General features: G+C 44.6%; 2 protein-coding genes across 2 annotated transcripts; both read right to left on the reverse strand.

The window, feature by feature from the left end:
* Nucleotides 1-23,589: 23,589 nt before the first annotated feature.
* Nucleotides 23,590-74,322, reverse strand: LOC116979305 (sodium- and chloride-dependent neutral and basic amino acid transporter B(0+)-like). Its single transcript, XM_033030913.1, has 7 exons — nt 74,234-74,322; nt 73,344-73,476; nt 72,146-72,286; nt 60,391-60,619; nt 38,322-38,447; nt 24,672-24,790; nt 23,590-23,736 (listed from the first exon to the last, which is right to left on the reverse strand). Exons 1-7 carry the CDS (start codon nt 74,320-74,322, stop codon nt 23,590-23,592), a joined length of 984 nt encoding a protein of 327 aa, XP_032886804.1.
* Nucleotides 74,323-83,408: 9,086 nt separating this feature from the next.
* LOC116979306 (sodium- and chloride-dependent neutral and basic amino acid transporter B(0+)-like) lies at nt 83,409-119,129 on the reverse strand. The gene is made up of 5 exons (XM_033030914.1): nt 119,014-119,129; nt 111,023-111,176; nt 84,773-84,904; nt 83,588-83,737; nt 83,409-83,419 (listed from the first exon to the last, which is right to left on the reverse strand). The coding sequence occupies exons 1-5, from the start codon at nt 119,044-119,046 to the stop codon at nt 83,409-83,411; spliced, it is 480 nt and encodes a 159-aa protein (XP_032886805.1). The 5' UTR covers nt 119,047-119,129.
* Between the last annotated feature and the right edge of the window lie 25,050 nt (nt 119,130-144,179).

The raw sequence follows: 144,179 nt of genomic DNA on the forward strand, positions 1-144,179 counted from the left end.
ACATTTGGAGTATTATGTGCAGTTCCGGTCATTACATTGAAGGAAGGATACAGTGGTTTTTGGAGAGAGCACAAAATATGTTCATCAGGATATCGCCTGAATTAGAGTTCTAAAAATGACGCTCCATAGAGGAAATATCAAATTCCGGAAGGGATAGTTTTAAATTGAGGGGATACGTTTAAAAGGAGATTTACAAGGCATTTTTTTTACACAGATTGTGGTAGATGCGTGGAACCCGCTGCCAGAATTCTTGATTCGTACGGGGTGTCTGGGATTATGGGGAGAGGGCAGGAGAATGGGGTTAGGAGGGAGATAGATCAGCCAAGATTGAATGGCGGAGTAGACTTGATGGGCCGAATGGCCTAATTTTTCTCCTATCACTTATGACATAGGAACGGGGTACCGATTGTGGATGATCAACCATGATCACAGTGAATGGCGGTGCTGGCTCGAAGGGCTGAATGGCCAACTCCTGCACCTATTGTCTATTGACATAATAAGTGATAGAAGCAGATATGATAGCAATGTATTCGAGGTTGATTTATAACAATGCTTAGAGTTTCCTGCAGAACTTCACAATCCAATGCAGAGTTCGAAATTAGCGGTTGCCCGGGTGCCAATGGCGACCTAACGTCCCGCCGGGCAACCTAAAACGTGTAATTTTGCCCGGCTTGGCAAGCACCCGGGACACCTATCGTTTAATTCTGAGCGGGCCCCCCTCTCTATCTCTCTCTCTCTGTCACTCTCCGTCTCCGCCCGCCATCCATATCCATGTCCAGGACTTGGGTCTCCCCTCTCCGCTCGCTCCTCATCCGCCGGCCGCCTTGCACATACGCACTGCCACGGCCTGCACGTCCTCCCCGCACATGCGCACAACCACGGCCAGCATATCATCGGCCGTGGTCGTGCGCATGTGCCGCCCTGCACATGCGCACTGCCATGGCAACTGGTCGGCGTCGGGCAATTTCTCCCTCCCTATGCATTGTGGGAGATCTGGCTGCCATTGCTGTCCGGTCGCCGCCTCGCCGCGACTGCTGAAAACCAACGCAGAATCACTCCCTGGAGCTGGAGTAACTCCCAGGAGTAACTCTTGCTTCTTGGTTTCCTGGTCCTCCAAAAATATTCCAAATGAAATTTAAACTGTAATGGACCCACCACCACCAACTCCAAACTCTGAAAAATAACAGCCTATTGCACTATATCTGTTTATTTATTGTTAATATATATGGTCTATGGTATACAGACACACTGAACTTTTATCTCATGTTCTGTATTATGTTTACATATTCTGTTGTGCTGCAGCAAGCAATAATTTAATTGTCCTATCTGGGACACATGACAATAAAACTCTCTTGACTCTTGACTTGGACTTTAGCAAAAAATGGTTCTTGGGGAAAAAAGAGCTATCTTAAATTTAGTTGCGTCTGGTTGGGTAACTATGGTAGGGTGAAAACTATTCCATGCTTTAATTGTGAGGGGGAATTCCATGGAGCAGCCAGCATCTCTGGATAATAGAAATTGGGTGACGTTTCGGGTAGAGACCCTTCTTTAGATTTCCTTTGGTTTTAGTGTTTTTAGTTTAATTTAAAGATACAGCGAGGTAACAGGCCCTTCGGCCCACCGAGGCCATGCCGACCACCGATCACCTGTATACTAGTTCTATCCCACACATTACCGACGTAAATCAAGGGTGTTGTATTCTCTCACGTCCCAGTTAGAACAATGAAATCCTTACTTGCAGCAGTTCTATCGTATAGTATTGTGTGTGTAGGAAGGAACTGCAGATGATGGTTTAAACTGAAGATAGACACAAAAAGCTGGAGTAACTGAACAGGTCAGGCCGAATCTCTGGACAAAAGGAAAATATTACGTTTTGGGTTGGGTCTGAAAAAGGTTCCTGCACACCTTTGGAATGTGGAAGGAAACAAGAGCACCCGGAGAAATCCCATGCGATCAAAGGGAAAAGGAGCAAACTCCATACGGACAGCACCCATATTCAGGATCAAATCTGGGTCTCTGCCAATTTTAGGCAGCAACTTTATGGCCAATGTTCTGCCGCATAGTCTTGAACTGAATTAAAACATACAGTAGCTGTAAAGGTGACATAGCGCCACTTAGAGATTTAAGACTGAAAATTGATAGTTTTTTTTAGTAACCAAAGTTATCAACGTATAATTTTTTGCGTATTAGAAAATAAAATATAGTGGCACAGCTGGTGGACTTGCTGCCTCACACGCCAGAGATCAGTATTCGATCCTGTCCTCGGGCACTGTCTGTGTTGAATTTGCACATTCTCCCTGCATGCGTGTAGGTTTCCTCCCACATCCCAAAGACGCATTGGCTTTGTAGGTTAACTTGTCTCTGTAAAATAGTAAGATTAAACGAGAACTTACCAGTTTGAAGTTTGATCATGATTTTATGAGGAGTTACGATGAGCGATTACGTGAAGAAGGCCGTCATCCCATTTGGCGCGTCATACTTCAAAGCAGCGGTGTGGAATCACAGAAACAAGTAGTTGACCATGAACATGGTAAGATTTTGAGAACTGGAATTACCATATGACCTTGATAATATGAGGGTGGGAGCGGTGGGCACATAATCGCTCATCGTAACTCCTCATAAAATCAAGATCAAACTTCAAACTGGTAAGTTCTCGTTTAATCTTACTATTTTACTTCGGAGTCACGTGAGTGACTACGTGAAGATTTCAAAGCTCTGTGATTTCACGCCGGAACCGAATCCATGCGTAACACACTGTTTGAAGTGACCATGGATGAGTGAAAAAAGATTCATGCATTCAGACATGACTTGGTTTGTTATGCTGATGCTTGATCATCCAATGAAAATAATAGCGACCCCTTTCATCCAGAGAAAACTACTAACAGAGTCAAAAATGGAGTTGGCAAATACCCCCGATTTGGCAACGGGTTGTATTAAAAGTTGGTAAAGTATGTTTGTTTTACTATCCTGCAGCTGCTAGGATGTGGTCCAAAGCAAACGTACATAATCCTATGAGCTGATGTGGTAGCAGCCCCGGTGGAGTGCGTGTTAAAATATCAGTATTGACTCCTGCATTCACCAAACTCCCGTTTTACCACTGAAGATGGTAGAACTAAACTTGTTATGAAATTTATATATATATATATATTTCTTTCACAAACATTGTTTTGTTTGGAGCCTTAAGGCTCTAAGTGGTTTAGACGTATTGTTGTGTATGTGTGACCACACATTCCCGAAGGTCCATCGGGTATGCCATGAAACTGTATGTACCTCACGCCTGGTTTGCTCTGGTTTATTAAATCAAAACATAATATATTATGTTATTAACATATGTAACCACCCTGTCCAGTCGTAATTTATGTCATGACTGGACCCGTTGCACTGAGGCCAGTGCCATGAGGATTATTACTTTTTGAGAGCCGGCTTGAGATAAGGATGTAGCTGGGGCCCCCTGCTGAAGTAATGTTAACATTAAGTCATGTCCCATACTCCCATGATACTGGGCCTGGGAGAACTTGTGTTAAGATATCCTATATAATTCTGGATATCAGAGGGTGAGGCCCGACAGAATGGGTTCCACTTGCTGCAGCAAATATGATGAAAAGCACATTTGCACTGTTTAATGGCACTGTAACTGAGTATTGTCAAAGTCTCATAAGAAATGAACTCTAGGACATCAGTTATTCGTCCTGTATAGCATGTAACGTGTATTCAGCTAAAACCATTTCCCATCTGCTGAAGTGGAGATGTCCTGCCTCTTTTTGGTGCTATCCTGCATCCTGCAGTGAGCATTCCACGGATTTGTCTGACAACCCGCGGCGCAGGAAATCGTCTCGGAGTCTTCAAGTCAATGACTTGATGTATCATGCAGACGCTGGTCTCCCGAGTCACAGGCTGTACCAGCAAGTTTTATGCTTTGTCAAAGTCTCATAAGAATGTGGCAAGAATGTTGACTTGGCGCCGACCTGTAGGGGGTATGGCTGCCTAGCCTGCAGCTGTCTGTTTTTTCATCTTTTTTCTTATTTTTAGTTAGTTTAGTGTTTTGTTTTTGAGGAGTTCTAGCTTTTTTATGTGAGGGGGAGGGGGGGTGGAAGGGGGAAACTAATTTTCAGGGTCCCTACCTGGTCGGAGATGCAGCTTTTCTCCGGGCTGCACTTTCGACCCGTCCTCGCGGCCTACCAGCGGGCCTGGAGCGGCGTTTCCTGAGGGGATCGCCCGGGGGCATCGGCGGCGGCTGCGGAGCAGCGGGTCCGAGGAGCGAGGGGACCGCCCTGAGCCTCGGCATCGGCGGCGGCGGCACCGGCATCGGCGGCGGCGGCAGAGCTGCGGGTGTGAGGACGGCGGTGCAGCGCTGGAGCGCCATTGCGGGGCGGGCGGTGCCTTGCCTGGGTCGCCGCGCTGGAACTCCGGTGAGCTGGGACCGGCGTTAAAAACATCGCGGAGCTGCGGGCGGCGGCGCTGAAACTTTCCATCGGGAGCCTGGGATCTCGCGACGAGATCGCCAGTTGAGCTCCATTCGGCGCGGCCTTGTCGGCTCCGGAAGCCACGGTCTCGAGTAGGGAGGCGGCCGTTCCAGGGTTCCCAAGCCGCTGAGAGGACTCTCCCGACGCCGGAACACCATCACCCGGCGAGGACGGCCTGGAACATCGGGCCTCCGTGAAGGCAACTGTGGAGGCCTCAATAGGCCCGACTATGGGTGAACATTGGGGATGGGACTGGACTTTGTGCCTTCCCCCATAATGGGAACCATTGTGGGGGGATGTTTTTATGTTTTTATGTTGAAGCTATTTATTATTGCTATGTTTGTATTCTTTTTTATGTGCTGCATTGGCAAAAAGAATTTCACTACACCTAGGTGTATGTGACAATAAATACAACCTTTGAACCTTTAACCTTTGAATAACCATATAGGTTCTGTATAATTCCCTATATTAGCAGGAACCATGGCTGCATATGTCAGTCAGGCAGATTGAGGCCTGAAGCGGTGTCTTGCTGGATAAATTGCAAAACCCCACTGATGAGGCAGAATGGAGAAAACACACATGCAATAATTCCTCCACCAAGTGGCGATAATGGATCTTTTGCCACTGTATGCCACATGTTTTGCAGCTGGTAAATAAGCCTGTATGTAAATATATCGATATTCGATGTTCCATCGAGCCAAAATGACATTAATTACTTTGTAGTCCAACATCCATCCTGTGTTTCATAGATTTCACATGAGATAGTAGTTTCAAAATGAGATTAGGTAAATATCACAGGATATTTAAACTTGATAGCGCCCATGTGACTAACATATGCCACCCCCATTGTATCAACTTGGAGTTGAGCATGCAGATTGTGCAGATTCTTACAATAACCTTTAACGTATAGAATGCACTAAGTTATAGGTAGTTGATACCAATTACTGAAAATTGGTAACTTATGCAACCCGCATCCGCCTCCGTAAATGGAGATGGCACACCATACTTCTCATCTTTGAGCACCAGTATCAATTGTAATACTAAGTATACCCGACCAAAAATACTGGAGCAATGCTGAATACTGCCACCATTGTGATTTCAGTAGCTTCAGCTGAGAATAGCATATGTTTATTTGTAATGACCTATATGGTACTAGAGAGGTTAATTCTTTGTATGTTTTAACTTCAGGTAATGCAAAGCCCAATTTGTACCGCTGATACACAGCTGCTATATTGTCAACTACATCTTGATGAATAGAAAGCTGCTTAATAACCAACGAGGTTGTTGCAGGCTTCTGTTAATTGCATCTCTTGCTCCAGGGCGGAATCCCTTGTTAGTTGATAGTTAAATGTTAATCCCAATAATCAGTAGTTCTGATTGGTATCAACTTAAATTTAACTGGATGGGTGGGACCCTGATTCTTCAAATATAGTTTGGGCCTATAACAGTTAATTTTTAGCAAAACCCAGCGTTTAGCATCATTCTAGATAAATGATAACTAATGTTCTTGAGCTCTGAGCAGCCCAAGCTCCGTTTGGAAATTTGGTAAATAAACCTGGGAACTGTAGTTAGCCTATTTTGCAACGCGTTAACTGGTATTATAGCCCCATCCAGGTAAATTTCAAATATCTCTGGCGATTCCAGTGAATGGGAAACTGCATAGCATGCATCTTTGAGATTGATGCTTACCATATAGCTCCTATAAAACAGTTGTTAGACCGTAACAAATTTACTATTCTGAAAGTCTGTACTGCACATATGAGTTAAACCTGGATGAAGTGACATCCTCCATCTGTCACCTGTCCTGAAAGGCAATCCTGCCTATAATACTGGGCCTGCCTCGAAGCCAACTCCGGTTCCAATTCCAAGTTTGCTTGGAACCTATGTATGTTGTGCAGTAAAAGTAATCACATGTTATTATCTGTTTTTTAAAACCAGATCTGAAACTCATGTTTTCATTGTCATTTTGAACAAAAAAACACAAGAGTAAAAATTACCAATATGTAACTGGTCCACAATCCCTTGTTTCGGTAAACCCAGACCCACCTACCTCCATGGCTACCGGTGGTCTTGTGGTAAGCCCAAAGGCCGCTGATGCGGGTTTCTTTTCTCTCCTTGATTGGGGAGTAGGACTGGTAGGGAGCGTGGATTCCATGTTTCTCCTGACCCCTGCTTGGGTCTTGGTCTGAAACCTCATCATACTGAGCCTGCCTTGTAAGACAATTCTGGCCAAAATTCTGAGTCTGCCTTGAAAGACGACTCTGATCATATTTCCGTGCCCAGCTTTCAAGCTACCACCGGCTTCAGTGAACCGCTTACCCCCTATGGAGGTGTGGGGTGTGTTGTCGCCTACTGATGAAGCTTTGCTTGTCGTTGGTACCTTGATTAGTCCGACAGCTTTTGCTTCCTTCTTCTGGTCTTACCTGAAGAGAGGATTCGGCGGCTGGTTTCTCCAATGTCACCCTGATAGCGCTGTTCTCTTGCCGGCACTTGTAGCGTGAGAACTCTGGCCTCTTCCGGGTATTCTGCCAACGGCTGGAGACCAACTCTTCTGGCAGCAAACCCTTTGTTTGCGAGTACTCTTGAGGCCATATGCATGTGCTTCAGTATGTTCATACTTTAAATTTGAGATCAGTTACCTACCTACCACAGAGAGTGAGATTTGTAGGCAGCCCTGAAAACAGGTGCTGCCGCAGGCCCCTGAGGATACCTGCGCTGACATGGCCCCTCCAGCGGACCTATATCAGGTTCTTGCTTTGGGTCAGACTGAAACTGACCCTGGATGCTCCTCTCCTCAGAGCAGGAGACATTTGTGCAGCCCTGAAACAGGTGCCGCTGCCTGCGGGTTCTCCATAATACCCGGGCTGATAACTCCCTCCTTTGGAGTATATCATTGTGGAGCACCTCTCCACCAGGTGCTCCATGTGGATTTGAACGTTTAAACACGTTACCCATGTAGGAGATAATCCTCTCCATCCGGAATCCTCCTGGCCCGACTTGTTTGCGGGCTTTCTCCTTGCGCTCCCTTCCTCAGAGCGAGAGATCAAATAGTGGCTAGCCCTCCAATTGGGTTTGCCTAGATACTCCTGGCCCGTATTGTTTTAATGAATGGGCCTCTTCCCTGGACTCCCCTCCGCAGAGATGAGATATAATTTAATGGCTAACCCTCCAATTGGGTTTGCCTAGGTACTCCTGGCCCGTATGTTTAAATGTATGGGCCTCTTCCCTGCACTCCCCTCCGCAGAGAGAGCGATACGATTTTTTGTGACTAACCTCCAACGGCTGTCTTGGTGCTGTCGGCATCAGTCCGACGCTGCTGGCTCCACTGCCAACGATTTGAGAGGCGAATTTCTTTTTTTTTATTTTTTAAATTATTTTATTAGAAGTACAGTAAATTACAATAATACACATCAGATATATCTTATTACATTTGTTGTACCACTTCGTTTTTCGAGCTTTAAAAAAGATAGAAATAAAAGAAGTAAGGAAAGTGAGCAAGATTCGTGAAGGTGCAGGAAAGTGTTGGGAAAAGAAAGCCCCTTAGGGAAGAAGTAAGACCCTAGAAAGAAAAGGAAAAACAATCGCTCTATTGTTTGTTTCTTTATTTGTTTCCAAGTTCTAATTGTTGAGAGGCGAATTTCGACCGGCACATGCTACTCGCACTACCGCGGTCTCTGTAGCGGGTCCCGCGGTCCGTTTCCGGTATCCCCGAGGTCATGACCGGGGTTCCCTCTGTTCCGTGACTGGGGTTCCCGCGGTCCATAGTGGTTTGCCCGCGGCCCGTCCGGAACTTCACCCCCAATCCAGCAGGCAAAATCTGTAATGAGTTTCCTGCAAAACAAAAACCAATCCCAGAGGTAAGTTTAAAAACTTACCTTGTTGGTTTAAACTTACCGCTGGACAGCGCGAATGCTGCCGCCAGTCGGCTCGTTTGCGCAAAGCGAGTCAACGTAATGACGCGCCAAGTGGGATGACTGCCTTCTTCACGTAGTCAGCGGGTGAGGCAGCATCTATGGAGCGAAGGAAATAGGCGACGTTTCGGTTCGAGACCCTTCTTCAGACTGATGTGAGGTGGGGGTGGGGGCGGGAAGAAGAAAGGAAGAGGTGGAGACAGTGGGCTGAGGGAGAGCTGGGAAGCGGAGGAGAAAGCAGGGACTACCTGAAATTGGAGGTCAATGTTCATACCGCTGGGGTGTAAACTGCCCAAGCAAAAAATGAGGCGCTGCTTCTCCAATTTACGGTGGGCCTCCCTCTGGCCATCGACGAGGCCCAGAACAGAAAGGTCGGATTCAGAATGGGAGGGGGAGTTGAAGTGCTGAGCCACCGGGAGATCAGGTTGGTTATTGCGAACCGAGCGGAGGTGTTCGGCGAAGCGATCGCCAAGCCTTCGCTTGGTCTCACCGATGTAGAGCAGCTGACACCTAGAGCAGCGGATGCAATAGATGAGGTTGGAGGAGGTGCAGGTGAACCTCTGCCGCACCTGGAAAGACTGCTTGGGTCCTTGAATGGAATCAAGGGGGGAGGTAAAGCGACAAGTGTAGCATTTCCTGCGGTTGCAAGGGAAAGTGCCAGGAGAGGGGATGGTTTGGTGGGAAGGGACGAATTGACCAGGGAGTTAAGGACGGAGAGGTCTCTGCGGAAAGCCGACAGGGGAGGAGATGGGAAGATGTGACCAGTGGTGGGATCCCGTTGGTAGACAAAGCTGGAGAAAATCAGCGGGTGAGGCAGCATCTATGGAGCGAAGGAATAGGCGACGTTTCAGGGTCGAGACCCTTCTTCAGACTGATGTCGGGAGGGGAAGGGGGCTGGAAAAAGAAACAGTAGGCTATGGGAGAACTGGGAATGGGAGGGAGAGGAGGTAAAAAGCAAGGACTACCTGAATTTGGAGAAGCCAATGTTCATACCGCTGGGGTGTAAACTACCCAAGCGAAATATGAGGTGCTGTTCCTCTGATTTGCAGTGGGCCTGAGGAAATATTATATAATAGAACAGCTCGGATAGTGACTTTTATATAAGCTAGGTAATTTGCAAAAGAAAAGTTTAAGGTTTTCAGAAACATATGTCTCCTAAAGAAATAAAATACAAGGAAAAACACACACAGGGAATGGATGAATCAAAACATAGAAACGCTAATCTGAACCTGCATAGCTTAGTTTATTGCTTTGAGGCAATTATAACACTGGAGGAAATTCTATTTGATATGATTTTGTGTTGAAGAATGGATTACTGAATGGGGCCTCTTCTTAGGCCAGAGGTCATCTGCTCTTCCTCTATGGCACATTGTTGAGCTCTGATGTGACATAGAGATGAAGAGTTATGGCCGGTTATGCTGAGATCGAGTCAGACTTCAAGGCTGAAATATAATAGATTCTGTATTTAGCTTTGGCTATGTTAAATTATAATGAGGTTGTGATAAGGGATGGATGCTTGGAGAGGAAAAGAATTAGATTGATGGATATGTGACCTTCCTATGTTTATAGAAAGTCGAAGAAGCAGATGTACTTCGGAGGTAATGGTCATATTTGTAAAAGGCCTTGCAGAGAAATTGAAAATCCAGCTTCCAGATAGCAGGAAAGGGGCTGCAAATTAGAATGAAATTGTATCCTGACACAAAACACTTATTAATTAAGTTGACAGATTTAGGACCCATGTATGCTTGGTTGGGAGGTGTGTGTGGGTTTTGAACTTAGAAACTGTAATTCGGCAAACTCATATAATTAATGTTTTAATACATAGGTAATAGTATTTTAAACTGTGTAAATTTGTAGTGAAACAATTTATGAAATGTATTGTGTCTTAGTAAGACTGTAACCATTAGACTTTGTTTAGATTTATAGAAATATCTTTCTTCTTGGTATGGAAAGTGTGTATGACTTGTGTGATCATTGTATTACATATCTATCTTATATTTTGAGGAGTGGTCTATGATAATTGAGCCTATCAGGTTTTTGCTGTGTTGTAATAAAATAATTCTAAACAAAGTTATACCACAGGCAAACGAAGGTTGTAAAATGAGGCCAGGGAAGGGGGGATCATGTGACTGATGTTGTAAATCACCAGAAGGACTCAGATGATTGGTTACTAGCTTGTCATACCCTCTGTATCTGAAATGTCTAATACCTATATAAATGTGTTGGAAGGTTCAGAGACTAGTCTCAGCTGAATAAAGAATCGATTTCAACAGCTACAAGCGTTTGAATCAAGTTGACTTTAGATTGACAAAATAACTCAGTTTAACAGGCCTCACTCTGGCCATGGAGGAGGCCCAGGACAGAAAGGTTGGATTCGGAATGGGAGGGGTAGTTGAAGTGCTGAGCCACCAGGAGATCAGGTTGGCTATTGCGAACTGAGTGGAGGTGTTGTGCGAAGCGATCGCCAAGCCTGCACTTTGTCTCACCGAGGTTGATCATACACTGAATAAACCAACCAGATTTTTGTTTGGAAGTGGAAAGAAATAATAAAAATTGCATTAATTGCAACGTGTAAAAAGAGATGAGATACTGTATTGTAATTTTGCTGCATGTCATTGTGGTATAGATCACGTCTTGATTGGTGAATATGTTTAGTTTGTGACTTTATTTGAAGCAGAAAATAATATGTGAACGCTTCATTGACCATAATTCCGACTGGTAACTACGCACTTTGTCCGAGCACATAATCGCACGCATCATGCAAGACGTCTTAAATGACCACCTAAAATATAATTTGGCAACCTAAAAACCTGCCGAGATTGCCCGGCTGGCAACAGGGAAAAAATGTTAAGTGAGAGCCCTGCAATGTCCTCTATCAGGAACTGACTCTGCTGCCTCAGAAGGGAATTTTGTTAATCATAGTCCCATGCGCAGTGTAATTTTGTAATTTCAAGGATCACGGTTCTTGCAAAATAAAGGGATTCCAGGTTTATGTCATGTACACTGTCATGTGTGCCAAGGTACAGCGAGAAGCTTTGTTTCTATCATAGATGGGACATCTTGGAAGATTTGGGCCGAAGGATTTGTTTCCATGCTGTATGACTCTAGGACGTTCCTCCTGGAATATTGTCTCAAAGTACTGCTGTGACGGTCTCCTTAATCAATTGTGTAACGCCCTCCTCTCTTAACTCCACTTCTGTCATGCCAGAAGCATCTGTACCTGAGAACGTTGAGCTGCCATCCCTGCCCATCTCTCAACTATGTATTTTAATAGCTACTACTAGACCAAGTGTAGCCCCGTTGGGTCTGCTCCCCAATGCAATATTCCAGCACTCAACCCTTCCCCCAACGCAACCCATTCCCCCAACGCAACGCGGGGGGATGTGGGGGGCAGGGGTGTGTGTGGGGGGGGGGGGGGGGGGGGGTAGTCTGTGGGCGGGGGGTTGGAGGGTATTTGGGCAGGGTGCGTGGGGTGGAAAAGATAACTTTATGGATTTGAAATTTTGGTTCTCTTGCTCAGAGCAAATTTCAAAACAATGTGCATTGAAGTCTCTATGGTTTCTGAGCTGTTGTCAGGAATGTGAAGTTGGCGAATGACCTTGAATAACTTTTATCAGCAGCTGGTCTGTAAATTGGATTGAATTCCTTTACCACGGTGTTGAGAGTTGGCCGTATTACTGTCAAAGCATATTTGGTCCGCGATGGGAAATGTGTGGGAGGGATGGAGGGGCGGTGAGGAGGGAGTGCCGCGTTGTAGGAAGGAGGGAGGGAGGAGCGGTGAAGAGGGAGCACCGCGCTGTGGGATTGAGGGAGGGAGAGGCGGTGAGGAGGGAGCACCACGCTGAGGGATGGAGGGGCGGTGAGGTGGGAGTGCCGCGCTGTGGGATTGAGGGAGGGAGAGGCGGTGAGGAGGGAGCACTGCATCGTGGGACAGAGGGAGGCAGAGGCCACGGGTGCCGACCCGAGCGAGGCCGCAGGCGGGCGTGGATCCGAGGACCTGAGCGAGGACCTGAGCATACGGTGGGCGGCGCGACTCTCGTCAGCAGCAGCCTCTGCAGTCCATCTGCGTTTTTATTATTTTATGTCTATGTTTTTATGTAGTTTTTGTTATTTTTTGTTGGGGTATGTGTGTGGGGGGGGGGGTGGGGGTGGGGTGGGAGGGAGGGGGTAACTTTTAAATCTCTCCCTGCACAGGAGACCCGACCTTTTCTTTGTCGGGTCTCCGTTGTCGTTGGGGCTGCAACGAGGAGCGGCCTCCAACAGGAAGACCGGGGGCTCTGGTACCGACTACTCACCTCACCGTCGCGGAGCTGGCTGAGTCCAGAGCGGGTGGAGCGGTGGTGGAGCGCTGCTGCGGCCCGACCTCCGGAGCTTCGGAGGCTGCAACTGCGGGTCTGGCTGACGGCGGCACCGGGAGCCCGCGGGTCCCTGGAGGGAGACCGCTTTTCAGGGCTCCCGCAACGGCGACTTCTCCCGCCCGAGTTGTGGGGTTGAAGAGCTCCTGGAGCGGGGCCTTACAGCACTGCCTGCGCGGCTTGGAATGGCCGCGGAACTCTGCGAGCACACGCCGGGGGCTCTAACATCAAGAACCCGGTGGGCGACCTTGCATCACCCGGCGTGGCTTTAATGGCCGCGGGACAATTCGCCATCGCCCGCCGGGGGCTTTGACTTTGACTCTGACATCGGGGGGAGAGTGCAGTGGAGAGATAAGTTTTTTTGGCCTTCCATCACAGCAATGTGATGGATGTTTATGTAAATTATGTTGTGTCTTGGGTCTATTTGTTTGTAATGTATGGCTGCAGAAACGTCATTTCGTTTGGACCTCAAGGGGTCCAAATGACAAATAAATTGTATCGTATCGTATCGAGGCCGCATCCTCAGTGCAACTGGGCCAGGCGGGTCAGGCGGGGGGGGGGGAAAGCCGTTTCCAGAACACTCCAGCGTGGCGCCCCGCCCCGCGAAGAAACCGTTGGGGAGGTGGAGAGGGCGGCGGCCCCCTCCCGTCTGTGGGGGAATTGTGACGTCATTAGAAGCTGCTTGAAGAATCTGGCCGTTTTGGCTTTTTAAAAAAATTAAATTTAAATTTCTTTATTTATATAGCACATTTTTAGTCAACTTGCATTGACCCCAAAGTGCTTCACATAATTACATTCACACACACAGGCAATGGTGGGTGAAGTGTCTTGCCCAAGGACACACACAGGCAAAGGTGGGTGAAGTGTCTTGCCCAAGGACACAACGACAGTATGCACTCCAAGCGGGATTCGAACCAGCTACCTTCCGGTTGCCAGCCGAACACTTAGCCCATTGTGCCATCTGTCATCCATATCGAAAATATCGGGAATTATCGCGTTTGCTCACTGCATTTCATCAAAACATCAATAATGCCTTAGTTTTGATGAAATGCAGTGAGCAAACGCGATAATTCCCGATATTTTCGATCTTTATATCTGCACGGCCAACAACTTCCGCTGTTATTTTCCCTCCAGCGCTCTCTTGTCTTTACCTTCGTTTTTCTTTATCTTCTGGACTCTAAAGTAAGATAACTGTGCCTCGCGGTCACCCCGACTGGCACAGTTATTTACAGCTCAAAAACTAACCGTTTTCGCGGTTTTTAACAGGTTTGAAAGTTCGCGTTTCTAGCATCAATAACATGTACTGGAAGTGACGTTTGTACCCCAGTTAAATTTTGCGGTCACGTGGGTGAGGATCTATGATCCAGTGACCTTTCGTGAAATCACCCTATAGGTATAGAGATATAGATAGATGTGGATAATATCAAAATTCCATGTGCCACTCCATGAACTGAATTCATCTGCCTTACCTGAAAGTATCTTGCAATATAATAAATGCAGTCTCCTGGCTAGCTTTAATTTCTCGATAAGCTTTATCTTTCTCACCTGATACTCCCCTACTTTGGGTATCACTCACATTCCAGACAAGTTGAAACTCTCCCAAGTAGCGTTAGTGAACCTCCCTGCAAGGATATTGATCCCCCTCTAGTTTAGATGCAACCTGTCACTTTTGTACAGCTCACATCTGCCCCAGAAGAAACCCCAATGGACAAAGACCCCATTCCTGGATCAGCGATGCCTACCTGTGGCCCTGCCTATAGAGTCTCCTATCACTGTTGCCAGCCGAGGCTTTGGCATACTCTGCTGTTCAACACAGACAGTTGTGCCACTGAACTGCTTTTCCTGAAAGGCCATCTCTGTCCCTGAACAATATCCAAAATGGTATACTTGTTAGCCATGGGAATAGTCACAGGGGATCCCTACAGTACCTGCATGCCTCCCTCCAGTGTCTGCCTGCCTCCCCTGGCCACCACCATCTGGCTGAACCTGAAGTGCTACTACTTCCCTGAAACTACTATCTGTAAAGCATTCTGCCAGACACCCCAATCCAGTCCTTGCTGAGAGATAATTTACAGTAGCAATAAACAATGTCATTATTCCATTATTTACACCATGATCCTCTTACTTAGAGTGCTAGATTCATAGGACTGGTGTTTGCCTGCCTACAATGTTTAAAATGGTCCAGTAGATCAATTACTGCTTACCATGCAGAAATCATGACCAAGAATTCAAATTATTTATATTAAGTTGAGAGATGACAATTACTTTAATGTAACAGCTGACACAAGGATACCATTTCCTGATTTGCTTCCTCTCGGACCCACCAGCTGAACTCTCTGTATGCTCAGTATCATTTGGGTAACATCAAATGAGACGAAACCTGGTAATTAATTATGTTTTCCTTTTACTGCACCATACTAGGGCTGATAGTTCTTTCAAGGTAAAACCTCTCTCGCCAGAACAATTATGATTGCAGTTTTTTCCTTTAATCTAACAGTGTGTCACTGCCCTCTCCTTACCCCTCTCTGAGCTTCTTATCTCTCCCTCTACTATCTGGTATCTATGTTAGCTATCATGCACAACTTTGAAAATATTTCAAAGCCACACTTTTGTGGTTTCAGTGGTTACACTTTCACTGACCCATAGACCTCAATCAGTGAAGATAGGTTAGATACATCTCCACTATAATTCTCAACATTGGTGCTCCTTAAAGTTGCTTTCTCAGCCTCCTACTAAACTCCCTCTACACTCACAACTGTGCAGCCAAATTAGATTCTAACTCCATTTACAAGTTTGCAGATGACACCCACTGGGGTAGGCTAGATCACAAACTGACGAAACAGAATGCAGGAAGGAGATAAATAATTAAATGTTATGATAGAGAACTTAATCACACCTGGGTAGCTCACAACCCAATGGTATGAACATTGAATTTTCCAATTTTAGGTAACTTATAAATAACCCCCCCCCCCCCCCCCCTTCTACATTGCTGAAATGAAAATGGTTGAGATCTTCAAGTTCCTTGGTGTTAATATCACCACCAATCTGCCGTGGACCAACCACATTGAAGCAACAGCCAAGAAGGCACACTGATGCTTCTACTTCCTTAGAAAACTGAAGAAATTTAACTTATCCCTCTTACGAACTTCTACAGATGCACCATAGAAAGCATACTGTTGGGTTGCATCACAGCTTAGTTTGAGAACAGCTTTGTTCAAGACTGCAAGAAATTACAGAAATCACATGAGCCACACTCCCCACTATCGACTCCACCTACACTTCGCAGAACCTTTGAAAAACTGCCAACATTTTCAAAGACTTATCCCTCAGAAGATACAGAAACTTGAAAGTGCGCACCCACCGGACTCGGGAACAACTGCTTCCTCACTGTTTTCAGGATTTTGAATGGTTCCTCTATAAGCTAAGGTACTGTCCAATACAGCTCTCCCGCATTGTGGACATTAGACATTGTCTATGGAACTGGTGCGCAACAATGCTGCAGTGGCACAGCTGGTAGAGCTGTTGCCTCACAGCACCAGAGAACCGGATTTGATCTCAACCATGAGTGCTGTGTGGAGTTTGCAAGTTCTTCCTGTGACTGCATGGGTTTCCTCCGAATGCTCCGGATTCCTCCCACATCCCAAAGTCGTTGGTTTGTAGATTATTTGGCTTCTGTAAAATGCCCCTAATATGTAGGGAGTTAAGAGAAAGTGGTATAACATAGAACTAGTATGAATGGGTGATCGGTTGTCGGCAAGCTGTATCTCTAAATTAAACTAATGCTGAGAACTAGATTCTACACTCCACCTTTTCCTTTGCTCTACTGATTGTAGTTGAGTTTAGACTGATTTTACTTATGTGTGGTATTATCTGATCTGATAGGATAGCATGCCAAACAAAGCTTTTCACTGTACCTTAAATTACAATAATAAACGTAAACTGCAATAGAGTTTTTGGTTAGAAAGATAGTTGTAATATGGTCACATAATCATAATGGGTTACATTTCTGGAAGGAAAATGCATGTGCTGCTCTGTATTTGTTGAGACTAATTAATCTTGCATTGTAATGTGTAAACAAACAAATCCTCCAGACAAACGATATTTGATCAATAGAATGTAATTAACAAATGCAACTTTCTAACATTTTACATAGGTTACAGTGTTTTCAAACGATTGAGAACTTACTAGCTTTTGATCATTTTGATTATTTCTTTACAAAGAAGATGCCTGGGTTAAGGAGCATTAGCTATAAGGAGAGATGGGAGAAACTGTGATTGTTTTCTCTAGTGTGCCAGAGGTTGAGGGGATTCCTGATAACAGTATATATAATTATGGGAGGCATAGATAGGATAGCCCGTCAGAACCTTTTTCCCCAAGATGGAAATATCATAGTGCATAGCTTCAAGGTAACTTTAAGAATTATTTAACAGACTATAAAGTGAAGGCATGCAGTATCACTGGTGACAATGGGTCTTCTCCCAATAGTTCACACTTTATGGTCAGTAAGAAGTTCCATAGTGTTTGGGGAATCAGCAGGTTCAGGCTTGTTTCGGTATCTTTCCCCTCTGTGCTGTTCCAAATATGGACCCCAATCAGGAGCTGATCTGCAAGCAGCAGAAAGTTTCTGCAAATAGAAAAGTGAAATATTTCATACATTATATTTAATTTTTTTCCACCATTAACTTACAACCAAGATTAGGCAATAGACTATAGGTGCAGGAGTAGGCCATTTGGACCTTCGAGCCAGCACCACCATTCAATGTGATCATGGCTGATCATCCCCAATCAGTACCCCGTTCCTGCCTTCTCCCCATATCCACTGACTCCGCTATTTTTAAGAGCCCTATCTAGCTCTCTCTTGAAAGCATCCAGAGAACCTGCCTCCACCGCCCTATGAGGCAGAGAATTCCACAGACTCACCACTCTCTGTGAGAAAAAATGTTTCCTCGTCTCCGTTCTAAATGGCTTACTCCTTATTCTTAAACTGTGGCCCCTGGTTCTGGACTACCTCAACATCGGGAACATGTTTCCTGCCTCTAGCGTGTCCAAGTCCTTAACAATCTTATACGTTTCAATGAGATACCCTCTCATCCTTCTAAACTCCAGAGTGTACAAGCCCAGCTGCTCCATTCTCTCAGCATATGACAGTCCCGCCATCCCGGGAATTAACCTTGTAAACCTACGCTGCACTCCCTCAACAGCAAGAATGTCCTTCCTCAAATTAGGGGACCAAAACTGCACACAATACTCCAGGTGTGGTCTCGCTAGGGCTCTGTACAATTTTTTTTATTTTTTTTTATTTTTTATTTTTTATTTTTTTTAACCTTTATTTAACCAGGAGAAGTCTCATTGAGATTAAAATGTTTACAATTGCAGAAGGACCTCTTTGCTCCTATATTCGATTCCTCTTGTTCTAAAGGCCAACATGCCATTCACTTTCTTCACTGCCTGCTGTACCTGCATGCTTACTTTCATAGACTAACGTACAAGGACCCCCAGATCCCGTTGTACTTCCCCTTTTCCCAACTTGACACCATTTAGATAGTAATCTGCATTCCTGTTTTTGCTACCAAAGTGGATAACCTCACATTTATCTGCATTAAACTTCATCTGCCATGCATCTGCCCACTCACCCAACCTGTCCAAATCACCCTGCATTCTCATAGCATCCTCCACCCAGCTTTGTGTCATCTGCAAATTTGCTAATGTTACTTTGAATTCCTTCATCCAAATCATTGATGTATATTGTAAATAGCTGCAGTCCCAGCACCAAGCCTTGCGGTACCCCACTAGTCACTGCCTGCCATTCTGAAAGGGACCCGTTAATCCCTACTCTTTCTTTCCTGTCTGCCAACCACTTCTCTATCCATGTCAGCAATCTACCCACAATACCATGTGCCCTAATTTACCCACTAATCTCCTATGTGGGACCTTATCAAATGCTTTCTGAAAGTCCAGGTACACTACATCCACTGGCTCTCCCATGTCCATTTTCCTAGTTACATCTTCAAATAATTCCAGAAGATTAGTCAAGCATGATTTCCCCTTCATAAATCCATGCTGACTCGGACCTATCCTATTACTGCTATCCAAATGTGCGGCTATCTCATCTTTTATAATTGACTCCAGCATCTTCCCCACCACCGATGTCAGGCTAACTGGTCTATAATTCCCCGTTTTCCTACTCCCGCCTTTCTTAAAAAGTGGGATAACATTAGCTACCCTCCAATCCGCAGGAACTGATCCTGAGTCTATAGAACATTGGAAAATTATCACCAATGCATCCATGATTTCTAGAGCCACTTCCTTAAGTACCATGGGATGCAGACCATCAGGCCCTGGGGATTTATCAGCCTTCAGTCCCATCAGTCTATCCAACACCATTTCCTGCTTAATGTGGATTTCCTTCAGATCCTCTGTCACCCCAGATCCACTGGCCACTACTATATCAGGAAGATTGTTTGTGTCCTCCTTAGTGAAGACAGATCCAAAGTACCTGTTCAACTCATCTGCCATTTCCTTGTTCCCCATAATAAATTCACCTTTTTCGGTCTTCAAGGGACCAACTTTGTTCTTAACTAATTTTTTCCTCTTCACATACCTAACTAAGCTTTTACTATCCTGCTTTATATTCTTGGCTAGCTTACCTTCGTACCTCATCTTTTCTCCCCATATTGTCTTTTTGGTTATCTTCTGTTGTTCTTTAAACATTACCCACTCCTCTTGCTTCCCCCTCATCTTTGCTACGTTGTACTTCTTCGCTTTCATTTTTAAGCGGCCTTTTCACGGGGCGAGTTGACGCAAGATGTCACCAGAGTGAAGAGGTCGTGGTCCAGCACGAGTCTCGCACGATATAACGGCAGTAGATAAAGAGTTCCCACGGTACTCGGCATTTCTGCTATTTGTGCGAGTGACTTGTCCGTTTCCCGAGCATTCCCGTTAAATCTTGAATGAACATCGTGAACTACACGTGACACAAATGATGTAACTTTTTTTTTCACACACTATATATATCCTCCCTTGGTTGAATTGGCTCATTTGGAGACATATTTTACTGTGTATGTGGGAGACACAGACTGAGCACAGTACCTCGGTCTTACTGTGTGTGGGAGAGGGGGAGAAAGAGACGTACACTCACAGAGGCAGAGTCTCTCAGCCTGTGTAAGAGGGAGGGAGAGAGAGAGAGAGGCACACACAAGGTGGATGTGAAATCTCACCTGCCTGTTTCAGTGACAGACACCCGCCGTCAGTAAATGAAGACACCCCCATCTGTCTCCCCCTCCTCTCCCTCGACTCCCCCACCTTTCTCTCCCAACTCCAGTCCCGTCCCGACCCCCTGGGAAACTGAATAGAGCAACAGTCAACTGCTGCCTGTGCGCTGATATGACAATAAAGGCTACTTTACTTTACTGAGTTAAAGAGTTCCCACGGTAGACTGTAAAACTGGGACCCTGGTTCTGGAATCCCCCAACACCGGAACCCTTCTTCAGACAGCCTAATCGGAATTGAGTCTGAAGATGTGTCTCGTCCCGAAACATCAGCTTTTTTTCTCCAGAGATGCTGCTTGACTCGCTGAGTTACTCCAGCTTTTTGTGTCTGTCTTCGGTTTAAACCAGCATGTGCAGTTCACTCCTTACACGGGTCTCTGTACAACATTGATTGGTAGCGTTCCGGACCCCTGGACCCGAGGACTCCGACCTGTATCTCTCAAAGAAGTACATGTAAAAAAATTCTCACGGACCATAAAAATGCGTAACCTTTCAGTAAAGTCCCTTTTAAAGTCCCTTTTAAAGATTATAGTTATTTTCTTGAATCTCATTAACATAACTCATGAATAAGTTGATGTCCATATGCGGATGCAAATCTTTATTTTTATTTATTTTTTAAATTCAATCCCACATAAGATAATTTTTACTCACCTTCTGTTCCCTCTGTCCAGCTTCCGGGTTCACCGTTCGCAGGAGTTCCCACGGTACCCGCAAGAGTTATTACGGATATCGCACGGATATCGCACTGGCCACTACGTTCATATAATGTTGCAATACTCAACCACAAGTGTACAAGTCACTCTTGGAGAAATTCAAACTTTCTTGAATTTTCTCCCGAGTGACCAAGTTACACGATGACCTGCCGTTAGCGCTACGGTGGTCCACGGTGGTCCACGAATGCCGCACTGTTATCGCACGAGGTTCCCACGATGTTAAACTCCGGTTAACTCTTGCGTCAAGTCGCCCCGTGAAAAGGCCGCTTTATACTGTCCCTGACATCCCTCGTCAGCCATGGTCGTCCTTTCTCCCCTTGGAATCTTTCTTCCTCCTAGGAATGAACTAATCCTGCACCTTCTGTATTATTCCTAGAAACACCTGCCATTTTTGTTCCACTGTCATCCCTGCTAGTGTATCTTTCCAGTCAACTTTGGCCAGCTCCTCCCTCGTAGCCCCATAGTCCCCTTTATTCAACTGCAACACTGACTCCTCCGATCTACTCTTCTCCCTCTCCAATTGTAGATTAAACCGGTCAATGCCTCCTAATGGCTCATTAACCTTGAGGACCTTTATCAAATCCGGTTAATTACATAACAAGCTAGAACCCAATCTAGAACAGCCTAGAACCCAATTAGGATTTGCTTCATTCCAAGACATGGCAGCTTATATGAAGCATGTATATTTATCACAGGGTACAACTCTGATGTCTAAGGTTCCATTCATCGACTGCATTGAGATAATCTAAATAGAACATAGAACACAGAATAGTACAGCACACGAACAGGCTCGTCAGCCCACAGTGCCGGCGCTGAACATGATGTCCAGTTAAACCAATCTCCTCTGTCTGCACGTGATCCATATCCCTTCATTCCCTGCATCTCGATGTGCCTATCCAAAAGCTTCTTAAATCGACCTATTGTATCTGTGGCATTAGACATCAGAATCAGTTCTGTGCTTCAGTCAGGCAGCTCTGTCACTGCCCCATATCTCTCCTCATCTACCTGAACTGTGGTCTCTGGTTTCATGTGGAGGTGAGAACAAAGGTCCCCCAGTCAGAGTTATACCGTATGCAGTGTGAACCAGACCAGACTGACTCACCTGTACCAACCCAAGTATCACACAAAGAACAGTGGGCTCAGAGTCTGGGCAGCACTCAGAGCCCAAACTCAATTCAGAACCAATACTCTGAAATCACCCTCGGAGCTTTCACAGGACAAGAAAAGTCCATTCATCCTTGGGGCTTCATCGTGAAGCTTCACCCCTCCGCCCAACGCCTCGCCATTTTGTGTCCATCCTATGCAAATATTCATCCCATTCCTCAATTACCACAGGTGAAGCATTTCACAGCCCAGTAACCTGAACACCTTCCTCCCCAGTGCCTTTGCACAATGCAAGATATTGAATAAAACAACCACAGTCATCTTTGTGACGTGGATTTGCTCTTTGAAAAATGTCAAGGTGTTTCCTCACCTGGTACAATGTGGAGCCCTCAGCTTGGAAAACACTCACGATGGCAATGATGGGGATCCACATAATGCAGAAGATGACCATATACCAGCCAAGTGCTACTGCCCAGACGGGGTACTGAACGTGTCCATATGTTGGTCGGGTAAATGTCGCCAAAGACCAGGCTAAGATGACCTGTTTTAAATGATTTTACAGAGACAGATCAGAAAATGAATGAATACCGGTGGTTCAATTATTTTCAATTCAAAATCATTAGAAGATGTGACCTTACCACCAGCAAACATGGTGAGATAAAACACCAGCACACTTTCCACCACAGCCAGAACAGCCAGCTCCTCTCCCCAATCATCATCTCAATGTCCTTGATGAATCTGTTTACCCCTGTGGACAGCAGGAAAGCAGAGATACTCAATCACTTGTTTTTGTTTCTCATGGTGTGTTGATGTTGCAGCTGAAGTCAACAATTTCAGTTCAGTTTATCGTCATGTGAAAAGCTTTTTTTTTGCATGCTAATCAGTCAGCAGAAGGTCCGTCTCCAACAATCCATGAGAAGGTGGTAGTGAGCTCAGGTATCCATGAGAGGTGATATTATTCCCTGTGTTGTTACATTGTAAGTTTGACATGATAAAGTAGCTGTGTACCCACTATGGATGGTATTGTGGGTCTGGAGGCACATGTAGACCAGATTTCTGAACGGGATTTTATGACAATCGGGTGGTGTCATGGCCATCTGTAAAGTTACCAGCAGGTTTTTTCAGTCCAGATTATTTCATTATTTCACCTTCTGTGCTGGATTTGATCTCATGCCTCTGGATATTTAGTCTAGGGTTTTCATTACCTACTGCAGTATTCCCCATTTTTTCCGCATTTTACAAGAAATAGGTCCAAATGAATGTAAGAATGAAGCCAAGGTACAGAAGTGAAGTTTGAAACTCCCGGGACCCAGGACATGTAAGGGATTGTTCTTCAGCAGGTCCAAGACTAATATCTTTGTTGAGAGACTAACTGGGCTGTTTCGGAGAGCTTAAAGCAATTGAAAGGAGGAAGAGAAGCAGACAGCAGGTTCAGAATGGAGAGAGGCAACATTGGATATAGAATGGAGGGATTTAGGAAATCTCAGAAAGCAGCAGAGTATGGAGGCACAAGACTGGAGATGCTGAGATTAAGTTTAGATATCGGAGGAAACAAAGTCTGAAAAGAAAGGAACTTAACGTGGATCTGCTTAAATGTGTTTACTTTAGTTCAAGAAGCTTTAGAGATAAAGGGGACAAAGTGAGAGCAGTCATAGAGCCCGGTGTGATATCGCTGCCATTACTGAAGTTTACCTTGAAGGGGCAGGAATACAAGCTTAACATTCCCAGACACTGGGATGTCATGTTAGACAGACAGCTGGGTAGAAAAAGCAATACTATGTGTCCATTTGATTAGTTTCAATGCTTTTTATGTTGTGCATACCATATATCCAGCTTAGACCGATGAGTTCCAGCAGAGCGATTGTAAGGAGAATCCATCCAGCACAGAAATAATCGGCTAAATTAACCCAGTAAATTCCAGCCTGAAGTTAAATAGAAAATTAGAAAATATTGTAAGAGGAATCCCAAGCATTGAAAGTTCCAAAATATAAAGCTAAGAGGATTCATTTTACTATAAACCACTCAATTCTACATTGCTTCATTTGCATTTATTAGAATCATAATCATATAGCACGGAAACAGTCCTCATGCCCAAATAGTCTATGCCAACCAAGAAGTCCCATTAAAGCAAGTCCCATTTGCTCACATTTGGCCCATATCACACTAAACTTTTTCTATCCACGCACCTGTCCAAATGTCTTTTTAAATGTCACTAGACCAAGGGGGAGGGGGGCTTGGTGCCACACACTAACCACCCCCTACACACATGCGGGGGGAGAGGTAGGGGGAGGGAAGAGGGGAGTGTGAGAGAGGGGGGCGGGGGGGGGGGGGGGAGAGAGGCGGGAATAGAGGGGGAGGGGAGAGTGGAGGGGGGTTGGAGGGGGAGGGGGGGGTGGAGGAGGGGGGAGGGGGTTAGTGGGGAAGGGGGGGGCAGAGGGGAGAGAGAGGGGGTTAGTGGGGAAGGGGGGGCAGAGGGGAGAGAGGCGGAGGGAAAGGGGAGACAGTAGAGGGGAGAGAGGAGGTGGGGGAGAGGAGGTGGGGGGAGATAGGAGGTGGGGAGAGAGGAGGGGGAGAGAGGAGGGGGGTAATAACTTAGTGGGTCAGGCAGCATCTTTGGAGAACATGGATAAGTGACGTTTCCAGTTGAGACATTTCTTCAAACCAACTCGAGATAACTCCATTTACTCACAGAGCATCCCAGATGTTTGTGCTCCCTCTCCTCTGGCCTGCCCAGCTTCTCCAGAACCCCAAAATATAATTTCAATTTTCGTACTCTGAATTTCCCTTTATCTCTGATATTCCTCCACATTGTAGCTCCCTCTTGCAATCACACGTGGACAGGTAGTGGACAACCTACCTGTGTTACACACACAAGGCCGAGGAGAAATAGCAACACACAAGCACCAACCGTCAGCAAAAGGCGTTTTGATTGCAGATGCTTGGGGTACTGGTCCATAAGGGATGTTAAAATTGTTTCTGATGAAACAAAATGTTAAATGAGGTTAGAATTACAAGCCTGTGATTACTGGTGTGTCTCGGGGATCAGTAAACATAGAAACATAGAAATTAGGTGCAGGAGTAGGCCATTCGGCCCTTCGAGCCTGCACCGCCATTCAATATGATCATGGCTGATCATCCAACTCAGTATCCCGTACCTGCCTTCTCTCCATACCCTCTGATCCCCTTAGCCACAAGGGCCACATCTAACTCCCTCTTAAATATAGCCAATGAACTGGCCTCGACTACCCTCTGTGGCAGAAAGTTCCAGAGATTCACCACTCTCTGTGTGAAAAAAGTTCTTCTCATCTCGGTTTTAAAGGATTTCCCCCTTATCCTTAAGCTGTGACCCCTTGTCCTGGACTTCCCCAACATCGGGAGCAATCTTCCTGCATCTAGCCTGTCCAACCCCTTAAGAATTTTATAAGTTTCTATAAGATCCCCTCTCAATCTCATAAATTCTAGAGAGTATAAACCAAGTCTATCCAGTCTTTCTTCATAAGACAGTCCTGACATCCCAGGAATCAGTCTGGTGAACCTTCTATGCACTCCCTCTATGGCAATAATGTCCTTCCTCAGATTTGGAGACCAAAACTGTACGCAATATTCCAGGTGTGGTCTCACCAAGACCCTGTACAACTGCAGTAGAACCTCCCTGCTCCTATACTCAAATCCTTTTGCTATGAAAGCTAACATACCATTCGCTTTCTTCACTGCCTGCTGCACCTGCATGCCTACTTTCAATGACTGGTGTACCATGACACCCAGGTCTCGCTGCATCTCCCCTTTTCCTAGTCGGCCACCATTTAGATAATAGTCTGCTTTCCTGTTTTTGCCACCAAAATGGATAACCTCACATTTATCCACATTATACTGCATCTGCCAAACATTTGCCCACTCACCCAGCCTATCCAAATCACCTTGCAGTCTCCTAGCATCCTCCTCACAGCTAACACTGCCCCCCAGCTTAGTGTCATCCGCAAACTTGGAGATATTGCCTTCAATTCCCTCATCCAGATAATTAATATATATTGTAAATAGCTGGGATCCCAGCACTGAGCCTTGCGGTACCCCACTAGTCACTGCCTGCCATTGTGAAAAGGACCCGTTTACTCCTACTCTTTGCTTCCTGTTTGCCAGCCAGTTCTCTATCCACATCAATACTGAACCCCCAATGCCGTGTGCTTTAAGTTTGTATACTAATCTCTTATGTGGGACCTTGTCGAAAGCCTTCTGGAAGTCCAGATACACCACATCCACTGGTTCTCCCCTATCCACGCTACTAGTTACATCCTCGAAAAATTCTATAAGATTCGTCAGACATGATTTACCTTTTGTAAATCCATGCTGACTTTGTCCAATGATTTCACCACTTTCCAAATGTGCTGCTATCCCATCTTTAATAACTGACTCTAGCAGCTTCCCCACTACCGATGTTAGACTAACTGGTCTGTAATTCCCCGTTTTCTCTCTCCCTCCCTTCTTAAAAAGTGGGGTTACGTTTGCTACCCGCCAATCCTCAGGAACTACTCCAGTACTGGGCCCATTGCTGTTTGTGGTTTATATCAACGATTTGGATAAGAATGTACAAGGCATGATTTGTAAGTTTACAGATAACATTAACATGGATGATATTGTAGATAGTGAAGATGATTTTCAAAAGGTATAGCAGGATATATCAAAAAGATATATCAGTTGGACAAATGGGCTGAGGAATGATTAATGAGGTTTAATACAAGTGCGAGGTGTTGCAAATTGGGAAGTCAAACCAGGGCAGGACCTTCACAGTGAATGGCAGGGCTCGGGGAGTGTCGTGGACCAGAGGGATCTAGGAGTGCAGATACATAGTTCCTTGAAAGTAATGTCATAGGTAGAAAGTCATTTTTATACATTTCAAATGTTTAAAAATAGAAAATAATTTTAAAATAACTTGAAAATTAAATGCAGTGATCACAACTAATACAGGAACATGAAAGTTAGCTGAAACTTTGTTCGAGCCCATTGTCAAATTGAAATGATTGTAGTCAGTGCGCCAGTGCTACTTCTCATGGGAGCAGTATCGGTGAGCCGATTTCACAGACTGTCTGTTGGGAAACTGCAGGCAGTTATGTAGACTCTGAGTGTCCAGAGAGTGATATTGGGAAGGGGAAAGCTGCTTGGACACTCTGTTCCACTCCTTTAGATTAAGTACTGCAGGAATGTTCGGTCTAGAAGGACAAGAGACTGCAACAAGTGATGCAAGCATTGGATCAAGAGGTAATATTGGAGGAGCCTCAGCCCTTGCATTTGTCTAATGGATAGACAATGTTTTGACAAGAGTCCATAACAGGGAGGAAAGTGTGCAACCTGACCACAATACTAATGGCATTGGGACTGTCCATAACGTGGCATGCACAGAAATGTAGTAATGATGGTTGGCAGTGTATTTAGTGGGATGGATATAAGTAATTCTTTGTATTCACCAGCACAAGATGTAAAGACTTTGCTGCTTGGCCGGTGCTAGGATTAAGGACCTCAAAAGACTATCAGAATCACTTGGACAGGAAGGGAAATGTCCAATTATTATGGCCCTTGGGGAACTAAAAACATTGATAGAACAATTAGGTACTGGTGAAGGAGAATCTAAATTAAAAAGATGAACCACAGACAATTATCTCCAGATTAATAAACTGAGCCCTAAGAAAATTGCAGACGATCAGAACCCCACCTACTGAGGAAGCAGACGAGGACAACTTCCCCTCTTCATGCAATCCCACTCCCATTATTCTGATGTGTGGTAAGCCTTGAGGGAGGAAACACAAACTGCATAATTAATGTCCCAAGAACTAGGTGTAGTGGTTGTGGAAGAGGAATGATGGCTCAAACTGGGAGATTAGTCATCACTGGAGTAACTGGAAAACAGGGGTTACATTACAAACATGCCCAGTGCCCAGTGATATTTCCTTCACTTCAATTGTTGACTCATTTAAAACAAGTTGCCAGATGCTACTGGAAGGCAAGGAATGGAGTATTGTCTGCACAATACAATACAAAGAACTGTTGCACTACAATACTAAGAACTACATTCTGCACTTTGTATCTTTTTCTTTGTTCTACCTATTGTACTTGAGTTTGACTTGATTGCATCTATGTATTGTGTTATTGTATCTGATTCAATTGGATAGCATTCAAAACATAGTTTTTCACTGTACCTTGGTACTAGGCAATAGACAATAGGTGCAGGAGAAGGCCATTCGGCCCTTCGAGCCAGCACCGCCATTCAATGTAATCATGACTGATCACCCACAATCAGTACCTCGTAATGCCTTCTCACCATATCCCTTGACTCCTCCTGAGTTAGCTCATTCTAACTCTCGTGAAAGCATCCAGAGAATTGGCCTCCACTGCCATCTGAGGTGGAGAATTCCACAGATTCACAATCCTCTGGGTGAAAAAGTTTTTCCTCATCTCCATTCTAAATGGCCTACCCCTTATTCTTAAACTGTGGCCCCTGGTTCTAGACTCACCCAACATCAGGAACGTTTTCTGCCTCTAGCGTCCCAATCCCTTAATAAACATATGTTTCAATAAGATATCCTCTCATCCTTCTAAATTCCAGAGTATACAAGCCCAGCCGCTGCATTCTATCAACATATGACAGTCCCGCCATCCCGGGAATTAACCTCGTGAACCTACGCTGCACTCCCTCAATAGCTCCCTCAATAGCAATGTCTTCACTAAGGAAGACATAAATAATCTACCGGAAACAGCAGGGGACCGGGGGTCAAATGAGATGGAGGAACTGAGTGAAATCCAGGTTAGCCGGGAAGTGGTGTTAGGTAAATTGAATGCATTAAAGGCCGATAAATCCCCAGGGCCAGATAGGCTGCATCCCAGAGTATTTAAGGAAGTAGCCCCAGAAATAGTGGATGCATTAGTGATAATTTTTCAAAACTCTTTAGATTCGGGAGTAGTTCCTGAGGATTGGAGGGTAGCTAATGTAACCCCACTTTTTAAAAAGGGAGGGAGAGAGAAAACGGGGAATTACAGACCAGTTAGTCTAACATCGGTAGTGGGGAAACTGCTAAAATCAGTTATTAAAGATGGGATAGCAGCACATTTGGAAAGTGGTGAAATCATTGGACAAAGTCAGCATGGATTTATGAATGGTAAATCATGTCTGACGAATCTTATAGAATTTTTCGAGGATGTAACAAGTAGAGTGGATAAGGGAGAACCAGTGGATTTGTTATATCTGGACTTTCAGAAGGCTTTCGACAAGGTCCCACATAAGAGATTAGTATACAAACTTAAAGCACACGGTATTGGGGGTTCAGTATTGATGTGGATAGAGAACTGGCTGGCAGACAGGAAGCAAAGATTAGGAATAAACGGGTCCTTTTTAGAATGGCAGGCAGTGACTAGTGGGGTACCGCAAGGCTCAGTGCTGGGACCCCAGCTATTTACAATATATATTAATGATTTGGACGAGGGAATTGAATGCAACATCTCCAAGTTTGCGGATGACACGAAGCTGGGGGGCAGTGTTAGCTATGAGGAGGATGCTAGGAGGCTGCAAGGTGACTTGGATAGGTTGGGTGAGTGGGCAAATGCAGTATAATGTGGATAAATGTGAGGTTATCCACTTTTGTGGGAAAAACAGGAAAGAAGTCTATTATCTGAATGGTGGCCGACTAGGAAAAGGGGAGATGCAACGAGACCTGGGTGTCATGGTACACCAGTCATTGAAAGTAGTCATGCAGGTGCAGCAGGCAGTGAAGAAAGCGAATGGTATGTTAGCAATCATCGCAAAAGGATTTGAGTATAGGAGCAGGGAAGTTCTACTGCAGTTGTACAGGATCTTGGTGAGACCACACCTGGAGTATTGCGTACAGTTTTGGTCTCCTAATCTGAGGAAGGACATTCTTGCCATAGAGGGAGTACAGAGAAGGTTCACCAGACTGATCCCTGGGATGTCAGGACTTTCATCTGAAGAAAGACTGGATAGACTCGGCTTGTACTCACTAGAATTTAGGAGATTGAGGGGGGATCTTATAGAAACTTACAAAATTCTTAAGGGGTTGGACAGGCTAGATGCAGGAAGATTGTTCCCGATGTTGGGGAAGTCCAGAACAAGGAGTCACAGTTTAAGGATAAGGGGGAAATCTTTTAGGACCGAGATGACAAAAACATTTTTCACACAGAGAGTGGTGAATCTCTGGAATTCTCTGCCACAGAAGGTAGTTGAGGCCAGTTCATTGGCTATTTTTAAGAGGGAGTTAGATGTGGCCCTTGTGGCTAAAGGTATCAGGGGGTGTGGAGAGAAGGCAGGTACAGGATACTGAGTTGGATGATCAGCCATGATCATATTGAATGGCGGTGCAGGCTCGAAGGGCCGAATGGCCTACTCCTGCACCTATTTTCTATGTCTATGTTTCTAATAAACATGTGTTGTATCTTGATATGTGTTTGACTCCACTCATTACACTAATGAATGTTAATTCAGTAAAAAAAATATTATGCTGTTGCTTCCTTTTGTCACACAATACATGCATGCATTCCAGCTGGGAACGAAATCCACTTTAATTGATTAGTTTATCATTTAGCAGCCCACTTTTAAAAATATGTGTCTAAAACTGCACACACTACTCCAGGTGTGGTCTCACTAGGCCCCTGTACAACTACAGAAGGACCGCTTTGCTCCTATACTCAACTCCTCTTGTTATGAAGGCCAACATGCCATTAGCTTTCTTCACTGCCTGCTGTACCTGCATGCATACTTTCAGTGACCGATGAACAAGGACACTCAGATCTCGTTGTACTTCCCAACTTTTCCCAACTTGACACCATTCAGATAATAATCTGCCTTCCGGTTTTTGCCACCAAAGTGGATAACCTCACATTTATCCACATTAAACTGCATCTGCCATGCATCTGCCCACTCACCCAACCTGTCCAAGTCACCCTGCATCCTCATAGCATCATCCTCACAGTTCACACTGCCACCCAGCTTTGTGCCATCTGCAAATGTTGCTAATGTTACTTTTAATCCCTTCATCTAAATCATTAATGTATATTGTAGATAGCTGCGGTCCTAGCACCGAGCCTTGCGGTACCCCACTAGTCACTGCCTGCTATTCTGAAAGGGACCCGTTAATCCCTACTCTTTGTTTCCTGTCTGCCAACCAATTTTCGATCCATGTCAGTACCCTACCCCCAATACCATGTGCTCTAATTTTGCGAACTAAACTCCTATGTGGGACCTTATCAAATGCTTTCTGAAAGTCCAGGTGCACTATACAGTATACAATATTTTATTACATGTCATTTGAACCTCAGTGAGGCTCAAACAAAACTCCGTTTCCACAGCCATACAAACAAAGGGGTTGGACAGGCTAGATGCAGGAAGATTGTTCCCGATGTTGGGGAAGTCCAGAACAAGGGGTTACAGTTTAAGGATAAGGGGGAAATCTTTTAGGACCGAGATGAGGAAAACTTTTTTCACACAGAGAGTGGTGAATCTCTGGAATTCTCTCCTGCAGAAGGTAGTTGAGGCCAGTTCATTGGCTATATTTAAGAGGGAGTTAGATGTGGCCCTTGTGGATAAAGGGATCAGGGGGTATGGAGAGAAGGCAGGTACAGGATACTGAGTTGGATGATCAGCCATGATCATATTGAATGGCGGTGCAGGCTCGAAGGGCCGAATGGCCTACTCCTGCGCCTATTTTCTATGTTTCTATGTAAAGACAATTCGTACAAGACATACAAACAATTCAATTTACACAAACATCCAACACAGTGAATCTCCTCCTCACTGTGATGGAAGGCAAAGTCTTTTCTCTCCCATGCTCCATTTCTCTCCTGATGTCGAAGCCCCAGGCGGGCGATGGTAAGTCCCACGGCCATTTAAGGCCACGCCGGGCGATGTACAGCCCCGGGGCTCCAGGCCCAAAAGTCACAAAGTTGGAGCCCCCGGCGGGAGCTGGAATGTCCCGCGGCCATTAAAGCCGCGCCGGGCGATATACGGCCACGCTCCGGGTTGTTCCAACCCCGTGACATGGGCTGGATGTTGCGTTGCGGGAGCACCGAAAAACGGTCTCCACCCGGACCCACGAGCTCCCGGTCCCAGTCCACCAGTCTGCAGCTGGAGCCTCCGAGCACCGGAGTCGGGTCGCAGCAGCGAGCCACCACCGCTCCCCACGTTCCGAAGCCGGCCAGCCCCACGATGGTGAGTAGACCGCAGGTTCCGCGACTGGAGCCCCCAGGTCGTTCAGGCTAGGCCCCAACGACAACGGAGACCCGACAGGAAAAAGGTCGGGTCTCCCTTGCAGGGAAGAGATTTTTTTAAGTTTCCCCCCCCCCCCCCCCACATATACAGTTAAAAACAGTATTAAAAAACACGAACAACTACATTTAACTAGACAAAAAATTAAAAAAAGACAGACAGGCTGTAGGGGCCGCTGCCGCAATACATCCACTGGCTCTCCCATGTCCATTTTCCTAGTTACATCCTCAAAAAATTCCAGAAGATTAGTCAAGCATGATTTCCCCCTTCGTAAATCCATGCTGACTCGAACCGACCCTGTTACTGCTATCCAAATGTGCCGCTATTTCATCTTTTATAATTGACTCCAGCATCTTCCCCACCACCGATGTCAGGCTAACTGGTCTATAATACCCTGTTTTCTCTCTCCCGCCTTTTTAAAAAAGTGGGATAACATTAGATTCCCTCCAATCCACAAGAACTGATCCTGAATCTATAGAACATTGGAAAATGGCACCAATGCATCCACGATTTCTCGAGCCACTTCCTTAAGTACCCTGGGATGCAGACCATCAGGCCCTGGGGATTTATCAGCCTTCAGTCCCATCAGTCCACCCAACACAATTTCCTGCCTAATGTGAATTTCCTTCAGTTCCTCCGTCACCCTAGGTCCTCTGGCTACTAGTGCATCTGGGAGATTGTTTGTGTCTTCCTTAGTTAAGACACAAGATCCAAAGAACCTGTCTAACTCATCTGCCATTTCCTTGTTCCCCATAATAAATTTACCTGTTTCTGTCTTCAAGGGTCCAACTTTGGTCTTAACTAATTTTTTCCTCTTCACATGCCTAAAGAAGCTTTTACAGTCCTCCTTTATATGCTTGGCTAGCTTACCTTCGTACCTCATCTTTTCTCCCCGTATTGCCTTTTGAGTTATCTTCTGTTGCTCTTTAAAAATTTCCCAATCCTCTGGCATCCCGCTCATCTTAGCTATGTGTTACTTCTTCACTTTTATTTTTATACTGTCCTTGACTTCCCTTGTCAGCCACGGTCGCCCCTTACTCCCCTGAGAATCTTTCTTCCTCTCTGGAATGAACTGATCCTGCACCTTCTGTATTATTCCCAGAAACACCTGCTATTGTTGTTCCACTGTCATCCCTGCTAGGGTATCTTTCCAGTCAACTTTGGCCAGCTCCTCGCTCATGGCTCCATAGTCCCCCTTGTTCAACTGTGATACTGTCACTTTCAATGTTCCCTTCTCCCTCTCAAATTGTAGATTAAAACTTATCATATTATGGTCACTACCTAATGGCTCCTTTACCTCGAGTTTCCTTATCAAATCAGGTTCATTACACAACACTAAATCCAAAATTGCCTTTTCCCTGGTAGGCTCCAGTCCAAGCTGCCCTAAGAGTCCATCTCGGAGGCACTCGACAAACTCCCTTTCTTGGGGTCCAGTAACAACCTGATTTTCCTAGTCTACCTGCATGTTGAGATCTCCTACAACAACCATAGCATTACCTTTGCGACATGCCAATTTTAACTCATGATTCAGCCTGCACCCTATATCCAGGCTACTGTTTGTTGACCTGTAGATAACTACCATTAGGGTATTTTTACCCTTACAATTCCTCAGTTCTATCCATACTGACTCTACATCTCCTTATTCTTTGTCACCCCTCGCAAGGGACTGAATTTAATTCCTAACCAACAGAGCTACCCCACCCCCTCTGCCCACCTGTCTGTCTTTTTGATAGGACATATACCCTTGAATATTCAGTTCCCAGCCCTGGCCCTCTTGCAGCCATGTCTCTGTAATTCCCACAACATCATGCTTGCCAATTTCTAACTGAGCCTCAATCTCATCCACTTTATTTCTTATACTTCAGGCATTCATAATACTTTTAATCCATTACTCCCCTCACCTTTCACATCGATTCCTATTTCGCTTGGCCATACTCTCCTATCCCTTCCTGAGCTTTCTGCCCCGTTAATTCTGGTCTTTCATAACTTTTCTTATACTCTCCTTTAACTCCACCATTGACTATGATAAATATTTACGCTCCAGATTTTGATAATCCCCAATTTTTAAAGAAAATTTTGGAAATAATATCAGAGTATAATTACCAAAATGTAATACTAGGGGGGGATTTCAACTGTGTTATAGACCCATACTTAGACAAATCAATAAAACCAAGGAAGGGTAATTCAAAATCTAAGAATAGTGAACTTTTAAATACATATATAAAAATACTAATATAACAGACTTAAGGAGAATTGCTAATCCAACTGGAAGGGAATACTCGTTTTACTCATCGGTACATAAAACTTACTCACGAATTGATTGTTTCTTAGTGGATACAAAATTAATTCCATATACGTCCAATCCTAAATGTCACAATAGTATTAATTCTGATTACTCTCCGTTGACTTTCACATTAAAAGTTGAGGGAATGCCGGGTATAAAACCTTTTTGGAGGTTCAACGCACAACTATTAAATAACCCACAAGGTTATGAAAATCTAAAACAACAAATGAAATTTTTTTTTGAGACAAATGAGACACCAGGTATTTCACCATCTTTATTATGGGAAACTTTTAAGGCATTTATTAGAGGAGTTATAATTTCATACCAAAGCTTTCAAAATAAAAAGAATAAGACAAAACAACGGATGTTAGAACAGGAAATTAGACAATTAGAATTAGATAATGCCAAAGGTTCAACTATAGATAAACATAATGAGATTACACTATTGAAGTTTAAACTAAATCGAAATTTATCGGCAAGAGTAGTAAGATTATTCCAAATTACAAAACGAACATTTTGAATTTAGTGACAAGCCACATAAACTCTTAGCTCGTCAACTGAAAAAACAAGAAAAGGAAAATACTATTATTAAAATTAAATCAGAGAAAGGTGAACTACTAACATTACCCAAGGATATTAACAAAAGGTTTGCTCAACTTTATCAAAATCTATATACATCTAAAACTAAAATAGAAGATAGTAAAATGACAAATTTTCTAGATAACTATCATCTTCCAAAACTTGACCTCTCAGAACAAGAGGAATTAGCTCAGATTATAAGTGAAGAAATAAGAGAAACAATAAAATCATTGAAAAATGGTAAGACGCCTGGACCAGATGGCTTTAGTAATGAATTTTATAAAAGATTTTAAGAGATAACGGTCCCACGCTTACTTAAATTATATACTCACGCTTTTAACGAAAATAAACTACCAGAAACATTAGCAGAATCAACTATTACACTTATACCAAAAAAAGATAAAGATTTAGAAGAACCGGCTTCATACAGATCCATATCATTTTTAAATACAGATCAGATAATCTTAGCAAAGACCTTAGCAAGAAGATTGAGTAAATATATTAATAAATTGATAAATCCAGACCAAACGGGGTTTATACCTAAAAGACAATCATTTAACAATTTGAGACGCCTGTTTAATATAATGTACTCACATAAAACGGAAAAAGAAGATATATCAATTGTCTCTCTGGACGCAGAGAAAGCATTTGATCAGGTAGAGTGGCAGTACTTATACAAAGTACTCCAAAAATTTAATATGGGAGAGAATTTTATTGTATGGGTAAAATTATTATATGATAAACCGACGGCAAGAATATTAACTAATAATATGTTATCTCCAAAATTCCAATTATCGAGGGGCAATAGGCAGGAGTGTGCATTATCACCCTTGTGCATTATGCCCTTATGATAGAACCTTTGGCTGAAAGGATAAGAATTCATCCGAATATTCAGGGATATAATACTAAAGACTCAAATAATAAAATCTCATTATATGCAGATGATATATTTTTATATATTACAAATTCACAAACGAGTATTCCAACCTTATTAAATTTAATAGAGGAATTTGGGTCTTTTTCAGGATACAGAATAAATTGGAATAAAAGTGAAATTATGTCATTAAAGCCTCAAGAAGCGACTCACTTATTAAAATTCCCCTTTAAAATTGCAACAGAAAAATTTAAGTATTTGGGTATTCAAATTACTAGAAGATACAAATCATTATTTAATGCTAATTTTATGCCGTTATTAAATAAATTGAACGCGTTGATTAAATTCTAGAAAACGCTCCCGATAATAGGCAGAATAAACGCTATAAAAATGATTTTTCTACCACAAATATTATACCAATTTCAATCTATACCAATATATATACCAAAACACTTTAAAAAAACAAACTAGATTCTAATATTACCAACTTTATTTGGGACTATAGATCACATAGAATTCAAAGCAAACACCTGTGTAAACCCAAAGATGCTGGGGGACTTTCACTTCCTAACTTTTTGTATTATTATTGGGCAGTGCATATTAAGAATATAATTTATTGGCTGGACAGCCCTTCCCAACAGACAGAATGGATAAGAATGGAGAAAGAGGATTGTTCTCCCTGTGATATAGGAGCGGTCCTCTTCTCCCCGATAAAATTGAATAACACAATATACAAGAATAACCCAATTATCCATAATACAATAAGAATTTGGAAACAAATAAAATTAACTTTAAAATTAAGAAACCTATCAGTGTTAACGCCAATAATGAATAATCCTTCATTTAAACCATTTCTTATTGATAAAACATACAACCAAGGGTAAAGAATGGGAATTAAAAGGATCGGCAACATGTATGAAATGGGAAACCTGTTATCATTCCAACAATTAAAATTAAAATTTAAGCTGAATGACAACCAATGCTTTAAATATCTCCAGATCTGCGACTTTATGAAGAAATATTTACAAAGACATCAAACTATAATTTTGGACCCACTGGAAGAAGCAATGAATATCAAGGCTGACTCACAGAAATTAATATCATATCTATATAATAGTATCTTAAATAGAGAACTACCATCAACAGAGGCACTTAGAGAAGATTGGGAACGAGAACTAATGATAAAAATCACGAAAGCATGGGAAAAGTATTTGATATATATACATAAATGTTCGATTAATGTAAGACTCAACTTAATTCAATTCAAAATTCTACATAGATTATATTATTCAAAAACTAGACTGAATAAATTTTATCCAAATATTTCTCCCATTTGCGATAAATGTCTATCTCAAAATGCCAATATAACACATTCTTTTGTTTCCTGCATAAAACTTCATAAATTTTGGTGCAATATTTTTGATATATTTACAAAATTATTCAAGATAAAAATGGAGCCTAACACTGAAATTATTATACTTGGAGTAACGGGAGACGTGAATAAATTAAACCCATTTCAAAATTCATTTAAAAATTATGGGTTAATAATAGCAAAAAAACATACTCAAATTTTGGAAAAATACACCCATACCAACGCTTAAAATGTGGATTATAAATATGTTGGACACAGCACATGTTGAAGAAATGCAATTCCTCCTAATAGATAAACCAGACCAATTCTTAACGAGTTGGTCTCCATTTAATGACTTCTTGGATGCATGTGGTGCAACAGAATCGTAAAAATCAACTGTTTCAGGTCTGGGTGAAAGATGGTTAAGAATACAAATACTCATCTCCTATCTCCTATTTTCTATTCTTTCTCTCTTTTTTACTTTTCTCCCTCTCTCTCCTTCTCTTCGTTTTCTTTGTCTTTCTTTACACACACTACACGTTTTTCTACTCTATTATCTAGTCTCTTTTTTTCTCTCATTTAAAAAAAATAAAATAAAAAATGAAGTTGTACATTGAATGTAACATGCCAACATATATTTGGCACCTGAAATAAGGTACCACTGTATTGTACTTACTTCTAATATTTAAAGAAAAACAAAAAAACTCCATCCTTATATGTCCAGTTTGTCACCTCCCCTCCACTATTTAGTTTAAACCCACCCGTGTAACTGTGGCAAACCTGCCTGCCAGAATGCTAGTCCCCCGCCTGTTAAGGTGCAACCCGTCCCTTTAGTGCAATTCACCCTTACCCCAAAACAGTTCCCAGTGGTCTAAAATCTAAATCCCTGCTTCCCACACCAGCTCCTCAGCCACACATTCAGATCCCCAATCTCCCTGTTCCTGCCCTTAACCAGCACGAGGAACTGGAAGCAAACCGGAGATAACCACCCTGGAGGTCCTGCTTTTCAGCCTTCTTCCGAGTACGTGACAATAATAACCTAAACCAAAACTAAAGAAGCAAGGAATGTTCATCCATTTTCATACAGCCAGCAGAAATTTCTCATGGTGTACAAGAACAATTCAGATAACTTCACTTAAAAAAAGGAAGAACTCTTACCTAATGTTCCAAACTGAGTGTCGATTCCCACCGTGATCAGCATGAGGAAAAACAAAGTGGACCATAGAGGAGCCCACGGCAGCTGCGCAAGAGCCTCTGGGTAGGCGATGAATGCCAAACCGAAACCTGAACAGTGGATACAATCAAGAGTCAAGTGTTTTGTTGTTATATATCCCACATAGAACAAATGAAATTCTTACTTGCAGCAGCACAGGGCTGCCAATATTGGGTGAATGTTGGGAGTGAGAAATTGCGAGAGACCAAGCCGAGGGAGCATAGTGACTGAGGGGGGGGGGGGGCAGTTGTGGGAGGGGAGTGCCCCTCCCATGGTATGGAGCTTTTGCATTTTTCAGCTTGAAATTATGCAATCTGGTGCACACTGTAGCGAGGCTTTTAACTTACACTTGAATACAATATTTATGCTTTAAATTGGATCAGCTATGTATAAGGTTAGGCTAAATTACATTCCTAATTACTTTCCACAGAAGAACCAGGCACTGATCAACAGGTGCAGCACATGAATGATCCTATTTGGGTGCAACTGAGAAATGGGAAAGGTGTAGCAACACTTATAGGGGTGTATTATAGACCGCCTAATGGGGAGCGAGAATTGGAAGAGCAAATATGTAAGGAGATAGCAGATATTAGTAGTACACACAAGGTAGTGATTGTGGGAGATTTCAATTTTCCACACATAGACTGGGAAACATTCTGTAAAAGGGCTGGATGGTTTGGAGTTTGTAAAATGTGTGCAGGATAGTTTTTTGAAGCAAAACATAGAGGTACCTACTAGAGAAGGGGCAGTGCTGGACCTCATGTTAGGAAATGAGACAGGTCAGGTGTCGGAGGTATGTGTTGGGGAGCACTTTGCGTCCAGTGATCACAATACCATTAGTTTCAATATAATTATGAGAAGGTCAGAACTGGATCAAGGGTTGTGATTTTTGATTGGAGAAAGGCTAACTTTGAGGAGATACGAAAGGATTCAAAAGGAGTGAATTGGGACATTTTGTCTTATGGGAAGGATGTAGAAGAGAAATGGAGGACATTTAAAAGTGAAATTTTAAGAGTACAGAATCTTTATGTCCCTGTTCGGTTGAAAGGAAATAGTAAAAATTGGAAAAAGCCATGGTTTTCAAGGGAAATTGGACACTTGGAAAAAGAGAGAGATCTACAATAATTATAGGCAGCATGGAGTAAATGACGTGCTTGAGGAGTATAAAGAATGTAAAAAGAATCTTAAGAAAGAAATTAGAAAAGCTAAAAGAAGATATGAGGTTGTAAGGTGAAATTAAATCCAAAGGGTTTCTACAGCTATATTAATAGCAAAAGGATAACGAGGGATAAAATTGGTCCATTAAAGGACAAAGGACAAAGGACATTTATTGTCACATACACCAAATGGTGTAGTGAAATGTGTCTTGCCATGCAGCACACAGATAAAGATTAGACATAACATTAAAGAAATTTAACAATAAACATAAAAACATCCCCCCACATGGTTCCCACTGTGGGGGGAAGGCACAATGTCCAGTCCCCACCCCCAGTTCACCCATAGTCGGGCCTATTGAGGCCTCCGCAGTCGCCTCTACCGAGGCCCGATGTTCCAGGCCGTTCTCGCCGGGTGATGTAGCTCCGGCGTCGGGGGAATCCTCACAGCGGCTTGGGACACCTGGAACAGCCGCTTCCGTACTGGAGGCTGCGGCTTCCGAAGCCAACAAGGCCGCGCTGGATGGAGCTCCACAACTGACGATCTCGGAGAGAGATCCCAGGCTCCCGATGAAAAGTTCAGCGCCGCTGCCCGCAGCTGGTCGCTCCACAGACCCGCGGCTCCGCGATGTTTTACTCGGCGGCCTTCAGCTCAACGGAGCTCCAGAGTGGCGACCCGGGCAAGGCATCGCCTGCTCTGCTCCGCGACAGAGCTGTGCCACCGCCGAAGCCGAGTTTCTGGGTGGTCCCCTCAGGAAACGCCGCTCCACGCCTGCTGGTAGGCCGCGAGGACGGGTCGACGGTGCAGCCCGGAGAAAAGCTGCCTCTCCGACCAGGTAGGAACCCTGAAAAGTAGTTTCCCCCTTCCCCCCTCCACCCCCCACATAAAAAAGGCTAGAACGCCTAAAAACAAAACACTCAAATAACTAAAAATTTAAAAAAAGATCAAAAACAGACAGCTGCGGGCTGGGCAGCCATACCACACAGGACGGCGCCCCCTAGAGAGTCAGAGTGGACAGCTATCTGCAGAGCCAAAAGAGATGGGTGAGATATTGAACAATTTATTTTCTTCGGTATTCACTAAGGAGAAGGATATTGAATTATGTGAGGTAAGGGAAACAAGTATAGCTATGGAAACTATAAGATTCAAAGAAGAGGAAGTACTGATACTTTTGAAAAATATAAAAGTGGATAAGTCTCCAGGTCCTGACAGGATATTCCCTAGGACATTGAGGGAAGTTAGTGTGGAAATAGCAGGGGCTATGGATAGGTGGTGTTGTGGATAATGAAGTAGATTTTCAAAGTCTACAGAGAGATTTAGGCCATTTTGAAGAATGGGCTGAAAGATGGCAGATGGAGTTTAATGCTGATAAGTGTGAGGTGCTACATCTTGGCAGGACAAATCAAAATAGGACGTACATTGTAAATGGTAGCGAATTGAGGAATGCAGTTGAACAGAGGGATCTAGGAATAACTGTGCATAGTTCCCTGAAGGTGGAATCTCATGTAGATAGGGTGGTAAAGAAAGCTTTTGGTGTTCTGGCCTTTATAAATCAGAGCATTGAGTATAGAAGTTGGGATGTAATGTTAAAATTGTACAAGGTATTGGTGAGGCCAATTCTGGAGTATGGTGTACAATTTTGGTCGCCAAATTATAGGAAAGATGTCAACATAATAGTAAGATTAAACGAGAACTTACCAGTTCGAAGTTTGATAATTATTTTATGAGGAGTACGTTGAGGGAATACGTGAAGATCCCGCCAGGACGCATGCGTGTCATTCTTCAAAGCAGTGGTGTGAAATCACAGATAACTGTAATGACTGAACATAGTAAGATTAGAGAAGAAAATACCAGTTGAGTATATGATCAAGGGTGGGAGCGGAGGGCACGTATTCCCTCAACGTACTCCTCATAAAATAACGATCAAACTTCGAACTGGTAAGTTCTCGTTTAATCTTACTATTTTACTTCGGAGTCACGTGAGTGACTACGTGAAGATTTCAAAGCTCTGTGATTTCATGCCGTGGAAACAAGTCCATGCATCACATCTGCCTTAATTGACTGTGGGAGGAATTGTGTTAACATGTTTAGACATTAATCCAACATTGAAATCCATGATAAATTGTTATCAACAAATTATAGCCCCTATTTATGGGGTGAAATTATATTTCAGAACTTAAAATTGGCTCTGCAAAGTTCCAGTTTAACTACTGGTTTGTGGTAGGATAGTTGGAACATTTTCCCCTGATCCATCCTGCTGTCTCGAGGATTTGGTTCATTGGTACCTCCAACTCCATAGCTGCCGATGTAGTTGCAGCCCTGGGGGAATAAGATTTGAATATGTTAGTATCCACCCCAGCTGTTGTTAAAACCTGTTTCAGCCATCTGGAAATAGTTTGAACCGACACTTTTTTGTGGGTTTGTTTGTGGCTGATTAGTAGTGCCATCTCATAGCCTCAGATGTTTTTGGTGTTCTCCATATAGAACAATAATTGTCTTATTATACAGAGACGATATCTGTAGGGTAATCCCTAAATTCTATTTTGAGGCCTGATGATCCCGTTCTGTTCTGTTTGACTAATTCGTAATATGAAACGTTATATTCCTGTTGAAGAAGTCATATAGTCCAGCCTTAACTTATGTACGACTGTATCTTAGTGCCGTGACCAAAGCCATCAGCATGACTGTTTTGTGCGTCAGTCTTAGCAGGGAGAGAGCTGTTGCTGGAGACCAATTCCTTAGCAACGTTAGGGCAATACTCATATCCCATTTAGAGAGTACCTGGTTCTTGGGGGATTGATATTAAAAATTCCCCTCATAAGTTTGGTTACCAGGGGTGAGTCCCAACAGAATGACGCTCTGATCCTTGCCATAGATATGTTGATAGGGCACTTCTGGTGCAGTTAATGGCACTGTAACTGAGCCCCTCATCATAATGGAGGCCTGCCACGAATTCGAGAACAGACGTTATGTTCATCAAACTGTAGGTGATGTTGTTTCTGTGACAATATATCTCCCATTTCCTGATGTATACCAGATATAGTTTTTGGTGGACCGTCTGTGGCCCGCTGAGATAATGTTCAATGTTCGGTCCGCCAGTCCCAGTTGCAGTAGTTTCCTTTAGACTCTACAAATTGATAGGTTTGTTGTTTTTGACATGGATGGGTTCCCCTGTTACAGGATGAACCAATAATCTGGTTGTTTCAGGATGGTGATGCATGGTTAAAACCCATGTTGAGTATCACAGGGAACCATGGTTTAAGTAGGCCAATCGGCACTACCAATTAACAGACGCTGAGTCTTTGTTGTATTTTTCGTAATACCCGACTGATGATGCAGAAAAGGAGAGAATGCATAGATAAACAATTGCCCCCTCAATGCAGTGAAAAGCATCTGTCCCTGCTGTCCCAGGGTCTGGTTCCCAAGAAACACAGTTTGGTAACTGGTGATTAAGTCTTATTTTATTGAATTTGCGTACCTGATGTCTGTCACTGAATTTTGGGTGACCTGGTAGGTAAGTAGCTGATGTTCCAATATTTCTCTGGATATACCATTACCAAATTGTATTAGTCCGATTGTCACTCTGTAGTCTAACATGCTGGTGATTTATCCCAGAGCAGTATGACTTTAGGCCATAGAACGCACCCCACATTTCCAGGTAGTTTATGCCCAGTGTCTGTGATAATGATGCATCCTGTGCCTTTCATCTACCTCCACAGATGGAGATGGAAATTGGTAGTACCCCAACCAAGCGCACTGGCATCAGTTTGTAGCACCACTAAGGGTTTGCTGATAACGATAGGGTTGGAACAATGCCGAAAGTTATCCCTCCACCATTTTAATTCCATAAGCTTTGATTGGTGGCTTATTGGTCTGTCGAAATGACCAGTATTAACTTTGAGTGTTTGTATTTTTGCCCTTTGTAGATTTTTGATAATACAAAGGTCCAAATTGTGTGGCTGGAAAGGCAGACACTATATGCCAATTATACTTGCTACCAATCTGATAGACGGTTCACTGATGTCAGTGGGGTTGTTGCAGGCCTCAGTTAAGACTGTAGCCTTGTCCTTTGGTAAAGTCACCGACATGTGAGCTGTCAATGGTGAACCCCAAATAATCCATTATGTTAGTAGGCGTTAGTATAGATTTAACTGGATGGATGATAACCCCAGTTTACCCAATTGTATGGTGGCTGTTACAGCTAGTTAGGCCAACTCCAAAGTTATGCCCACAATTAGTATGATCATATGATTATGTATTTGGTAGATCTCTATACTGCCAGAGCTGCCCCATCCAGTTGAATTTTTTAAAATAACGTTTGTGATCAGTCCGTGTAGGCACTGAATAGTAAGCATCTTTTAGGTCGATGCTAGCCATGGAGTAGCCTTTGGAAATCAGTCCTTTAGCAGTTACCAGTTCCCATTTTGTACTGAATATATAGTACAATGTATTCAATTTGGTCAATTCGATGATGATGCGACTGTCACCATCTATTTTGTTTTTGGTAAAGATATAAGACACAAATTCCAGCCAATCGTGTTGGTTTTACCCATTACCCCTTTTGCACAATTCAATGGTATATCCCTGGATACTGCTTCGGATATAAGTGTCTGTAGTTAATATACACCATGTATCCAAAAGAGTGTAATCTTCCACCAATGTGTGTATTATCCACTCTTCCTATAATTTGTAAGGGACCAGACCCACCTACCTCCATTGTTACCAGTGGAAGTTTGCTTCTTCTGTGTGGTCTTCGTGGAGGTTGAGGCGCCGGTGTCTGGGTTTGTTTTTGGGTTGGGGGTTTGCGCATCTTCCAGAAAGGCCGGTCTGGGCTATGGTCTAAAAGACCACTGTCCTGTATGCCTGGCCTTTGAGCTTTCACCAGCTTCTCTTGTTCTGATGGTGGGTGCATAAGGGTGCTGTCTTTGGCTGTAGGAGATCCTTAATGTTGTCACCTTTATGAGCCCCAGGGCTTTCCTAAGTCCTGCTCCGACATGTTTCCAGATGCTATTTCCACGACTGGAACATTCAGGGATGCGCAGTTTCCTGGTCCCAAGTATTTTTGCAGTGGTGTCCATCGTGGTCTGGCTGTATGTATTTGGACACCATGACCAGTAGATTTTGCCTTCCTGCACCCCCTGCACACTTGTAGTTTTGTTCGTCAAAAACCCCTCTTCAGGGTCAGCCCAGAATTGACCCCCCAGTACTCCCCTCTGACGAGGTAGATGCACTGTTCAGCCCTACAAGAGGTGCTGCTGTGGGTTTTACATAGTGCCCACAGTGACTAGATTCCATCTCCCGGAGCCTGTCATGTTGGAGCTCGGCTCCATAAGCCGCTCCAACCGGCTCCAGCGCTCACGGTCGCTGGCCGCCTCAAAGTCGGACTCATCAGTCAACGACTCTTTTGGTTTTCTTCTTGCCTTCCCGCCCAGCCATGGTGTTTAATCTGGCCGGTGCGGGAGCGAAGTCGGGCACAGCTGTTCCCTTACGGGTGATTCCTGTGCCGCCTGCCGTTGTTTGCACAGCTCCATGTTTCCCCACCTGTGAAACAGTATGCGGAGAATAAAGACCGCAGTTTCACTTACCTGCAGGTCCATGTTTAAACTGTTGCTACGGGGGAACGTTTCCTGCCCCCCCAGCTCCTGCCGTTTCGACTTGTCAAAGTCGACGGCCCCATTCTGAATAGTCGCCCGCCCGGCCGTGGTTTTCTGGCCGGCGCGGGACAAAAAGTCGGCACAGCTGATCCCACTTACGGGGCTTGTGCCTTCAGCTGCTGCTGGCTCCCGCAACTTCGCGGTCCTCCCCAGCCAGCTTCACTCGCAGCACTTGTGGACACTATTTTGTCCAGCTTCCCCTCGTGTAAAAACAGCGCGGGGACAAACACTACCGCAGAGTAAATCACATACCTGCAGGTCGCGGTTTCAAACTTACCGCTGCGGGGGAACGCTCCACCCCGCCTGTCGTTTCGCAAGTGTGAAAGCGATATGACACACATGCGTCCTGGCGGGGTTCTTCACGTAGTCACTCGCATGACTCCGAAGTAAAATAGAGAGAGTACAGAGAAGATTTACTAGAACGTTGCCTGGGTTTCAGCAACTAAGTTACAGAGAAAGGTTGAACAAGTTAGGTCTTTATTCTTTGGAGTGCAGAAGGTTAAGGGGGAACTTGATAGAGGTCTTTAAAATGATGAGAGGGATAGACAGAGTTGACGTGGATAAGCTTTTTCCAGTGAGAGTAGGGAAGATTCAAACAAGAGGACATGATTTGAGAATTAAGGGACAGAAGTTTAGGGGTAACATGAGCGGGAACTTCTTTACTCAGAGAGTGGTAGCTGTGTGGAATGAGCTTCCAGTGGAAGTGGTGGAGGCAGGTTGGATTTTATCATTTAAAAATAAATTAGATAGATATATGGACGGGAAAGGAATGGAGGGTTATGGTCTGAGTGCAGGTAGATGGGACTAGGGGAGAATAAGTGTTCGGCACGGACTAGAAGGGCCGAGATGGCCTGTTTCCGTGCTGTAATTGTTATATGGTTATGGAAATCAGATTATAATCAAGCACTTGGCCCATGTTGACCAACCTGGGTCTCACTGCACACCTGGTATTACTCCTGACCAGTTGCATACCTTCTCTCATTCCTGACCCTGAGTCCAACCGTCCACCTGGCCCCCTATTCTACCCTGATCATAGCTGCTTACCTGCTGAGGTTCCTAGTGCTGAACACTCCCATTGTCCCAGCTTTGATTGCACACCTAGTACTATTCCAGACCTTGACCTTGAAGTTCAACAACATGGCGGCGGCGGTCATTATTGCGCCGCCGCCGCCGCAGACAAGTACAGTTGAAAAGTCGCCATCGCGCCCGTCACAGGGGACGACCTCCTCTCCGTCTCCCCCACCCGATCATCTGTCACTCTTTTGAGGAACTTTCACCTCGCGGCTTGCTGCGCTATGTTCCACGAACAGCGAATGCAGTCACGCCCCTCCCTCCAGCAGCTAACTGCTCTTCCCTGCTGCTAACTGCTCCTCCCCACTGCTAACCGTTCCTCCCTGCTCCTATCCTGCTCCTCCCCCCGCGCTACTATCCGTTCCCCCCGCGATGCCCCCCCCGGTCCCTCTCGCTCCCCCCACCACGCCGCTCCACCCCACTTCGGGTTTCACGAGAGATGCCGAGAGTCAGGCCCTGTACTAGAGCTCTCTCTCACCCCGGGCTCTCCCCGCTTTCGTAGCCCGATCACTCGCCCGGCTCCCCTCCACCTCTCCACCTCTCCCCCCCCTCCTCTCTCCCCCTCCTCTCTCTCCCCCTTCCCCTCCTCTCTCTCCCACCTCTCTCTCCACACCTCTCCCCTCCCTCCCTCCCTCCCACCCCACCTATCTCCCACTCCCCATTCTTTACCCCCTTCCACCCTCTCTTCCCCCTTCCCCTCTCTCTCCCCTTCCCCTTCTCTCCCCCTCTCCTCTCTCCACCCCCTCTCCACCTCCCCCTCTCCCCCTCCCACTCCCTCTCTCCCCCTCCATCTCCCTCCCGCTCCACCTACCTCCCCCTCCCCCCCTCCCCACCTCTCCACCCATTCCCCCTTCTCCCCACTCTCCCCTCCTCTCTCTCCCCACCTCTCTCTCCCCCCTGCCCCCCCCTCCACCCCTCCCACACTCCCCCCTTCCACATTCCCCCCTTACCCTCTCCCCTCTCCTGCTCAACCCACTCCCCCCCCTCTAACCCCTCTCACCCCCCCTCCCCCCCTGTGTGTGTGGGCGGTTGTTTATTGTCTGTGACTGCTCATTGAGGGGACTGGACCCAACGGGTCCCCTTAGTCTAGTAACTCTTAAAATATAACAAACATTTAAACGTTAAAGAGGAGATTTATTCAGTCCATTCTTTCTTGTTGTGTCTCTTGTTGTGTTCTGCAGCCGGGGGAGGGGGTTGGCTTCAGACGGGGGCCAGTGGGGGGAGCGTCCTGCAGCCTGGGGAGGGGCACAGATTCAGGCGGGGCTGCCAGGCACCGGTGTGGGAGGGGGGAGCGTCCTGCAGCCTGGGAGGGGGAACGGCTTCAGGCAGTGGCCAGTCGGTGGGGGCTTTCTGGAGGGCTAGTATAGATGTTTCCAGATGTATGGACATTGTGGGCCAAATGCATTCTTGGGCTAGTCCTTCAGTTGGGGATGGGGAGACTTCAGGTAGGAGCATTCTGTAGCTGGGGGAGAGGGACGGCTTTAGGCAGGGGCCGGTGGGGGGGGGGGGGGGGGGGGGGGGGGGGGGGGGAGCACTGCCGTGGTCTACCGCTGCCATGGCCTGCCGCTGGGGGGGGCGGTGTGTGCGAGGGGAGGATTGTTGGGGGTGTGTGGGCGCAGGTGGTGAGCCTTGTGGACTCACAGTTCACTCACTCATGGTTTGTGGATTTGCAGTTCACTCAGCCACGGCATGTGGACTCACAGTTCACTCAGCCACGGCATGTGGACTCACAGTTCACTAGGCCACGGCTTGTGGACTCACAATTCACTCGGCCACGGTTTGTGGACTCACAGTTCACTTGGCCACGGCTTGTGAACTCACAGTTCACTCAGCCACGGCTTGTGGACACAGTTCAGTCACTCACGGCTTGTGGACTTACAGTTCAGTCACACGGCTTGTGGATTCACAGTTCAGTCACTCACGGCTTGTGGACTCACAGTTCAGTCACTCACGGCTTGTGGACTCACAGTTTTGTCACTCACGGCATGTGGACTCACAGTTCAGTCATGGCTTGTGGACCCCTGGACTCAGGCTTGACTTCTGGACTCGGCACGACTTCCGGACTAGGCACAACCTCTGGACTCAGCGCGACTCACTGTTGCAGCGGCCCCTACAGCCTGTCTGTCTCTTTTTATTTTTTTGTCTAGTTAAATGTAGTTGTTGTGTTTTTTATGCTGTTTTTAATTGTGTTTATGTGGGGGGCGGGGGAGGGGGAAACTTAAAAAAATCTCTTCCCTGCACGGGAGACCCGACCTTTTCCCTGTCGGGTCTCCGTTGTCGTTGGGGCCTAGCACCGTGGAGCGGCCTCCAGCCGGAACATCTGCGGAACTGCGGACTACTCACCATCATGGGGCTGGCCGGCCTCGGAGCGTGGGGGGGCGGTCGTGGCTCGCTGCTGCGACCCGACCCCGGAGCTCGGAGGCTCCAGCTGCAGGTCCAGTGGACTGTGATATCGGGAGATCGCGGGTTTTGGTGGGAGACCGCTTTCCGGAGCTCCCGCAAAGCGACTTCTCCAGCCCGTGTCGTGGGGTTGGAACGAACCGGAGCAGGGCCGTACATCGCCCGGCGCGGCTTTAATGGCCGCGGGACATTCGAACGCCTGCCGGGGGCTCCAACTGTGACTTTTGGGCCTGGAGCGGGGGCCGTACATCGCCCGGCGCAGCCTAAAATGGCCGTGGCATTTACCATCGCCCGCCTGGGGCTTCAACATCGGGAGAAAAATGGAGAGCAGGGGAGAGAAGAGAATTTGCCTTCCATCACAGTGAGGAGGAGGTTCACTCTGATGGATGTTTGTGTGAATTAAATTGGTTGTGTGTCTAGTAGGAATCGTCTTTTGTTTGTATGGCTGTAGAAACAGAGTTTCGTTTGAGCCTCACTGAGGTTCAAATGACAATAAATATTGTATTATTGTATTATTATTGTACCTGACTTCTGGACTTGGCGCGACTTCCGGACTCAGCGCTACTTCCGGACTCGGCACGACTTTTGGACTCGGTTTGACTTCCGGACTTGGCGTGACTTCCGGACTCGGCGCAACCTCCGGACTCGGCGTGACCACCGGAATCAGCCGACCTCCGGACTCAGCATGGCTTGTGGACTCACAGTTCTGGACTCATCTCTCACTCACGGCTTCCGGGCTGACTGACTCACGCCCGGCCTCCGCGGCTTTATTCTTCTCGCCCCCGGAATGGGCGTTACCTTCATGGTGAGTTCTAGGCGCTAGTGGAATCAAGATATATGGGGAGAAGGCAGGCACGGGTTATTGATTGGGGGCAATCAGCCAGGATCACAATGAATGGCGTTGCTGGCTCGAAGGGCCGAATGGCCTCCTCCTGCACCTTTTTCTTTGAATGACAGGCGAGAAGACCAAACTGCTGATCTGACGATTTTTTAAACCTTCACAACTTTTCTAATATTCCACCGATCGTAACAAAACTTGGTGCGCTTGGAGCATAGGAGAAAGGTGAGTTAGGTGCCTAAAAAATCCTAGCGATATAGGGTACAGTTTTTGCACAAATGTAGAAACAATGCAGACCGGAAGTGGTCAAGATGAGAGTTTTAGTAATAGTATAGATAGATAGGTGTGCACAGGGGGTCAGTGCCAGGAACGCTTCTGGGGGTGGTAGTTGAGGCATATACAAAAGTGACATTTAAGAGACATTTGGATAGATATGTAGAGAATGGAGAAATTTGAATTTTGTGCTGGTAGATAAGAGTTGGGCATGGTGTACTGTTTGTCACGGACATTGTGGGTCAAAGGGCTGTCCCTGTGCTGCACTGTTCTATGTTCTTTGTCCATAACTTTACAGTTCACTTCTTCACTCCCTCCTTTATCTGCATCCTAAGATCTGTTAAGCTTTAACCTTTCCCAGTTCTGACAAATGGTCATTAATTTGAGTCATTAACTCAATTTCTCCCTCAAGGAACTTGCTGATTGTTTACACCATTTCCAGTATCTGCACAATTTTCCTTTTGTTTTCCTTTTGCCACCTTTACATCTTTCCTGAGTTTTCAGCTCCTTTTGGTATATTTATGAGCATTGTTCGTTGGTATGACATTGCCCCTCACCTCTCCCTCACTGGGTTGTGCATCAGGTGGAGCTCTTGCCCCATTGAATCATCAGTGAGTTCTGACTAATCTTCTGGAATTTTTTGAGGATGCAACTAGGAAAATGGTCAAGGGAGAGCCAGTGGATGTAGTGTACCTGGACTTTCAGAAAGCATTTGATAAGGTCCCACATAGGAGATTAGTGGGCAAAATTAGGGCACATGGTATTGGGGGTAGAGTGCTGACATTGATAGAAAATTGGTTGGCAGACAGGAAACAAAGAGTAGGGATTAACGGGTCCCTTTCAGAATGGCAGGCAGTGACTAGTGGGGTACCGCAAAGCTTGGTGCTGGGACCTCAGCTATTTACAATATACATCAATGATTTGGATGAAGGGATTCAAAGTAACATTAGCAAATTTGAAGATGACACAAAGTAGTGTGAACTGTGAGGAGGATGCTATGAGAATGCAGGGTGACTTGGACAGGTTGGGGGAGTGGGCAGATGCATGGCAGATGCAGTTTAATGTGGATAAATGTGAGGTTATCCACTTTGGTATCAAAAACAGAAAGGCAGATTACTATCTAAATGGCGTCAAGTTGGGAAAAGGGGAAGTACAACGGGATCTGGGGTCCTTGTTCATCAGTCAATGAAAGTAAGCATGCAGGTACAGCAGGCAGTGAAGAAAGTGAATGGCCTTCATAACAAGAGTAGTTGAGAATAGAAGCAAAGAGGTCCTTCTGCAGTTGTACAGGGCCCTAGTGATACCACACCTGGAGTATTTTGTGCAGTTTTGGTCTCCAAATTTGAGGAAGGACATTCTTGCTATCGAGGGAGTGCAGCATAGGTTTACAAGGTTAATCCCCAGGATGGCGGGACTGTCATATGCTGAGAGAATGGAGCGGCTGGGCTTGTACACTCTGGAGGTTAGAAGGATGAGAGGATATCTTATTGAAACATATAAGATTGTTAAGGGTTTGGACACGCTCGAGGCAGGAAACAAGTTCCCGATGTTGGGGGAGTCCAGAACCAGGGGCCACAGTTTAAGAATTAGGGGTAAGCCATTTAGAACGGAGATGAGGAAACACCTTTTCTCACGGATAGTTGTGAGTCTGTGGAATTCTCTGCCTCAGAGGGTGGTGGAGGCGGGTTCTCTGGATACTTTCAAGATAGAGCTAGATGGGGCTCTTAAAGATAGCGGTCAGGCGATATGGGGAGAAGGCAGGAACGGGGTTCTGATTGGGGATAATCAGCCATGATCACATTGAATGGCCTACTCCTGCACCTATTGTCTATTGGCTCACATTCATTTCATTCCTAAACCTCCCACCGACCTGCAGCTACTTTCCCCATTTACAGATCGTCACATATTTCTCAGGGGAGCTTCTGCCTTTCTGTTAAACCCAACACAACAAAATCTGAAATCTGAGCAGCTGTTTGTGGTTCTCCAGTTCAAACGCAACATGGATAGTTCACACACTCATAGTTCCCCTGTTTCCCCTTTGTTTCCTTTTCCTGCTGCCTTTCCTTCTCTTTTTCCACAAATGGAGATGAACCAGTCACTTTGACAGTAGCTGATAACTGTTGATACAGAAGTCACTACAGGCCTGGTATTTTAGGCAAATTCCTGACCAGATTGGACATCTAAACGTCTGCCTGAGGACCCCCTCGCTTGTTCAGTGATTCATCTGGGATTTTCCTCAAACTTGTTCACCAAGTATATTTTGTGTTCTAATTGTTCTCTCCTAATTTCTCTTTTATTTATATCCCCATAGTCATGCATGGCCTCTCCTCTTTCAGCTCAGCAGACTTGTCTCTGATTATGTTTATTGCTTTACCTCACCCTCAATAATCTTTCAGATTCAAGGTTCCTTATATTTGTTGCCTTTATTCTTCATGGGAACAAACTGCTCCTGAACACTCGTGATTATACTTTTGAATGACTATCACTTGTTGGATTTAGATTTACCCAAAAGTAACTGTTCCCCATCTAGTTTGCCTTGTCCGATCTAATGATATTAAAATTGGCATTCGTAAGTTTATTAGGAGCAGAATTGTCATTCGGCCCATCGAGTCTACTCCGCCATTCAATCATGACTGATCTATTTTTCCCTCAATCCCATTCTCTTTTCTTCTCCCCATAACCCCTGACACCCATACTAATCAAGAATCCTTCCATCAGTTCAGGTTCTTAATTTACAATCTTATCCCTTTCCATAACTACCTTTACACCTATTTACAACATTTCTCAGCTACATTCCCAAACACTAGTTCCAGTACTTCCCCTCCTCTGGTACCATTACCTACTGTACTGTATGTACTGGTTCAAAAAATTCTCCTTGATGCACTTTTGAGGATTGGGTCCCAGCATCATACGGGAGGGCTGGTCACCCAATGCAATATTCCACCTCCACCAATTCCAATATTTGTGTCCAGCAAGGGGGCTGGGGGGGGGGGCTGGAGCGCTAGTATGGGTGTTGTTGGCTGAAGGGACTGGTTTCCAGAGGGCTAGTACAGAAATTGTGGGCCAAATGGATTCTTGGGCTGGTGGCTCAGTCACTCAAGCCTGTTGTGCTGGCAGCTCACTCACTCACGGCTAGTGGGCTGGCAGTTGACAGGGCTATTCCTTTTCAAGCAGGGTGCAAGGCTACCAAATTCAAGTGCAGTTTCTTACCGCTTCAAGCAGGATGCAAGGCCACCAAATTCAAGTGCAGTTTCATACCATTTCAAGCAGGGTGCAAGGCCACTGAAGACAGCGAGCCGTGACCTCTCCCTCCTCCATCTTGCAGAGACTGAGCCACGCCCACACTTCTGGGTTTTATAGTCCCTCCCACCAGAAGGGTCGTGGCCTTCATGGCATGATTGGCAGGAGAGAGAATCTCAACATTTTAAAAACAATAATAACTCTTTTATTTTTCATCAATGGGAAAAATCCTCGGCACCTGATGAGCGGAGGGGGACTGAGTAAGATGGCCAAAAATCACAGCCGTACGTGGTAGCGTTTTTTCTAAAATCAATATAAAGCGCAAAAAATGGTCAAGATTAGACTTTTAATTATATAGAAGACAAGGCAACTTTAATTAGGCAAGGCAACTGTAATTAGGCAAGGCAACTGTAATTAGGCAAGGCAAATTTAATTAGGCAAGGCAACTTTAATTAGGCAAGATAACTTTAATTAGGCAAGGCAACTTTAATTAGGCAAGACAGCTTTAGCATTTCCAAACCAAAGGCAACACAGCTTTAGCATTTCCAAACCAAAGGCAACACAGCTTTAGCATTTCCAAATCAAGGGCAACACAGCTTTAGCATTTCCAAATCAAGGGCAACACAGCTTTAGCATTTCCAAACCATAGGCAACACAGCTTTAGCATTTCCAAACCAAAGGCAACACAGCTTTAGCATTTCCAAACTATATTTTCAAACCACATTAAGGGCACTGACATGTCAGTAAAACCACTCACAGTTTAGTAGACATGTGTTCAGTGTTATTTGCAGCTCAGACTGAGAGACGTGACCCTCTCGCTCCCCCATCTTGCAGAGACTGACTGAGGCATTCAACACTTCCGGGTTTTAAAGTCGTTCCGGAACGGACATGGCCTTCAGGAGAGAGAAGCTCAACATTTTTTAAACACTAATAACTCTTTTATTTTGAATCGATGGGAAACATTGAAACAGAAGATGTGGAGTCAGTATGAATAGAACTAAGGAATTGTAAGGGCAAAAAGACCCTAATGGGACTCATCTACAGAACCCCAAACAGTAGCCTGGATATAGGGTGCAAGTTGAATCATGAGTTAAAATTGGCATAGAAACATAGAAAATAGGTGCAGAAGTAGGCCATTCGGCCCTTCGAGCCTGCACCGCCATTCAATATGATCATGGCTGATCATCCAACTCAGTATCCTGTACCTGCCTTCTCTCCATACCCCCTGATCCCTTTAGCCACAAGGGCCACATCTAACTCCCTCTTAAATATAGCCAATGAACTGGCCTCAACTACCTTCTGTGGCAGAGAATTCCAGAGATTCACCACTCTCTGTGTGAAAAAAGTTTTCCTCATCTAGGTCCTAAAAGATTTCCCCCTTATCCTTAAACTGTGATCCCTTGTTCTGGACTTCCCCAACATCGGGAACAATCTTCCTGCATCTAGCCTGTCCAACCCCTTAAGAATTTTGTAATTTTCTATAAGATCCCCCCTCAATCTTCTAAATTCTAGCGAGTACAAACAGAGTCTATCCAGTTTTTCTTCATACAAAAGTCCTGACATCCCAGGAATCAGTCTGGTGAACCTTCTCTGTACTCCCTGTATGGCAAGAATGTCTTTCCTCAGATTAGGAGATCAAAACTGTACGCAATACTCCAGGTGTGGTCTCACCAAGACCCTGTACAACTGCAGTAGAACCTCCCTGCTCCTATACTCAAATCCTTTTGCTATGAATGCTAACATACCATTCGCCTTCTTCACTGCCTGCTGCACCTGCATGCCTACTTTTAATGACTGGTGTACCATGACACCCAGGTCTCGTTGCATCTCCCCCTTTCCTAATCGGCCACCATTCAGATAATAGTCTACTTTCCTGTTTTTGCCACCAAAGTGGATAACCTCACATTTATCCACATTATACTGCATCTGCCATGCATTTGCCCACTCACCCAGCCTATCCAAGTCACCTTGCAGCCTCCTAGCATCCTCCTCACAGCTAACACTGCCCCCCAGCTTCGTGTCATCCGCAAACTTAGAGATGTTGCTTTCAATTCCTTCGTCCAAATCATTAATATATATCGTAAATAGCTGGGGTCCCAGAACTGAGCCTTGCGGTACCCCACTAGTCACTGCCTGCCATTGTGAAAAGGACCCGTTTACTCCTACTCTTTGCTTCCTGTCTGCCAGCCAATTCTCTATCCACATCAATACTGAACCCCCAATACCGTGTGCTTTAAGTTTGTATACTAATCTCTTATGTGGGACCTTGTCGAAAGCCTTCTGAAAGTCCAGATATAACACATCCGCTGGTTCTCCCTTATCCACTCTACTAGTTACATCCTCGAAAAATTCTATAAGATTCGTCAGACATGATTTACCCTTCATAAATCCATGCTGACTTTGCCCAATGATTTCGCCACTTTCCAAATGTGCTGCTATCCCATCTTTAATAACTGATTCTAGCAGTTTCCCCACTACCGACGTTAGACTAACTAGTCTGTAATTCCCCGTTTTCTCTCTCCCTCCCTTTTTAAAAAGTGGTGTTACATTAGCTACCCTCCAATGCTCAGGAACTACTCCCGAATCTAAAGAGTTTTGAAAAATTATCACTAATGCATCCACTATTTCTGGGGCTACTTCCTTAAGTACTCGGGGATGCAGCCTATCTGACCCTGGGGAGTTATCGGCCTTTAATCCATGTCGTAAAGGTAATGCTACGGTTGTTTGGGAGAATTTAACATGCAGGTAGACTGGGAAAATCAGGTTGTTACTGGACCCCAAGAAAGGAAGTTTGTGGACTACCTCCGTGATGGATTGTTAAAGCAGCTTGTACTGGAGCCTACCAGGAAGAAGGCAATTCTGGATTTAGTGTTGTGTAATGAATTGGATTTGATAAGGGAAGTTGAGGTTAAGGAGCCATTAGGAGGTAGTGACCATAATATGATAAGTTTTAATCTACAATTTGAGAGGGAGAAGGGAAAATCGGAGGTGTCAGTATTACAATTAAACAAAGGGGACTATGGAGCCATGAGGGAGGAGCTAGCCAAAGTTGATTGGAAAGATACCCTAACAGGGATGACAGTGGAATAACAATGGCAGGCATTTCAGGGAATAATACAGAAGGTGCAGGACCAGTTCATTCCAAGGAGGAAGAATGATTCTGACATCTACCGAATGGTTCTAGAACTCACTGTCTCCATCGTAGATAACAGACTGCTGACTGGCATCTACTACAAACCCACTGACCCCCATGGATATCTGGACTACACTTCTTCCCACCCTGCTTCCTGTAAGGACTCTATCCCCTATTCCCAATTTCTCCGTCTACGCCGCATCTGCACCCAGGATAAGGTGTTCCTAACCACGGCATCGGAGATGACCTCATTCTTTAGGGAACAGGGGTTCCCCTCTTCGACTATAGATGAGGCTCTCCCCAGGGTCTCATTTATATCCCGTAGCTCTGCTCTCACTCCCCATTCCCCCACTCGTAACAAGGACAGAGTCCCTATTGTCCTCACCTTCCACCCTACCAGACGTCACATACAACAGATTTTCGCCACCTCCAACAGGATCCCAACACTGGCCACATCTTCAAATCTCATCCCCTTTCGGCTTTCCACAGAGACCGCATCCTCCATAACTCCCAGATCAATTTGTCCCTTCCCATCTAAACCACCCCCTCCCCTGTTACTTTCCCTTGCACATGCAGAAAATGCTACACTTGTCACTTTACCTCCCCCCTCGACCACATCCAACGACCCAAGCAGTCTTTCCAGGTGAGGCAGAGGTTCGCCTGAACCTCCTCCAACCTCATCTATTGCATCCGCTGTTCTAGGTGCCAACTGCTCTACATCAGTGAGACCAAGCGCAGGCTTGGCGATCACTTCGCTCAACACCTCCGCTCAGTTCGCATTAACCAACCTAAACTTCCTGTGGCTCAGCACTTCAACTCCCCCTCTCATTCCGAATCCGACCTTTCTGTCCTGGGCCTCCTCCATGGCCAGAGTGAGTCCCAACGCAAATTGGAAGAGCAGCACCTCATATTTTGCTTGGGGAGTTTACACCCCAGCGGTATGAACATTGACTTCTCCAATTTCAGGTAGTCCTTGCTTTCTCCCTGCTTCCCCTCCCCTTCCCAGCTCTCCCACAGCCTACTGTCTCTGCCTTTTCCTTTCTTCCCGCCCCACCCCCACATCAATCTGAAGAATGGTCTCGACCCGAATCGCCACCTATTCCTTCACTCCATAGATGCTGCCTCACCCGCTGAGTTTCTCCAGCATTTTTGTCTACCTAAGGTTCCAAGGAGAGTAAGGGGCGACCGTGGCTGACAAGGGAAGTCAGGAACAGTTTAAAAATAAAAGAGAATAAGTACAACATAGCGAAGATGAGCCGGAAGCCAGAAGATTGGGTGACGTTTAAAGAGCAACAGAAGATAACTAAAATGGCAACACGGGGAGAAAAGATGAGGTACGAAGGTAAGCTAGCCAAGATTATAATGGAGGATAATAAAAGCTTCCTTAGGTATGTGAAGACATTGAGGTAAACATCTTCAGTTGTGACCCTCAATGTCACTAGGTGTTTCGGCCTTTTATCACAAGATACCCTCAGTTGAGGCAGGCCCACCGCAGGGAGATCAGACCTGGGTGTGTGTCTTATGGTTAGCCTCTAGATGGTCACATGGCAGCCCAGACAGCATCTTATCTCTTCAGCCACAGCCAGTGACTGCTCCATTAGGCATTTTTTCTTCCATCTTCCTCTCTACCGCTGATTGTGGCTGGTTGGGCTCTGGACTCATGTCCATTGGTGGGACAGTACTTGGTTGAGCTTCGCATAGGGTGCTGAAACCCTGTCGACTGTGGTGGTTAACCTGCCATTGGGCTTCACGCGACTGATTTGGCCTACCTCTTAGAAAGTAATGGTCAAAGCGAGGCCCCTCACCAAATTCTCTCAGGCACTTTTTCCTGCCCTGGTGGATCTTGAGACCCTTCTCTGATGTTATCTTTTCCCAGCCACAGATGCAGCTTCGTAGCTTATGCCCTGCCGGTGCTGCTGCTCTGTCAATTACTGTGCCAGTTGTAATATTCATAGTCGATTCCTTCCGTAGCAATATAAGGGTTGATCCAAAACGCTGATTAGCGATGGATCCTGCTGGCATGAGGAGCTAGCCCATGCCAGCCCCGGTGGGGTCTATTCCCTCCGGTCAGCAGTCTCTCCAGGCTGTCACTAGGTTTTTCCCTTGTTGTCAGCTGCCATTTCGCAGCGGTCACTGGTTTGATCCAGATGTTCAGATTGATTAGTAGGACTGGAAGTTACAATCCATAAGGTTTTTCACTACAATTGACATTTGGTATCCTTGGGGATGACCACTGGGTGATTTTGCTACCAATCAGACACATCTTCATTTGTGTACCTCAACGTCACTGGGTGTTTCGGCCTTTCATCGCAAGACACCCTCAGTCGAGGCAGGCCCACCGCAGGGAGATCAGACCTGGGTGTGTGTCTTATGGTTAGCCTCTAGATGGTCATGTGGCAGCCCACACAGCATCTTTTCTCTTCAGCCACAGCCAGTGACTGCTTCATTCGGCTTTTTTCCTTCCATCTTCCTCTCTGCCGCTGACTGGCTGGTTGGGCTCTGGACTCATGTCCATTGGTGGGACAGTACTTGGTTGAGCTTCGCATAGGGTGCTGAAACCCTGTGGACTGTGGTGGTTAACCTGCCACTGGGTTTCACTTGACTGATTTGGCCTACCTCTTAGAAAGCAATGGTCAATGCGAGGCCCCTCACCAAGCTCTCTCAGGTACTGTTTCCTGCCCTGGTGGATCTTGAGACACTTCTCTGATATCTATTCGCAGCCACAGATGCAGCTTCGTAGCTTAAATCCTGTCGGTGCTGCTGCTCTGTCAATGACTGTGCTAGTTGTAATATTGATAGTCGATTCCTTCCGTAGCAATATAAGGGTTGACCAAAACACTGATTAGAGAGGTGGGATAGAGAAAACAGGGAATTATAGATCAGTTAGCCTGACATCGGTGGTGGGGAAGTTGCTGGAGTCAATCATAAAAGATGAAATAGTGGCACATTTGGATAGCAGTAACAGGATCAGTCCAAGTCAGCATGGAGTTACGAAGGGGAAATCATGCTCGACTAATTTTCTGGCATTTTTTTGAGGATGTAACTAGGAAAATGGACAAGTGAGAGCCAGTGGATGTAGTGTACCTGGACTTTCAGAAAGCATTTGATAGGTTCCACATAGGAGATTAGTGGGAAAAATTAGGGCACATGGTATTGGGGGTAGAATGGTGACATGGATAGAAAATTGGTTGGCAGACAGGAAACAAAGAGTAGGGATTAACGGATCCCTTTCAGAATGGCAGGCATTGACTAGTGGGGTACCGCAAGACTCGTTGCTGGGATCGCAGTTATTTACAATACACATCAATGATTTAAATGAAGGGATTCAAAGTAACATTAACAAATTTGCAGATGGCACAAAGCTGGGTGGCAGTGTGAACTGTGAGGAGGATGCTATGAGAATGCAGGGTGACTTGGACAGGTTGGGTGAGTGGGAAGATGCAATTTAATGTGGATAAATGTGAGGTTATCCACTTTGATAGCAAAAACAGGAAGGCAGATTATTACTAAATGGTGTCAAGTTGGGAAAAGGGGAAGTACAACGGGATCTGGGTGTCCTTGTTCATCAGTCAATGAAAGTAAGCATGCAGGCACAGCAGGCAGTGAAGAAAGCGAATGGCCTTCATAACAAGAGGAGTTGAGAATAGGAGCAAAGAGGTCCTTCTGCAGTTGTACAGGGCACTAGTGAGACCACACCTGGAGTATTTTGTGCAGTTTTGGTCTCCAAATTTGAGGAAGGACATTCTTGCTATTGAGGGAGTGCAGCAAAGGTTTACAAGGTTAATCCCCAGGATGGCGGGACTGTCATTTGCTGAGAGAATGGAGTAGCTGGGCTTGTATACTCTGGAATTTAGGATGAGAGGAGATCTTATTGAAACATATAAGATTATTAAGGGTTTGGACACGCTAGAGGCAGGAAACATGTTCCCGATGTTGGGGGAGTCCAGAACCAGGGGTCACAGTTTAAGAATAAGGGGTAAGCCATTTAGAACAGAGATGAGGAAACACTTTTTTACACAGAGAGCTGTGCGTCTGTGGAATTCTCTGCCTCAGAGGGTGGTGGAGGCATGTTATCTGGATGCTTTCAAGAGAGAGCTAGGTAGGGCTCTTAAAAATAGCGGAGTCAGTGGATATGGGGAGAAGGCAGGAACGGGGTACTGATTGGGGATGATCAGCCATGATCACATTGAATGGCGGTGCTGGCTCGAAGGGCCGAATGGCCAACTCCTGCACCTATTGTCTATTGTTACCTGACTGAGCAACCTCTGAAACTGTCTTGTCCTGTACGTGAGCGATGTGTCCGAGGACGGAGAAGATGGCAAATCCGGCAAACACACTTGTGGCACTGTTCACCACACAGATCATGATGGTGTCTCTGTAACAGTTATTGTGGAATTTGTTGTAGGATGACAGGGTTATCAAGTAACCCCATGCCACTGCATAAGAATAGAATATTTGTGTTGCAGCATCTTTCCAAACCTGGGGAACAGAAAATAAAATTAGTCGGCACAGGGATAGTAAATTCAAACTTATTCAACAAGTTTGGATCAGAGACTGTCAGAACCATTTTCCCCAGCATAAAAAGAACACATACAAGATGGCATAGCTATGTGGAGAGAGGGACAAAGTTTAAAGATAAGTGTTGGCATGGAAGATTGCAACCTTTACGTGGTCCGCCCTGTTTTGACGAATGCAATCAACCCGGCGTGCACAATCAAATAAGATCAAATAGAACAAGTTGCCCTACAACTTTAGGCTGTGCACGCCCTATGCAAGAAGAGGGTAAGTGTTTTACACATAGCATGGCAACTGCCTGGAAAACACTGCCGGAGTTGGTGGTGGAGGCAGATATGGTAGTGGTATTGAATAATTTTTTCGATAGGCACATGGATATGCAAGTAATGGAGAAATATGGATTACGTGCAGGCAGATGGTCCCGGCATCATGTTGGGCATATACATTGTGGGCCTGTTCTTGGACTTTCATTTTCGCACCACTGACTTCTCAGAGGATGGTGGGTAAATGGAACAAGCTGCCAGAGGAGGTAGTTGAAGCAGGTACTATAGCAGCACTTCTTCGAGTTAATAAGCCCTTCAGTCCAACTTGTTGATGTCAACCAAGACACCATCTATACTGGCCTCATTTGCCCTTATTCCATATACACATTACCCTCTGAGTGAAACCATTGCTCAACCATTGATTCTTTTCACTCTCGCAAACCTATATCCTCTGGTTCTTCAATCCCCTACCATGGGGTAAAATACTATGCTTTTACCCAATCTATTCCCCTCATGATCTTATAGATCTCTGTAAGATCGCCCCTCAGCCTCCTGCGTTCCAATCCATAATGTTCTAGCCTGCTCAACCTCTGCCTATAGATAGACACAAAATGCTGGAATAACTCAGCGGTTCAGGCAGCATTTCTGGAGAAAAGGAATAGGTGACGTTTCAAGTCTTATTCATACTCCCTATATTGTGTGCAATTTTGGTCTCCTAATTTGAGAAGGACATTGGCTAATTCCCGGGATGGTGGGACTGACATTGGATGAAAGAATGGTTCGACTGGGCTTGTAATCATTGGAATTTAGGATGAGAAGGGATCTTATAGAAACATAAAATTCTTAAATGATTGAACAGTGTAGATGCTGGAAAAATGTGTAGATTGGCTACTTCTTACTAACCAATTGTAATGCTTGTTAGTAGAAGCTCCGCCTACTATGCAGTTTATATTATCAGACGTCTGCTTAAGTAATTAGTCTGAGTGGCTGCTAGTTTACTGTACACCATGCAGAAGAATGCTGTGAGCGAACTTTAGTAAAGATGTACCCTGACATACATATGACTCAGCTCATTACATGATGTCAAGAAGTAGTATCTTACCCACCCCGTTTAAGTTTATCGAGTTTTATTTCTTTCTAACTTGTTTCATGTGCCTGTTATCTTCATCATGGTAAATTTGTCTAGCCGTCCTAGTCCTCTGATCTTTGACTCTGATATCGTCGAACGATGGCGCCTTTTTGAGCGCGATTACACCCACTACATTCGTACAATTCATTGCAACGATCCGCCAGAGGTACGTGCTTCTGTTCTCTTAAACCTTGCACTGAGGCAATGAAGCGTGTGGATCGTTTTACATTCGCGCCTGCAGTTTTAGACCACAAAAATCTGGTCCTGGAGCCAACAGAAACGATTGATGACCCTGCTGTACTACTTGCAAAATTCAGCCAGTTGTGTGACCTCCCTTCGAATTCTATAGTCGAATGCAACAAGGTTTTTGCTCGGTTCCAACAGCAGGACGAACCCATTGAGTGTTTTTTTAGTACATGGCTGTGCGCTGTGATTTTGAGAATTCATGCGATGATCTGATCCGGGACTAACTCGTTGGAGGTATGCTCAGTGACAACGTTAGAGACGAACTGCTTCGTAACACTGAACTGACTCTAAATCAAGCCGAACGCGCCTGTCGGATCGCTGAGGACGGCTTCTCACACAAGGTCTGTAACCTCGGGGCAGCACTCCCAGTATAGTATCAACCTTGCCAATACCTCTTAACTTAACAAGCCTTCACAGCCTTCCCCTCCCTGGCACCATCAAAGGTCTACTGCTCTGTGCCCTAATTGTAACAATTCTCATGATCCAGGTCGGGAATTCTGTGTTGCTTATGGTAAAATATGCAACTACTGTAAGAAATTTAACCACTTCGCAAAATGTTCCCGTTTCCTTGCGACTCGAACCATCCCATGGACAAATGTGCACCTGCTAAAACATAAACCTACTGATAGCGAAAACCAAGAGCTGGATGCGCCATCCCCCACTCTCCTACTGAAAGCCAAGATAACAGTTCAGACATTCACTCCCTCCGTCCTTCCTTTAACGAGCAATTCGACCCTGAAGTCAGCATGATTGTTAATAACTACACTGCCATCGCTAAGATTGATACCGGAGCAAAGTGTAATGTCATTTCTTTATCTGAATTAAAATAATATACGTCGTGTTGAGCATGTTGAAAAAGCTTTGGCCATGTTACAGGCCTACAGGGGTGAAGTTCTGCACCCGCTTGGAGAAACTGATTTGAACTGCATCATAGACCCGGGGTCCCATACCCTTACGTTTTTTATCGTCCAAGGGGATTCTGCAACTCTGCTTGGTATCAATACATGCCATGATCTGGGCCTAGTCTACTTTAGCCCTGCTGTCCATCAACTCTTTCTCGCTGAGGGCCCCACTCAGAAGATACTCTCACAGTATAAAGATCTGTGTAACGACGAGCTTGGTAAGCTGCCCCTAAAATACAAAATCGCCGTTGATCCCAAAATCACTCCTGTGGTCCAAGCCCCACACCGTGTTCCGCATGCCATGCACGACAGAGTAAACAATGAGCTCCAGCGGATGGTCTCCCTGGGTGTCATAGCTACAGTTACTGACCCATCTGCCTGGGTTTCCACTATGGTGGTTGCCACGAAAAAAAACAAGGAAGAAATCTGTATCTGCATCAACTCCAAGGACCTAAACACAGCAATCAAACACCCACACTACCCTATGCGAACGGTAGAGGAGGTTGCTGCCCAAATAGGCAACGCATCCGTGTTCTCCGTTCTGGATGCCAAAAGCTTGTTTAGGCAGATCCCGCTGGACCCAGACTCGTCCAATCTTACTTTGTTCGGCATCCCTTTCAGCCGTTACAAATTCTTGAGAATGCCCTTTGGCATCAACTCTGCCAGTGAGGTTTTCCAGTGCACAATGGAACAACTGTTTGCGGGGTATCCATGTGCCATCATTGTTGATGACATTCTTGTTTACGGACGCGACTTAGCTGAGCATGACGCCAATCTGAAGAAAGTGCTGGACCGTGCCAAAGACATTCAGCTCAAGCTCAATCCCCTGAAATGTAAGTTTCGGGTCCTGGAAGTTGCCTATATTGGGCATGTTTTCACTAGTGATGGTCTCAGACTGGACCCATCAAAAACAACTGCCATCAACGAGATGCCGGTTCCTACTGACGTTATGAGTTTACAAAGATACCTTGGAATGGTCAACTACCTGGGGGAATTTATTTCCAACCTCAGCGATATATCTGCCCCCCCTGCGGGAACTGACACACAATGAGACTAAATGGTCCTGGTATCCACAGCACCAAAGAGCTTTTAACATCCTCAAGTTACAGCTGGCCAGTGCACCCACCCTCGCCTACTTCGCTTTATAGAGTTGCCAGTGACACTCACATGTGATGCATCATGTTACGGACTTGGCGCTGCCTGCCTGCAGCCCACCACCGATGGCGACTATAAACCTGTTGCATATGCCTCCCGCACACTAACCGACACTGAACAACATTACACTCAGATTGAAAAAGTTACTTGCGGTGGTTTTCGCCTGCACGAAATTCAAAGACTTTATTTTTGGAAATCTGTGACTATAGAAACAGACCACCAGCCGCTGGTCACAATCTTGAACAAACCCATCCACACCGCTCCGGCTCGCCTGCAATGGATGATGATGCAGCTGCAGTGTTTCGATTTCAACATAGTCTACAAAAAAGGCAAGGACATGCACACGCCTGACACGCTATCAAGGGCCCCACACAAAACCAGCGAACAACAGCCCTTGGAACAGGACCAGTTCTCAGTAATGAAGGTATCGTATGTTCCCACTGATTGACTAAGCAGCCTGGCAAAGCACACGGCTGCTGACGAGACTTTACAATTGCTGTCTGCAGTCATCCGGCGTGGCTGGCCGGATAAACAACACTGCACCCCACTCACGATCTGCCCATACTACCTGGTTCACGACGAGCTGGTGCTACAGGATGGGATTATAGTCAAGGGTCACAAAGCAGTTGGCCCAGCCGTTCTCCGGGACAAGTACTACGATGCTGTCCGCAGGGACCACCCCGGTGTGGAGGTAACCTTACAACGTGCGCAGAGCATGTTTTACTGGCCTGGTATGACCAAGTACATACGTGAAAAAACTGAGGTCTGCACCATCTGCAAAGCCTATCGCCACACCAGCAGAAACAACCTTTACTATCTCACCCGGTTCCTCCTCTGCCGTGGTCCACGGTAACCACCGACATATTCAAATGGAATGGGAAACACTATCTGGTTCTCGTCGACTCGTATTTGGGCTGGTTTGAAATTGACCTACTCCAAAACATCACATCTGAACTATGGGACTTTGGACATATCACCAGCAGCCCTGTTCTTATCTTGCCAAATCTGACATCTAGCTGGGCTTGCTCAACTTAAGGAACATTGACCGCGATCCCATACTGGGTTTCCAGCCCAACGACTGATGTCTCGCCAAACCCGTGCTGCATTGCCCATACCCCAGCAGCTGTTGTTGCAATGGGTCCATTCACCTCGCGGTCCAGAAACAACCACAAATGAAGCGTGATGCACAAAAACGATCTTTTGACAAGTCCAGCAAGCCACTTAAACCTCTCTCCAGTGGACAAGTTGTTCGCCTCCAGACCAACAAGGGCTATGGCTGTCTGGGTCACATCCACAGCCCTGCTAAAGAACCGCGCTCTTACCTGGTAAGCGCGGACAGGGGCATTTACAGACGCAACCGTCAACATCTCCTTCCAGTGAAGGAACCACGTCCTGCGGCTCCGTATCCAGAGGTCACATGTTTTATATACCCTCCCACTGCCGGGCTGACTGCTCAACAGACTGTGCATCCAGCTAGCCTATTTCTCCACTTCAACTCGGCAGGTCTCCGGTGCCTTCCCCGGTCACTTCACCGATGAAAGGAGGAGACGCGGATTTATACTGCATGCGCGCCGGACGGGTCAGCAGGCCACCCCTTAGATACGGAGATTTTGTGTAACCAGATATACTTACCCATATGTGTTATTAGCGTTTCGGCTACTGTAATATTTAACCACCGTGTATCAATGCTTTATTTTGTTTCTACAAGGAAAGATGTAGATTGGTTACTTCTTACTAACCAATCCTACCAGGCGGATTATATTATCAGAAGTCTGCTTAAGTAATTAGTTTGAGTACCTGCTAATTTACTGTAATACCATGCAGAAGAATGCTGTGAGCGAACTTTAATAAACACTAGACTAAGTGGGACCCGTTGGGTTCCATGTTCACACGGGAGGGCTGGACCCCCAACGCATTATTCTACCTCTCCACCAATTCCAATACTGGTGGCCAGTGGTGGGGAGGGGGGGGAGGAGCTTTCTAGAGCGCTAGTATGGGTGTTGTGGGCCGAATATACTGGTTTCCAGAGGGCTAGTATGGACATTGTGGGCTGAATGGATTCTTGGGCTGGCAGCTCAGCCACTCAGGCCTGGTGGGCTGGCAACTCAGTCACTCAGGCCTGGTGGGCTGGCAGCTCAGTCACTCAGGCCTGGTGGGCTGGCAGCTCAGTCACTCAGGCGTGTTGGGCTGGCAGCTCAGTCACTCAGGCCTGGTGGGCTGGCAGCTCAGTCACTCAGGCCTGGTGGGCTGGCAGCTCAGTCACTCAGGCCTAGTGGGCTGGCAGCTCAGTCATTCAGGCCTGGTGGGCTGGCAGCTCAGTCACTCAGGCCTGGTGGCTGGCAGCTCAGTCACTCAGGCCTAGTGGGCTGGCAGCTCAGTCACTCAGGCGTGTTGGGCTGGCAGCTCAGTCACTCAGGCCTGGTGGGCTGGCAGCTCAGTCACTCAGGCCTGGTGGCTGGCAGCTCAGTCACTCAGGCCTAGTGGGCTGGCAGCTCAGTCATTCAGGCCTGGTGGGCTGGCAGCTCAGTCACTCAGGCCTAGTGGCTGGCAGCTCAGTCACTCAGGCCTAGTGGGCTGGCAGCTCAGTCATTCAGGCCTGGTGGCTGGCAGCTCAGTCACTCAGGCCTGGTGGGCTGGCAGCTCAGCCACTCAGGCCTGGTGGGTTGGCAACTCAGTCACTCAGGCCTGGTGGGCTGGCAGCTCAGTCACTCAGGCCTGGTGGGCTGGCAACTCAGTCACTCAGGGCTGGTGAGCTGGCAGCTCAGAAACTGCCAGAAGTTCTGCCCAAAACAGGTGAGAGACTCTGTGAGAGAGAAGGGAGAGAGGTTGCAGTATCAATTTTAGATATTTTTCATCTTTTTCTGCAGATCACATCAATGAAGGAGGAAAGTCTATCCTGGCCTGGACCTCACAGGGAGCCAATGAAGGGAGGGAGAAAAATACTGGGTTGAGGTTTAATACTTACAGGGGGAATACTTACTGATGGGCCAAAGGTACTCCTCCACGGCTAGTACTGGCCTGATGGGCCGAAGAGACCCTTAAAAAAAGGGAGAAATCTCAGTGAAAGACACTTGTTCTGAACTTTTCCTGGCCTGACATAGGCCATTTGGCCAAAATGCTCCTCCTGGGCTAATACAGGCATTTGAGGCAAAAGGGACTTGTTTCTGGGCTAATAGGGGCCGTCGGCTGAAATTAGTGGTTTCAGATAGGCCAAACAACTCATTTTCTTTCCATTTCAAGCACAGGGCAGGCCAACACCTCATATAAATTTCAATTTCAATGTCCTTACCATTTCAAGCACAGGGCAGGCCAACGCCTCATTTAACTTTAAATTTCCTTTCCATTTCAAGCACAGGGCAGACCAACGCCTCATTTAAATTTAAATTTCCATTCCATTTCAAGCACAGGGCAGGCTCCTACCCCTCCTACAAGGTGGAAACAGGAGGCAGCTCAACTGTCAGCAAAGCATCACTCCCTGACGAGCTCAATGCGTTTTACGTATGCTTTGATAGGGAGAACACTGATGTGCCTTCCCGAGCCCCCATTTGCCGTCATGGTACTTCGGTCGCAGTCACAGAGGCCGACGTCAGAAGATCCTTCAGAGGGGTAACCCTCGAAAAGCCCCTGGACCTGATGATATACCCAGGTGTGTTTTAAAAACCTGTGTGGACCAACTGGCTGGAGTCTGAGGTTACCACCTGCTTTAAAAGGGCATCAATAATACCGGTGCCCAAGGAGAGCAAGGTGACGAGCCTCAATGACTATCGACCAGTGGCACTAACGTCGCCGGTGATGAAGTGCTTTGTGAGGCTGATCATGGCGCAAATCAACTCATATCAACTCCTACCTCGACAAAAACCTGAACCCACTGCAGTTCGCTTACCACTCTAGGACCAGGAGAGATCAAAGGTGGATGCGATCACACTGGCTCTCCACTCCGCTCCGGACCACTTGGATAATAAAAACGTATATGTCAGGCTGTTATTCACTGACTAGAGCTCGGCATTTAATACCATCATCCCCTCCAAGCTGGTTACCAAGCTCTCAGATCTGGGTCTCTGCACATCCCTCTGCAATTCGATGCTCGACTTCCTCATTCACAGACCACAGTCTGTCCATATTGGTGGAAATGTGTCATCCTCGACAACAATCAGCACGGGAGCACCTCAAGGCTGCGTGCTCAGCCCCCTGCTGTACTCACTCTATACTCATGACTGCGTAGCAGGCAATAGTGCGAACTCCATTATCAAATTCGCCAATGATACCACTGTTGTGCGACGTATCACTGTTGGGGATGAGTCAGAGTATAGAAGTGAGATCGACCGATTGACGAAATGGTGCCAGCACAATAACCTGACTCTTAACACCAGCAAAACCAAGAAACTGATTGTGGAGTTTGGAAGGGGTAGGATGGGGACCCACAGTCCCGTTTATATCAACGGGTCGATGGTGGAGAGGGTCAAGAACTTCAAATTCCTGGGCGTGAATATTTCCGAAGATCTCTCCTGGTCCCAGATCACTGATGCATTCATAAAGAAAGCATCTACTTCCTGAGAAGATTACGGAGAGTCGGTATGTTAAGGAGGACTCTCTCGAACTTCTACAGGTGTACAGTAGAGAGCATGGTGACCGGTTGCATCGTGGCTTGCTTCGGCAACTTGAGCGTCCAGGAGCGGAAAAGGCTGGAAAAAGTTGTAAACACTATCCAGTCCATCATCAGCTCTGACCTCCCTATCGAGGGAATCTATCACCGTTGCTACCTCAAAAAGGCTGCCAACATAATCAAGGACCCACACCATCCTGGCCACACGTTCATATCTCCGCTGCCATCAGGCAGAAGGTACAGGAGCCTGAAATCTGCAACATCCAGGTTCAGGAACAGCTACTTCCCCACAGCCATCACACTATTAAACACAACTTCAAACAAACTCTGAACTATAACATCCCATTGCACTTTATCTGTTTATTTATGTGTGTGTATATATGTATTCTATGGTATATGGACACACTGATCTGTTCTGTATTCATGCCGACAATATTCTGTTGTGCTGCAGCGAGCAAGAATTTCATTCTCCTTTCTGGGACACATGACAATAAACTCTCTTGACTTGAAATTTCAATTTCCTTTCCATTTCAAGCACAGGGCAGACCAACACGTCATTTAAATTTCAATTTCAATTTCATTTCCATTACAAGCACAGGGCAGGCCGACACCTCATTTAAATTTTAATTTCAATTTCCTTTCCATTTCAAGCACACGGCAGGCCAACACCTCATTTAAATTTAAATTTCCTTTCCATTTCAAGCACAGGGCAGGACAATACCTAATTTAAATTTCAATTTCAAATTCCTTTCCGTTTCAAGCACAGTGCAGGCCAACACCTCATTTAAATTTAAATATACATTTCCTTTCCATTTCAAGCACTGGGCAGACCAACACCTCATTTAAATGTCCTTTCTATTTCAAGCACAGGGCAGGCCAACACGTCACTTAACTTTAAATTTCAATTTCCTTTCCATTTCAAGCACAGGGCAGGCCAGGCCAGCACCTCATTTAAATTTCAATCTCAATTTCCTTTCCATTTCAAGCACACGGCAGGCCAACACCTCATTTCAATTTCAATTCCATTTCCTTTTCATGCACAGGGCAGGCCAACACCTCATTTTTAATTCAATTCCATTTCCATTTCAAGCACAGGGCAGGCCAACACCTCATTTCAATTTCAATTCAATTTCCATTTCAAGCACAGAGCAGGCCAACAGCCCATATAAACTTACATTTAAAATTCCTTTCCATTTCAAGCACAGGGCAGGCCAACACCACATTTCAGTCTCAATTTCAATTTCCTTTCCATTGAAAGCACAGGGCATGCCAACACCTCATTTAAATTTAAATTTAAATTTTCTTTCCATTTCAAGCAGAGGGCAGGCCAACACCTCGTTTAAAATGTCAATTTCCTTTTCATTTCAAGCACAGGGCAGGCCATCACCTCATTTTAATTTCAATTCCATTTCCATTTCAAGCAGAGGGCAGGCCAACACCTCATTTCAATTTCAATTCCATTTCCACTTCAAGCACAGGGAAAGCCAACACCTCATTCAATTTCAATTCCATTTCCATTTCAAGCACAGCACGCCAACACCCCATATAAACTTAAATTTAAAATTCCTTTGCATTTCAAGCACAGGGCAGGCCAACACCACATTTCAATTTCAATTTCAATTTCCTTTCCATTTAAAGCACAGGGCATGCCAACACCTCATTTAAAATGTCAATTTCCTTTCCATTTCAAGCACAGGGCAGGCCAACACCTCATTTAAAATGTTATTTTCCTTTCCATTTCAAGCACAGGGCAGGCCAACACCTCATTTAAGTTTCAATTTCAATTTCCTTTCCATTTCAAGCACAGGGGCAGGCCAACACTTCATTCAATTTTAAATTTAAATTTCCTTTCCATTTCAAGCACAGGGCAGGCCAACACCACATTTCAATTTCAATTTCTATTTCATTTCCATTTAAAGCACAGGGCAGGCCAACACCTCATTTCAATTTCAATTCCATTTCCATTTCAAGCACAGGGCAGGCCAACACCTCATTTCAATTTCAATTCCATTTCCATTTCAAGCATAGGGCAGGCCAAATAACTCATTGCAATGTCATTTCATTTCCAATTTTGCATTGCATTTTCAAGGACAGACCAAACAACTCATTGCATTGTCATTTCATTTCCAATTTTGCATTGTAGTTTCAAGCACAGCCAGGGCAGGCCAAACAACTCATTGCATTGCATTATCATTTCATTTCCAATTTTGCATTGTAGTTTCAAGCTCAGACAGGGCAGGCCAAACACCTCATTGCATTGTCATTTGATTTCCAATTTTGCATTGCAGTTTCAAGCACAGGCAGGGCAGGCCAGGCCAAACAACTCATTGCATTGTCATTTCATTTCCATTTTGCATTGCAATTTCAAGCACAGGCAGGGCAGGCCAAACAACTCATTGCATTTTCATTAAGGGCTAACAAATCATTTATTGCAAGTACATTGCAGACTCACGTTTCAGTTGATTTACAGCTTAAAATCCCAGCTGTGGCCTCTCCCTCGCGATCTTCCAGAGTGACTGACTCACGTCCAGGCATCCGGGGTTTTATCATCCTGCCCCCCCGGAAGGCGATTCATCATGGTGGTTGACAGGCTAGAGGACCAATCAGCTGATCTCAAGATTTTTCAAACATTCATAACTTTTTTTTGTCTCATCGATTGGAAAAATCCTCGGGGCCGCCTCAGCGGAGGAAGACTGAGTAAGATGGCCAAAAATCATAGCAATATATGGTAGCGTTTTTGCTTCTCACTCTTATTGACAGTAGTAGCAGAACAAAATATCATCAACAAGAAATCAAGTTGAGCCAAGGTTTGGCAAATAATTTTTACGAGAATGTTGCCTGTAGTAGGGGGTATTACTTACAAGAAGAGGTTGGACAGGCATGCATTGTTTTTCTTCTGAAACGCCATAGGTTGAAGGAAGACTTGAGAATACAACTCAGCGGGACAGGCAGCTTTTCTGGAGAGAAGGAATGGGTGATGTTTTGGTTCGAGACCCTTCTTCAGATCTCGACCTGAAAGAGATACTTCCTGTCCCGCTGAGTTACTCAGCATTTTGTGTCTACCTTCGAGTTAAACCAGCATTTGCAGTTCTTTCCTACACACTTGAGTATATAAACTGGGTTATTGCAACAACAGACACCATTCCCCCCATGGTCTGTTATAACAGTTTTCTGTATATCTGGTGAGATTACCTCAGCATCAGCCAGCTTTGAGAAGTCGGACTGACTTCCAATGTAGAATTGAATCCCTTTCCAGGCTCCCTCCAGGGTCAGTCCTCGGATCAGGAGTACAGTCAGAACCACGTACGGGAATGTTGCAGTGAAATAAACCACCTGGTCAGGGAGAAGGATTGTTAGATTGTTCTGCGTTGTTGTACATCTACACCACTGAATTCAATTAAAAGGCAAACAGGAGGAACTATAATCAATTCAGAGGATGAAGCAGGAGAAACTGGATGAGAACTAATAACATGGAATGTATATTTAACACTGAGTTGCGCAGTGAACTAAATTTAAATGGCACAGGTGAGATAATTTAATGGCTTGTAAACGGCTTCGGACTCGGCTTGTACACGCTGGAATTCAGAAGATTGAGGGGGGATCTTATAGAAACTTACAAAATTCTTAAGGGGTTGGACAGGCTAGATGCAGGAAGATTATTCCCGATGTTGGGGAAGTTCAGAACTAGGGGTCACAGTTTAAGGATAAGAGGGAAGTCTTTTAGGACCGAGATGAGAAAATCATTTTTTACACAGAGAGTGGTGAATCTGTGGAATTCTCTGCCACAGAAGGTAGTTGAGGCCAGTTCATTGGCTATATTTAAGAGGGAGTTAGATGTGGCCCTTGTGGCTAAAGGGATCAGGGAGTATGGAGAGAAGGCAGGGATGGGATACTGAGTTGGATGATCAGCCATGATCATATCAAATGGCGGTGCAGGCTCGAAGGGCCGAATGGCCTACTCCTGCACCTATTTTCTATGTTTCTATGATACATCATGGAAACAGACTCTTTAGCCCACCGAGCCCATGCTGACTATCAATCAACTGCTCACACTAGTTCTATGTTATTTCACTTCTGCATCCACTTTCTACACATGGGACAATTTAGAGGGCCAATCAATTTAGAAACCCGCACGTCTTGGGGATGTCGGAGGAAACCGGAGCACAGCTGTATATTCACCCACAGACCTGGAGGAGTGACTGAAACCCTGAGACCAGGGGCTGGTTGCAGCAGTTTGGGGACTCGCTGCCATTCCTTCACCCAGGGACAATCTTCAGATGCCCCGCTCCCCTCGCACAGAGCCAGTGGTAGCATCAATGCGATTTCCTTGTGTAGAAACCCATATTTTATCACCAGAGCTTGACCTTTTACCTTTCTAAAATTATTTTACCTTTCCTGAAGATTTGATTCCCTTAGACAGGGCGGCCCCAACTATCAGCCAGGCCAGAAGCAGACAGAGGGCCAAGTGCCAGACAATCTCCCCACTCTCATCTATCGACCTTGACCGGCGTAAAACCTGCTTACTGAATAAGATGAAAAGAAAATATCACATCTCATGAATTAGTTCAGTACACACCTTCATTATGAGATATAAACCGTGAGGAATTCAACCGTGAGGCATTTGGATGTGTTAAAATCAACGTTAGCATGTATCAAAGGTAAAACACATAAAACTTTGCCAAGAAAGCAATCAGCTTCCAGCACAGGCGAGCCGAGACAGCATAGTGGCACAGCAGTAGAATTGCTGCCTTACAGGGCCAAAGGCCTGGGTTCGATCCTGACTATGTTTACAAGAATGATCCCAGGAATGAGTAGGTTAACCTATGATGAGCGTTTGTCGGCACTGGGCCTGTGGTTGCTGGAGTTTAGAAGAATGAGGGGAGACCTCATTGAAACATACAGAATAGTGAAAGGCTTGGATAGAGTGGATGTGGGGAGGATGTTTCCACCAGTGGGAAAGTCTAGGTCAGAGGGTGGAAAATCTGTGGAATTCTTTGCCACAGAAGGCTGTGGAGGCCAAGTCAGTGGATATTTTTAAATTCAAGTTCAAGTTCACGTTTGCGTTTATTGTCACTTAACCAACTAAGGTACAGTGAAATTTGAGTTACCATACAGCCATAATAAGAGAAAAGGAACAATACACACAGCCACATAAAATAAAATTTAACATAAACATCCACCACAGTGGAATCCACATTCCTCACTGTAATGGAAGGCAATAAAGTTCAGTCATCTTCCTCCTTTGTAAACCCATGGTCAGGGCCTTTGAACCATCCGCACTTGCCGCTGCCGACGGTCCGATGTTCAAGCCCTCTCGTCGGGATAATCGAAACACCAGCGTCAGGATGGATCGGAACACTCTGAGACATGGAGCTCCCGAGTCGAGATAGATAGATTCTTGATTAGTAGAGGTGTCCAAGGTTATGGAGAGAAGGCAAGAGAATGGGGTTAGGAAGGAGATATAGATCAGCCATGATCGAATGGTGGAGTAGACTAGTTGAGCTGAATGGCTTAATTCACAGTGAAATGTGATCACCATACAGCCATACAATAAAATAAAGAACACAACACATGATAGAGTTCAACATAAAACATCCCCACACAGCAGAATCAAAAGTTTCCCACTGTGAGGAAAGGCACCAAAGTCACTCATCTTCCTCTAATGTTCACCTGTGGTCGGGGCCTCCCCGAACCCTCCGCAGTCGCCGCTACGGGTGGCCCGATGTTCAGGCCCGCTCGCCGGGGTGATGTTAGTCCGACGTCGGGGCTGGGGGACCTCCTCAGCGGCCTGGACATCCGAGTCGGGCACCTCCTACTGGAGTCCGCAGCTCCCAAAGTCCGCAGGCTGCGCTGGGCGGAGATGTAATGCTGGCGGTCCCCGGCAAAGAGCTCCAGGACTCCGCGATGTTGTTCAGCGCCGCCCGTGCTGGGAGCTCTCCCAAACCGCATTTCCACGATGTTGGAGCAGTGGCCCAACGCTCCGGAGCTCCAAACGGCAATCTAGGTAAGCATCGCCCGCTCCGGGGTGAATCCAGCGCTTCGCCTCCGCTGTTGTAACTCTGGTCCGGTTCCCAGCCAACTGGCACATGTGACAAATAAATGTATCTTGTATCTTGCATCGCTACCTCATTGGAGACCATCGGACTATCTTTACTGCCTTTATCGATGGCACCATCGATTCCATAGTCAAAAAGGCACAACAGGGGATGTACTTCCTGCGTCAATGATGGTCCAATTCTATACGGCCATCGTAGAGTCTGTCCTCACTTTCTCCATCATTGTCTGGTTTGGCTCAGCCACCAAGCACGACATCCGGAGGCTGCAGCGAATCATCTGATCAGCTGAGAAGGTTATTGGCTGCAACCTTCCCTCCATTGATGAACTATACACTGCAAGGGCCAGGAAGCGAGCGGGTAAGATCATCTCTGACCCCTCTCACCCTGGCCACAAACTCTTTGAATCACTTCCCTCTGGAAGGCGACTCCGGACTGTCAAAGCTGCCACAGATGGACATAGAAACACCCTTTTTCCACGAGTAGTAGCTCTACTCAATAACCAAAAATCTGTAGCCTCCTTTTGCTCTAGTATTTTATTTAATGCACATGTTTAATCAATGATGTTTTATTATTAATGTTTAATGTTTTATGTGTCATTCCTAACTGTCACTGTATGTCATGTTGTCACTTGCGGGCGGAGCACCAAGGCAAATTCCTTGTATGTGAATATTTGGCCAATAAACTTATTTATTCATGCACTCAGAGGGTAGCGGGTATACGGAATGAGCTGCCAGAGGAATTAGTTGAGACAAGTACTGTAACAGTATTTAAAAGACACTTGGTCAGGTAAATGGACAGGAAAGATTTAGAGGGATATGGGCCAAATGCAGGCAAATAGGACTAGCTTAGAAGTTGAGTGGATGGGCATGTTTCTGTGCTGTATCATTATGACTCCAAGTCAAACTCTTATAATCACTCATCAAACCAGACATTCACTTGACTATCCACCCCGGAGGAAGCGACAGGCAGTATGGTGCAGGTGAATTATGCCGCTTTCTATAGCAAGTTACTTACTCCCAGTATTGCTCGGTGGGGCTTTGGTGAGGAACATAGATTTCTGATCCATTGGAACAGGTTTTGTTGTTTGCCTGCAGCCAAGTTGTATTCACGACTTCTGAATATCCGCTGTCCAGAGTGAGGTTGCAGAGCGGATCTGGAAAACGTGGGGTGGCATTTACTAGATGATTTCTTTTGAAACAAAGATACATTTCCAGTCAAATAATCGGGGTCACTGTTGTTTTCAGATTGAATCAGTCTGATCCCTTTAATCAGCTGAGTGGGGTTTCAGAAGAGTCAGATATAATGGAACTGACTGCTCTGGTTATCACTCGGTGAGTGATGGTAGATTTTCAATCATACTGTAATGCTGGTACTCTGAATAAGCATAACATTTATCACAACTCAATGCCAGACAAAAGCCAAAGCTGTCTGCAGTATGTCAAACATAAAGGCTTCTCGACGGTGGGGCCGCGGCTGTGGATTGGGAACGAGGCCGGAGGCCTTTATCGAGGCGCCGCGGTATAGATGCCTCCCAGATCACCGCGGAGAAGCCTGAGTCAGGGGAAGCTTCCAACTCCATAGCACACCAGGGAGGCGCGAAGTGGGGCGTTGACAGTGGCGAGACCTCTCGGCGGTGGTAAAGCCTCGCGGCGGCGTCGATGCCTCGCAGGTCGACAGTCGATGAGAGCGTGGAGGACCACCATGAGGGAAGGAGAAGAACAATGGAGGACCCGGCGTGGGGGGATCACCGTGAGGGAGGAGGGGAGAGAACAACGGACAATGGGGGAGTGGAGGACAATGGATGACCCAGCGTGGGTGAACCGCTGTGGGGGGGAACTAAAGGAAGAGCCGGCGTGCTTCGTAACTTTGTCAATGCCGTAGTTGACTGCTATTTGCAAGCAAAGAATCTCACTGTGCCGAGTCATATGTGACAATAAAGTATTCCTATTCCTATATTATGGCAGTTGGAATGTTGGTGCATTGGTAAAACGTTTGGCACGAGAATGAATGCCTCAGTCCAGTGAAAAAGCTTGGATCTATTTCTTGTCATTGTGATAGCAGGCTGGGATGGACCTGTTGACTCCAAATGGAATGTTGTCTGAGACATAAGGAAGCCACAGTGTTATTCTTAATGCAATTAACGTCCATAAGAAGGAGGGAATAGATGTTTTATTGTGATCAGATACTGACCAAAAGCAGGGGTATCATCTCTGGTTGGAAAAGAAGTAAAAGCTAAGCGCAGATTGGTCATGAAAATACTATCTGTGATGAAAAATCTTAAGATTGGATTACACATGTCCTAATACCAAAGGGCACAACAGTGACTATGAGTTGTGATATTAAGATCGCCTGGACCTCTGTGTCGAATAAACTTGTGAACAAACATAGAAAATAGATGCAGGAGTAGGCCATTTGGCTCTTCGAGCCAGTACCACCATTTAATATGATCATGGCTGAACATCCAAAATCATTACCATGTTCCTGCTTTTTCCCCATATCCCTTGATTCCATTAGCCCTAAGAGTTAAATCTAACTATCCCTTGAAAACTTCCAGTGAATTGGCCTTCTTTGCCTTCTGTGACAGAAAATTCCACAGAATCACAACTCTCTGTCCAATCCTTTAAGAATTTTACATGTTTCTTTAAGATCCCTTCTCATCCTTCTTAATTCCAGTGATTACGTCCAGTCGACCCATTCTTTCATCATATGTCAATCCTGCCATCCAAGGAATTAACCTGGTGAACCTACGCTGTACTCCCTCAATAGCAATAATGTCCTTCCCCAAATTAGGAGACTTAAACTGCACACAATACTCCAAGTGCAGTCTTACCAGGGCCCTGTACAACTGTAGTAGGACCTCCTTGCTCCTAAACTTAAATCCTTTTGCAATGAAGGCCAACATGCCATTAGCTTTCTTCACTGCCTGCTGTACCTGCATGCGTACTTTTAGTGACTGATGTACAAGGACACCCAGGTCTTTTTGCAACCTCCCCTTTTACTAATCTGACACCATTCAGATAATAATCTGCTTTCCTGTTCTTGCCACGAAAGTGGATAACCTCACATTTATCCACATTATACTGCATCTGCCCACTCACCCAAACTATCCAAGTCATCCTGCAGCTTCAGAGCATCCTCCTCGCAGCTCACACTGCCATCCAGCTTTGTGTCATCGACAAACTTGCAGATGTTATATTTAATTTGCTCGTCTAAATCGTTAGCACATATTGTAAATAACTGGGGTCCCAGCACTGAGCCTTGCTCGCACGTCATTGCAATTGAATTTCCACTGATTATAGTTGCGGTTGAATTTTGAGATCACACACCCACAGCCCCAGGCTGTGTAACAAGGTCATACATCACCCACAGCCCCATTCTGATTTAGTCTCCATTTTCTTAATCACTCAGATGGAGTAAATGTTGAATATTTATTGTACAAATATTAGACAAAACGGTACCTCTGGGTGTCCGACTGCAGGTTTCATCTGCACCCCACCAGCTGAAGCAGTCTGACCACGGCAGGGGGGATTGGAATGAGGCAAACAGGTAGAACAGGCTGTAGGCGATGATGCAGATGTAGGAACTTGCTGAAATCACTGATAGAAAGATCATAGTGATCCCCACACCTTAAATTAAGAAACAAGCAGTTACATAATAAGTAAGCTGAATAATTCTTCCCCATTAGTTCAGTTGGTTGGATGAAAAGTTGCCATTTTTTACAAGGAGCCCTTCTTAATTATAGAAATATCCCAGATGACCACAACTGCAGGAAATCACACTGTCCGGAGTCACTTTAGCTCAAACATCAAGTACATGCTGACATTTGATGTTAAAAACAAAGTGCTGGAGGAACTCAGTGGGTCAGGCAGTATCTGCTGGGAAATGGACAGATGATCTTGGGTCAGGACCTTTCATTAGACTACAATCTTTGGTCTGAAGTAAGGTTTTGACCCAAAAACGTCATCTGTCTGTTTCCTCCATAGATGCTGCCTGACCAGCGTTTGTTCAAGGTTTCTGCCTCTACAGTCTCTTGTGTCTACATGGAGTAATGGAGTCATAAAGCACCTAAACAAGCCCTTCTGCCTAACTTGTTAATGCGGACCAAGATGCCCTGTCTCCACTTGTCCCACCTACCTGTTTTTGGCCCACATCTATCTAAACATTTCCATCTTTTACCAATAACTCTCCAAAACTTCCACCTGATCCGTTGTTTTCTAATGGAAGTATCATTAACCGGAGAGTCCACAGAAGATGCAATTCAGTTCATTTTGGTTTGTTGTCATGTGTGCAGCGGTGCGGTGGAGAGCTTTTGTTGTGTGCTGGCCAGTCAACAGAGAGACAATACATGATTACAATCAATCCATTTACAGTGTGTGGATGCATGATGAGGGAATGACGTTTGGTGCAAGGTTGGGCCAGCAAAGTCCAATCAAGGATGGTTCGAGGGACATCAAAGAGGTAGATAGTTCATCCTGAGAGTTGTGAATCTGTGGAATTCTCTGTCACAGAAGGCAGTGGAGGCCAATTCACTGGATGTTTTCAAGAGAGAGTTAGATTTAGCTCTTAGGGCTGAAGGAATCAAGGGGGTTGGGGAAAAAGCCGGAATGGGGTACTGATTTTAGATGACCAGCCATGATCATATTGAATGGCGGTGCTGGCTCAAAGGGCCGAATAGCCTACTCCTGCATCTATTTTTCTATGTTTCTGTTTCCATGTTTCCATCCAGTTTCCTGTCCAAATGTTTTTTAAGTCATTTGATGTTAACTTTGTGTAGGTGAGCCAAGATTTACATCATAGTCCCAAACTTATAGTATAACTTTGTAGGGATGATATAAGATTTAGCAAAATAAAGTCTGTTACAATATCTATATTATACTAAAACTGTTCCCTTTGTTCTTGTATCTGTGTGGGCCAGGGTTGGGCCAGCTTTCTGTCAATCTACTTAATTCCTATCTTCTTCCAAACGCTAGGCCACAGCCTTCCCATTTTCACACATGTTACTCACAGTTTTCCAGCGGACGCGATAAATATCTTCCCGTCGCATTTCAACCTATATTTCCCAAGTTACTAATCTTTTAAAAACAATTTCAAAATATTAAAGTTTTTAAAGCTCTCATTTTGAAGAAAAAAATTCCGACTGACATCACAGTCCACTCGCGAGGCAGGACGGGACACTCTGCGCGGGAGGGGGACTCAACCTCTCCAACAAATTTTTTACCGTCACAATCCTCTCGCAAACTCCGGGTGCAAGGGTCACTCCAACCTGCTTGGCCCTGCTGGCATCCCTCGCCCACTCCACCTCTACCCTCTCTTCCCCCCACTCTACCCCTTCTCTCTAAACCCCTCCTTCTCTGCCCCTCTCCCTCTCTACCCCCCTCCCCCTCCCTCTATCCTCCCTCTCTACCCCCCTCACCTCCCTCTACCCCCTCACTCTCTACCCCCTCTCCTTCTCTACCCTCTCTATGCCCCTCTCCCTCTCTATCCCCCTCCCTCTACCCACCCTCTCTACCCCCTCACCCTCTCTACCCCCTCACTCTCTACCTCCCTCCCTCTCCTCTCTACCCTCCTGTCCCTCCCTCTCTACCTCCCTCACCCTCTCCCTCTTCACCCCTCTCCACAATACAATACAATACAATACAATACCGTTTATTTGTCATTTGAACCTCACATGAAGTTTAAACAAAATTTGGTTTATGCAGTCATACAAGAAAAGAACCAAGACACACACCAACACAATTTACACAAACATCCATCACAGTGAATCTCCTCCTCACTGTGATGGAAGGCAAAGTCTTGTCTCTCCCCTGCTCCCCATTCCTCTCCCAAAGTCAAAGCCCCCGGCGGGCGCTAGCAAGTCCCACGGCGACTTACAGCCGCGCCGGGCGATGTAAGGCCCTGCTCCGGGTCACGATGTTGGAGCCCCCGGCGGGCGCTAGCAAGTCCGCGGCCATTTAAAGCTGCGCCGGGCGATGTAAGGCCCCGCTCCAGGTCACTTTCAATCCCTTAATTCGAGCGGGAGAAGTCGCCGTTGCCGGTGCCCCGCAAAGCGGTCTCCCACCGGGGACCCGCGAGCTCCCGGTGTCACCATCCACCGGAGTCGGGTCGCAGCAGCGCGCCACCACAGCTCTCCATGCTCCGAAGCTGGCCAGCTCCACGATGGTAGGTCCGCAGCTCCGCAGGTTCCGTGACTTGAGCTGTCATTCCGGTTGGAGGCCGCTCCACGGTTCTAGGCCCCAACGGCGACGGAGACCCGACAGGGAAAGGTCGGGTCCCCGTACAGGGAAGAGATCTAAAAGTTTCCCCCACCCACCCCCGCCCCCCACACATACACAGTCAAAAACCCACCACAAACTATACACTCAACAGGACAATAAAATAAAAAAAGACAGACGGACTGCAGAGGCCGCTGCGACGTCGGTCGCGCCGCCAACCTAGCTGCGCCTGCGCAGTTGGGGGCTATGCGTGAGTGGATTGGGCAGGGGATGGGGGAAAAGGAGCGAATGAAAGCGTTACTTGAAATTAAAGAAATCAACAATCAAATCCTGGGTTGTAAGCTGCCCAAGAGAAATCAAAGGTGCTGTTCCTTCAATTTGCGTTTGGCCTCACACTGACAGTGGAGCAGGCCCGGGACAAAAAGGTCAGTTTTGGAATGGGAAGGGGAGTTAATTCATTGACCTGCTCCATTATAATACATTTGACATCAACACTACATTTGTAAAGGTCCCAGAACCCGACTGCTGTTAGACAAAGCTCCCAGGTTGAATATATTTTGTTGAACAGTCTGCAGACTTCAATTTGGATTTGTGTCATAATTATAAAACAAACAATGGAAAATCAGTTTGATGAGATCTATAGGCCAGGTTCCAGAATGTGAATGGAAGCAAGCAGACGGGGAACTGATCTCTTATACTACAAACTTTGCAGCACCATTCACCTTTGATGCTGAGGATTCCAAGTGCCTTAAGGTCACTTCGTGCCAAAGCCACTAATTTACTACAGCATTTCAACATTGGATATTTGTTGGATTTGTCACATTTACTCCACAATGTTCCTGATCAGTAAACTATGTGCTTGATAGTGCAGGGAACCAGAGAGAGGTGTTCAAATCCCTCTAAGGCATCTGTGGGATTTAAATCTAACTAACTAAATAAATCTGAAGAAGGGTCTTGATCCAAAATGTCACTTATCCATGTCTTCCAGATATCCACACCTGACCCACTGAGTTGCAACATTTTGTGTCTTTATTGGTAAACCAGCATCTGCAGTTCATTCTATCTCTCTCTTAATTAAATATTAATTAATATTAATTATAATATTAATATAATATCAAGGGGGGATTAGTGTGTGTGTGTGTGGGATGTTTAGTGTGTACATAGAAAATAGGTGCAGGAGGAGGCAATTCAGTCCTTCGAGCCAGCACTGCCATTCATTGTGATCATGGCTGATCCTCCCCTATCAATAACCCGTGCCTGCCTTCTCCCCATATCCCTTGACTCCACTAGCCCCTAGTGTATGTGTCAAGTCAAGCCTCTAGTGTATGTGTGACGCCGCAGGTCGCCCCCCCCCCCTCCCCCGCAACCGCTCGATGAGGGGACAAGACCCAACGGGTCCCACTAAACCCGCAGAAATCTTTAAAGATGATTTGGAACATTGCGAAAGCGATCAAGACACCCAAAGTCAAGAAGTCCAATTGAACAGCAATGAAACGTATGAGGAGCATTTCAGGGATCTGGGTCTGTACTTGTTTGAGTTTAGAAGGAATGGAGGGAAACTCATTAAAACCTACCGAATAATGAAAGGCCTGGATAGAGTGGATGTGGAGAGGATGTTTCCACAAGTGGGAGAGTCTAGGACCAGAGGCCACAGCCTCGGATTAAAAGGATGTACCTTTAGAATGAAGATGAAGAGGAATTTCTAACCAGAGGGTGATGAATCTGTGGAATTCATTGCCACAGACAGCTGTGGAGTCGAAGTCATTGGTTATTTTTAAAGCAGATTTTTTTTTGTTCTTGATTAGTAAAGCATCAAATGTTCCAGGGAGAAGGCAGGAGAATGGGGTTGAGAAGGAAAAAAAGATCAGGCATGATCAAATGGCAGAGCGGGCTCAATCGGCCGAACTGCTCCTATGTCTTATGATCTTATGAATCTGAAATGAGTTAGGACGAAGAGCTCAAAATTCTATCTCATCAGAGAGTTTTCACGGACACAGGTGTAGAGTGGTGCAGCTGGTAGTTCTGCTGTCTCACAGCTCCAGTAACTTAGGTTCAGTCCTGACCACCAGTGTTGTCGGTGCGGGTTTTCCGTGTTAACCTATGACTGCAAGGGTTTCCATGGGTTCTCCATTATTTCCCACATCCCAAACAGTTGGTACATTGAAAATTAGAAACACTAGATGTTGTCTAAAGGTAGTCTAAAATAAAAACAGAAAATGCTCAGATCAGATTACGCAGCATCTGTGGAAAGAAAAGCAGAGGTAATATTTTGAATTCAATACTCTTCATCACAACTGGGAAAGAGTGAAGAAATTCCAAATTGCTTAGAGTTGGCTGGGCCCACTCCAAGACTCGGACGACGTTACAGGGGGCCAACCTAAAAGGCACGTTGATCGGCTGGACCAGTAAACTGCCTGAAGGCTCGTCGGAGTACGCCAGAAAGCTCGATGGGATCGGGAACCTGCCCGAAGGCTCATGTGACGGCATCACTGGGAGGGAGCTGGACACGTCGGGCACTAGGAGTGGACCAGTAGGAGGGTGAAACAGGGTGATGGCTCCAGAGCCTTCATGGTAGGTAGGCAGAAGGCATCCTTGGGACACAAAGATGGCCGGAGTAGGGGAGGAGAGGGATGTCGATTTGTGGGAATTGCTCCAGTACATCGAGCGCATGGGACAACCCGACTTTAGGCTTTAAATAATGGCGGCACCTGCCATTATTGGTAAGGTACTTTTGCATTTTTCAGCTTGAAATTGGGCAATATGGTGTATACTGTAGCGAATCCTTTAACTTACACTATATGCAAAAGGAATTTCACTGTGCAGTTACATATGTGACAAATAAAGAATTATTCATCTATTGAACTACATAAATAGACACAAATTGCTGAAGTACCTCAGCGGGTCAGGCAGCATCTCTGTAGTACGTGATTAGGTAACATTTCATGTCAGGACCCTTCTTCAGTCCGATTGTAGTACGGGGCAGAAATGTGAAAAGAGGTGGGGTGGGACAAAGCCTGGTAGATACAAGAGAGAGGAGTTTGATTCGCAGATGGGTGAACACAGGCATAGTTGAAAGAAGACAAAAAACTGTAAGATAAGGAGAGAAGAGGGTGAAGTGTGAAGCCAGAGGGGATATCAGTGGAATGATACTGAGGGAAGGGGATATTAAGGCTGAGTAGTGGGGGAAATGGATGTGCATTCAGGTAGGGCATGGGAAAGAGAGGGGAGGATAAAGACTGGTGAGAGGGGTGGGTTGTTATCCAAAATTGGAGAGCACAATGTACGTATTATTGGAAAGAAGTTAGATTTAAATTGAGGAGAGGTTGGAGAGTGGACAGAGCAAATTGAAAGGAAGGATAAAGGGTGCAGTCATGGTGGGCATGAGGATAAATCATTAATGACGGGAAATAACTCAACCAATGGAATGTAAGAGCTATGAAATGCAACTGCATCAGAATAGCAAGCATGTCAATTAACTATCAGTTATCCATACCTCTCATGAATTTAGATACTTCTATTGACCAAATTGACGTCACTGAATGAGCATTCACCTTGTAAAATTGGCACGGCTTTCCACACTGCAATTGGTCCACGGCTGGCAAACTGCCCAAAGGACGATTCCAAGAAAAATACCGGCATCCCAGCCATCGCCAGTATTAGTAAGTAGGGAATAAGAAATGCACCTGAAAAAATAACAATGGCATTTGAGAACAAAATTAGCTGAGGCAAATGTGTACCTGTAACTAGCAATGTTACAAAATTTTCAGATTAAAAAAATCAAGTCTTTAATTTATCCCATCAGATAAAGCATAAAAAGAAGTTTAATTTGAAACCTAATTCACTTTCATATCTTCAGTATTAAAAAGATTATGGCCATTTTCATCCTCGGAAATTGGCATCTTTTTTTTTATTTTTTATATTTTATTTATTAGAAGTGAGTACAATGCATTGGTACAAAAACGATGTTAACATATTATATTCTCTGTACAACTTCCCTTTTTTCTTTTAAAGAGAGGTGAGAAAGGAGAGAAGAGAGAGGTTGTGAAAAGTGAAGAATAGATTAGTGAGCGTGGGTGAAAAACCAATAAAGAAAAAGTGAAAGAGAAGGAATAAGTGAAGAAGGAAAGCAGGAGGGAGATTATTCCATCGCCACAGTGAGATGATTTTTTTTTAATATTCTAAATCATCTTTCACCCATACCTGAAACTGTTAGTTTTCATGATACTATGTCACCACATGAACCCAAGAAATCAATAAATGGGGACCAACTCCTTAAGAATAGGTCTTGTTTGTCTATTCGGAGGAGTCTCATTTCTTCCAAATGTGCTGTGTCCAGCATATTACTGATCCACATTTTAAATGTTGGTATATTAGCATTTTTCCAAAATTTAAGTATAAGTTTTTTTGCTGTTATTAACCCATAATTGAAAAATGAGTTTTGGTGTGTATTTAATTTGTTCCCATCTCCACTTACTCCAAATATAATCATTTCAGTGTTAGGTTCCATTTTTGTCTTAAATAGCTTTGAGAATATATTAAATATATCACACCAAAATTTATAAAGTTTTGAACAAGAGACAAATGAGTGCGTAATATTGGCATTTTGAGAAAGACATTTATCACAAATGGGAGAAATATTTGGATAAAATTTATTCAACCTAGTTTTGGAATAATATAATCTATGTAATATTTTAAGTTGAATTAAGTTATGTTTAGCGTTGATCGAACATTTATGTATATGTATCAAATATTTTTCCCATGTTTCTTTTGAGATTTTTATCATTAATTCTTTTTCCCAGTCTTCTCTAATTGCCTCTGTTGATGGTAATTCTATATTTAAAATACTGTTATACAAGTATGATATTAATTTTGTTGACTCCGCATTGATATTCATTACTTCTTCCAGTGGGTCTAAAATTATACTTTGGAATCTTGGTATATATTTCTTCATAAAGTCACATACCTGTAGGTATTTAAAATATTGATTGTTATTCAATTAAAATTTTGATTTTAGTTGTTGAAATGATAATAAATTTCCCAATTCATATAAATCACCTACCTTTTTAATTCCCACTTTTTCCCATTGTTTATATGTTTTATCCATACCAGATGGTTTAAATACTGGGTTATTCACTATTGGTGTTAGCACTGATAAATTTCTTAATTTTAAAGTTAATTTTATTTGTTTCCAGATTCGTATTGTATTTTGTATAATTGGATTCTTCTTATATAACATATTATTCAGCTTTATTGGGGAAAAATGATCGCTCCTAGATCGTAGGGTGCGCAATCCTCTTTCTCCATTCTTATCCATTCCAACTGTTGAGCAGAACTGTCCAACCAATAAATTATATTTTTAATATGTACTGCCCAATAATAGTATAGAAAATCAGGTAGTGCAAACCCCCCATCTCTTTGGGTTTGCACAAGTGATTTATTTTAATTCTATGTGCTTTATAATCCCAAATATCCCAAGTCTAATTTAAAAAAAAAGTGTTTTGGTATATATATCGGTATAGATTGGAATAAATATATTATTTGTGGTAGCGCTATCATTTTTATAGCGTTTATTCTGCCGATTAGTGACAGTGGGAGCGTTCTCCAAAATTTAATCAGTGAATCAAATTTATTTAATAATGGTATAAAATAGTAAGATTAAACGAGAACTTACCAGTTTGAAGTTTGATCTGTATTTTATGAGAGTTACGATGAGGGATTACGTGAAGAACCCGCTCAGTGCGCAGGCGCGGCATACTTCCAAGAAGCGGTGTGGAATCACAGATAGACACAGTTATTTTGAAGTAAATATAGTCAAGATAAGGAGACATCAATTTATTAGTTTGATCCATATAATGAGGGTGGGAGCGGAGGGCACGTAATCCCTCATCGTAACTCCTCATAAAATACAGATCAAACTTCAAACTGGTAAATTCTCGTTTAATCTTACTATTTTACTTCGGAGTCACGTGAGTGACTACGTGAAGATTTCAAAGCTCTGTGATTTCAAACCGTGTAAGTTTCATTTCACTCACTGCCGAAGTTCTTGAGGGAGGAAGTGTTATCGTAATGAACCAATGAGTCTATTTGTAGAAAAACACAATGGTATTTTTTAAACAATAACAACAAAGAATTAAGTTGCTCCCCTGGGCTTAAATTAAATATTTGCAGTTCGTAAATCTTTACTGCAAATAAACCAGGTTTTGCCAACGGCTTATTATAAAATTTCTGAACGGTCTTTTCCCTTCCCACCATCCTGCTGTAGCCAGGATGTGGTCTATAGGCATGTCCATTCCTTAGCCGTCGACATGGATGCTGCCCTGGTGGAATAAAATTTGTACATGTTAGTGTTTATCCCAGCAGTTTCTAGCACCTGCTTGAGCCATCTCGCAATGGTTTGGCTCGTACCCCACCATAAGGTTTTTGTGACTGACCCACAAGGCTTTTCATCTCCCTCGAATATTCTGGTTGTGTCTATGTAGGATAGTAGGTGGGTCATGGCACATAACCGTGGTTATGGTGGGTAAGCCACGACTGGATTAGGTGTTCCTGGTCTGCTCTGTTTGACCAGTCGCTGGATAACGACAGATCTGGTCTGGAGCTGTGATCATGTTATCCAGTCGCAATAGGTGTAGTGACTGGACCCTCTGAGCGGATACAAGTGCCATCAACATGAGCGTCTTTAGTGTGGCTTGCTCGAGGCCGGGGGATCTGGCTGGTGGCCATTCCCTGAGATATGTCAGGACCACACTGATATCCCAAATATGGGTATACCTGGGCTTAGGGCTTGATATTGTAAATGCCCTTCATCAGATTTACCACCAGTGGATGGGATCCCATCGCCTGTTGTCCTGGCGCTGGTTTGAGATAAGCAGAAAGAGCACTCTGCGCTGTGTTGATGGCACCGTAGCTGATCCCTACATCGTGGTGTAGATGGCCAGGAACTCCAGTATGTTGGTGGCTGTAGCTGTTGCGTATGTTGTCCATGTTTCCTGGCAGTACTTCTCCCTTTTTTGATGCTGGTTAAGTACTGCCTCTTGGTGGATGTTCGAAGGGATGCCGACATGGTGGTGATGGTTTGTTTGGACAATCCCAGTTCCAGGTAAGGTCTGTTCAAACTTGCAACCCAGGCGTTTAATTTTCTCATGGCATGGGTGATTAGCTTACCTGGTAGGTAAGTAGCTGATAGCCAAATATGTCTTTCGACATACCATTGCCAAATCATGTTGACCAATTTGTCGCATGATAATGATATTATGCCACCCATATGGTTAATATAAGCCATCACCGTAGTATTTATCAATTTGTAACCGAACATGCAAGTGCTGCATATTAGATACATATGCTTTTAAACCATAAAAGGCGCCCAACATCTCTAGATAGTTAATGCCCAGTGTAAGTAGTAATGATGACTCTAGTTTAGTCCATCTACCACTTGTGCTGGATATGGAGTTAGTCGCTCCCCAGCCTTGAGCACTGGCATCTGTTTGAATAACTAAAGTAGGGTTAGTGATAAAGTTAGGGCTGAAACTATGCCAAACGTTTTCTGCCCACCACTGTAGCTCTGATATTGCTTCAGTGGGTAAGTTCATGACACGATCATAGTGACCTGTATGTCGTTTTATTGCCCGTACCTTTGCTCTCTGTAAATTTTTTGATAGTGCAAAGGTCCGAATTGTGTAGCCGGAAATGCTGCTACCATTTCCCCAATTACTCTTGCTACTTGTCGAATAGTTGGTCGCTCGTTGACCATTAATTTGTTGCATGATTGTGCTAATTCAACCATTTTTGCCTTTGGCAAGGTAACAGTCATATGGACTGAGTTAATTGTGAAGCCCAGGTAGTCCATGATAGTGGATGCCTTCAACTTAGATTTATCTGAATGTAGGACGAACCCCAGAGTTTCGAGGAGCTGTTTTGTAGCTGATACTGCTGCCACAGCCAATTCCATCGTTTTCCCTACTATCAGAATATCCTCCAGATATGCCATGACAATATGTTTTTGTTTTCTTAGTATTGCCATGGCTGGGTTCAATATTTTGGTGAATAATCTTGGGCTGAAGTTCGCCCATAGGGCAATGCTTTGTACCATCCAGATAAATTTTAGGTATCTGCGATGATCCTTGTATATGGGTACTAGATAGTAAGCATCTTTAAGATAAATGCTTGCCATGAAGTGTCCTTTGGAATTCAGTTGTTTGGCAGTAACATATGTCTCCATTTTGAAATGTATATACTTAACAAATTTGTTTAGTGATGTTAAGTCAATGATGATGCGACAGACACCATCTTTTTTGGTTTTAGTGAATATATTCAATACAAATTCCAAAGGTTCATGTTTGGTCTTTTCGATGACCCCCTTTGTGATAAGTCTCACCAGTTCAGCTTGTCCCTCACGTTTCTCTTTGACAGAGGGAGAAATACCCTTTGGGGCCATTGTTGAACTGGCGGCGTTTTTTCTGACATGAATTGTATTTTATATCCTGTAATGTTGTTGAGTATATACTTGTCACTCGTGACCATACCCCATGCTTCTTTAAACAAGTGTAATCTCCCCCCTGTTAATAAAGCACCCTTATTCTCTATATGCTGGTAGGGACCAGACCCACCTACCTCCATGGTTATTGGCGATTCTGTTTCTTCATTTTCCTGAAGATTTTGTTCTGGCGTGCTGGCGATGTTGGGGGGAGGCGCATTTTCCAGAGGGTCCGCTGCGGGCCCTGATCTAAAAGATCTTTGGGGATAATGTGCGGACCACAAGCGTTCACCAGTCCCATATTGCGGACGTCGACTAGTGGATGCCGTGGGGTGCTGCCGCTTGGGTATCGGAGGTCTTGGTTTGCTCGTCCCGGGGCCTGCCCACATTAGGCCGAAGGTTTTTGATGCTTCCTGCATCTCCTTCAGTTTTTTATTGAAATCTTTCCCAAATAGCAGCGCGTCCGTCTCCGCAGCTGGGGCTTTACACAAGCCAGCAAATTTGGGATTGAGGGCAGGTCTTATGTTTCCCTCCGGAGATTGTTGATCTCAAATTGTGTGGTACACATTAATGCCAGCACATCCTGCTGGCAGGTATCCATCTCCGTGGTCTCCACGGAACGAGCAAAGGCTGTGATGGCCGACGTCAGGAGCCTTAGGATCCGCTGTAGCTTGAGTTCTTGGGTCCGGATGTGTGACCCACCAGATTTGGCTGTTGACACTTTTTACTTTAAGGGCCTCACCGTTTTCTGGTGCTGTGTTGTTTCAGCACCTCAGCGAGCACCTTTTCCAGTAATGGTTGATGCTGGCCGCCATTCTTGGTTCCAGCGGTGCTCCAGCCCGTGGGGTTGCTACAAGCGGTCCATCACACCCAACAGCTCTTCATGTTCCTGCACCCCTGGCATACTCCCGAATTCGTCCGCCTGCCCCTGTTCCAGACCAGCCCAGCCCTGGTCACCAATGCTAGCCTCCAGTAATGAGGGAGCAGAGGGCAGTGCATGAAGCACTGTGGAGGGGGTGCCTGACCTCCCTCCGCGAGAGCGCTCTTTCTGCGCATCTCGCTGGAGCTGCTCCAATTGCTGTTGGATGCAACTCAGGCGGCTGTCTCTCCTCCATTTAGGTGGAGACATGTCCCCGTCCGACGAATCGGACGCCACCGGCCGGATGCCTGTTTGGATGGCTAGACATCCAGCCCGCAGTTCAGGCACTAGCGGGACTGGGCTCGGCGCGGTGATGGGGATATTGGAGCGCCCGGTAATTGTTCCTACCGCCTTCTTCTGGAGCTTTTGTGCCTTGTAGTAGCGAGAGCGCCCCTCAAGCAGCGCGTCTCGCAGGCACCTGCTCCGTGAGCCACTCCAGCGGCTCAGGCGGCTCTCTCTCCCCCCGTGCGGGTGGAGAGACGTCCCGTCCGACATCGGGAACACCTGCCGGATGCCTCTCGAGTGGCTATGCGTCCAGCCCGCTGCTCAGGTACTAGCGGGCTGGCCTCGGCACGGTGTCGGGGAATTGCGGAACACCGGGTAACGCTCCTACCGCCTGTTGCTGCCCCCCTCCCCAACGGGAAAACGGGGGACAGTTTTGTTCCAGAGCCTTTTTCTCTGCCTGTAAAAAACACAAGCAGAAAAAGGCTCACCTGTAAAAGAAAACCCGACCTCAGGGTACTCACCTGACGGTCCGGTTCATTCTGTAACGGGAGAGCCTAACTCCCGTGGCAGCCGCTGTTGCACTGCTGGCGTAATGCCGCGCCTGCGCACTGAGCGGGTTCTTCACGTAGTCACTCACTTGACTCCGAAGTAAAATTAGCATTAAATAATGATTTATATCTTCTAGTAACTTGAATACCCAAGTACTTACATTTTTCCGTTGCGAATTTAAATGGAAATTTTAATAGGTGATTCGCTTTCTGGGGTTTTAATTACATAATTTCACTTTTATTCCAATTTATTCTATAACCGGAGAAAGAGCCAAATTCCTCTATTAGATTTAATAGATTCGTGATGCTCGTTTGGGAATTTGTAATATATAAAAGTATATCATCTGCATATAGTGATATTTTATTAATAGCATCCTTAGTATTATATCCCTGAATATCCGGATGCCTTCTTATCTTTTCAGCAAGCGGCTCTATCATAAGTGCAAATAGCAGGGGTGATAAAACACAGCCCTGCCTATTGCCCCTCGATAATTGAAATTTTGAAGATAATATATTATTAGTTAGTATTCTTGCCATTGGTTTATCATATAGTAATTTAACCCATCTGATAAAATTCTCTCCCATATTAAATTTTTGGAGTACTTTGTATAAATACTGCCATTCTACCTGATCAAATGCTTTCTCTGCATCTAGAGATATAACTGACAAGTCTTCCTTTTCCGTTTTGTATGAATACATTATATTAAAAAGGCGTCTCAAATTGTTAGATGATTGTCTTTCAGGTATAAACCCCGTTTGGTCCGGATTTATCAATTTATTAATATATTTACTCAATCTTCTTGCTAAAGTTCTTGCTAAAATTTTCTGATCTGTATTTAGGAGTGATATGGCTCTATCTGGGCAAATTAATGGAAAAGATACTTAGAGATAATATATATAAGCATCTGGATAAACAGAGTCTGATTAGGAACAGTCAACATGGATTTGTGCCTGGAAGGTCATGTTTGACTAATCTTCTTGAATTTTTTGAAGAGGTTACTAGGGGAATTGACGAGGGTAAAGCAGTGGATGTTGTCTATATGGACTTTAGTAAGGCCTTTGACAAGGTTCCTCATGGAAGGTTGGTTAAGAAGGTTAAACTGTTGGGTATAAATGCAGGAATAGCAAGATGGATTCAGCAGTGGCTGAATGGGAGAAGCCAGAGGGTAATGGTGGATGGCTGTTTGTCAGGTTGGAGGCAGGTGACTAGTGGGGTGCCTCAGGGATCTGTGTTGGGTCCTTTGTTGTTTGTCATGTACATCAATGATCTGGATGAAGGGGTGGTAAATTGGATTAGTAAATATGCAGATGATACCAAGATAGGTTGTGGATAATGAAGAGGATTTCCAAAGTCTACAGAGTGATTTAGGCCATTTGGAAAAATGGGCTGAAAGATGGCAGATGGAGTTTAATGCTGATAAATGTGAGGTGCTACACCTTGGCAGGACAAATCAAAATAGGACGTACATGATAAATGGTAGGGAATTGAAGAATACAGTTGAACAGAGGGATCTGGGAATAACCGTGCATAGTTCCTTGAAGGTGGAATCTCATATAGATAGGGTGGTAAAGAAAGCTTTTGGTATGCTAGCCTTTATAAATCAGAGCATTGAGTATAGAAGCTGGGATGTAATGTTAAAATTGTACAAGGCATTGGTGAGACCAAATCTGGAGTATGGTGTACAATTTTGGTCGCCCAATTGTAGGAAGGATGTCAACAAAATAGAGAGAGTACAGAGGAGATTTACTAGAATGTTGCCTGGGTTTCAACAACTAAGTTACAGAGATAGGTTGAATAAGTTAGGTCTTTATTCTCTGGAGCGCAGAAGGTTAAGGGGGGACTTGATAGAGGTCTTTAAAATGATGAGAGGGATAGACAGAGTTGATGTGATCAAGCTTTTCCCTTTGAGAATAGGGAAGATTCAAACAAGAGGACATGACTTCAGAATTAAGGGACAGAAGTTTAGGGGTAACATGAGGGGGAACTTCTTTACTCAGACAGTGGTAGTGGTGTGGAATGAGCTTCCAGTGGAAGTGGTGGCGGCAGGTTCGTTGGTATCATTTAAAAATAAATTGGATAGGCATATGGATGAGAAGGGAATGGAGGGTTATGGTATGAGTGCAGGCAGGTGGGACTAAGGGAAAAAAGTTGTTCGGCACGGACTTGTAGGGCCGAGATGGCCTGTTTCCGTGCTGTAATTGTTATATGGTTATATGAGCCCGGTTCTTCTAAGTCCTTATCTTTTTTAGGTATTAACGTAATTGTGGATTCGGCTAATGTTTCTGGTAATTTATTTTCGGTAAAGGCATATTTATATAATTTAAGTAACTGTGGAACCATTAACTCCTGGAAACCTTTATAGAATTCATTATTAAAACCATCTGGCGTTTTCCCATTTTTCAGCTCTTTTATTGTTTCACTTATTTCTTCCCTTGTGACCTGTGCTCCTAATTCCTCTTGTTCCAAACTATCCAATTTTGGCAGATTACAATTATCTAAAAAATCTACAATTATATTGTCTTCTATTTTAATTTTAGACGTATACAAGTTTTGATAAAATTGGGCAAACCTTTTTATTAATATCCTGGGGTAACGTTAATAGTTCCCCATTCTCTGATTTGATTTTAGTAATCGTCTTTTCCTTCTCCTGTTTCTTCAATTGTCTAGCCAGAAGTTTAAGTGGTTTATCACCAAATTCAAACTGTGCCTGTTTTGTGATCTGAAATAATCTTATTACTCTTGCCGATAATATTCGATTAAGTTTAAATTTCAATAATGTGATCTTATTATGTTTATCTATAGTTGGGTCTTTTGCGTTATCTAATTCTAATATTTTAATTTCCTTTTCTAAAGTCTCTTGTTCTATGGAGTTCTTTTTATTTTGGTAACTTTGATATGAGATTATAACTCCACGTATAAATGCCTTAAAAGTTTCCCATAATAAAGATGGTGAGATGCCTGGTGTCTCATTTGTATCAAAAAAGAATTTAATTTGTTGTTTTAAATACTCATAACCTTGTGGATTATTAATTAACTGTGTATTAAAACGCCAAAACGATTTTATACCTGGCGTTCCCTCTAGTTTTAAAGTAAAAGTCAATGGTGAGTGATCAGAAATAATACTATTTTGATATTTAGGGTTAATCGTATAAGGAATTAATTTTGTGTCCACTAAAAAATAATAAATTCTCGAATAAGTTTTATGTACCGCTGAGTAAAATGAGTATTCCCTTCCCGTAGGGTTGACTATTCTCCATACGTCTGTTATATTAGTGTTTTTTATATATATGTTTAAAAATTCACTAGTTTTAGATTTAACCTTACTCTTCCTTACTTTTATTGATTTATCTAAATATGTATCTATAACACAATTAAAATCCCCCCCTAATATTACATTTTGGTAATTATACTCATCTATTATATCCGTAATTTTCTTAAAAAATTGGGGGTTATCAAAATTTGGTGTATAAATATTTATCAGAGTCAGTGGTGTAGAATAAATTTCTCCTGCCACTATAGTGTACCTTCCTTCCTTATCAGATATAGTGTTCTTTGATATAAATGGTATACCTTTCCGAATAATAATAGCCGTACCTCTAGCTTTAGAAGTAAATGACGAATAATAAGTTTGGCCTATCCAATTTGCTTTTAGTCTCATCTGTGTTTGTAATTTCACATGCGTTCCTTGTAAAAACGCAATATCCACCTTTAAAGATTTTAATTGAGCCATAATCTTACCCCTTTTAATTGGATCATTCGCACCCCTAATGTTCCAACTACAAAATATGATTCCTCCATTCCTTTTTCCCCTAATGTCTTGCATTCTTAATTAGTTTTGCTAGTTTTAATTCATGTGGTGTGGTTAAATACCTTGAGGTTTTGGGTGTGGGGTAACCGTCCCCTATTAATGTTATTTTACATCTCCTCCGTCTATTGAATCTCCATAGGAAGAAAAAAGAAGTGCGTTGAAAAATACATAGAAAAAACAGAATACTATTATTAAGTAAACCATATAACAGTGAATTATAATTTTTAAAAAAGAGTGATTTTAAGGTATCAAAAATGGGATACCTTAAATTCTCGTTGCCACCTAAGGTGGCCCGAATATTATTGACTTCCGCCGTTGGAATTGTACATTGAGCTCAGCCCCCAAATTAAGCTGGCCTAGACAATATCATGCCATTTCCCCTTAATATAGCCAAAAATCTTAACCTACATAGAGAAAAAAAAAATGTTCTCTATGTAGGTTAAGATTTTTGGAAATTGGCATCTTGTTCCCTATTGCTTTTTCATTGACTTAACACAAGAGCTGTGATCGAGAACATTTAAAGGCCGATAACTTTCTTAAAATTTAAGAGAACTGAAAGAAATTTTCAGTTATTATAGATTAAAGCATTCTTAAACAAATATGAAACAATCTTACTTAGATGACTTAAAATTAAAGCATATAATTAGTTAGTTACCTAATTGTAGCTAATTACAAAATTTAATTACTAGATCTAAACATCTATCCATTTCTTAAGAATAGATTAACATAAATAGCCTAAGTGTCCAAATAACATTCACACAAGAATTCAGAATATAACATAATTTTTAAATCTCATTGTGATGGGTTTATAGGCCAAATGGAAGGAATTTAATGTTTAATACCTGTAAATTAATGGCCATTTAAATCAGCTTGAGAGTGGGATTTTCTGGAACGGGACCATTTAGAATGTTGAGGTTGCGGTGAATTTATACCCCCATATCTGCAGCAAATACACTGCCGGTTCTTCGGGGGGAAAAATCACCGTTTCGCAACTTAAAATGTGAATTAAATACATCTTAAGAAACACTTTTATACATAAAAATAAACTACTTTCTTTTACCTGGTCCTCCATAAAATCCGTCCCAGTTGTCGGCATTGGCGGCTTCAGAAGCTGATTTTAAAATCATTCCAGCGATTAACTTGTCGGGTGAATTTTTTTAAAAAACACACAGAACGGCCGGAGGAACGATTCTTTAGCAAAATCTTGCACTCCAACAAATATAATTCAGGACCAGGTCGGGAAAAAACCCCGTTTTAACCCCGCCCCCCCCCCCCCCTCAAATGCGCCAAAATCGCGCACACGGCCAGTGGCAGAATTACAGCGCCGCTGAAGGTAAGTTTTGTAACATACCTACTGTAACATGACCATTCTTTTCCCACCAAAACTGACATTCTTATCAAGAACTCCTGATTCTCAACGAATATATACTTTGCTGGTAGACTCTTCCTCTCCACTCAACCTTCTGTGTAAGGGCCTGTCGCACTTTTCCGATTTATTCATGAATTCTCCTGTTATTCACAAATTTTCCCGAGTTTTCAAACTCGCAGAATATTCGTAATGAGTCCGAAGGAGGCCGTAAGAGTCCGTGGATATATCGTAGCGGCTAATTATGCCAGCCATAACTCAGGAGAATTTGTGAATAACTCGGGAAAGTGGGACAGGCCCTTAGCCAGCTGTCTACCACACACCCCCACAACCGAGACATCAATCCTGAGAGAGGAAATGTATTTATCGTCAGTCTCTGAGAACTGAGACCATGCCAGGGCCTTAAATAGGTTCACTGAAGTAACTTTCCGTTAATAACCATATAACCATATAACAATTACAGCACGGAAACAGGCCATCTCGGCCCTACAAGTCCGTGCCGAACAATTATTTTCCCTTAGTCCCACCTGCCTGCACTCATACCATAACCCTCCATTCCCTTCTCATCCATATGCCTATCCAATTTATTTTTAAATGATACCAACAAACCTGCCTCCACCACTTCCACTGGAAGCTCATTCCACACAGATACCACTCTCTGAGTAAAGAAGTTCCCCCTCATGTTACCCCTAAACTTCTGTCCCTTAATTCTCAAGTCATGTCATCGTGTTTGAATCTTCCCTACTCTCAATGGGAAAAGCTTATCCACGTCAACTCTGTCTATCCCTCTCATCATTTTAAAGACCTCTATCAAGTCCACCCTTAACCTTCTGCGCTCCAGAGAATAAAGACCTAACTTATTCAACCTTTCTCTGTAACTTGATTGTTGAAACCCAGGCAACATTCTAGTAAATCTCCTCTGTGCTCTCTCTATTTTGTTGACATCCTTCCTATAATTGGGCGCCCAAAATTGTACACCATACTCCAGATTTGGTCTCACCAATGCCTTGTACAATTTTAACATTACATCCCAGCTTCTATACTCAATGCTCTGATTTATAAAGGGTAGCATACCAAAAGCTTTATTTACCACCCTATCTATATGAGATTCCACCTTCAAGGAACTATGCACGGTTATTCCCAGATCCCTCTGTTCAACTGCATTCTTCAATTCCCTACCATTTACCATGTACGTCCTATTTTGATTTGTCCTGCCAAGGTGTAGCACCTCACATTTATCAGCATTAAACTCCATCTGCCATCTTTCAGCCCATTCTTCCAAATGGCCTAAATCACTCTGTAGACTTTGGAAATCCTCTTCATTATCCACAACCTATCTTGGTATCATCTGCATACTTACTAATCCAATTTACCACACCTTCATCCAGATCATTGATGTACATGACAAACAACAAAGGACCCAACACAGACCCCTGAGGCACCCCATTAGTCACCTGCCTCCAACCCGACAAACATCCATCCACCATTACCCTCTGGCGTCTCCCATTCAGCCACTGTTGAATCCATCTTGCTACTCCTGCATTTATACCCAACAGTTGAACCTTCTTAACCAACCTTCCATGAGGAACCTTGTCAAAGGCCTTACTAAAGTCCATATAGACAACATCCACTGCTTTACCCTCGTCAATTTCCCTAGTAACCTCTTCAAAAAATTCAAGAAGATTAGTCAAACATGACCTTCCAGGCACAAATCCATGTTGACTGTTCCTAATCAGACCCTGTTTATCCAAATGCTTATATATATTATCTCTAAGTATCTTTTCCATTAATTTGCCCACCACTAAAGTCAAACTAACAGGTCTATAATTGCTAGGTTTACTCTTAGAACCCTTTTTAAACAATGGAACAACATGCGCAGTACGCCAATCCTCGGGGACTATTCCCGTTTCTAATGACATTTGAAATATTTCTGTCATAGCCCCGGCTATTTCCACACTAACTTCCCTCAATGTCCTAGGGAATATCCTGTCAGGACCTGGAGACTTATCCACTTTTATATTTTTCAAAAGTGTGAGTACTTCTTTTACTTTGAAACTCATAGTATCCATAGCTACTCTACTAGTTTCCCTTACCTCACATAATTTAATATCCTTCTCCTTGGTGAATACCGAAGAAAAGAAATTGTTCAATATCTCCCCCATCTCTTTTGGCTCTGCAGATAGCTGTCCACTCTGTCTCTCCAATGGACCAATTTTATCCCTCGTTATCCTTTTGCTATTAATATAGCTGTAGAAACCCTTTGGATTTACTTTCACCTTACTTGCCAAAGCAACCTCATGTCTTTTAGCTTTTCTAATTTCTTTCTTAAGATTCTTTTTACATTCCTTATACACCTCAAGCACCTCATTTACTTCATGCTGCCTATAATTATTGTAGATCTCCCTCTTTTTCCGAACAAGATGTCCAATTTCCCTTGAAAACCAGGGCTCTTTCCAATTTTTACTGTTTCCTTTCAACCGAACAGGAACATAAAGATTCTGTACTCTTAAAATTTCCCCTTTAAATGTCCTCCTCTTCTACATCCTTCCCATAAAACAAAATGTCCCAGTTCACTCATTTTAAATCATTTTGCATCTCATCAAAGTTAGCCTTTCTCCAATCAAAAATCTCAACCCTAGGTCCAGTTCTGACCCTCTCCATAATTATATTGAAACTAATGGTATTGTGATCACTGGACCCGAAGTGCTCCCCAACGCATACCTTCGCCACCTGTCCCGTCTCATTTCCAAACAGGAGGTCCAGCACTGCCCCTCCTCTAGTAGGTACCTCTATGTATTGCTGCAAAAAACTATCCTGCACACATTTTACAAACTCCAAACCATCCAACACATTTACATAATGTGTTTCCCAGTCTATGTGTGGAAAGTTGAAATCTCCCACAATCACTACCTTGTGCTTACTACTAATATCTGCTATCTCCTTACATATTTGCTCTTCCAATTCTCGATCCCCATTTGGCGGTCTATAATACACCCCTATAAGTGTTGCTACACCTTTCCCACTTTTCAGTTCCACCCAAATAGCCTCCCTAGATGAGCCCTCCAATCTATCCTGCCAAAGCACTGCTGTAATATCTTCCCTGACTAGCAATGCAACACCTCCACCTCTTGCCCCTCCAATTCTATCACACCTGAAGCTACGAAATCCTGGAATATTTAGTTTCCAATCACACCCCTCCTGCAACCATGTTTCACTGATCGCCACAACATCATACTTCCAGGTGTCTATCCAGACTCTAAGCTCATCCACCTTTCTTACAATGCTCCTAGCATTTAAATATGCACATTTAAGAAACCCCCCGCCTATTATTCTCTGTTTATTTCCTTTTTCTTCTTTCTCCTCTTGTGTCCGAGTGCTTCCCTTTTCTGCTTCCTGCCTCCCATTCTGTCTACTAGCTTTCTCTATTTGAGTCCCTCGCCCCAACCATTCTAGTTTAAAGTCTCCCCAGTAGCCTTTGCAAATTTCTCCGCCAGGATATTGGTCCCCCTCGGGTTCAAGTGCAACCCATCCTTTCTGTACAGGTCCCACCTTCCCCAAAAGAAGTCCCAATGATCCAGAAACTTGAATCCCTGCCCTCTGCACCAGTCTTTCAGCCACGCATTTATCCTCCACCTCGCTCCATTCCTTCTCTCACTGTCGCGTGGCACAGGCAGTAATCCTGAGATTGTTACCTTTTTGGTCCTTTTCCTTAACTCTCCTCCCAACTCCCTAAATCCTCCCTTCAGGACCTCTTCCCTTTTTTTACCTAGGTCATTTGTACCTATATGTACCACGACCTCAGGCTCCTCTCCCACTGATTTCAGGATATCTTGGACGCGTTGAGACACGTCCGAAATCTTGGCACCAGGGAGGCATCCACAGAATCGTCTATCCGACCTCCTAACAATAGAATCCCCAATTACTATTGCCCTCTTCTTTTTGTCCCTACCTTTCGGAGCAACAGGACCGGTCTCTGTGCTGGAGGCCCGTCCGCTGTCGCTACCCCCGGGCAGGCTGTCACCCCCATCCGTACTCAAACAGGGGTACTTATTTGCAAGGTGTACCAACATTGGAGTACTCACTCGTCCCTGCCTCTGCCCCTTGCCCTTCCTTAGCGTGACCCACATGTCTCTCTCCCGTGGTCTTGGAGTGACCACCTCCCTATAACTCCTCTCTATGACCTCCTCACTCTCCCTGACCAGACAGAGGTCATCGAGCTGCTGCTCCAGGATCCTAATACGGTCCCTTAGGAGCCCCATCTCGATGCACCTAGTGCAGAAGTGGACGTCTGAAGGGCCATCCGACACCACGACCTCCCACATCTGACATCCAGAACAGTACACTGCTCTGGCTGTCATTCTCCCGCCTTACCCTGGATCCGATACAAGTACAATACAATAGAAACTGCTGGGAGAAATCAGCAGGTATCTGACTCACAACAGCTGCTGCCTCTTGACCTTTAAACTGTACCTTTATTATATAAACAAAAAGCACTGTACCTTTACTAAAGCACTGTACCCTTAGCTGACTGTACCTTTACTAAAGCACTGTACCTTTAGCCCACTGTACCTTTAGCTCACTGTACCTTTACTAAAGCACTGTACCTTTAGCCCACTGTACCCTTGGCTCACTGTACCTTTACTAAAGCACTGTACCTTTAGCCCACTGTACCCTTAGCTCACTGTACCTTTACTAAAGCATTGTACCTTTAGCCCACTGTACCCTTAGCTCACTGTACCTTTACTAAAGCACTGTACCTTTAACCAGAAAGCAGAAATGCTAACCTGAGGTTGCACCCAATCAGCTGCTTCTTCTAGTCTGCTTCCACCAATCAGCGGCTTCCACCAGAACCCTCCCTATGGAGTGTGGAACGTTACAGCTTTCGGTAAAAGCCCTGACCCTCCTCCACTCGCTCCAACGGTTCCCGGGCCTCTGTGAAAGAAAGCCCCGCGCCCGATTTAAATACTCACAGCCCTGACCCTCCTCCACTCGCTCCAACGGTTCCCGGGCCTCTGTGAAAGAAAACCCCGCGCCCGATTTAAATACTCACAGCCCTGACCCTCCTCCACTCGCTCCAACGGTTCCCGGGCCTCTGTGAAAGAAAACCCCGCGCCCGATTTAAATACTCACAGCCCTGACCCTCCCCTACTCGCTCCAACGGTTCCCGGGCCTCTATATGTTAATATAGTATAGTATAGTAATATAGTATATACTATATGTTAATATAGTAACATAGTCTCACATGGTAAGATGGCCCAGAAAGTTAAGGCTCAAGACTCTGAGGCATGCTGGTAAGCTGGATCCAAAGTTGGTTTGCTGAGAGGAGGCAGAGGGTGCAGTTGATGGGTGTGTCACTAACTGGAAATCTGCAACAAAAGCTGCACAACAAAATTGGTGCTGGGATTTTTGATTGTAAGAGATAATTAACTTGTATTATATAATTAATGTCATAAGGCCATTCGGCCCATCAAGTCTACTCCGCCATTCAATCGTGGCTGATCTATCTCTTCCTCCTAACCCCATTCTCCTGCCTTCTCCCCATAACCTCTGACACCTGTACTAATCAAGAATCTTTCTATCTGCCTTAAAAATATCCACTGATGGCCTCCACAGCCTTCTGTGGGAAAGTATTCCACAGATTTACCTCCCTCTGAATAAAGAAATCTCTCCTCCTCGCCTATCTTAAAGAACATCCTTTAATTCTGAGGCTATGACTTCTAGTCCTAGACTCTCCCACTAGTGGAAACATCCTCTCCACATCCACTCTATCCAAGCCTTTCACTATTCGATAAATTTCAATGAGGTCCCCCTCATTCTTCCAAACACCAGCGAGTACAGGCCCAGCGTCGACAAACACTCATCATTGGTTAACCTACATCATTCTTGTAAACCTCCTCTGTACCCTCTCCAAAGCCAGCACATCCTTCCTCAGATATGGTGCCCAAAATTGCTCACAATATTCCAAATGCAGCCTTACCAGCACCTTATAGAGCCTCTATATATTACGCCCCTGTTTTTGTATACAAGGCCTCTTAAAATAAATGCTAGCATTGAGTACCTACGAATTGGACTAGCAGATTAACTTTTTGGGAATCCTGCACCAGCACTCCAAAGTCCCTTTGCACCTGCGGTTTCTGGATTCTCACCCCATTTAGAAAATAGTCCACGCCTTTATTCCTACTACCAAAATGCATGACTCACACTTTGCTACACTATATTCCATTTGCCACTTCCCTGTCCACTCTCCCAACTTGTCTAAGTCCTGCAGAGGCCTTACTTTCTCTACACTACTTGCCCCTCCATCTATTTTCGTATCATCCCCAAACTTTGCCACAAAGCCTTCAAATCATTATTATACAACGTGAAGAGTAGCGGCCCCAGCACTGACCCTTGTGCAACCCCACTAGTCACTGGCAGCCAACCAGAAAAAGCCCGCTTTATTGCCACTCTTTGCCTTCTGCCATCCAGCCAACCTGCTATCCATGCTAGTTTCTGCCCTTTGATGCAGTACCTTGGGCTCTCACCTTCCTAAGCAGCCTAACGTGTGGCATCTTTTCAAAGGCTTTCTGAAAATGTAAGTAAACAACATCTACTGATTCTCCTTTGTCTGTCCTGCTATTTACTTCTTCAAAGAATTTCAGCAAATTTGTCAAGCAAGACCTCCACTTCACAAAGCCATGCTGACTTCGGCCTATTTTATCGTGAACTTCTAAGTACTCTGTAACCTCATCCTTTATAATGGACTCTAAAATCTTACAAACCAGCAAAGTCAGACTAACCAGCTATTGACTTGTATGAGATGTCAGGGCTATGTTTAGTAAGTTTCAAGATTCAAGATTCAAGAGAGTTTATTGACATGTGTCCCAGATAGGATAATTAAATTCTTGCTTGGCTTCAGCACAACGGAATATAGTAGGCATAAATAAATACAGAACAGAACAGATCGGTGTGACCATATACCAATGAATATATATATATATATACACATAAATAACAGATAAAGTGCAACGGGCTATTTAATGATCATAGTTTTGTTTGAGGTGAGTTTAATAGCCTGATTGCTGTGGGGAAGTAGCTATTCCTGAACTTGGATGTTGCAGATTTCAGGCTCCTGTACTTTCTACCTGAAGGCAGCGGGGAGATGAGTGAGTGACCAGGATGGTATGGGCCTTTGATGATGCTGGCAGCCTTTTTGAGGCAACGACTGCGATAGATTCCCTTGATGGTGAGGAGGTCAGAGCCGCTGATGGACTGGGCAATGTTTGCAACTTTTTGCAGTCTTTTATGCTCCTGGACACTCAAGTTGCCGAACCAAGCCATGATGCAACCGGTCACCATGCTCTCTACTGTGCACCTGTAGAAGTTCGAGTGAGTCTTCCTTGACATACCGACTCTCCGTAAGCTTCTCGGGAAGTAGAGGCGCTGATGTGCTTTCTTTATAATTGCATCCGTGTTCTCGGACCAGGAGAATTCTTCAGAAATATGCACGCCAAGGAATTTGAAGCTCTTGACCCTCTGAACCATCGACCCGTTGATATAAACGGGACTATGGGTCCCCATACTACCCCTTCCAAAGTCCACAATCAGTTTCTTGGTTTTGCTGGTGTTGAGAGCCAGGTTATTGTGCTGGCATCATTTGGTCAAACGGTCAATCTCACTTCTATATTCTGACTCATCTCCATCGATGATATGTCCCACAACAGTGGTGTCATCAGCGAACTTGATGATGGAATTTGCACTATGACCAGCTATGCTGTCATGAGTATAGAGTGAGTACAGCAGGGGGTTGAGCATGCAGCCTTGAGGTGCTCCCGTGCTGATTGTTTTTGAGGCTGACACATTTCCACCAATACGAACAGACTGTGGCCTGAATGAGGAAGTCAAGGATCCAATTGCAGAGGGATCCGCAGAGACCCAGTTCTGAGAGTTTGGTAACCAGCTTGGAGGGGATGATTGTGTTAAATGCCGAGCTGTAGTCAATGAATAACAGCCTGACATATGAGTTTTTGTTGTCCAAGTGGTCCAGAGGGGAGTGGAGAGCCAGTGAGATCGCATCCATCGTAGATCTGTTGTGGCAGTAAGCATACTGCAGTGGGTCCAGGTTTTTCTCGAGATATAGAAACATAGAAAATAGATGCAGGAGTGGGCCATTCGGCCCTTCGAGCCTGCACCGCCATTCAATATGATCATGGCTGATCATCCAACTCAGTATCCTGTACCTGCCTTCTCTCCATACCTCCTGATCCCTTTAGCCACAAGGGCCACATCTAACTCCCTCTTAAATATAGCTGATTTGAGTTGATTTGCGCCATGATCAACCTCTCAAAGCACTTCATCACCACCGACGTTAGTGCTACTGGTCGATGGTCATTAAGGCACGTCACTTTGCTCTTCTTGGACACCAGTATAATTGATGCCCTTTTAAAGCAGGTGGGAACGTCAGATCTCAGAAGTGAGAGGTTGAAAATGTCCGTTAAAACTCCAGCCAGTTGGTCCGCACAGGTTTTTGGAACACGATCGGGTATGTCATCAGATCCCAGGTTCTTTCTGGGGGTTCACTCCTCTGAAGGACTTTCTGACATCGACCTCTGTGACCATGACCGAAATACCATCACAGCGAATGGGGGCTCGAGAAGGCCCATCAGTATTCTCCCCATCGTAAAACGCATTGAGCTCGTCAGGGATGTCTTGTTGTAGTCCTCGGTATCTTCAGACATGAATGCCCGGTGTCTGGGCTTCAGAAGAGTGCGGATCTCATAGTTCATCCAAGGCTTCTGATTGGGAAACACTTGGAAGGATTTTGTTGGGATGCAGTCCTCCACACATTTCATTATGAAGTCTGTAACGACTGTGGCGCATTCATTCAGGTCTATTGCCGAGTCCCTGAACATTGCCCAGTCTACAGACTCCAAACAGTCCTGGAGTTGTTCCTCTGCTCCCCCCCCCCCCCCCCGACCAGCTATGAACAATCCTCACCTCTGGGGGTGCGCTCTTTAATTGCTTCCTGTAGGCAGGAAGTTTGCAGACAACATGAGAATTGGTGGAGTTGTTTAATGATACAGTGGGATGTGGATCGGGTGGAAAGTTGGGCGGAATAGTGACAGATAGTTATTTGATCCAGACAAGTGTGAGGTAATACACTTTGGGAGGTCATATTCTGGTAAGAGATAAAGAATAAATGGCAGGGGCTGTAAGAGTTTTGATGCACAAAAGAGACCTTGGGCTGCAATCTATAGCTTCCTGAAAGGGGCGACACATTTTGAGAGAGTTGTGATAAAGCTGTATGACATGCTTACATTCATGGACCGAATATTAAGTACAAGAGTTGGGACCTCATATTGCAATTGCACAACACATTCATTAAACCATGAAGAAAATAATTGTTCAGGCAGTAGTTGTTTCCAATCATAATAGTTTCAATTAACTAGAATGTTCCATCGTCAGCAAGTTCATTAATCTTAACAGAAGAGATATCTGGGTTATTGATTCTGAGCTCCTTGTTTACTAAAATAAAATTCCATTTCTATACAGCCACCAATTAAGCAGTTCAGATTGTACCAAATGTATTAAATATGTAAAAAGTATCTCTGGAAGGCCCCCACGTTGAATAGAGTATTTAATAATTAAGGTTAATAAAGATTAATAAAGTATAATTTTCCAATGCAATGTTACACTGAGACCTGACAGCTGCTCTGGCAAATGAAACTCAAATTAAGATTTCAGTCAAGTGCTGGCCAATCTTGCAATTTACACGATGGCATGCACATTGACACACCTTGTTTCACCGAAGGTAAAAGCAGAATAACTAGTTATGATAAAGTTAGACACAAAATGTTGGAGTAGACAATAGACAAAATACAAAAGGTGCAGGAGTAGGCCATTCGGCCCTTCGAGCCATTCAATGTAATCATGGCTGATCATCACCAATCAGTACCCCGTTCCTGCCTTCTCCCAATATCCCCTGACCCCTCCGCTCATCCTTCTAAACTCCAGAGTGTACAATCCCAGCCGCTCGATTCTCTTAGCATATGACAGTCTCGCCATCCCAGGAATTACCCTTGTAAACCTACGCTGCACTCCCACAATAGCAAAAATGTCCTTCCTCAAACTAGGGGACCAAAACTGCACACAATACTCCAGGTGTGGTCTGAAGAAGGGTTTCGGCCCGAAACGTCGCCTATTTCCTTCGCTCCATAGATGCTGCTGCACCCGCTGAGTTTCCCCATCAATTTTGTGTACCTGTGGTCTCACTAGGGCTCTGTACAACTGCAGAAGGACCTCTTTGCTCCTATACTCGACTCCTCTTGCTTTCTTCACTGCCTGCTGTACCTGCATGCTTACTTTTATAGACTGATGAACAAGGACCCCCAGATCCCATTGTACTTCCCCTTTTCCCAATTTGACGCCATTTAGATAGTAATCTGCCTTCCTGTTTTTGACACCAAAGTAGATAACCTCACATTTATCCACATTAATCTGCCATGCATCTGCCCACTACCCCAACCTGTCCAAGTCACCCTACATTCTCATAGCAACCTCCTCACAGTTCACACTGCCACCCAGCTTTGTGTCATCTGCAAATTTGCTAATGTTACTTTGAATCCCTTCATCCAAATCATTGATGTATATTGTAAATAGCTGCGGTTCCAGCACCGAGCTTTGCGGTACCCCACTAGTCACTGCCTGCCATTCTGAACGGGACCCGTTAATCCCTACTCTTTGTTTCCTGTCTGCCAACCAATTTTCTATCCACGTCAGCACTCTACCCCCAATACCATGTGCCCTAATTTTGCCCACTAATCTCCTATATGGGACCTTGTCAAATGCTTTCTGTAAGTCCAGGTACACTACATTCACTGGCTCCCACTTGTCCATTTTCCTGGTTACATCCTCAAAAAATTCCAGAAGATTAGTCAAGCATGATTTCCCCTTCGTAAATCAATGCCGACTGGACCGATCCTGTTAGTGCTATCCAAATGTGTGGCTATTTCGTCTTTTATGATTGACTCCAGCATCTTCCCCACCACTGATGTCAGGCTAACTGGTCTATAATTCCCTGTCTTCTCCCTCCCGCCTATCTTAAAAAGTGGGATAACAATCCACAGGAGCTGATCCTGAGTCTATAGAACATATAGAGTAACTCAGAGGTCAGGCAGAATTTCTGGTAAAATGGATATATGGGTTGGAACTGTATGTCATTCCCTGTGTGTGGATCTTTTTCTCAGCACTGGCTGCCTGCATGTGAGCTACTAAACTGTAATATTTCAAAGGAATAAAAACATGCTATATATTGCAGGCCTTTCAATCAGGAAAGAGTATACCGTGGAATCAGCTGAATAAATGAAGCCACACAATTTCTATGCATGAGCACTAGACTCTAAACTATCCTTGACTTACCAAGTGACGAAGGGAGAAAATTTAGGCCGGACACAAATAAACAAAATAAATGGTCAACACAACTTGGGAATGAAGATGAAATTTTGTAAAGATTGAATATCTGTCAGGTTTATCTAAAAATGTATATGTTCTAAAATGCCAAAAAGCTAGACATATAGAACATAGAACAATACAGCACATGAACAGGCCCTTCGCCCACAATGTCTATGCTGAACATGATGTCAAGATCAACTCTTATCTGTCTGCACATAATCCATATCCCTCCATGTCCATGTGCCTATCCAGAAGCCTCTTAAATGCCACTATCATATCCGCCTCCATTATCAGTCCTATCAGCACATTCCAGGCACCCACCACCATCTTTGAACAAAAAACTTGCTCTACACATAGAAACATACATAGAAACATAGAAATTAGGTGCAGGAGTAGGCCATTCGGCCCTTCGAGCCTGCACCGCCATTCAATATGATCCATGACAATTCCTGACAAAAAACAGATATCTCTATCAGGACTAGAATCCTTTGCATATACAGAGCATAACACACAGGACATAGAAAATGATATTGATCTGGAAAATAACTTACTTAACAATATCAACAACAGCTGCAGTTATTACACAGATGAGCAATTCACTTATTTAGGCATTAAGATTACCAAGAAACACAAGGATCTATTTAAAGCCAATTTTATGCCCTTAATTGACCACATTAGACAACAGTTTACTAAATGGTCACCAATGTCCTTATCTCTAATCGGCCGAATCAGTGCTATTAAAATGTTTATCCTACCTAAATTTTTGGATCTATTTCAGATGATACCAATTTTTATTTCATAACCTTTTTTTTGATATTATTGATTCAAAATGTTTTCATATATATGGCAAAATAAAAATCCCAGACTAAGTAAAAAATACAGACATTTTAAAAATTGCAAAACATAATAAGATAGCTGCATTAAAATTTAAATTAAACCAGATTCTCTCTGCAAAAATTATTAGGGTATTTCAATATACTAAACAAAAAAAAAATTGAATTTGGTGATAAACCACACAAGCTATTAGCACGTCAACTCCGCAAATCAGAGAATGACCGTACAATACACAAAATTAGATCAGAAAAAGGAGATTTGCTTACATTGCCTAAAGATATTAATGAAAGATTCTTACAATTCTACCAAACACTATATTCATCAAAAACAACAGTCGATCCTGCAAAGATGAAAAGCTTTCCTGAGAATTGCAATCTCCCATTTCTTAATGAGGTGGAACAGGATGAATTAGGCGCAGAGATAACAACAAAAGACATCGTAGAGACTATTAAATCATTGAAAAGTGGAAAAGCTCCTGGCCCGGATGGGTTTAGTAACGAATTTTATTAAAAATTTAATGATTTAATTTCTCTACGCTTGCAAGCCCCTTTATATTCAAGCATTTAAAGAACAGACTTTACCACAAACTCTTGCTGAATCAACCATTACATTAATTCCAAAAAAAGATTAAAATCTCTTGGAGCCTGGATCCTGTAGGGCAATAGCCCTTTTAAATACAGATCAGAAGATACTAGCTAAGACTTTGGTTTGTAAATTAAGCTTAGTTATCGGTAAACTAATACATCCAGATCAAACTGGGTTTATACCTAAACGACACTCGTTTTATAATTTGAGACGTTTGTTTAACATAACAGGGCGGGTATAATTTGAGATGGGAACTTAATTTAAAAAAAATCAATGTCAGAACAACTCTTAAAAGTATGGGCATAGCAATCTGTGGGGTGAATTTGTGGAATGGTTTGGAACAGGAGATAAAACGTAACACAAACATAATTCAGTTTAGAAAGATGTACAAAAACACCTTTTTAAAAGGATATTGGGATGAGGATAGGTGATTTTGAGTGGGATATTTGTTATACTGATTGGATTGGGAAGGGTTATTATAGGGTGATGGGTTGTATATATGACTAAGAGATACTGTATAGTACATTTTTTCTCTCTTTTTTTGTATGGCTTTGTAAATATTTGAATAGTGTATAAATGTAAATAATTTGGTGTACATATGGAAATAGGTGTCTATAGCTGTTAAATTTGTATAAGATAATTATAACAGTTGAATAAGGGGTGGGAATTAATAAGCTTTGGCTTCTTCCTGCTCCTTTTCGGACACATACAATTCATTTATAAATTTTGTTTATGACACTTTATAAATATTCTTGTTTTGTTGTGTTTTTTTGTTTTTTTTGTATGCTGTTTCACACTTGCTTTTTATTTTTATTCTGTTCGAAATAAAGAATTAAATAAATATATATATATATTTAAAACCTCTGTACCTGATAGGAGAGGGGAGAAATGAGAGTGACCAGGATGAGACTGGTCCTTGATTATGCTGGCATCCTTGCTGAGGCAGCATGAAGTGTAGATGAGTCAAAGGAGTCATGGTTTGCACAATGGTCTGAGCTCCATCTACAACTCTGCAATTTTCTTGGGGTCTTGGATAGAGTTCATGGTCGGGTTTATACCTCACTTCCACCAAGCAAGGTGACCAACCCTGCCTCATTGAGAAGTGCAGGAAAGCTGCCCTCCAAGAACAAGAAACTGCACAATTCACACCTCATACAGAGTAGCCTACCCTGTGAAGAAATGAAACAGGACCATATACATACTGAACAGGGGAAGCTCCATGTTATAAACTGTTTAGTAGTTCCTTGGACAATTGCATCCGATCGGGCTTTGCAGTCCTGTCAGAACCCATGAATAACTATGGTGGGCATTAAGATGAATCCGAGGTGAAAAAGTCCAAAAACATCCTCATCCTTATTTATGTTAGAGCATTGAACAAAGGTTTAAAATAAGCTACAAAAATGTCTTTAATGTAAACAGCAAGGTGCCGAATATACATTGCAAGAAAAATGTACGGTTTAAAGTTGTGAGATTTTTATCAACATTATTGAAGCCACACTTCTACCCTACACACAATAAATTAACATTTGAATTTATTGCTATTTATAAATCAATGAATTGTTGACCTAATTTCTGCCTTTCCCTCTTGTGTATTGTGAAACCTCTACAGTACCTCCTCCGTTCTTGTACGCCAGGTAAGGGAATCTCCAGACATTGCCCAGACCCACAGCAAAGCCGATCACTGAGAGCAGGTATTCGGTCTTCGAGGACCAGTTGCCTCGCTCCACGTTCTCGTCACTTTCACCCACGTGTCCATCGGCGGCAGACTGGGGAGAAACAGACAATGGAATCGTGAAAGTTTCACCTTGTCGGACCTCAAGCAATGAGAACAGTTCCCACCCACCATTCACACACTGAGCTATTCTCAGTTTATCAGCAAACAGATGGTAAGTTGTAAACATCCAGAACCGCACATGCTGCTCCTTTCGAGGCTGTGATGGTAAATCAATAATGAGAAATACTGGTAATGACAGAGATCTCAAACAAATGAACATTTAAATAATGAAAGGCCTGGATAGAGTGGATATGGAGAGGATGTTCCCACTAGTGGAAGAGTCTCGGACCAGAGGGCAAAGTCTCAGAATAAAAGGGTGTTCCTGTAGAAAGGAGATGAGGAATTTCTTTAGCCAGAGGGTGGTGAATCGGGTCAATCACAGTTTGTTAAGCTGGGGGACTGTGTTTCTGGGACAGTGGTGTGCAATGTTGGAGCCCCACAGGGAACGGTTCTGGCCCCGTTCTTCTTCACCCTGTATACTGCAGACTTCAAGTCTGACACATGCCACATACAGAAATATTCAGATGACACAGTGATTGTGGCATGTGTAAGGAATGGGCATGAGGGGGAATACAGGGACTTGACCAGTGCCTTCTGGGCCTGGAGTAAAGAGAACTGTCTCATCCTGAACACAACCAAGACCAAAGAGATGGTGGTTAACTTTGGCAGGTTCAAGCTCCTCCTTCAGCCAGTCAACGCTGCAGGGGCTGACATTCATGTGGTGCAGACATATAAATACCTTGGAGTGCACCTTGATAACAAACTGGACTGGTCAGTCAACTCTACAAAAAAGGCCAGAGCAGACTCTTTTTCCTCAGAAGGCTCAAATCCTTCAATGTGCGTAATGATATGCTGTACATGTTTTACAATACTGTGGTTGCAAGTGTCATTTTTTACGCTGTTGTCTGCTGGGGCAACAGCATCAGTGCGAAAAACAACAAGAAGCTGGACAAACTGGTAAAACGGGCTAGCTCAGTGCTGGAGGGGAGAATAGACTCTGGGATGGATGTGCTTGAGAGGCGTATGAGGCGCAAGGTGCAGGTCATCCTGGAAAACCCCGGGCATCCCATCCATTAAATTCTGGAGAGTCAAAAGAGCATTCGGAACAACAACCGGCTCCTCTCCCTGCGCTGTAGCACAGAGCGGTTCAGGAGATCCCTCACCCCTGCAGCCATTAGAATTTATAATATGGACCGCTAGGCTGTAAGAGGATGTGTTTTTGCATTTTTTAATTGTTCATTATTGGTCTTTTTAAGTATTTATTGCTCTCAGGTATTGTCCACATTGTATTTTATATGTTTTCTGTCTGCGTTCGTTTTGAATGTGAGGGTTTGTTGGTTGGGGGCTTCTGGACCTGAATTTCCCTGAGGGGATCAATAAAGTATTTATAATTATTATAATTATAATTATTATAATAATAATAATAATAATAATAATAATAATAATTATTATTATTATTATTATTATTATTATTATTATTATTATTATTATTATTATTATCTGTAGAATTTATTGTCACACAGCTGTGAAGGTCGTTTAAGGGTATTTTTAAAGGGGAGATAGACAGTTTCTTGATTAGTAAGGGTCACAAAGGTTATGGGCAGGAGAATTGGGTTGAGAGGGAAACATAGATCAGCCATGATTGAATGGTGGAGTAGACTCGATGGGTTGAGTGGCCTAATTCTGCTGCTAAGACTTATGAAGTAAACATTCTGTACGTCTCCAGAACAGGTGGAACTAAAAAATATTCAATTGTTTTGTTAGTTTAGTTTGATTTATTGTCATGTGTATAGAGATACAGTGGAAAGCTTTTGTTGTGTGTTGTCAGCGGAAAGTCTCTCTCTCCCTCTCCCTCTCCCTCTCCCTCTCCCTCTTCCTCTTCCTCTTCCTCTTCCTCTTCCCCCTTCTCCTTCCGGTTTGCGTTGATTTTAAATGTGCGCAAAGTGGTCCTCTATATCGCTAGGATTTTTTCGCCACCTTACTCACCGTTCTCCTCTGCTCCAAGAGCACTACGTTTTGTTCCGATCGGTGGAATATTACACAAATTATGAAGGTTTCACAATCGTGAGATTAGTAGATTGGTCTTCTCGCCTGTAAGTCACCAGGAAGTTAACGCCCCTTCGGCACCCGCTGTCAATCACCGGGGCGAGGAGAATAAAGCCCTGGTGGCCAGGCGCGAGACCAGAAGTCGGGCGTGAATGAGTCAGCCCCGAAGCGTGGAAGCCATGAGTGAGTGAGTGAGCTGTGAGTCCAGAAGCCGTGAGTGAGTGAGCTGTGAGTCCAGAAGCCGTGAGTGAGTGAGTGAGCTGTGAGTCCATAAGCCGTGAGTGAGTGAGCTGTGAGTCCAGAAGCCGTGAGTGAGTAAGTGAGCTGTGAGTCCATAAGCCGTGAGTGAGTGAGCTGTGAGTCCAGAAGCCGTGAGTGAGTGAGCTGTGAGTCCAGAAGCTGAGAGTGAGTGAGCTGTGAATCCAGAAGCCATGAGTGAGTGAGCTGTGAGTCCAGAAGCCGTGAGTGAGTGAATGAGCTGTGAGTCCAGAAGCTGAGAGTGAGTGAGCTGTGAATCCAGAAGCCATGAGTGAGTGAGTGAGTGATGAGTCCATAAGCCATGAGTGAGTGAACTGTGAGTCTAGAAGCTGCGAGTGAGTGAACTGTGAGTCCAGAAGCCGTGAGTGAGTGAACTGTGAGTCCAGTAGCCGTGAGTGAGTGACCTATGAGTCCAGAAGCCGTGTGAGTGAACTATGAGTCCAGAAGCCATGAGTGAGTGAACTGTGAGTCCAGAAGCCGTGGGTGAGTGAACTGTGAGTCCAGAAGCCGTGAGTGAGTGAGCTGTGAGTCCAGAAGCCGTGAGTGAGTGAACTGTGAGTCCAGAAGCCGTGAGTGAGTGAACTGTGAGTCCAGAAGCCGTGAGTGAGTAAGCTGTGAGTCCAGAAGCCGTGAGTGAGTGAGCTGTGAGTCCAGAAGCCGCCTGGTGTGCAGAGCCTGCTCAATTGCTGCAAACTCGAGAGCCTGGGGAAGTGAGGAGTGAGCGTGGGGGGTTTGAGGGAGCCGGGCACTGGTGGGGCTCACCATCACCACCTACATACCCCCATCCCCCTCCCATCTCTCCCACCCCCCAGCAGCAGGCCACGACAGCAGCAGGCTATGGCAGCAATTGGCCATGGCAGCGCTCCCCCCCCCCCCACCGGCCCCTGCCAGAAGCCATCCCCCTCCCCGGCTACAGAACGCTCCCGGTGGCCCCCACCTGAAGCCTCCCCGCCCCAGCTGCAGGACTAGCCCTAGAATCCATTCGGCCCACAGTGTCCATACTAACAATCTGAAAATCAGTCCCTTCGGGCCACAACACCCAGAAAACCACACCCACTGGCCATTGTCTGAAGCCATACCCCTCTCCCAGCTGCAGGATGCTCCTCCTTCCCCCACTGGCCACCGACCGCCCCGCCTGAAGCCATGCCCCCTCCCCCGCTGCAGAACGCAACAAGAGACGCAACAAGAAAGAATGGACTGAATACATTAGCAATGTTACAAAATTTTGAGATTTTAAAAATCGAGTCTGCAATTTATCCCATCAGATAAATCATAAAAATAAGTTTAATTTGACACCTAATTCACTTTCATATCTTCAGTATTAAAAAAGTTTTGGCCATTTTCATACTCGGAAATTAGCATCTTGTTCCCTATTACTTTTCCATTGACTTAACTCAAAAGCTGTGATCGAGGACAGTCAAAAGCCCATAACTTTCTTAAAAATTAAGAGAACTGAAAGACATTTTCAGTTATTATAGATTGAAGCATTCTGAAACAAATATGAAACAAACTTACTTGGATAACCTGAAATTAAAGCATATAACCATATAACATTAACAATTACAGCACGGAAACAGGCCATCTCGGCCCTACAAGTCCGTGCAACTTTTTACCCTTAGTCCCACCTGCCTGCACTCATACCACTCATACCATAACCCTCCATTCCCTTCTCATCCATATGCCTATCCAATTTATTTTTAAATGATACCAACGAACCTGCCTCCACCACTTCCACTGGAAGCTCATTCCACACCGCTACCACTCTCTGAGTAAAGAAGTTCCCCCTCATGTTACCCCTAAACTTCTGTCCCTTAATTCTGAAGTCATGTCCTCTTGTTTGAATCTTCCCTATTCTCAAAGGGAAAAGCTGGTCCACATCAACTCTGTCTATCCCTCTCATCATTTTAAAGACCTCTATCAAGTCTCCCCTTAACCTTCTGCGGCAAAGTGGGGGGGTGGGGGGAAGAGGGGGGATCAGGGGCGTCACAACGGAAACCCGTCAGCCGCGCCTGCGCAGCTGGGGGCTATGCGTGAGTGGTGGAACATTGGAATTGGTGGAGAGGTGGAATATTGCGTTGGGGGACCAGGCCTCCTGTGTGAGAATGGGATCCAATGGGTCCCACTTAGCTTAGTAAATGATTATAATCGAGCCATTCGCAGTGTAAAATGCCAGTATAAAATGTGGAGGGTCAAGGACGGAGGAACTTAACACAGTTATGATTACTAGAGAAAAAGTTATGGAATTAAAGTTAGAAAAGTGCCCTGGACCTGAAAACTAAAGTCGAAGGTCTTAAAGGAAGTGACTTCTAAGATGGTGAATTAATTGCTTGTGATCTTCCAGAGTTCTTTGAACACTGGTAGGGACCCAGCAAATTGGAAACGTAACACTCTTATTCAAGAAAGGAGAGATGCAAGTAACATAACATTTGGAAAGATAAAGGGAGATTAATCAAATATCAGGGACAACGTGAGGGACAATCAAGATCAACAATATGGTTTTATGGAAGGACAATCACGTTTAACATGGCCCATGGAAGCGGGGGGCTGGGGGGGCTGATTAGACATGTTTCATAATGTATAGCTTATAGTTAACGCACGCAGTGTACAAGTACCACATACGTCACGTTCTGCATGCACGGGCGCGCGTACAAAATCATAGCCAATCATGGCTGCCCATGGTATACATCTTGTCATTTTGGAATCCATAATTCACACCGACAGAGTGATAGCTTGAGGTGGAGTGGAACATAGTGCACGGGATCAAGAGGTTAACACGGTCACAAAACTAATAGTATGGGTGTTGCAAAACGTACCTGAAGCGTCGCTGAAAATCTGTCCCAGCCCGTGTGCGCGATTTTGGTGCCGTTTAGAGGGGGGCGGGTTTAAAACGCGATTTTCCCTAGGCTGTTCAAATCGAGGTTTTTCAGCCTAGTTAATTATTAACGAAAAATCGCTGGAAGATTCCCTCGCTTGAGCTATTATTAGTTTTAAGGGCTTTATTTAATTGTTATAGTAGGGTAAAAATTAACCTCTAAACCCCCGACCGCCGACAACGGGCCAGATCTCATACAGGGGAAAAGGTAGGCTGTTTATTTTTACGTTAAAAAGGGCTTCTTAAGATCCCTTTATACAAAGTTTAATGTTGCGAGAAGCTAATTTTGGGCCCATTATATCCCGCAGTATTTTTCTGGTCATTTGAGGGTACAAATCTACCACAATGTGAACGTTCTAAACCCGTGCGTTGACAGGATCCCACTAGAAAGCTGATTTAAATGGACTTTAATTTACAGCAATTAAACACTAAATTCCTTTCATTTGGCCTATAAATTAATGTAAATGAGATTTAAAAATCATGTTTTATTGTGAATTGTTTGTGAATATTATTTGGACACTTAGGCTATTTAAAAATGTTAATCATTTATTAAGAAACGGATAGATGTTTAGATCTAGTAATTGAAGTTTGGAATTAGCTACAATTAGGTAACTAACTAATTATATGCTATAATTTCAGGTCATCCAAGTAAGATTATTTTATATTTGTTTCAGAATGCTTCAATCTATGATAACTGAAAATTTCATTCAGTTCTCTTAATTTTTAAGAAGGTTATGGGCTTTTGACTGTCCACGATCACAGCTTTTTTGTTATGTCCATAGAAAATCAATAAGGAACAAGATGCTAATTTCCGAGTATGAAAATGGCCATAACTTTTTAAATACTTGAGATATGAAAGTGAATTAGGTGTCAAATTAAACTTATTTTTATGCTTTATCTGATGGGATAAATTGCAGACTTGATTTTTTAAATCTCAAAATTTTGTAACATTGCTACTAATAGCGCCACTAGCGGTGACATTTATATGGCTAATTGCGATCCCTCGAATTAATCTCTGTTTTCTGCTGAATGCGCTTTCATTGTTAGCACTTTGTGAATTTATTACAGTGTAATAAAAGAAAATAATTGTACAAATAAAAACATCGATGATTATTATTCAAATCTGTTTCCTGCAATAAATGTATAATGTATCTTTTTTTAGAAACTTTAAGCTAGCCTTGAATCTTCTCATATTTTAATAGGCCGTTCGAGAGTCCCCTCCTAAAGAGAGAAAAGCGCAATCAAGCATCGAGAAGTTCTGCATTCCTAAATCGCGCCAAAGTCAAGAGAAATCTTCGTTGATTCCTGATGAAAGAAATACACTGAATCAAGATGATTTTACTGGCGGGTCTACAGTAACAAGTCCATTGATAGCTCCAGAAGGTGCCCTTCCATCTTCCAGCAAACCTGTGGATGAAGAATCACCCAACAAGGCTTCGGGAAAAACATGTAGTTTCGTCAAAACTTAATTGGACCTTATCACGCTTCAAGTAAGTCCTTCACTCATTCTAATCAATATTTCATTCTTTTTTTTCCATTTTACACCAAACACGTGCAGATACAATTTGGCGGCATTGCGTTGAAATGTATATTTCTAATGCATTTTAGATTTCTCGAAAGTCTTTCTTTAAAAAAACAAAAAATTTCCACAAACATATGCCCCCTTTATTAATGTCATGGTTTGATGTTTCTCAATTTAAATCAAAATTAAATATACATCAAAAGGAGAACGCATACTTTCAAAATACTCAGATCTTTTCCCCGAGCAAAACATAATTTGTATGAATCTGCCACATCAGGAAATGTTATGATATTTTTTGTTCCTTTTTCCAACTACAAACAAAAAAAGCACTTGAGATTATAACACATTTAAAAGTTTTTTTGTCAAATTTTCTGTACCGTGGAAGGCACTGGCGTCGATCCATTGGGGAGGATGGGAGATATATCCCCCCCCACATTTTGAGGTGGGGATGGCCTGTATTATTATCGCCCAGTTTTTGGCGGTCGAACAATAACAAAAATATTGCTCCTATCTCTCATATTGGCCCTACATGATCTTAAAAAGACTTCAAACAAAAAACTTTGAAATTAAACTTCTACAATGCCCTGAAGCATGATTTTAATACATCAAATTTCAAAGAGTCCCTCACATACCCTGCCCCCGAGGCCGGTGATCAGTGATCGCTCAGCCCCCCCACTTTCAAAAACTCTCCGCAGCCCCTGTTTAATACATTTTCTATAGCTCTATGGATGTAGTGTTTTGGATTTCCAAAATGATAAAACGCTCAATGTCAGTGCTGTATGTTTGATTCTGGTGTGAAATGTCCAAACTCATCAAGTCTCAGGGGAACAGATAAAACATCACTGTTAATTCTAACAGCCCCTCCAGCAGACTCCTGCTTTCTCTTCAAGAACTAAGAGACCCGGTAGGAAACCCAAACTTTCTTGATGTGGAACTGTTCAGTGTTTGGCTTCTTTGCAGAAATATTTCTTTGTACCTCTCCTATCCTGGGTCCTTTTAAAAATATCATGACCAGAAGGATGCACATTCCTCAATGTCTAGTCTGACCACGTGTGAGCTCAGTGCCAAAGCATCTTAAGCTTATAATGCGAATTGTAAACACTTAACAACACTTGCTGTTGATTCACTCACCCCATCAAACACCACCTGTCCCATCTGTGACATTTCTCACTGGATTCTTCAGACACCTCAGAAATGGCCAGGTCAATGTCATCAGCCTTGGTGCAATGCCTTGGAGGACGAACTTGTTCAGCACTACTCTCCAACTATAAATACCAGTACTTGCTTTGCATTTTATAAACATTATGTAATTTGTTGGGATATAGAACCTCTGACAGTACAGCACAGGATGTGTTTTGACTCACAGTATCTGGCAAGTCAGGTCATGTTTATTTGTCAAATATGCATACGAGATGTGCAATGAAAAGTGGCAATGCATGCGGAATGTGCAAAAAACTACAAAACAGAATAGAACAGAATCATTAATTATATATTGGTGAGAAAACCCCCCCAGCAATTTAAAAAAGACACAACACAACAGTAGTTTGGTACAGTAAGTTAGTCCGTGGTGAGATAAGAGTTTACAGTCGTAATGGCCTCTGGGAAGAAACTCCTCCTCATCCTCTCTGTTTTCACAGCATGGCAACGGAGACATGCTGACACCGATGCCGCCCTGGGGGAAATGGGATTAAGAACTGTCAGTGTAAATACCTGCATAACCAGAAAACCAATGCAAATTCCACACCTCTAAGGACTCAGGTAACATATCTTAGCTAATGTGCCCTTCCCACGAAAGTGAACCCATGGGAAATGCCAAAATATGATCCTAAACCCTTCTCTCCCCTGGTTTGCTCTGCTTGAGTAGATGAGAAATGCAAAAAACATAATGGCATCTCCAACATGTAATATCAGCATGAAACAAAACACTTCCCATCTCATAAAAAGAAATGTCCTACTTTCCCGGTGCTATCTCCGCACTCCGGAGTGAACATATCCATGCGTCGGTGTGACAAACCAACCATAAAACAATCCATTCAGAATATGCAGGCCATCCTTGATTGTCATCCTGCAAAACTGATTTCCCAAGGCACAGGCTGCATCAACAGAAGGTTATGTCTAAAAAGACAAGTGTACTAAATTGAATTATCATTCCCGACAAACCCCGGGATGAAGTTGCATAGACCAATCAGACCATAGAAACTCTACTGCGGGATCTAGGCTTAATATATATAAAGACCCTACTGTCGAGGCAAAAATTTCCATACATATCGTGTGGTCTAACACCCCTTCTGGGTTGATCTGAACTTGGATTGATCTGACATTGATCTGAACTTGATGATACACCAATAGCAAACGACATAGGTAACTACGACAGGATACTTGACTTGATTGCCATGTGACTAACATCTGCCACCACCATAGCGTATCAACTTAGAGCTGAGCATATAGTGAATGTAGCTATGTCATACGTATGACTGAAGACTTGACAATGCATGGAAAACCTCCTGACTCCAGATACATTAGCAATGCTGAATATTGTTCATGTACCATAATGACTTCCATGGAGGTAAATAACGAGACCTACACAAGCGTCTCTATCTCCAGGTCTCTTACCTTTGCTGGAGTTCCAAACGACATTTCATTCGCAGACTATGCCCATGTTGTCATTCCCATTAGATCGCTGATGCTGCTGGCCAACTCCTCTTGTAGTGGCTTGTCCATCTCCAACTGAGCAGCAACTTTTAGAGGCAAAGCCCACTGCTTCCCTCATACGATCGTCGTGCCTTATGCATTGAGCATGGGATCCCGGCACATAGTCATGCTCGTATTCATGTTTGGAATTAATCCATACTAACCTTAGACACTCTTTTTAGAGTGGGAGTAATCGCAGCTGAAGCAGATATCACCATCCATCTCCTCCATTTGCCTGTACATGCCTCTGTACCAAGCATGTTGTTCGACACCATTTCCCACAATCTTATATGTGTGGCACCATCTGCATCCGCTGTACATCCGCGTTGGAGGACCTATACAACCTGCAACAGGAGCTGCCTCAGGCCTGTGTGCATGTATATCTGCACCATCTCGACCACTCTGGTGAACCAAGTGGGAGGAATGGCAACCCTGCAAACAGGTGTTGCTTCAGGCATATGTGTATACTCCTGTAGCACCTTCTCGACCACTCCGATTGAGTGGGAGGAATTCAGCAACCCTTTACTAGGTGTCGCCGCAGGCATGAATGCATCTCGACCACTGTGGTGCACCACGTGGGAGGAATGGCAACCCTGCAAACAGGTGTTGCTTCAGGCAGAAGTGCATCCTCCTGTAGCACTCTCTCAACCACTCCGACCATGAGTGGGAGGAAATTTTGCAACACTTACTAGGTGCTGCTGCCTGACATGCCTTAAGATGGAGCGTCGTCGGACTGCGACGAGACAAAATCATGTCTGACATTGATACCCCAGACTTGGCACTCATTCTGAGTTGGGATTGTCAGGTCACTGCCTACAGCAGCCGCCAGGACTAGCCCTGCAAATCGATGCTCTGTTGGTATCCTCCTTTACCAAACAGGCTGCACGTGCTAGCAACTCCAGTCGTGCTCTTTCCAGATGCCAACGCCATTTATAGGAAAGGATTGGAGCGCCTCTGGCCCAGTTCGTCAGACATAGTGGGAAATGCTGGAACAAAACTGAACATTTATATGTCATAGGCAAAGACATTTATGAAGACGCCCACCCCAGTAAATTTGGGATTTATTTACTTTTAATATGCATAATCCGGCGTCTTGGGGAAGAAACGTGCACTGTCCCTTTAATTAGCAGAATTACTATGACGCCACCTGGTGTAACTCCCACAAGTGACTGATAAATAGAGCTCAACAAGGCTTCCCATTTCCTATTATTGGAGTAGATGGTAATCACCTGTCTTGGTATGATAGTCACAACGTGACATAATGGCAACTATAATGTCTGCCCTTTTTGAACGCTTCCCAAATTTGCGTGTCATCCTTGCACAGGCCTACTCCAGCCTTCTGTGTATCGCTCCAATTTTTTAAAACATGTGCTGCGAAAGCGAGCACTGCATGCCACTAGAATCGAATACAACCCATGTTACAGGAAAACCAGCCTCACGTACCTGCCTAGTTACCAGTGGTATTGAAGCAAGCCCAAAGGCCCCTGAAGTAGGTTGCATTCACATCCTTAATTTGGAGGGCAGCACTGCCGGGATGCGTGAATTGTAAATTCTCCTTGAAGGCCAACTTGGACCTAGACCTGAAAACCTCCACAGAATTAGCAGAGAATGCTACTGCCATAGACACATAAGGGTGATAAACCACAAGTCTCACTTCCTGGGTTGGGGTCAGCCACACACTGACCCCAACCCACGGGGACCAAAACTGTACACAATACTCCAGATGCATCATTGAAAACATACAGTTGGGTTGCATCTCAGCTTGTGATTTACAAATATAATCTGACGACTGGTTTATGACTCAGATCTCCTGAGTGGTTTTGGGGGGAGTGCCCGGCTGTGGTCTTGAATGGGTGTCAGGTTGTGGTTCTGAATGAGAGTCAGGTTGTGGTTCTGAATGAGTATCGAGTTCCAGATCATTTGCCTTTGTCTTCACTTTCTTTGAAGAATGTGATCTAGCATCTGAACTTGGAATAATACCAAAGTCTGACAGATGAGCTTCTTCATCTGTGCTCTTGAACCAGATCATCCCTTGCAGGGATCATATCGTTTGTTCAAGATTCAAGATTCAAGATACATTTAATTGTCACATGTGCCAGATGACACAGTGAAATGAAATTCCCATACAGCCATACAATAAAAATAAAGAACACAACACACTATAGAATTTAACATAAAACATCCCCACACAGCAGAATCAACATTTCCCACTGCGTGGGAATGCACCGAAGTCAGTCTCTTCCTCCACTGTTCCTCGTGGTAAGGGCCTCCCCAAGCCCTCCGCAGTTGCCGCTACGGGCGGCCCGATGTCCAGGACCGCTTGCCGGGGTGATACAAGTCCGACGTCGGGGCTGCGGGACGTCCTCAGCGACGTGGACACCGGAGTCGGCCCCCTCCTACCGGAGTCGGCGGCTTCCAAAGTCCGCAGGCCGCGCCGGGTGGAGACTGCTGCTGTAGACCCTCTGCAAGGCGCCCCAGGACTCCACGATGACGGTCAGCGCCGCCCGCGTTGGAAGCTCTCCGCACCAGAGCTCCACGATGTTGGAGCAACGGCCCAGCGCTCCGGAGCTCCAAACGGCGACCCGGGTAGGCATCGCCCGCTCCGCGGTGACTCCAGCGCTGCGCCGCCGCTGTAGCAGCCCTGGTCCGGTTCCCGGTCCCCGGCAGGAAAGGCTGCTCCGATCCAGCTAGTAGGCCGCGAGGTGGGGGGCGAGGACGCAACTCGAAGAAATAGTTGCGTCCCCGCCAGGAAGAGGCTGGGAAACGGTTTCCCCCTTACCCTGCCCCCCTCCCCCACATAGAAAAGTAAAAGTTCCCCCCCAAAACAGACTTTGGACTAACTGAAAATTTAAAAAAAGATAGAAATGACAGACAGGCTGTAGGCAGAGGCTGCTGCCAGTGCAGCGCCCCTAGAGGGGCGTTGTTAGAAGTGTGAAGTGTTAGAAGTGTGCACACCAAAGATCTTATAGCAGAGCAAGATGGGTTACTCTCACGCAAACGTGTAGTGCGCTCATGGGCGGATTCATGGGTGATTATAGGACTCATTTTAGCAACCAGTCCCCGCCATCTTGTTCCGCCATCTTGCTCCGCCATCTTGTTCCGCCATCTTGCTTCCGGCCAAAGATCGGATCTTTGTTTCCGCAGCGGGGAGAGGGGGTGTGCGGCCCGAGGAGAGGAAGAGGGGGTGTGAGGCCCGGGGAGAGGGAGAGGGCGTGTGGGGCCCGGGGAGAGGGAGAGGGCGTGTGGGGCCTGGGGAGAGGGAGAGGGAGAGGGGGTGTGGGGCCCGGGGAGAGGGGGTGTGAGGCCCGGGGAGAGGGAGAGGGTGTGTGGGGCCTGGGGAGAGGGAGAGGGAGAGGGGGTGTGGGGCCCGGGGAGAGGGAGTGAGCGGCCCGGGGAGAGGGAGTGTGCGGCCCGGGGCGAGGGAGAGGGGATGTGGGGCCCAGGGAGAGGGAGAGGGCGTGTGGGGCCCGGGGAGAGGGAGAGGGCGTGTGGGGCCCGGGGAGAGGGCATGTGGGGCCCGGGGAGAGGGAGAGGGCGTGTGGGGCCCGGGGAGAGGAGAGGGGGTGTGGGGCCCAGGGAGAGGGAGAGGGGGTGTGGGGCCCGGGGAGAGGGAGTGAGCGGCCCGGGGAGAGGGAGAGGGGGTGTGGGGCCCGGGGAGAGGGAGAGGGGGTGTGGGGCCCAGGGAGAGGGAGAGGGCATGTGGGGCCCGGGGAGAGGGAGAGGGCGTGTGGGGCCCGGGGAGAGGGAGAGGGGTGTGAGGCCCGGGGAGAGGGAGAGGGGGTGTGGGGCCCAGGGAGAGGGAGAGGGCATGTGGGGCCCGGGGAGAGGGAGAGGGCGTGTGGGGCCCGGGGAGAGGGAGAGGGGGTGTGGGGCCCGGGGAGAGGGAGAGGGGGTGTGAGGCCCGGGGAGAGGGAGAGGGGGTGTGGGGCCCGGGGAGAGGGAGAGGGAGTGTGCGGCCCGGGGAGAGGGAGTGCGCAGCAGGCGAGGGAGTGCCGGGGGGGGGGGGGGGGGGGGGGTTTACAATGTTTCTTATTTAATGTCCCTTGTCTAGTCTGAAATAAAGTTCATCATTGGATCAGAAGAAATATAATTGTGTGTGTTATATGATTATATACATTTATATCACATTCATGTATGTGTGTTTATAAACATTTTATTCTTTAACACGAATTAACAGAAGTATGAACTAACAGAATTATGAATCTAACCCTATATCACACACAAAAACTTTCCCCGCAATGTCAATTACCCTGCGAGTCGGGTCGGTTCCGGTTACTACAAAATCAACTCAAACACTGCTTGTGAGCCATTTAAAAAGAAATTATTTAAAAAACATTAAAAAAGACAATTACCAGAGTCAAATTTTATTCTTGACAAAAAGTATGAACTGACAGAATTATGAATCTAATCCTATAATCACACACACAAACTGTTGCCCCGCAACATTGATTACACTGTGAGTCGGGTTGGGTCAGGTAGGCTCCGGTTACTAAAATGGGCGGGGAAAAATGCCCAGGATCCCCTCCGTAGCGTACTACACGTCAGCCCATTGTATTTCGCAGGAGTAGCCCATCTTGCTCTGCTCTAAGATCTTTGGTGTGAACTGTGAAGAGGATGTTAGGAGTTTGCAGGGTGACCTAGACCGGTTGAGTGAGTGGGCAGATGCGTGGCAGATGCAGTATAATATAGATAAATGTGAGGTTATCCACTTTGGCGGCAAAAACAAGGGGGCAGATTATTATCTCAATGGGGTTAGGTTAGGTAAGAGGGAGGTGCAATGAGACCTGGGCGTCCTTGTACACCGGTCACTGAAAGTTGGCTTACAGGTACAGCAGGCAGTGAAGAAAGCTAATGGAATATTGACCTTCATAACGAGGATTTCAGTACAGGAGTAAAGAGATTCTTCTGCAGTTGTATAGGGCTCTGGTGAAACATAGAAACATAGAAAGTAGGTGCGAGAGTAGACCACCAGGTCCGTCGAGCCCGCACCGCCATTCGCTCATGGCTGAACACTAAACAGACCCACTTACCCACAAACAGTAGACAAGAGACACAGAACACAAGACACTACCCTCCCCTTTATACCGCTATCACCCCTCTCCACCCCAAGAACCTCGTGATCTCCTGGGGGAGGCAAAAAACCGGATAAAAACCCAGGTCCAATTCGGGAAAAAAATCCAGGAAATTCCTCTCCGACCCCAATCCAGGCGATCGACACTTGTCCAGGAGATCACTCAGGTCTTACTATACTAACCATACCTAGGTCCATATCCCTGCCCTCTCCCCGTAGCCCCTTATCCCCTTGGCAGCTAAAAAACCATCTATTTTAGGCTTAAATATATTTAAAGTTTCTGCTTCCACTGCTCCCTGGGGCAGTGAATTCCATAAATTAACCACCCTCTGGGTGAAGAAGTTCTTCCTCATCTCAGTTTTAAAAGAGCCCCCCCTTATTCTGCAACTATGTCCCCTAGTTCTAGTTTCCCCGATCATTGGGAACATCCTCGGTGCATCCACCCGATCAAGGCCCCTCACGATCTTATATGTTTCAATGAGATCGCCTCTCATTCTTCTAAACTCCAAAGAGTAGAGTTCCAGCCTACTTAACCTTTCCTCATATGTCAATCCCCTCATTGCAGGAATTAATCTTGTAAACCTTCGCTGCACTGCCTCCAGGGCTAGTACATCCTTTCTTAAGTATGGACCCCAGAACTGTACACAGTATTCCAAATGTGGTCTCACTAATACTGTGTACAGCTGCAGCAAGACCTCCGTGTTTTTATACTCAATCCCCCTAGCAATAAAGGCCAAAACTCCATTGGCCTTCCTGATTGCTTGCTGCACCTGCATACTAACTTTTAGTGATTCATGTACTAATACCCCTAGATCCCTTTGCGTTGCATTACAACGCAGCTCCTCCTCATTTAGAAAATAACTTGCCCTATCATTTTTTTTCCCAAAGTGAATGACTTCACATTTATTAGTATTAAATTTCATCTGCCAAGTTGTTGCCCACTCACCTAGCTTATCTATATCCTTTTGCAGACTCTTCCTATCCTCCTCATCCCCTACTTTTCCTCCCATTTTTGTATCGTCCGCAAATTTTGATATATTACACTTGGTTCCCTCCTCCAAATCATTTATATAAATTGTGAACAACTGGGGTCCCAGCACCGACCCTTGCGGAACCCCGCTAGTTACCGGTTGCCATCCCGAGTATGAACCATTTATCCCCACTCTCTGCTTCCTATTTGTTAGCCAATCCTCTACCCATGCTAATATATTACCCCCAATCCCATAATTTTTTATTTTTAGCAATAGTCTCTTATGTGGCACCTTGTCAAAAGCCTTTTGGAAGTCCAAGTATACCACATCCACCGGTTCCCCTTTATCCACCCGGGTTGTTACTTCCTCAAAGAATTCGAGCAGATTCGTTAAACAGGACTTCCCCTTCACAAAACCATGCTGGTTCTGTCCGATGAAGTCATGTTTATCCAAGTGCCCCGTTAGTGTTTCTTTAATAATTGTCTCTAACATTTTACCCACCACCGATGTTAGACTAACCGGTCTATAGTTACCCGCCTTCTGTTTACTTCCTTTTTTAAATATAGGTGTTACATTGGCCATTTTCCAATCCACTGGGACCGTTCCTGCCTCCAGGGAGTTTTGGAAAATTATCACCAATGCATCCACAATCCCCACCGCTATCTCCCTCAAGACCCTTGGATGTAATCCATCAGGCCCAGGGGATTTATCCTCCTTCAGTCTCATTAATTTCCCTAATACCACCTCCTTGGTGATCTTAATAGTATTTAGCTCCTCCATTCCTACCGCCCCCTGTTTATCCAGCGTTGGAATATTTTTTGTGTCTTCTATGGTGAAGACTGATACAAAATACTCGTTTAATGCCTTTGCCATTTCCATGTTCCCCACCAACAACTCTCCAGTCTCACCCTCCAATGGACCAACGTTCACCTTAGCCACCCTTTTTCTTTTTATATAGCTATAAAAACTCTTACTATTAGTTTTTATGTTGTTCGCTAAATTCCTTTCATAGTCTATTTTCCCCGTCTTAATTAATCTCTTAGTTATTTTTTGCTGACCTTTAAATGCTTCCCAATCCTCTACCCTCCCACTATCTCTGGCTACCTTATATGCCCTTGCCTTCAGCCGAATACTATCCTTTATAGTTTTACTGAGCCATGGCTGACTGTTCTTACCCTTACCCCTTTTTTTCTTCATAGGAATAAATTTTTCTTGAAGGTTATACAGTATACCCTTAAACGTACACCACTGCTCATGTACCGTCTTATTCTTGAGTCTGCTATCCCAGTCAACTTTGATCAGCTCAGTCCTCATACCTTCATAATCCCCCTTATTTAGACTAAGCACCCTAGCCTGAGTTTCAACCTGCTCCCCTTCTATTTGAATATGGAATTCGACCATATTGTGGTCACTTGTTCCCAACGAGTCCCTAACTATGACATTTTTAATTAATCCTGCTTCATTACACAGGACCAGATCCAAGATTGCCTCCCCCCTTGTCGGTTCTGTGACATACTGTTCTAGGAACCCGTCTCTAATACATTCTATAAACTCTTCCTCTAGTCTACCCTGCCCAGTTTGGTTTGCCCAATTAATATGAAAATTGAAGTCCCCCATGATTACAGCAGTTCCCTTTTTACATGCGTCAACTATTTGCAGATTTATGTTCTGACTAACAGCGTCACAGCTATTTGGAGGTCTATAAATTACACCCACTAGTGTTTTTTTCCCCTTATTATTCTCTATCTGTACCCAAGCTGTTTCACTATCCTGATCCTTCAACGCAATATCCTTCCTCTCTATTGCCGTTATTCCCTCCCTTATTAAAAGGGCCACCCCTCCTCCCTTTCTTTCCTGTCTATCTTTCCTAATTGTCGAGTACCCCTCTATATTTAACTCCCAGTCCTGATCCCCTTGCAGCCATGTCTCCGTAATGGCCACGATATCATAACTATATATACTTAATTGCACCGTTAATTCATTTATCTTATTACGAATACTCCGTGCATTTAGATAAAGCACTTTCAGATGATTTTTACTACCCTTCCTTTCCATTTTTGCCCCTTTTACATCTAGAGCTTTATCTTCACACATTCTGTCTCCTGTCACATTTTGACTTTCCGCTTCCCCACTGATACCCTGCTCTATTTCCTCTACCCCTGCCGTTATTACCCCCCTTGATACCTCCCCCCCGCTACTTAGTTTAAAGACCTCTCTACTGCCCTAGTTATATGATTTGCCAGGACCCCAGTCCCAGCACCGTTCAGGTGAAGTCCGTCCTTACAGAACAGATCCCCCCTGTCCCAGTACTGGTGCCAGTGGCCCAAGAAACCAAACCCATTATTCCCACACCAGTCTTTGAGCCACGCATTTAGCTTTCTAATTTTACGTACCCTCGCCGATTTGGCCCGTGGCTCAGGTAGCAATCCGGAGATCAGTACCCTCGAGGTTCTGCTTTTTAATTTATTCCCTAACTGCTCAAACTCCTTCAGCAGATCCTCCTTCCTCGTCCTTCCTATGTCATTGGTCCCCACATGGACCACGACCACTGGATCCTCCCCCTCCCACTGCAAATTTCTCTCCAGCATCGCAGAGATATCCTTAACCCTAGCACCGGGTAGGCAACACAGCCTTCGGGACATGTTCTGCTGGCCGCAGAGAACCTTATCTACCCCCCGAATAATACTATCCCCTATCACTACGGCATTTCTTCTAACTCCCCCCTCTTGAATGGCCTCCTGATCCACGGTGCTGCAGCCAGGTTGCTCATCCCTCCCACAGCCCCTGATCCCGTTCTTACATTGAGTAAGAGCCTCGGTCATGCTCGTCAGGGGCAAGGGCTGTGGCTCCTGCCGCATCTCCTCCTGGTTCCCCCTACCTGCCTCGCTTATGGCCACACCTTCCTTTCCTTGCTCACTGCCTACTGAATTAGTTAAACTGGTCGGTGTGACCATCCCCTGGCACAAAACATCCAGGTAATACTCCCCCTCCCTGATGTACCGCAGCGTATGAAGTTGGGTCTCCAGCTCATCAATGCGGAGCTGGAGTTCCTCTAGCCTCAAACACTTACTGCAGCTGTAGGGATCTTCTACATCAATGGTGTCGACAAATTCCCACATCTCGCAGTATTGGCACATCTCCTGACCGCCCATCTTATATAAGTAATTAACTGGTCCTATTTAAGAATCCCCTACTGTATTGATACACCCCTTATTTATATAATCCTACCTCCTATAAATGGGAAAGTACTCACCCCAGCCGTAAATTACCTACTGGTTTGGCTGTCTAGTGGTAATTCCTTCCGCTCTTCCTGTCTGGTCCACTGCTCCCTTGCAGTGCGTGGCAAACCTCTTTGCCTCTGTTAGTCTCTGTTAGTCTCTCGAGTCTCTCGAGCCGCGGTGAGTTCCACCTGCTACAGTAGTGAGTTCCACCTGCAACAGTAGTGAGTTCCACCTGCAACAGTAGTGAGTTCCACCTGCAACAGTAGTGAGTTCCACCTGCTACACCTACACCTCTGAGACCACATCTGGAGTATTGTGTACAGTTTTGGTCTCCTAATTTGAGGAAGGACATCCTTGTGATTGAGGCAGTGCAGCGGAGGTTCACGAGATTGATCCTTGGGATAGCGGGACTGTCGAAGAAAGATTGAAAAGACTAGGCTTGTATTCACTGGAGTTTAGATGGATGAGGGGGATCTTATAGAAACATATAAAATTATAAAAGGACTGGACAAGCTAGATGCAGGAAAAATGTTCCCAATGTTGGGTGAGTCCAGAACCAGGGGCCACAGTCTTAGAATAAAGGGGAGGTCATTTAAGACTGAGGTGCGAAAAAACTTTTTCACCTAGAGAGTTGTGAATTTATGGAATTCCCTGCCACAGAGGGCAGTGGAGGCCAAATCACTGGATGGATTTAAGAGAGAGATAGAGCTCTAGGGGCTAGTGGAGTCAAGGGATATGGGGAGAAGGCAGGCACGGGTTATTGATAGGGGACGATCAGCCATGATCACAATGAATGGCCGTGCTGGTTTCCTCCTCTCCACCAATTCCAATATTGGTGACTAGTGGGGGGGGGGGGGTTCTTTCTGGAACGCTAGTATGGGTGTTATGGGCTGAAGGGACTGGTTTCCAGAGAGCTAGTATGGACATTGCGGGCCAAATGGATTCTTGGGGTGGCAGCGCAGGCAGCTCACTCACGGCTGGTGGGTTGTCACTTGACTCACGGCTATTCCTTGATATTCCATTTCAAGCAGGGTGCAAGGCCAACAAATTCAAATGCAGTTTCCTACCATTTCAAACAGGGTGCAAGGCTACCAAACTCAAGTGCAGTTTCATACCATTTCAAGCTAGCCGTTATAAATCAGAGCATTGAGTATAGAAGTTGGGATGTAATGTTAAAATTGTACAAGGCATTGGTGAGACCAATTCTGGAGTATGGTGTACAATTTTGGTCGCCCAATTATAGGAAGGATGTAAACAAAATAGAGAGAGTACAGAGGAGATTTACTAGAATGTTGCCTGGGTTTCAGCAACTAAGTTACAGAGAAAGGTTGAATAAGTTAGGTCTTTATTCTTTGGAGCGCAGAAGGTTAAGGGGGGACTTGATAGAGGTCTTTAAAATGATGAGAGGGATAGACAGAGTTGACGTGGATAAGCTTTTCCCGTTGAGAGTAGGGAAGATTCAAACAAGAGGACATGACTTCAGAAGTAAGGGACAGAAGTTTAGGGCTAACATGAGGGGGAACTTCTTTACTCAGAGAGTGGTAGCTGTGTGGAATGAGCTTCCAGTGGAAGTGGTGGAGGCAGGTTCGATTGTATCATTTAAAAATAAATTGGATAGATATATGGATGGGAAAAGAATGGAGGGTTATGGTCTGAGTGCAGGTAGATGGGACTAGGGGAAAATAAGTGTTCGGCACGGACTTGTAGGGCCGAGATGGCCTGTTTCCGTGCTGTAATTGGCGTATGGTTGTTGTATGGTTAAACAGGGTTGGTGAGAGTGTTGAGTCTGTGGAATTCTCTGCCTCAGAGGGTGGTGGAGGCAGGTTCTCTGGATGCTTTCAAGAGAAAGCTAAATAGAGCTCTTAAAAATAGCGGAGTCAGGGGATATGGGGAGAAGGCAGGAATGGGGTACTGATTGGGGATGATCAGCCATGATCACATTGAATGCTCGAAGGGCCGAATGGCCTACTCCTGCAACTATTGTCTATTGTCTTTGGAGTGTGGGAGGAAACCGAAGTTTCTCGGAGAAAACCCACGCGGTCATGGGGTGAACGTACAAACTCCGTACAGACAGCACCCGTAGTCGGGATCGAATCCAGGACTTTGGCACTGGAAGCACTGGGAGGCAGCAACTCTAGTCAACACACCACCCCTCAATGCGTGATTGCGGATCCACCTCTGTGACGAGCACACATAGAGTTGCCTAGGTTGGGCACCATCTGGGATCCTGAGATAGTGCGTTAATTTACTTCCCCCTAACCCCGTACAAAACAGCATTTGAACGCAATTCTCCAGCAGTACATTATGCTGTCACCAATTACTGTCACATGCAGTCTATCTGACATATTTTATGTCCTATTAATAATGCATGGCCTGTCTGTATTTCCACACTCACTGCAGGGGTGACTCATTTAACAATGAATCAGGCCAAGCAATCAGAGGAGGGAGAGTTGAGTAAATTGAAAACAGTTGACAGCTATGAGAAATAAATACTTTAACAAGGCGGCATGGTGGCGCAGCAGTAGAACTACTGCCTTACAGAGCGCCAGAGACACGGGTTCGATCCTGACTATGGGTGCTTGTCTGTACTGAGTTTGTACGTCCTCCCCCTCACCTGCGTGGGTTTTCTCCGAGATCTTCTGTTTCCTCCCACACTCCAAAGTCATACAGGTTTGTAGGTTAAATAGCTTTGTATAAATGTAAATTGTCCCGAGTGTATGTAAGATATTGTTACTTGTGCGGGGATCGCTGGTCACCACGGACTCGTTGGGCCGAAGGACCTGTTTCCACTTTGTACCTTTAAACTAAACTAAACAAAGTCTACTCTGCTATTCAATCATGTCTGATCTCTCTCTCCCTCCTCACCCCATTCTCTTGCCTTCACCCAGTAACCCCTGACACCCATACTAATCTTCAATACCAAATTCTACTTGAATTTGACAACATTAGAACTTCGAGTATGTTTTAATTTTTTCTAAATAAGATTAAATTCAAGGTTTTAACTTTATCAGATATGTGCTTCACCGGAGTGGAATTTTGATGAGGATAATTTTATATTATTTTGGTCATAATTTAAAAAAAAATCACAAGAGAGTCAAGAGTGGGTGAAAAGTCAAGAGTGTCTTTTTGTCGTATGTCCCGAAACGGAACATTGAAATTCTTGCTTGCAGCAACACAACAGATATATGTAAACCTAGTTTAGAAACAAGGAACTGCAGGCGCTGGTTTCTACCAAAGATAGACAAAAAGTGCTGGAGTAACTCAGCGGGTCAAGCAGCATCTCTGGAGACAAAGGATGGGTGATGTTTCAGGTCAGGACCCTTCTTCAGAAAAGGCAAGGGAAGGTGTGATCTCAGTGGTATGAATATTGACTTCTCTAACTTCAAGTAACCCTTGCTTCCCCTCGCTCTCCATCCCTCCCCCACCCTAGTTCTCTGACTAATTTCACTGTCCTCCTGATTAAATGTTACTGATTGTATGCCCCGTTCTCACCATCCCCTCAGCTAACAATGAACAATTCTACATACAATACAATACAATCAGTTTTATTCGTCTCATTACACATAAAGTGCAAGTTTTTCCCTGACCTACACCCCCTTTGATATATCGTTTTCACACCTTACCCTTCCACATCTCTATGTCTCCCTCTCCCGACTCTCAGTCCGAAGAAGGGTCTCAACCCGAAACATCACCCATTCCTTCTCTCCAGAATTGCTGCCTGTCCCGCTGAGTTACTCCAGCATTTTGTGTCCATCTTCAACGTTCAGGTTTGTAGGTTAATTGGCTTGGTATATATGTAAAAGTTGTGTAGGATAGTGTTAGTGTGCGGGGATCGCTGGTCAGACCGGACTCGGCAGGCCGACGGGCCCATTTCCGCACTGTATCTCTAATCTAAACTAAACTAAACTCAATGTTCACACCACTGTGTTGTATGCTACCCAAGCAAAATGGCACTGGGTTGTGTGCTACCTAAGCGATACCATAATAAACAACAAAAAGTTCAGCATGCTGTTATCCAAGGTTTCCAATGTCAGATCCTCGCCTTGATCCCTAATTTTTATTCTCCAATTCAGCTCCATAGTTGCAGCCATCAGTAACTTGACGTAATCTTGTGACAAACTGAGCAATGCTTTCCCCCTCTCTCGGGGTCCATTGCCGGTATGCATGTCGTTGAAATGTAGTGGCTCTTAATCCCCGAGTAGGAAGATGGAGGCACAGGCAAGCACCGAGAAAACAATAACGTCTGCCTAAACCTCTCATCTCCTGGTTGCTAAACACTTTAACTCCCCCTCCCCCTCCCATTCCCACACTGAACTTTCTGTTCTGGGCCTCCTCCATTGCCAGAGTGAGGCCCAGCGCAGATTGGCCGTACAGCTCCTCATATTTCGCTTGGGCAGCTTATACCTCAGCGGTATGAACTTCTCTAACTTCAAGTAACCCTTGCTTTCCCTCTCTCTCCATCCCTCCCCCTTCCCAGTTCTCTGACTAGTCTTACAGAGGTGGTTTACCAGAATGAAACATAGAAAATAGGTGCAGGAGTAGGCCATTCAGCCCTTTGAGCCAGCACCACCATTCAATGTGATTATGGCTGATCATGCAAAATCAGTACCCCGTTCCTGCTTTCTCCCCATATCACTTGATTCCGTTAACCCTGAGAGCTAAATCTAACTTGAATGCATCCAATAAATTGGCCTCCACAGATTCACAACTCTCTGGGTGAAAAAGATTGATGGAGTTGCAGGAAGACCTGATAGAAGTATGTAAAATGACAAGAGGGTCAGATAGGGTAGACAGTCAGAACCTTTTCCCCAGGGTGGAAAAATAGTAAGATTAAACGAGAACTTACCAGTTTGAAGTTTGATCTGTATTTTATGAGGAGTTACAACGATAGGCTTCCGCGATGCCCGTGCAGCGGCAGAAGACTCCTTGGATGTGCCCCGTGGAGCCGAAAGACCGATGGGCTGCTGAGAGAACCAAGAGGGACCCGGTCTTGGGGGCCGCTGAGAATGAAGAAGGACCCGGCTGGGTGGCTGATGGCAACAGAGAGGGTAGATGCTGGAGAAACACAGCGGGTGAGGCACCATCTATGGAGCAAAGGAATAGGAGGCGTTTCGGGTCGAGACCCTTCTTCAGACTGATGTGGGGGGGGGGGGGACTTCACTGCCTTGGTGAAGTCTGCTGTATGATTTTTTAACGGTTTGTATGCAACAACAAAGAAGTTCACTGTACCTAGGGTACATGCGATGATAAAGTGTTCATTAAATCATAATTGGAAATATTAAGAATGGAGCATGACAGAGACATTAGTTGTTTAAATGATCTTTATTTGCAATACTTTAGGCCAAAGCTTCAAACTCCAATTTTTTTGTGGCTTTTCTTTTAAACACTAAAGACATATTCATGCACAATCCACGGTTTAAATGAATCACCTCTAATGCTTCGGCCCATCTGAAACATTGGGAGACCAGACGGAAAAAATAAATCCCAACAAACCAGCAACATTGCTGCAATGCTGAGGTCTGGGACTGTGTGCGTAACAAAGTTGTTTCCAGCTTTATCCCCAAATTAAATAAAAAGTCATCAAAGAAAAAAAGAAAAAATTCCAGAGTACCTCTTTTAAAAAAAAATCATTTTCACAGTAGAGGAATTTTTCATGTCAAATATACAGGTAACACTTCTTCCAAAAGAGGACAAATAGGCAAAGAAATAGGAACAAAATAAACAATGTCATGAGACAGTGAACACCAATACCCAAATCTCTTCCAGTTTGGGTTTTTCCTATGTTTGAATGTATGACATTCAGCATCTCTTCAAGTTGTTCTTATGATACTTTCATGAGCCATGACAATATTTTTTTACATTCTTAAATAAAGACATCAGTGATAATCTGCTTTGTGTTACGTCGCAGATGGAAAGTGACGGACATTATTACTAGCGTGTGCGACAGAGTTGGGAATGATTTAAAAAAAAAAAACTTGGAATGGATCTTAAGGAAGTCCGTTAAAAGAATGATAGACTCAAAATGCTGGAGTAACTCACGGGGACAGGCAGCGTCTCTGGAGAGAAGGGATGGGTGACGTTTCGGGTCGAGAGACCCTTCTTCTTGACCCGAAACGTCACCCATTCCTTCTCTCCAGAGACGCCGCCTGTCCCCGCTGAGTTACTCCAGCATTTTGTGTCCATCTTCGGTCGAAGCCAGCATCTGCAGCTCCTTCCGACACAAGTGCGTGAAAACATTGCTTGATTAAGTTTTGCTCTTAAATCTATTGTCCATTGTCTAAATCAGAGTACTACTGGAATATGTACAACTGTCTTCTGCTTATATACTTAGAAATCATGATTTTTAAGAAAATAACTAAAATGAAAATATTTGCTTCTGCGGTGTTGATGAGACTGGCTGAAGAATTCATTCCAAGATGATAAACGGACTATTTCACGAATGGGTTCATTATGATTTTTTTTCTTTTTTTAAGAAAAAAAGATTGAACAAATAAAACATAAATTCCTTTTATTCACCCTGCCTGACAGCACAGTTGCACATGGAGCTCAGTTTAAAAGGCACCAGATGAACTTTGCTACCTATGTTATAGCTTATGTCAACTTCCTACTAGGTTCACAGGTCCGCCTGGCCACTTCTTTGCCATGTTACAAAAAGAACGGTCTTTGAAGCAGGTTGTTCCAGGATGAAATCATTCTGCTGCAAATGGACACAAAATGCCGGAGTAACTCAGCGGGACGGGCGGCATCTCTCGAGAGAAGGAACGGGCGACGTTTCGGGTCAGATCGAGTCTGAAGAAGGGTCTCGAGCCGGAACCCAAAACGTCAGGCATTCCTTCTCTCCAGAGATGCTGCCTGTCCCGCTGAGTTACTCCAACAATCTGTGCCCATCTTCGGTGTAAACCAGCATCTGCAGTTCCTTCCAACTCATTTTACTGAAAAGGTGCCTGATCTTTATCCTGAGCCATGGCCCAAAGATTTTGCTTATGATAGCACCCGTACTAAACTTAGCACAGAACACGGACTGAATCTGGGATCTGGGACCTCCTGATCTACAAAGGTCCGTATGACATTGCTGACCAAATCTAGAAAAAAATGGCATTTATTTTCTCCTGACAACAATCCAAAAGCACTGGAGATTTTGAAATATGATGTTGCATCCTTAAATTTGGTCAAATTTGGACAAAACCTTTCCGCACCCAGAAGGAAGACACAAGGTTTACAAAGGAATGCTCTCACCATGTGTGGGAAATGTACTAAAACCTTAAATGAACCTTTTCCCCGTTGGTCGGCCTTTGAACACAGTTTTATTTTGGAAAGAATTAACTTTGACACTTCTTTCGCACAAGGCCACGGATTCTTAATACTGCTCAAATGGAAGATAACGAACATCTTTGTCTGATTTTTAGAAATAAAAGATCTTTGTGAACTAACAATTAATTGCAAACGGGTTTCTGAAGCTCGTGTGAAGGTATCACATTTGGAAAAACCAAACACAAAACACAACTATTGCCATCATTTTTAACTCCAATTCACAGACGACGCAAGGAAAATTAGCTCTCCTGCATGCTTTCTGGTAATTCCTACATCTCTCTGAGGGTGTACACGGATATGGCTGAACAAGCTCATGAGAGCCTGCAGTCTTACTGAATAACTTTAACACACCATCCTCACCATTGACGAAAAACCATTGACCCTCGAAGCACATTGTGTTTGACCTGTTTCTTTCATCGATTTATCATTCAGTATGACAACCATCGAGGTACAAGAAGCTGGAGTAACTCAGTGGGTCAGACAGCATCTCTGGAGAAAAGGAATTGGTGACATTTCAGGTCGAGACTGAGGAAAGGCCTCGACCCGAAATGCCATCTAATCCTTGTCTCCAGAGATGCTGTCTGTCCCGCTGAGTTACTCCAGCTTTTTGTGTCCATCTTCGGTTTAAACCTGCATCTGCAGTTCCTTCCTACACTAACCATCAAAATGCATCAGACAACAGGTTCCCACTAAGTGTGTGCGTGTGTTTGTGTGTGTGTGTGTGCGCGCGCGTGTGTGTGTGTGTGTGCGTGTGTGTGTGTGTGTGTGTGTGTGCGCGTGTGTGTGCGTGTGCGTGTGTATGACTGCGTACTGTGACCCTACATTGCCAGCTCTTGGGAGATTAGGGGAAAGGATATACCATCATGGACCAAACCAACCCTGTCACCAGAAGGAAGAAGTCACCACATTCGGATGACCACATTGCCCGCTTTGATTAACGTCCATCTCAGTTTCCAACATAATCGAGATCTTTGAAAGTCATTTATCAGCTGCACTAAAAGATACTGTTCTTCCTGTTTGACAGAACAATCCATTAAAACAAATCTCATAACCAAATAGTTGTCCTCTCATGCGATAAGTCTTTCTAATGTCAGGCTACTCCTTCAAACCCCATCTTTGTCAATTATTCTTTTCTTTCAGAGCAAACAACCTGTCCAAAGTGTTTATCTATTTCCCACGGTCTTTGGTCTGATTGAAGAGTCCTTAAAGGATTTTAGTCGCAGATAAGGTTGACTTTCTTTGATAGAGTGATATCATAAAATGAATCTTACACCAGCCTGGGCTGAAGACCATTGGCAACATGAGTTGACGTGGCAAGCTGGTAGAAAATACATTATCAGATATGTGCTTCACCGGAGTGGAATTTTGATGAGGATAATTTTATATTATTTTGGTCATAATTTTAAAAAAAATCACAAGAGAGTCAAGAGTGGGTGAAGAGTCAAGAGTGTTTTTTTGTCGTATGTCCCGAAACGGAACATTGAAATTCTTGCTTGCAGCACCAACACAACAGATATATGTAAACCTAGTTTAGAAACAAGGAACTGCAGGTGCTGGTTTATACCAAAGATAGACAAAAAGTGCTGGAGTAACTCAGCGGGTTAAGCAGCATCTCTGGAGACAAAGGATGGGTGATGTTTCAGGTCAGGACCCTTCTTCAGAAAAGGCAAGGGAAGGTGTGATCTCAGTGGTATGAATATTGACTTCTCTAACTTCAAGTAACCCTTGCTTCCCCTCGCTCTCCATCCCTCCCCCACCCTAGTTCTCTGACTAATTTCACTGTCCTCCTGATTAAATGTTACTGATTGTATGCCCCGTTCTCACCATCCCCTCAGCTAACAATGAACAATTCTACATACAATACAATACAATCAGTTTAATTCGTCTCATTGCACATAAAGTGCAAGTTTTTCCCTGACCTACACCCACTTTGATATATCGTTTTCACACCTTACCCTTCCACATCTCTATGTCTCCCTCTCCCGACTCTCAGTCCGAAGAAGGGTCTCAACCCGAAACATCACCCATTCCTTCTCTCCAGAATTGCTGCCTGTCCCGCTGAGTTACTCCAGCATTTTGTGTCCATCTTCAACGTTCAGGTTTGTAGGTTAATTGGCTTGGTATATATGTAAACGTTGTGTAGGATAGTGTTAGTGTGCGGGGATCGCTCGTCAGACCGGACTAGGCAGGCCGACGGGCCCATTTCCGCACTGTATCTCCAATCTAAACTAAACTAAACTCAATGTTCACACCACTGTGTTGTATGCTACCCAAGCAAAATGGCACTGGGTTGTGTGCTACCTAAGCGATACCATAATAAACAACAAAAAGTTCAGCATGCTGTTATCCAAGGTTTCCAATGTCAGATCCTCGCCTTGATCCCTAATTTTTATTCTCCAATTCAGCTCCATAGTTGCAGCCATCAGTAACTTGACGTAATCTTGTGACAAACTGAGCAATGCTTTCCCCCTCTCTCGGGGTCCATTGCCGGTATGCATGTCATTGAAATGTAGTGGCTCTTAATCCCCGAGTAGGAAGATGGAGGCACAGGCAAGCACCGAGAAAACAATAACGTCTGCCTAAACCTCTCATCTCCTGGTTGCTAAACACTTTAACTCCCCCTCCCCCTCCCATTCCCACACTGAACTTTCTGTTCTGGGCCTCCTCCATTGCCAGAGTGAGGCCCAGCGCAGATTGGCCGTACAGCTCCTCATATTTCGCTTGGGCAGCTTATACCTCAGCGGTATGAACTTCTCTAACTTCAAGTAACCCTTGCTTTCCCTCTCTCTCCATCCCTCCCCCTTCCCAGTTCTCTGACTAGTCTTACAGAGGTGGTTTACCAGAATGAAACATAGAAAATAGGTGCAGGAGTAGGCCATTCAGCCCTTTGAGCCAGCACCACCATTCAATATGATCATGGCTGATCATCCAAAATCAGTACCCCGTTCCTGCTTTCTCCCCATATCCTTTGATTCCGTTAATCCTGAGAGCTAAATCTAACTTGAATGCATCCAATAAATTGGCCTCCACAGATTCACAACTCTCTGTGTGAAAAATATTTTCCTCATCTCAGTCCTAAATGGGCCTACCCCTCATTCTTAAACTGTGTAACCCCAAGTCCTGGACTCCCCCAACATGGGGAACATTTTTCCTGCATCTAGCCTACATGTTTCTATAAGATACCCTCTCATCCTTCAAAAATCCAGTGAATACAAGCCCAGTCGATCCATTGATGCCAGGATTAGAGAGTATCAGCTACAGGGAGAGGCTGGATAGACTTTGATTATTTTCTCTGGATTGATGGAGTTGCAGGAAGACCTGATAGAAGTATGTAAAATGACAAGAGGGTCAGATAGGGTAGACAGTCAGAACCTTTTCCCCAGGGTGGAAAAATCAAATACTAGAGGGCATAGCTTCAAGGTTAGAGGGGCAATGTTTAAAGGAGATATGCGGGGCAACTTTTTTTTTACACAATGGTGGTAGGGCCTGGAATGTGCTGCTGTTGGCACTGGTGGAGGCAGGATCCATAGTGACATTTGAAGAGAGGGTTGGGTGGGCTTGTGGATATACAGGGAATGGAGGGACGTGGATTATGGGGTGGCAGCTACACGTTTTGATACCATGTTCAGTACATACATTGTGAGTTGATGGGCCTTGCTCTTGTGCTGTTCTGTTCTATGTTCCATATATTAAAGCAAAGAACGATAGGCTTCCGTGATACCCGTGCAGCGGCAGAAGACTCCTTGGATGTGCCCCGTGGAGCCGAAAGACCGATGGGCTGCTGAGAGAACCAAGAGGGGCCCGGTCTTGGGGGCCGCTGAGAATGAAGAAGGACCCGGCTGGGTGGCTGATGGCAACAGAGAGGGTAGATGGTGGAGAAACACAGCGGGTGAGGCACCATCTATGGAGCAAAGGAATAGGAGGCGTTTCGGGTCGAGACCCTTCTTCAGACTGATGTGGGGGGGGGGGGGGACTTCACTGCCTTGGTGAAGTCTGCTGTATGATTTTTTAACGGATTGTATGCAACAACAAAGAAGTTCACTGTACCTAGGGTACATGCGATGATAAAGTGTTCATTAAATCATAATTGGAAATATTAAGAATGGAGCATGACAGAGACATTAGTTGTTTAAATGATCTTTATTTGCAATACTTTAGGCCAAAGCTTCAAACTCCAATTTTTTTGTGGCTTTTCTTTTAAACACTAAAGACATATTCATGCACAATCCACGGTTTAAATGAATCACCTCTAATGCTTCGGCCCATCTGAAACATTGGGAGACCAGACGGAAAAAATAAATCCCAACAAACCAGCAACATTGCTGCAATGCTGAGGTCTGGGACTGTGTGTGTAACAAAGTTGTTTCCAGCTTTATCCCCAAATTAAATAAAAAGTCATCAAAGAAAAAAAGAAAACATTCCAGAGTACCTCTTTTAAAAAAAAGTAATTTTCACAGTAGAGGAATTTTTCATGTCAAATATACAGGTAACACTTCTTCCAAAAGAGGACAAATAGGCAAAGAAATAGGAACAAAATAAACAATGTCATGAGACAGTGAACACCAATACCCAAATCTCTTCCAGTTTGGGTTTTTCCTATGTTTGAATGTATGACATTCAGCATCTCTTCAAGTTGTTCTTATGATACTTTCATGAGCCATGACAATATTTTTTTACATTCTTAAATAAAGACATCAGTGATAATCTGCTTTGTGTTACGTCGCAGATGGAAAGTGACGGACATTATTACTAGCGTGTGCGACAGAGTTGGGAATGATTTTAAAAAAAAAACTTGGAATGGATCTTAAGGAAGTCCGTTAAAAGAATGATAGACTCAAAATGCTGGAGTAACTCACAGGGACAGGCAGCGTCTCTGGAGAGAAGGGATGGGTGACGTTTCGGGTCGAGAGACCCTTCTTCTTGACCCGAAACGTCACCCATTCCTTCTCTCCAGAGACGCCGCCTGTCCCCGCTGAGTTACTCCAGCATTTTGTGTCCATCTTCGGTCGAAGCCAGCATCTGCAGCTCCTTCCGACACAAGTGCGTGAAAACATTGCTTGATTAAGTTTTGCTCTTAAATCCATTGTCCATTGTCTAAATCAGAGTACTACCGGAATATGTACAACTGTCTTCTGCTTATATACTTAGAAATCATGATTTTTAAGAAAATAACTAAAATGAAAATATTTGCTTCTGCGGTGTTGATGAGACTGGCTGAAGAATTCATTCCAAGATGATAAACGGACTATTTCACGAATGGGTTAATTATGATTTTTTTTCTTTTTTTAAGAAAAAAAGATTGAACAAATAAAACATAAATTCCTTTTATTCACCCTGCCTGACAGCACAGTTGCACATGGAACACAGTTTAAAAGGCACCAGATGAACTTTGCTACCTATGTCATAGCTTATGTCAACTTCCTACTAGGTTCACAGGTCCGCCTGGCCACTTCTTTGCCATGTTACAAAAAGAACGGTCTTTGAAGCAGGTTGTTCCAGGATGAAATCATTCTGCTGCAAATGGACACAAAATGCCGGAGTAACTCAGCGGGACGGGCGGCATGTCTCGAGAGAAGGAACGGGCGACGTTTCGGGTCAGATCGAGTCTGAAGAAGGGTCTCGAGCCGGAACCCAAACGTCAGGCATTCCTTCTCTCCAGAGATGCTGCCTGTCCCGCTGAGTTACTCCAACAATCTGTGCCCATCTTCGGTGTAAACCAGCATCTGCAGTTCCTTCCAACTCATTTTACTGAAAAGGTGCCTGATCTTTATCCTGAGCCATGGCCCAAAGATTTTGCTTATGATAGCACCCGTACTAAACTTAGCACAGAACACGGACTGAATCTGGGATCTGGGACCTCCTGATCTACAAAGGTCCGTATGACATTGCTGACCAAATCTAGAAAAAAATGGCATTTATTTTCTCCTGACAACAATCCAAAAGCACTGGAGATTTTGAAATATGATGTTGCATCCTTAAATTTGGTCAAATTTGGACAAAACCTTTCCGCACCCAGAAGGAAGACACAAGTTTTACAAAGGAATGCTCTCACCATGTGTGGGAAATGTACTAAAACCTTAAACAAACCTTTTCCCCGTTGGTCGGCCTTTGAACACAGTTTTATTTTGGAAAGAATTAACTTTGACACTTCTTTCGCAGGCCACGGATTCTTAATACTGCTCAAATGGAAGATAACGAACATCTTTGTCTGATTTTTAGAAATAAAAGATCTTTGTGAACTAACAATTAATTGCAAACGGGTTTCTGAAGCTCGTGTGAAGGTATCACATTTGGAAAAACCAAACACAAAACACAACTATTGCCATCATTTTTAACTCCAATTCACAGACGACGCAAGGAAAATTAGCTCTCCTGCATGCTTTCTGGTAATTCCTACATCTCTCTGAGGGTGTACACGGATATGGCTGAACAAGCTCATGAGAGCCTGCAGTCTTACTGAATAACTTTAACACACCATCCTCACCATTGACGAAAAACCATTGACCCTCGAAGCACATTGTGTTTGACCTGTTTCTTTCATCGGTTTATCATTCAGTATGACAACCATCGAGGTACAAGAAGCTGGAGTAACTCAGTGGGTCAGACAGCATCTCTGGAGAAAAGGAATAGGTGACATTTCAGGTCGAGACTGAGGAAAGGCCTCGACCCGAAATGCCATCTAATCCTTGTCTCCAGAGATGCTGTCTGTCCCGCTGAGTTACTCCAGCTTTTTGTGTCCATCTTCGGTTTAAACCTGCATCTGCAGTTCCTTCCTACACTAACCATCAAAATGCATCAGACAACAGGTTCCCACTAAGTGTGTGCGTGTGTTTGTGTGTGTGTGTGCGCGCGCGTGTGTGTGTGTGTGTGCGTGTGCGTGTGTATGACTGCGTACTGTGACCCTACATTGCCAGCTCTTGGGAGATTAGGGGAAAGGATATACCATCATGGACCAAACCAACCCTGTCACCAGAAGGAAGAAGTCACCACATTCGGATGACCACATTGCCCGCTTTGATTAACGTCCATCTC

This window comes from Amblyraja radiata, chromosome 12 (assembly GCF_010909765.2).
Source record: "Amblyraja radiata isolate CabotCenter1 chromosome 12, sAmbRad1.1.pri, whole genome shotgun sequence".
NCBI lineage: Eukaryota > Metazoa > Chordata > Chondrichthyes > Rajiformes > Rajidae > Amblyraja > Amblyraja radiata.

Coding starts and splice junctions, on each gene's coding strand:
- LOC116979306 (XM_033030914.1), bottom strand. CDS start 119,046: ATGTCACAGATGGGACAGGTGGTGTTTGATGGG. Junction 111,177..119,013: donor GACAGGTGGTGTTTGATGGG/GTGAGTGAATCA, acceptor GTTTCTCCCCAG/TCTGCCGCCGATGGACACGT. Junction 83,738..84,772: donor AGCCGTGCCAATTTTACAAG/GTGAATGCTCAT, acceptor GTCCACTCCTAG/TGCCCGACGTGTCCAGCTCC.
- LOC116979305 (XM_033030913.1), bottom strand. CDS start 74,322: ATGTCTCAGAGTGTTCCGATCCATCCTGACGCTGGTGTTTCGATTATC. Junction 73,477..74,233: donor CGGACCGTCGGCAGCGGCAA/GTGCGGATGGTT, acceptor CATCTTATTCAG/TAAGCAGGTTTTACGCCGGT. Junction 72,287..73,343: donor GAATCAAATCTTCAGGAAAG/GTAAAATAATTT, acceptor CTCCCTGACCAG/GTGGTTTATTTCACTGCAAC.